Source organism: Dermochelys coriacea, chromosome 4 (assembly GCF_009764565.3).
Source record: "Dermochelys coriacea isolate rDerCor1 chromosome 4, rDerCor1.pri.v4, whole genome shotgun sequence".
Lineage (NCBI taxonomy): Eukaryota > Metazoa > Chordata > Testudines > Dermochelyidae > Dermochelys > Dermochelys coriacea.
This window is the reverse complement of record NC_050071.1, coordinates 109,475,122-109,578,022: the sequence shown is the minus strand read 5'-3', so window position 1 is coordinate 109,578,022 and position 102,901 is coordinate 109,475,122. Positions and strand designations below refer to the sequence as shown.

Here is a 102,901-nt window from a genome sequence, read left to right as displayed (position 1 = left end):
TCCCCCCCCACCCCACCCCCCACCGTTCCTCAGATGTTCTTGTTAATTGCTGGAAATAGCCTACCTTGCTTGTCACCATGAAAGGTTTTCCTCCCTCCCCCCCTGCTGCTGGTGATGGCTCATCTTAAGTGATCACTCTCCTTACAGTGTGTATGATAAAACCCATTGTTTCATGTTCTCTGTGTGTGTATATAAATCTCCCCACTGTATTTTCCACCAAATGCATCCGATGAAGTGAGCTGTAGCTCACGAAAGCTTATGCTCAAATAAATTTGTTAGTCTCTAAGGTGCCACAAGTACTCCTTTTCTTATAGCAACAGAAAAACTTTTGCTGTCAGTGTAGGCTGCATATACTCTAGATGGTTATGCTGGCATAGCTACAGTGACCTTGCTACACTCATTTAGTCTCCATAGTGAAGACATATTCCTAACTTAGGATATGCTGCACCAGATGTAAGTGCAACAGTGCAATTCACTTTTTACAGCAGTGCAGCACACCTTTACTAGAGGGTATACATTGATGCAGCTACATTCAGCGTAGCCACACAGATACAAGAAACCCCAGTGTAGACATGGACTAAGACTTGAAGCCTGCTGCACTATTGTACAGGGAGCCAGTGACTGTTTCTTGTGTATTATGCAGAAGAATAAAAATTGCCTTTTTATTTTTTAACCTGTGAAGTCTGCCACCTCCAAATATTTACAATGCTGAACCTGTACGGGAAGACTTTGGCAAACCAGTAAAGTGCCTGAAACCACTTTGGCTTATTGCTAAAAACAGCCAAGTCAGCAGGTTTAGCTTAACCAAGACAGGAGGGGAGATGGTTTTCTGGGTGCCACAGAGAGGGCAGCTTGACCCCGCATCCTTCCTGATAAGAATTGTGTTGAAGTTGCTGATACATGCATCTTAGAAGAGCAGAATGTGCCCCAGGAATGTCTACTTGGGCCTCAAGACTGCAAACTCTGGAAAAACCCACACCTGGTTAACCGATAATCAGAAGGATCCTCTTGCTTGCCCATTGGAACTGCTTGCTTAACAAGCTTTCTTTGAGGGGCATGTCATTCTATTACTAATGTATAAATAAGGGGGAAAAGTTTGAGGTAGGGGGACTCTTCGGGACTAGACTCTCTCTCTCTCTGGACGCATCTTGTGTTTCCCAGCAGCCGACTGTTGTGCCACTCAAGGGCCACACTCAGCTTTGGTAATTATTGCGGGTTGGGGGTGTTTTACTAACCTCTTGCAGATGTGTGTATAAGTGCTTGAGACTAAGTAAAGTTTAGCTTTAAGTGAAAGCGCTTTTGTGTTGTCCTGTTTGTGCCAGCCATCTATCGGTCGGACGGCCGTGTCTCCCCTGATTTATTTCCTGACACCACCTCGCACAGAGTAAAAGTTACCAAGAGCTTTGGGTTGAAAGAACCCCCGGGTAACAATCCCTTTGATCTTGTTTGCCAAGGGTTTGGTATCCTTGCCTGCATGGGTGACGTGTATAATAGGTCAAGGAAGGCAAAGCCTTCCCCAGCGCAGCCACTCACGAGAGACACCTGGGCCATGGTGGCCCCGCTTCTTCCACGAGGCCCCTCCAGCCACTGTCTGCTGCTGCTGCTGCCTGCCTATCTGCACTCCACCTCCCGCCCCCCAGGTCCCTGCTGCTCGCCACATCGTTTCTCCTCAGGGGTGGGGAAGTGAGGAGGGACGCCGCAAGCAAGCGGTGGGCACGGGGGTTTGACAGGGAAGTGTGGTGGCTTGGCCGGGCACTGGGGCCACCGGCTCAGCTGAGGGGAGGGCACCAGCTATGCCCGTCACTCGAGCAGGGGGGAGTAGCTTGGCTTGGCGCTCAGGCAGCTCAACTCAGCCCAGCACTGGGGCTGGCCTGGTCTGTTGGTTGTGGGGGGACTGAGGGAGGGGAGTAGCTGCCTGGCCTACTGCTGGGAGTGGCCTGGCACAGCGCTCGGCCCAGTGCTGGCAGGGGTTGGCCTGGGGTGGCTGGGATGAGCGAGCCGAGGCTCCTCTGATTGCAAGGCTCCTCAGGGCTCCTACTGTCATGGGGGGGGGGTGTTGCGGGGCTCCAGCATGCAGGGGCAGGACCTTGGGCAGAAGTGGCGGGGCCAGCGGGCTAGCCTCCCCAAAGTGGAGGTCCACTTGTTGCCCATGCGTGCCTGGTTACAGGATGATCAAAAAGAAGCCTGGCACTGTGGTTCATAGACTCATAGCATTAGAAGGGACTGCAAGGGTCATCTAGTCTAACCCTGTCAGGGTTCCCTCCCAACTCTGAACTCTGGGGCACAGATGTGGGGACCTGCATGAAAGACCCCCTAAGCTTATTTCTACCAGATTAGATTAAAAACTTCCTCAAGGCACAAATCCTTTCCTTGTCCTTGGATGGTATTGCTGCCACCACCCAGTGATTTAGAAAAAAATTCAGGAAAAGGGCCACTTGGAGTCCCTATTTCCCCAAAATATTCCCCCAAAGCCCTTCACCCCCTTTCCTGGGGAGGCTTGAGAATAATATCCTAACCAATTAGTTACAATGTGAGCACAGACCAAACCCCTTGGTTTTTAGGACACTGAAAATCAATCAGGTTCTTAAAAGAAGAATTTTATTTAAAAAAAGGTAAAAGCATCACACCTGCAAAAATCAGGATGGAAGGTACTTTTTACAGGGTAATAAAAAGATTTAAAACACAGAGGATTCCCCTCTAGGCTCAGCTTCAAAGTTACAAAAAACAAACAAACAAACAAAATACCCAGGAATAAAACTCACTCTTAGCATAGGGAAAATTCACAAGCTAAAACAAAAGATAATCTAATGCATTTCCTTGCCATTATTTACACTTTTTGTAATTTTAGATTCTCATTTCAGGTATGTTTTCAGGAGATGTTTTTCCAGCCTGGTCTCTCTCTCTCTCTGTCCAGAGAGGGAACAAACAAAGAGAGCACAAACAAAACCTCCCCTCCCCAGATTTGAAAGTATCTTCTTTTCTCATTGACCTTTTTGATCAGGTGCCAGCTAGGTTATTTGAGCTTCTTACCCCTTACAGGTAAAGATTCAGTACAGCTACCCAGGAGGGATTTTATGCTACCCTTAGCTGTATGTTTATGACAAACCCCCAAGAGTTCTCTGTTTTATTCCCAGCTCTTTTTAAATTTTGAAATCAAGATTGGGTGTTTTCCTAAAACAGGGGTGGGCAAACTTTTTTGCTAGAGGGCCACATCAGGGTTGCGAAACTCTATGGAGGGCTGGGTAGGGAAGGCTGTGCCTCCCCAAACAGCCTGGCCCCTGCCCCCTATCTGCCCCCTCCTACTTCCCGCCCCCTGACTGTCCCCCTCAGAACCCCTGACCCATCCAACTCCCCCTCTCCCTGTCCCCTGACTGCCCCCTTGCCCCCTATCCACACCCCCTATCCAACCCCACCTCTTTCCCATCCCCTGACTGTCTCAACCCCATCCACACCCTGGCCCCCTGACAGGCCCTCAGGACTCCCACATCCTATCCAACTGTCCCCTGCTCCCTGTCCCCTGACTGCCCCCACAGAACCTCCACCCCATCCAACCACTTCCTGTCCCCTGACTGCCCCCTGGGACCCTCTGCCCCTTATCCAACACCCCACCTCCCTCCCCCTTACCATGCAGCTGAGAGCAGCAGGAGCTTGCAGCCCCACCATCCATCCGGAGCCAGACACACTGCCCACACAGCAGCATGACTGCAGGGGAGGAGCCAGGGGCTAGCCTCCCCAGCTGGGAGCTCAGGGGCTAGGCAGAATGGTCCCATGGGCTGTAGTTTGCCCACCTCTGTCCTAAAAGATATGCTCTAGGTCAAACTGGAATTACTTGGGGGAAGTCCTATGGGCTGTGCTATACAGGTGGTCAGACCAGATGATCACAGTGGTCCCTTCTGGCCTTAGAATCTATAAACCTGTACTGCAGCTTTGCTCTGTGACTTTGCAGAAGTCCTATAACCTTTTGGTGCCTCATGGTACAGCCTGGATAACAATCACTCCTACTTCAAAGGAACATGATGAGATTTAGGCCTGATCAACACTTAAAAGTTAGCTACGTCGCTCAGAGCTGTGAAAAATTTCATGCCCTGACGGAGCAGAGAGGTGGATTAACTACAGCGAGGGAAAAACCCCTTCTGTCGACCCAGGAAGCATCTACACTACTGCATTATGGTGGCGTTAGCTGCAGCTGGGCTGATGTAGTGTAGACATAGCTGTAAATAATTCTTGCAGACTGATTTTTCCAATGCTTAGATGAAAAGTCACAGGAACAAAGTATTCTTGTCAATATAATTATTTTAAAAGTTCAGCTGATAATGTGCCATAGCCTATATTATTCTTATACTCAGATTTAATTATTATTCATAATTTATTATGGTGGTACCCGGGGACCAACAAAAAAATGGATCTCCATTATGCTAGGCCTGGAGCAAATGCATGGTAAAGATGCCCAATCAGCCATTTAGCAAAGAAACAAAAAGTTAGTTACAAAAAGACCACACTGTATATTCAGTTTTCAGGATGCAATCAACTGTTTGGAATAAGACCTTAAATTAGTTCAGTTTGAAGCAGTTAGGACAAAAGTAAATTATTTCTATTCCTTGTCTGATATGGGAAAGTTTGGGGCAAGAGAGTGATACACAGCAGAGAGCGATAATAAATTATCCTTAGGTCTGTGCTCTCTCTCTGCACGCTGCACAGCCCTCAGGAGCATGTTAATGTTCTAGTCAGATGAAAAAGATATAGGTTGCACCAGCTCCCAAACTCTATCTACAGACTGAATATCAATGTCATTTATTTCACCTGACATGCGTACACAAATATGTTAAACTAGAGGAAAATTAGCTTTTCATTTTGCTCTGGGAAGCTGAATTCCAGCTTTGGAAAGAAATCACAGAGCAATTCTTCATTTGTTAGAAAGCAGTTAACAAAATAAAGTGCTTCTGAGAACAGATCCATTGATCAAAGCTGTTTTGATTCTGAGGCTGAGGGTTTTTTGAGTTTGGTTTGGTTTGTGTTTTGCTTGCTTCCCCTGCCCCCTTTTCTTTAGGGCTAATGAAAGATCCCAGAATGATAATTCTGCAGAGCCTTAACATCCTCTTATTATCCACCAAATATGGACTGAACAATCCTCCAAATACTTCCCAAAAACTACCAGGAGTTGCGTTTTCAAAGTCTGTTCCGTCTTTTTGCTGATATAACCAATGAAGTTCCTAATTCCAGTGATGGACTTTGTGATGTCGCTACTTTAGTCCTGATCCTTAGTTATTTACTGCAATGGGAGCAGACTCAGACCCTTGTTTTTTTTGGAGCTGCACTATCACTCCCAATCTTATATTATATAGCCCACAAACCTGTATGATGGTAAAAACTTTGCATCTTTAGCAACCTAGGCAAGATTTGAACTGGTGACCTAAAGGGAAAGGTGCAGTAACCCCACCACCAGTCCCCTTCTAGTTGGTGTTTTTAAATTTAATCAATTCTGATCTCAGAAGCAGGTGAGATGCAAGAATAAATAATCATTGTACAAACCACCTTCAAATAACTGCCAGAGATTTCTTCAATTAACTTAATCCTCCTCTCTCTCTCTCACACACAGAAACACTTTGTATGAAAGTAAATACTGTAATTAGTTGCCTAAATCCTCTAATCCCACCTGTCGTGCTTTGAATCCTGGCAGATGGTTCAAGACATACAGTATGGGCACATATCTCCATCATCTCATGTCCTTCCAATTGATGCTGATTCTGGATAGCAGAATTCTGAAACAGGCCTTCTGAACTTCAGGAACCAGGCTGAATCCAATTTCTTGGCCGCTGCTACAGTACAGTTCACCGCAAGGACAGGTTTCCATAGAGGCACAGAATATACTGGAAAGCTGCCAACTGGTTTTGCAAATACTGATAAGGTTCTTTCCCATCCCCAACTTCTACACAGAAATTGAGCGTGCCTTTGAGGAAAATACAGTTTGTTTCCTAGATTTAAATTCTGTCCAAAGAGGGCTTCTCTGGTGACAGACATAGAACGAAATGCCATCACTTGCAAAAGTTATTCGTTACATGCAATTAGGCACACAGTCCATGGGTCAGCTGGAACATGAAATGTCATGCAGAAAATTAAAATGGTTCTTGCCCTGGACATGCTGCAAGTATGTTGGCTGGATGTCTCTATTCAGCCATGAAGTGGTTAACATATAAGTGTTCATAATGAGGCTTCATATTAACTTCCAATTAAGGTGAATGGGGAATGTTCATACCTCTCAATGCTATTATTTCAGTCATGCTGGCTGACAGACTCGACCAGACAGCAATGCATCCTTGTCATAGGTGCCAGCTGTCCCTGTTTAGGTGGAACAGTCCCTTTTTTGTCATTCTGGCCCATTAAAATAATCCATCAAATCCAGTATATTTCAGTAGGGGCTAATGGCGCAACCCTGTCTTCCCTTCAAATGTCCCTATTAATTTCTTCTATATGTTGTCATCTGTGTTACATTGTGAAGCGTCTTTGCAACTTTATTGATTTTTTTTCTTTTCTTTTCAAGCCTTACAGACTGCCTTGCGGTACTCACTGAAAAAATAAACATCCCTGGATTCTGGGAGATAAGAACTTGCTGCAGGTCAGAGTTCAGGAGAATACTATCGTGGCCTAACAGCCAACCCTTTACTTTGCTTTTGTAAATTCCTGTAACAAATTGCTCTGCCCTCTTCTGAATAGACTCAGAACAGTTCTGTATCATAGACCCTATACTACTAACCACACAAATTAATTAGTAATATACTAACTAATAGTATATCATAGGGCCCTACGTTTTGGAGCAGGAATAGCCAAGTTCTGCATCCTTTTTTTTTTCCTTCTGTCCTCTGTGATGTCAGAAATGACTGTGAATATTTAGGTGACCACAGATTTGTTAAATATTTTCAGTGGAATCAAAAAGCCTTTAACATTAAAAATATTCTCATCTTCTGCCAAAGACACTAAAATGATCAGTGAAAGGCTGTATTATGACAATAAACCACATCATATGAAAAACATACATGAGTTGGAGGTCACTAATCCTACATAGACAAAGCTTTTAAAAGGACAGTAGCAGGCTAAAAATCATGGCCTAGATTCTCCATTCTGTCCAAGGGTACATCCACATAACTAATGAAGGTGTGATTGTAGCTCAGGTAAACATACTGGTGCTAGCTTTAATCTAACAAGCACAGGTAACCATAGTAGTGAAGTAGCCACCTCATACCCGTGGGAACACTGGGTATGTACACTGGTTGCTAGCTTGAGCTGAAGTCTGTGTAGCAACCAGCACAACGGGTATTCTCCTGTGGTTATCTCACAGGGCTCACCTCGGCCCCTTCTTTAATATACAAAACACCATTCTAGTGGAGAAGATGCAGAAGAAAACAGACATTGCAGAGTTTCCAGCTGACTTCTTCTCATCCTGTGTGTTTCTCCACAGAAGGGAGCAATTGATTCCCTATTCAAAAACTGAGTGATGCCCAGGTTCAATTAGTTCAAAATCATCATGAAAGGCCCTATGTTGCTTCTTGTACCAAGGTGGCTCAATTCTGGCATGATTCTTCCACTGCTCACCATCATACATGTTAAAGGATTTGTTTTCTCTCTTTTTGTTATTTTAAACTTAAGAAACAAGCAACTTCTTTCTAATAGCCACAAGATAATAGACTTACAGCTGCAAGAGGAGTCAAAAGTTTACATTTCACACAACCTGTTGCGCCACAGTATTGCAAGGGTATTGCATCAGTGTCTCATGCTAAGTAATCTTGGTGCTATGATATCTAGGCAACACAGGCAGTGGTAGACTCTCTCTGACCTGAAGGGTGGTTTCTGCTTGTTAATGTAAACGCATATGGGTTTGACTCAAAATGAAGACTAATTGGAATCTCTCTCGTTGTTGAAATCTCTTACGTGATACTGAATTTATTGTCAGGGTTACACTAGAGAAATTGAACTTGGGCAGGTATGTGTTTAGTCCTTTTTGTTAAACAAATCAAACCTCTTTATACCATGACTGTACATCCTTTGCTTCATATTAAAAATATATTTTCCATTTAACTCTGAACTCTTCTGCTGCTTTCAGTACCTGTTGCAAATATATATAGATTTGCTCTTCTCTCCCATGTTGTATTCTAATACTTGGTTATTTCTGAAAAGAACTAAATAGAGTAAAAGCTGTTTTACCCGGCATGTTGGGGAAATGAGGGGAGCTGGTAAATGAAAAATGCTGTTTAACTAAGAGGGAGGGAGTTTGGGTGTGGTGGGGGGGAGGGGGAGCCCTCTGGGAGAGAGTTTGGGTGCCAGAGGGAACTCAGGGCAGCAGTTTGGGGTGCGAGGTGCAGGATCTGGGGGCTGCTCACCTCGAGCAGCTCCCCACAAATGGTGACCTGTCCCGGCTGCTCCTAAGCAGAAGCGTGGCAGGCACCTTTGTGCACTGCCTCCACGCGCAGGCGCTGCTCCCACAACTCCCATTGGCTGCAGTTCCCAGCCAGTGAGAGCAGCTGGGACATCACTTGCCCCTGGATCCAGCACCCCACACCCATCCTGCGCCCCCTCCCACACCCAAATTCTCTCCCAGATCCCACACTCCACACCCCCTCCCGTACCTCCCCCCAACCCCCTGCCAGCCTTGTGCCAACTGGACTATAAACCAGAATTTCAATTAAGATCAGAAATGTCAGTTTATAGATAGAACTTTCTGGTTGGTGAAGTGCCGGATAAAACAGCTTTTCCTGTATAACTCTTTTTATGCATGCATATGCACACATGAAACCATGACCAAGCACTGCATGAAAAATTAAGTTTATAAGCTTGATTTTCGATCTGCTGCACACTCAACTCCAAATAAAATCAATGGGAACGGCTGAGACTTCTCTGAAAATCAGGCTCCACTGAGTTGATACAGTGCAACCAGTGTACATAACTGGTGTGCACAGCATGCAAATTGAGTGCAGATCAGTACTGAGTGCCTCATTGGATAGGGCCTGATTGTGCAATCCTCTCTTACTGAAGCAGTCAATGAGTCTACCTGCAGGCATGAGAGTTACACAACTGGGCTTTTACCCAAAACCAAGAGTCAGTTTCCAGTGCATAAAATGTAACCATCTGAATGTAAATTAATATAAGAAATTCTAATTACACAACACTTCACTTACTGAGAAAATGATTTTTCTCTCTTTGAAAAAATACAGAAGATCTCTATGTAAACCAGGAGTATTCCATAATATTCCCATTCATTTACACACATATACATTCCATTTTTCATTCAATGAAGAGCCCTCATAACATAAAGCAACTTCTACATGCAGTTTAGTATAGTTTGATGGGAAACAAAAGAAACTGAATGGAACTACATTGCATACTGTACGTTGTACACTGTACTTATTATATTCCTGGGATCCCAAAGCACTTTCCAAGACAGAAACTGGTAGTATAGGGCCCTATCATGTTCCCACTAAAGTCAACAGGAGTTTTGCTATTGATTTCTATGGTAGCAGGACTAGGCCCATCATTCTTTTGTATAGGCCAGGTAGCAGCTATTTGGCACTTACCAAATGGTATTTAGTCCATGCACAGCTTGGGCTGTTCCTGTCTGTTTTATCAAGAAAGGAAACATTGCCAGAACACTGGGGATTTTCCATACTCTGTAAAATACCCTGAAGTCATTAACTTCTACCTGGACAGCGACCAGAGACAAACAGAAAGGACCTTGGCTTTAATATCTCATCCAAAGGATATTAGAATGCGCTGGCCTCATTATTCACAGCAGAGAAGGCCTTTGTCATGGTCAGATGCCTTTAATGCGTTTTGTATACCACATAAATTCAAACTTGATGGCTCATTTATTTGTGGGATTGCAGCTTTATTCAGCCTAAATGAAGCCTTGGTATTTACTAATAACTTATGATGTACCTTGTTTGTTTAAGAAAGCTACAAGTCAGGGATATCCAGTCCACTGTGTCCTCTGTTTTCTGTATTAATGTTGGGCTCTGATATTTCAAGGACTGTTATCAAGGGGACAAGAAGAGAACAACAACATTTAGCATGTGGATTTTTTATTTTTTTTTTATTCCAAGCCAGGAAAGCTCAGTTCTGAGATCTCACAAAGATTCTCTGCATTCAACAACTCCTGTTTCCAAGTCACAAAGAACTTCACAAACCTTAAGGAAGCATCATAACATCCCCATAACACACCATTCTACAGAAGGGAGAAACTGGAAGTACAGGTAGTTTGTGTGACTTGCTCAAGGTCACAAGGAGATTGACTAAGCTATGACCAGAACCCAGATCTTCAGTCTTGTGTTTAACCACAAGACCATCCTTCATCCCATTTCATGCTAATATTCTTTACTGAAACCACAAAAGGCAGCTATTAAACTACAGCAACATACCAAACAATGGTAGGTTTCAGAGTAGCAGCTGTGTTAGTCTGTATTCACAAAAAGAAAAGGAGTACTTGTGGCACCTTAGAGACTAACAAATTTATTTGAGCATAAGCTTTCATGAGCTATCCGATGAAGTGAGCTGTAGCTCACAAAAGCTTATGGTCAAATAAATTTGTTAGTCTCTAAGGTGCCACAAGTACTCCTTTTCTTTATACCAAACAATGAACATTCAAAACAGACATGTTTTGTTTATCTGAAAAAAAAATATACTCCTAGAAAAAGTGTAGTAACTTGTCTAAAGTATAGAATAGCTATCTAACAGAAAATTGTGGGACATATAACAGACTAGAAAGCCCCTGTCAAATGGCCCCCAAAGTACTTCAAAAATTGCTTAAGATAGAGCAACCCTTCAATCCAAAAATTATCTGCTGAGTCAAAACAAAGTTAAGAAGCATACTGCCTCAGTTGCTATCCAGCTGGAAGCATGAATAACCAGCCACAACCAAACCAGACTTCGATGGGGTTTCCATCTGTCTGGTCATGCTCAACTGGACTCTGACCGAACAGGTCAGCTTTAGGCATGGGGTGTGTCGGGGTGTCCGGTGTCAGGCCAGCTGTATGCTCTGGTGATCAAGCCCTTCCTCTGTCTCCTCCGTTGGAAGTTGACGGGGTTGATGCTCCGTGAGCCAGAGTTGTGGCTGGTCCTGTTGGCGTACGCTGATGACATGCTCATCGTGGTCCAGAACCCACTTCCCGGAACCCAATAGGACAGGACTGGAAGGGGTTAAGATGCTCAGGTGGGCCTATTAACTCCACAAGCTGCACCTGGAGGAAAAGCCAGGGAGCAGAGAATTGATTGCAAGGAGGTTCAGCTGTGCAAGAGTAGGCAGTGCCTATAAAGTCAGGAAGCTGGCAACAGACAGGAGCTGCTGCCGGGAAGGGGCTGTCACTCCCTGGGAAGTGGGAGAAGTGTTTGGAAGCTGCAGAGGCATACAGGCTGCAGTCAGTCCCTAGGAAGAGAGAAGGTTTGGAGCTGGTACAGCCAGAGAAAAAGGGGGAACCAGGAGTTGTAGGAAGCAGTCAAGGGAAGGAGCTGGCAGAGTAAAGCCCGGAACTGCTGGATGTTCCATCACAACATCCACTGGCAATGAGTTCCAAATGATGACAGGGCATTGTGTGAAGAAGTATTTCCTTATGTTGTTTTAAATGTGCTGCCTATTAATTTCATTGGGTGACCCCTGGTTCTTGCATTACATGACAGGGATATTTGTGTTGTGTATATTTAAAGTGGGCTGTGTCATTCTACGTGAAGTATGGGTCAGTCTGTGTCATGGGGTGCTCCACTCACTACTTGTCTGGTGCCTCCTCCAGATCACTCGGAGGATTTAGCTCTCCAGGTTGACTCCCCGTTCAGCGGTTTGCATGCAGTTGCTCCGACTTTCTCTCTGATCTGCAGCTGCTTCTCTTGTCCCAGGAACCACAGCGTCCTCTTTGTGATTCATCCCTCTGGCCCAGTCACTCGGCATTCCTCCCTTCTGGGGTATATCAAAGTCTTTCCTTCACCAGTCCCAGACAATCTTCCCATTCACTGCCTCAGGTGCCACTCCTTCAACAGCTGGCAGGGGAACCTGGGCCTGCCCTCTACTCCAGGTTCCCATTCATGGACTCTCAACCCAGCAGTTCTCTGGGCTTTCCTCTCTCTGCCCTCATTTCTCCTTCCCTGGACTGCTTCCTACAACTCCTGCTTCCCCTCCTCTTTCTGGGTGTACCAGCTCCAACCCTCACCCCTTTCCCAAGGAGTGACTGCCCTTTCCCAGCAACTGCTCCTGTCTGTTGCCACCTTCCTGCTTTAAAGGCCCTGCCTGTTCATGCACAGCTGTACCTAAGCCTGAATAAGATTGTTAACCCTGCACGTTGTTTAGTTTATTGGAATGGGCTCTGGCCAACATGAGTATTAACATGTGGGCTAAATGAATGTGTTCATTGCTTGTGAGTGTGTATATAGGTCCTACTACTTTTCTGTTCCTGTTAATACAAATAGTGGACACAGCTTAAAAAGTAGAAAATCATGATTCTGGCACTGAACATTGGAATCACAGTCAGTGCTCCCAATCTATTAATTTGGTTTCTTCTGTGAAACATGGTAGGGATTCTGAAGTGAACAGAAAGACTAGGAAGGATCCTCAGTCTTTTTGTACTAGGTGACAATTTCTTCCTGGCATAACCAACAAACTTTTTTCCCATTTAAACCATAAGAGACTATAGGTGTTGGCAGCAATTCAACTTTACACATCAAACATGTCCTTTCAATAGCACAGTGAGAGAATTGTACCTTCCTAAGGTGCAGTTTTATATCCTCAAGATCAAACATTTCATAACCAGTGGAATTAATTCAGACTTGCTTCTGTTGACAAAAATTTGGTAATCCTCTAATAAAAACATTCAATCTGTATCTGGCTTTTTCAAAGCACTTTATAACCTTATAATCCTCAGTTTTAATAAAATCTGCAGGCTTTGGGAATAAGTCTTGCAAGTGACAAATAGATGACAACTCATGGGAGGGAATTCTGGAACTTGAAGATGGAATGTCAATTTGTCCTTCCCTCATTTTGTTACAATTTCAAAGATGACAGATTTTTCATTATTTTTTCCATAATTGTTTTATTTTTGATACATTCTAATGTGAGGGCTTCCCTTCTGAAAAACCACTATTGTATATTCTTGTATTTCTACTCCTCTATTCCCCCGATCCCTGACATTCTCATTGCTGGCATCCAAATACCAAGCTTTGTGCCGCAGGTGGTGCAAGGCCTTCCCCACATACCTTTAAGAACAGTCGTTTTATCTTATTTAACGAGAATGCAAAGCCTTGCTTCATAGAACACCCCAGTAGGAGCCCAATTTTGTATAAATGTGTACCACCCTCCGAGAAATGTTGCTCCTAGAAACGTTACTATATTTAATGGGATACTAATCAAGTCTCCATGTACTGAGAGTTTAAGGCTTTTCTGTAAGCAGGTGGCATTCCCACTCCTGCTGTTAAAAGTATAGACTGATCAAATCCAAACTTAACCCCTTCTTAGGGTTGCCCTTATTGTTAACACAAACAAAACAAACCTCAGAGGAAGTTTTTTCCTCAACTTGACTGTTCTTAATGGTCTATCTTTCCCAGCAGGACCCCTCTTTTTCTGTCCCTAATTCCCACTTCCTCAGAGATACTCAAACTCTTCTTACTCCAAAGTTGGAGGTAGTGGGACTCACCTGGTCTGACATCACAGTGAGTCAGTAAAAGAACTCTGCATCTCTATGCAGTGTCCTAAAACTTGACATTTTGTTATGCACATTCATAAATCCAAAATGAATCTTTTTTCAGAAAAAAAATCAGAATATATGCAATGCAGAAAACTTCTTAAGATTGGAGTTTTCCTATTCCATTTTTGGTCATATAGTATAATTTTATTATTTCCTTAGGTGGAAACGTTATCCATGATATGATTTCACAGGAAAATACATGCCTCTAGGAGATTTCTGTTGTTCACAGGGGCTTAAGAGTTGGCATACAACATTTAAAAAGTTAAAATCCTTTCAGGATTCGCTTAGAAATGAAAATATTTTTATTTACTGATTTCTATGAATTTTCCTATCCAAGTCTTGACTCCTTTGATGGTACAAGAAAAAGGCCTTAACTATTTACACTTCAATGTCAAAAACTAGTTAAATTGGGGTAAGAAAATTCTTGTCTTTATAACCCCTGTTCATCTGATCTTTAAAAAAACATTCTCCATAAGGGAATTTGAATAAGTGTATATGCTTATGAAAAAGTTGCGTGTAACCAGAAGATGATGTCATGGTCAAGTAAGAGGCTTGGAACCTCTGGAATTTCAGATCATAACTAGGATCTAGGATATTGTATTTTAACTGAGAAAACAACAATAATGATCATGAACACATTGTTAAACGTCATTAGTCTCCCAGGGTTTAAATTATGCTTACAAAATCAACACATTAGACTGAATACTGTTAAGAGGTGGGGACCCATTTTGTAATGAAAACTATTTTTCTTCTGCTGAGAAATAGGTCTGTTTCTTTACATCTTTCTCCAGAATATACCCAGTAAGTAACATACCATTATTTAAGCTCTCCAAAGCTTCTACAGACAAATGTAGGGCCAGCCGCATCTTTACTCTTACTGAATCTGAGTCTGTGTCTGTCTGTGTGATCCCACTGAAGTCAATGAGGCTATTTACTGCTCAGTGCAAGTAAAGGGATCAGAATCTGCCCTTGGGAAATAGGCTTACTTTACTTGGCATTAATAATTCTGGCCTTTGTTTCAGTAACTGTCCAAAAGAATTAAAAAAAAAGTGGGCCAGATTATCAGCTGTAGCAGAAGAGTTCTCAGCATATCTGTGGGACTGTGTAACAGTCTTAAAGGCTTTTTACATTCCCCTGTTCTGTGCAGAGGATCTGGCTCTCCAGTTCATATTAGAATAGCTTTTTATCGAGCTCTAGATGTCTGTGGTATCAGGGGTCATTACAGCACCTGTGGATCACCAGGGTGCATGAATGCCCCAGCCACACCCACTAGAAGAGTGGTGGTGTAGGCACAGCTATGCGGGCTCTATCTACTTGAGGCTCCCTTAACATGGAGAGAATCTTTCAGTGGCTGGGTAAGCTGGTTTTGACTAGTACAAAGCTATCGTAACACAGCTCAGGATCTAGCCCATCATGCTGATCAATAGTCTCATTGTTCCCTTATACTACCCCATCAACCTGTCTACATCCATCTGTTATCTCTTGCCTTATACTTGACTTGTAAGCTCTTTGGAGGCAGGGACAATCTTTTTGTTCTGTTTGTACAGCACCTAGCACAATGGAGTCCTCGTCCATCACCAGGGCTCCTAGGTGCTAGGTAATACCAGTGATAAAGCTATACAAGTAATAGAGATGTACCTGTGCCCTGAGAGTTCCTACATGATTGATACTGATCAAGGGAGCATCCTCCATTGGTTCCAAACCCAGCTGAATTACCCTGCAGCAATGATACTTATGCCACACCCTTTGTGAGCAGAGGGAATCCTGCTGAACTGAATCTACTGAACAGAAGTTTGCAATAGAGTCTTGCAACCCAATGGCATACTACAAGTGCTGAGTTAGGATCAGGTCAGGTCTGAAAACAACCTGACCCCCTCGGGCTCAGGTTATTTCTGATCACCTCCTCCTGTCTGTGGGGTCAGCCTGGGGATGGCTGCATGCCTTGCTCTCACTGGCCATGTCCAACTTGCTGCAGCGTGTGCGCTGAGGAGTGAGCGTGCTGATGAGTTGCAGTGCCTCTTACTCCACAGCAAGGCAGTGCTGGCTGGCAGGAGTGGGAGACACAACCACTGCGGTGCCAACTGACAGGCAGGAGGTGGCACATGGAGAATGGGAAGCCCCCCCCAACTGAGCCCCAAGCATAAGGCAATGGTGGTGGCTGTGCCGATGCAGGTTCATGAGGAAGTGTCGGGTTCAGGATGTTTCTGTGTAACAGGATCCACTCACCACTGCAGCCCCTGCTGCTGGCAGTCACAGGGATTAGCTCTGCTAGCCGAAGTGTTCTCTCCTGGTGGTGCCTCACCCATTGTCGTCACCACCTGCAGCCCTGCCTCAGTCCAAGTACTGCAGCGTCCGCCTCTGGCTGTGTCACTGTTTGTGTTTTCCCCTTTCTGGTGTCAGGGATATCTCAGTACTAGAGTCCAGCCTCTTCCTCAGTGGTGGGGGGGGGGCAGGAGGCGGCCCACCCCCTACTCCGTGTCAAGCCCAGGGACCCTGTAGCGAGCAACCTCCCGCTGCCTCTCCTTAACTTCTCACCAGTGCTGCTCCAAATTCCCTGGGCCACTTCTCCGCAGCACCAGCACCTTCTTCGCCCTCTTCCCAGGGCCTCCAGTTTGCAAGTCCCAGCAGTCACTCAGAAGCTCTCTCTAGTTCCCACAGACCCTGCTAGCAGCTTTCCTGTCTGAGGTGCTACCCTACTGCAGCCTTGTAGGAGTCCAGTCCTCTCCCTTGGGCTTCTGGCAGCAACTGACTGCCTCTGGTCCTGCAGCTCTTTTTATATGGGCCTGCTGGGCCCTGATAGGCTGCTCCCCACTCAGCCACCCTAAGGCTGCTTTTAACCCCTTCTCTGCCACTGTGGGCAGGTGCTCCATCACAGTCTAGTCTGTGGACAATTCAATGCTCTTAGGCTGGGCTTTAAAAGTAGGGCTGAGCAGGCCTCTAGTCTACAGCTTTGGGATTTGAAAATCCAAAGTGAATTAACTAAATTCAATCTTCACCCGTGAGAGAACAATGCACAGGAGAGAAAAGGATTAACTGAACTTCAGTTCTGTCCTAAACAGTCAGCTCTTCTCTGAAGGCAGCTGGTAGGACATCGGCATTAAGTATAAAAAACCAACAAAAACAAAACAAAAAACACCCTCTCTTACAAGAATAGGGAAGATCCAAAAGGCCACCTGTGCTCCACACTTCCTTTCCAAGACCTATCACAAGCACAGAACAGACTGCCACAGGTGGGTAGAACAATTCAATTTGTGTCTTTCCTTGAGACAATGTGCTCGGGGAGTCTTGCACTGAATGAAAGAGCAGTGACAGTTCTTAACCTTTATAAATAAGCTTTAAAAAAAAGATGGTCAGGTTAGAATGTTTTGTTAAAAACAAATGTTTCTATCTATATAAAACACAAACTAAAACAGAATTCCAGAATCTTCACTATGAGTACTGTTTACTATGGACATTTTATTCAGTCCCCAAATGAAATTGGCTACTCTTTCATATTATAATGTTCCATCGGTTATCATTGGGATTACCATGAATACCACTAGACCAGAGGTTCCCAAGCTTTTCTTATTGCATGCCCCCTTCCAGTTCTACCAGCTGCTCATGTGTTTCTACCCATCTCATCACTGAGACTTTGTATGTTCTTAACACTACCTGTCTTTAGCCATCTCTCCACATTTCACTGTTATGTACAGATATAATGTGACGTAGAAAACCGAATTTTTTTTTCCTAAGTTCTGAGCTCAGACTGGACAGTTGCTGGGCAACTGAACCCACACTGTACAGTGATTGGAAGTGAGAGCTCCGTATGTTAGCATCTCTGTGTTCTCATTGGTACATCTTGAAGTAAACTAACTACAGTATTTTAAAGCTTCGTCTGCGTAGCCTATTATGAAAATGCTATAAATAAATAAATAAAATCCAATCCACCATTACACAATTTCTCCCATATATCCCTCAGAGATGTCTCATGTATCCCCAAGGGTACAAGTACTACAATTTGGGAATCCCTGCACTAGACTATAGAGTGATCATAAATCTCAATCCAAAGGCAGTAAAATGTAACAACCCACTTTGCGTTACCAAATATTTAAAAAACAAAACGATAAATCTTAGCTGATTTGTGGCGGGAGTAGGGAAGAAGGAAAACTGAAAGAGAAAAAGAAAATCGAAGGATATTTCTGTATACAAAAGTTTGTATGATCTTAAACTTTGTAGAAAGGGTTCAGAGAAGAGCCACGCAAATGAGTAAAGGATTAGAAAACATCTAGTAATGGTGGACTCAAGGAGCTTAATCTGTTTAGTTTGTCACATTTTAACCTTCTCTTTGATCATCAGTCTATAAGTATCTACCTGGGGAACAGAAATTTGTAATAGAGGGATTTTTAATCTAGCAAACAAAGCTATAACATGCGCCAATGGCTGGAAGCTGAAGCTAGACACATTACTTTTAGAAATAAGGCAATCTTTTTTATAGGGTAATTAACCATTTGAACAGTTTACCAAGGGTTATGGTGAATTCTCCCTCACTGGACATTTTAAAATCAGAATTGGATGCTTTTCTAAGAGAGATACTCTTGATTAACCACACCTATTAGACTTGAAGAAATGAATACGGGGAAGTTTCTATGGCCTGAGTTACACAGCAGATCAGACAAAATCACAATGGTCCCTTCTGTTTTTTTTTTAAATGTATGGAGATGAAGCTTAAATCAAGATAACATATACACCATCTGTCAATTTGCATAATGCCTTCTAGACCAAGGGAGAGAAATGATCAAGGCTTAAATGATCATAAGCATTTTTAAGATAAGCTCTTTGGGGTCGGGATTGGGATTATTATGTTATGTCAAATCTGATTGGGACGTTTGGGCACTACTGATGTACCATTTATATGAGTATAACAACCAACCATCCAACTGGGGAGAGAAAAAAGGGAAGATGAGGCAAACAGCAATAAAATCTTGCTTTTGCAGTGCATGCTTGTACTGCATGCCTCAGGGAGCTGGTTTCCGTATTAATTTTTGTGCATGGACTCAGAGAGCCTCTAATGAGCTCACTATGTATTGAAGAAATGTAGCAAACTTCAAAAAAAGCAGAATGACTAGGCACGTGATGAGAGTAAGATAACAGAGTGAATTAGTTAGAGAGGCGCTCAGGAGCATCACAATCTGTTCACAGCCACCAATCAATCAACGTGCTTGTGTAGTGACTATGTGTCTAGTTAGACCTATACACACGTGCAGGGGCGACTCCTAGCAGAAGATAGCTATGTCAGAGACCTGGCTGTTAAGTAGTATGGTGAGCGCTCCCCCTGAATTCCTTAGGAATACAACTGGGTTCTGACAACACCAGTAACCAGACTTGAAACCAAGACCACAACCGAGAAGAGAGAGAGAATGATCCCACAGCTCAGCTGGATCCCTCAGTGTCTGGTGACCACAACTACCAAGTGACCAGGTCTTGAGACAGTACATATTGAAACACACACTCACCTCATTTAAGCAGGGTAAAGCGATGCACAAATGAACTTAATGCCAGCTAAGAACAAAGAAGGGTAATGCAATTCCCTGAGAGAAACTGAAACTAAGATCCCATCTACTCTGTATGCTATTACAGAGGGGAGAGAAATAACTCTAGATCAAACATGAAGTGAATACCGGGTTGGTTAGGTGAAATAGATATTAAATTCCAAATATCTTCTTTGTCTAACTGTGCCTGTTTGAATGGTAAATGCCTGTAACAGAGGTCAAAAGTCCTATTCTCTTAGCTGGGTGACATAACTCATGGGAAAAGGCATTTGGGGTTTTGCAATGCACTCAGTGTTTGTTGCTGAATTAATTCTGACTGATTTATCTTTTAAATATTTGTTGCCTGGTTACGCCTCATATTACTGAACTACTGGCCCAAATTTCCAGTGGCTCTTGGGTTTGGACCCATTGACAATAGTGCTGAGGTCCTTCCACTACAGCTGTCCACTACTAGATGAACTTCAAGGCTGATATATTTTTTTGCTTTCCCTCACCATAAGAAAAAAAAATCAGTATCTACATCCTCCAGTTTAATTCCATGCATGCATGATTTACAAGAGGCCATAAATATATTATCCAATAGTGAATTGACCCAAACACTATGTAATTATATGTAATAATTGTCCTAGTAATTGGGTTAATTCCCTATATTGTACACACACACAAAATTAAATATGATATGGTTCTAATTTTTAGATGGATTGTTTCCAGACTAGCTTATTGAAGGCCTCTCTCTCCCTCCTCCCACTCACAAAGTGATTTTATCCCAAGCTCTTAAAGTACAGGAATTTCAAGAATTTTTTTTTAAACTGGCTGGCTGGCCTGCCAGCCAAGTCAGATGCTGATCAGTAACACCAGCTTGGAAGGCATGTGATCCTCTCCCCCGTTTTGGCAGAAATTAGTTTCCTTTCAAAGCAGTATTTTTATTTAACTTCAGCTCTCACTGTGCAGCATTCCCCGGGAAGCTAGAAATGTGCACAGCTTCCTTCCAGTTGTATGTATTTATTTAAAAGTTTTAAAAGAAGGCTATTCCAGGCTCTCAGTGCCCCTTAATATTTCTTGTATAAGCACAAATTGTAACAAAGACAAAATTAGCAGCAAACTCCACTATACATCAGCAACAGCCAACTAACCTCCTTGTTGCAAAAAGTTTGCAGAATACCCCACTGTGACCTTTTGAGGATGCCTCAGACCAGATCTGTCACTGCCTTCTTGTAACTTTGGGTGCCTTATTACTATGCTGCTATGGCTCAGAGCTCTAACACCAGGAGCTAGCCCACAAGCATGAAGGTCTCACCCTGGCTTCCACCTGCTAGTTACCCTGTGCAGGGTGACTCCAACAGCCCTTCTGGTCTCAAGTCTCCCTAAATCCGTCTTCCCCAAGTTCTTAATTACCAGACAGAGCAAGGGAAACTCCCTCCTTCCTTAGTTTTCCAAGACTGGGGTTTTTCGTTTCAGTTTCAATGTCTTTCCATTAAGTGTAATGATCCACTACTGGAGGTGTCCTTCCTGGCCTGCCCGATTGCTTCCTGCACTGCTGAGAGCTGATGCTGTAGTTGCACCCCTGGTTACAATGACAATGTTCTACATGCATCCATTCATACCCATAGCTGAATACAGATCGCCTAACAATCATCAGGTTTAGAACATTCCATGCTTTCATAAAAGACCTTACTTGACATATTTACACATAACACTGTATACAACTAGTTGATTCAATGCTACTATCCAACAATAACTTTGAATCTAACCAGATTCCCAAAGTGGGAACATAAGTAACAAAAGGCAGATACATGCCCTCAGACCAAAGGACCAGATTAAGCTTCAAAAGATCTTCAATTTGCTTTCCTCACACAACTACTATTGTCTCTACTGTAGCTTGATCAAAGCTCAACCACTTGCTCTCATAACTGCTCCATTCTCAGCCAGAAACAGAGTAAAGCAGTCAGCTGCTGTATCTGGGGGCAGAGAAGATAGAAGTAGACCTGATGCTATCTGCTAATGCTAGCTCAGTAGCACTGTGGCCACATCTAGAGACATATTATAAAAAGCAAAATAAATAAATCATCCAATGCCATTTACACACTGCATCACAACCAGTGGAGTTTACTCTCAGGGCACCACTCAGCATTTCTTACTCAGGCTAAATCCTACACTGACTTCAAAGGTCTCTTCACTGAATCAGGCTTTGCCCAAGTAAGAGTTAGGTCCTGGTTTTTGTTTGTTTGTTTTTTTAAATGGCAAGGATCATGGCAGAGCAGTGCAAGGTTAGGTCCTTCTGGTATTCCCTCCCATGCTTGTTGACTAACCTAACTAAAGGTCATTAACAAGTTATATTACCTCAGCCCCTCTATTTAATGAAGAATATATCAGTCAACAGGTGAGCCAGCTCATCTGAGTAATTTATGACAATTTAATTATTGTGTTCTTCAGTGTCTCTCTTTAAAAATATATCTGATGGTAGCCTGGGGTAGGTATTTCTACTATATTCTCTGAAGTGAAGAACACTGGAAATACATCATTTAGAGTGCAGTGAAACTAAGTCTCTTTGATTTCCCCCCTTTTTCCCTGCTGGCCTCCTGCATGCTTCCTATTTGTAAGGTACATCAAGAAAACTTCTTCCTCTTACTATTAGCTCTTTGAGTTTCCTTTTATGGCCAGACCCTTAGCTGGTAGAAGTCCATGTAGAAACACTGAAGTCAAAGGAGCCATCCTGATTTACAGCAGCTGAGGATCTGACCCTAATTTCTTAACATTCACCTTAAAATGGTTTATAACTTACCCACCTCAAGTAAAGTGTCAAAACACGAAGTCTTGGACTATGACTCCCTCTGCAAGGACATCAAACTTAATTATCACCGTGGTTACTTAGCAGCTCAACCAACTCATGTGCATTCCTGAGTACGCATGCCAAAAAACAGCCTCGGCCTGCTGTGTGTTCTAGAGCAAGCTTCCCCCAAAAGCAAATTATTTCTGAGGTGGAGAAATACTTTCTTCAACCCTATCTTGATGAGTGCGATGAGATGTCCACCGCACACAGGACTGGATGGCTAGGTAGGTCTATTAATGCCACAGGCTGCACCTGGAGGAAGGGTCAGGGAAACGGAATTAACTGCAAGCAGGTTTAATGGTGCAGGAACAGGCAGGGCCTATAAAATCGGAAAGCTGGCAACAGACAGGGGCAATGGCTGCTGCTGGGAAAGGGCAGTCACTCTGGGCTGATCTACACTACACCGTTAGTAAGGCAGCTTAAAAGTCGACCCAGTTATGTCAGTGTCTACATTACAGCCTTCCTCCCGGTGATGTAAGTGCCCTTCTACACCAACATAATAACTCCACCTCCACAAGAGGCGCAAGAAAGACTTATGTCTGTGTAGACACTGTTTCTTACATGGCTGTTGGCTGACTTATCAATTTCATGAAAGTCGGGCAACTAGAGTCCAGCTGCCCCCCATACCCAAAGTGGAAACCCAGGTTGCCGGACCCCACTCCCAGCTGGGAGCCAGGAAGAGAATGGGGGATAACGTGCTGGGAGCCCTGGAGCCTCTGGGCACTGCCAATGAAGCTGAGACACAGATGTTTACTCCCCACACTGCCTCTTTGAGATCAGTGGAAGCACTTCTGGTGAGAATGTGCACCACCAGAAAGAGTGTAGTATGGACATGCACTACTGCAGTAATTAGTGTGGTGGCTGTAAGTTGACCTAATACAGGTCGACTTATGTTTCTAGTGTAGACAAACCCTCCCTGGGGAGGAGGAGGAGGAGGAGGAGGATTTGGAGCTGGTACACCCAGCTAGAGGAGGGGAACCAGGAGATGTAGGAAGCAGTCCAGGGAAGGAGCAATGAGGGCTGGGAGAGGAAAGCCCAGAACTGCTGGGTGTAGGGTCCCTGAAGTTAAGGGTGGGCCCGGGTTCCCCTACCACCAGCCTCCAAGGGCATGACCTACACCAGAGGGGCAGTGAACGGGAAGACTGCCTGTGTCTGCCTGGTGGAGTGAAAGAATTTGGAGGACTGTATCCCGGAAGAGGAGAAATGCTGAGTGACCTAGCCAGAGGGCTGAGTCATGAAGAGGACCCTGGTCTCTGGGACAAGAGAGGAGCTGCAGACCTGAGAAAGACAGTGTGATGGCATGTGACCCCCCACAGAATGGGGATTAGCTCTTGAGGTCGACACCCAAGAGTGACCAAGAGGAGGTGCCAGACAAGCAGTGAGTGGCGCACCCCATCACAATGGGATGCTCAGTAACTTTATATATCTAAGTATCAGAGGGGTAGCCATATTTGCTGCTTTTACAGATCCAGACTAAGAGTCCTGTGGCACCTTATAGACTAAGACATATTGGAGCATAAGTTTTTTGCATGTACATGCATCCGATGAAGTGGGTATTCACCCACAAAAGCTTATGCTCCACTACCTCTATTAGTCTATAAGGTGCCACACAACTCTTTGCCGCTTTTATATACATCTAAGAAGTTGAAAGTGCCCATTTTACAACTTTACAACTGACCTTCCTCAACCTTTTGGCTTTTTTGTCTTAAACAACTCTACTTTTCACTGGAGCACTTCATCTCTTCAAAACATCTTAGAAACTATCTTCAGTTAGTTTCACTCCATCACTGTGCTGTAACTATATATAAATTCCATGTTACAGATAGGAAACTGTTGGATTAAGTGACTTGGACAAGGCTACTGAAGGAGGAAGTGTCAGAACTAGGATCACAACTCAGGTATTCCTATCTCAGTCCTGAGCTTAGACTGTGCCTACCTAAGGTTATGAACCAATCATAACTTCTACCTAAGGCCACTGTGTAGCTCCCATCCCTGTATTACCCACATACCTCACAACCTTTAATGTATTTATCCTCTCATTACTCCTGTGAAGCAGACAAGTTTTATTTTCCCCCAGTTCACAGATGGGAAACGAAGGCACAGGGAAATGAAATGACTTGCCCACAGTCGTGCAGGGAGACTGTGGCAGAGCAAAGAATTGAACCCAGACCTCCTAGCCCTAACTGATGGACCATCCCTCCTTTCTGATCTCCTTTCCCAAACAAAAATCAGCTTTCCAGTAAGCAGGTCTGACTGTAAGCTGCATCTAGAGTATGTTCCATGAGAATTAACTAACAGTGCTAACAATTCCAGAAGCTGCCAGTGCCACATACACCCCAATTACCACCACTACTGGTACAGCTGAACTGGTAGGAGATTTTTCCTCAACAATTTTTTAGTGTAGAGAAGGCTGAAGAGTTTTCCTGGTGTATCGGGAGCCACTCTATCTCTGCAGCAATTCCAGTTAGTTAGGCTCAGAGACTGGGATTCCTAATCCAAAACAACTCTCCTGTATGGCACTGCAAAACGCTACCAGTAACGCAACAGTCCTGCCAACAGCGGCACATTTCTTAATTCAAAAGCCAACTAAATGTGTGTGCATTATAGATTGATCTAGGCTCTTCAGTCAGCTTCTGGGCAACAATCTCACTCCGTGCCTACGTCTGACACCCCATTGCTGCAGAAATACTTACCCAAAACACACACCGTGGAAAGACTTAACCACTTCCACAATAACCCACTGCAACAGAATAAACAGCCTGGCAACAATGGGTTTTCAGGGAAGGGATCCTCTGATAATTTTTATAGAGACGCAAAGTTGTTCTTAAAAGTTCTTCACAAAGCTTTAGAGCAGGGGTTCTCAACTTCTTTCTTTCTGAGCCCCCCCTCCCCCCCGCTATAACAATTCCATGGCCCAACTGTGCCACAACAACTGTTTTTATGCATACGCAGTAGATTAAAAGCCAGGGCCAGCATCAGGGGGTAGCAAGCAGGGCAATTGCTCAGGGCCGCACACGACAGGAGGTCCCCATGAAGCTAAGTTGCTCAGGCTTCAGCTTTCAGCCCCAGGCGGTGGGGCTCGGGCTTCAGCTTTCTGCCCTGGGCCACAGCAAGTCTAACACCGGCCCTGCTCTCTGGTTTGTTTTGGCAGACCCCGCCCCCCCCCCCTCCCGCAACCTGCTCTCGTCCTCCCACCCCCAGCCCGCCGGACCCCTGGTTGAGAACCGCTGCTTTAGAGCTCTTCTTGTGCCTTTCAGATTCTGTAATCCCAGCAGCTCCGTATGTGTCCATGTAAATCTCGTCCTGATATTAAAGCAGCCGCTATCATTATTTCTAATGAAATAAAATGCAGCACCTAGCAAAATCTGTGACAAACGATAGATTTAAGTGGAAGAACTGTCTAAACAAAGATGACTGTACCCTGATAAAATTCCCCTCCCCCCCGCCACTCATATGCTTTAAATACACACATGAAATCACGAAAGGGAAGATGAATTTAAAAGCTTGGTAACCATTTTTTTGGGGGGAGGTGAGGGGGAGTCAGGGAGGTCTCAGAGCCAGTTTGCTGTATGGACTCAGGAAAAGGAGACAAACTGTTTATCCTTTCTAAAAAGTTACTAGTTAAACTTTTTCCTCCTCTCTTCCCAGAGTTCTATTGGCCACTCCCATGAGCTAGTGTTATCCAACTTTTATATAAACAGGCAGCTCTCATAAGCCTCAACTGCAGAGAGGTCTGAAATTTGGGCTGATCACTGCTCCATGTTCACAAAAGCAGAGACTGCAACTCACTGTGAAGAGCTTTTGGAAAATTTTTTGAAAAGGTAGGCAACATCAGGATTGTTTTTCATAATCAGTTGGCTGCAAACGTGTAGCCCACAATAAAGTCTCCTGGCAGATTTTCCTAGTGGGGTTTGATTTAGGGAAAAAATTCTTAATACTAATTCAAAAATTGAATAAAATGTTTTAGATTTGATTTCTGCAAGAAGGAAGATATTGCAGACCTGCTCTGCACTCCAGATTGCTGATATTTTTACAGTCATAGTTGGTAGTTTATGTATGTTTAAAAACTGCATATGAAGAGAGCATTCTAGGTTAGTCAGATGATTAATCATTGTAGAGAGATTTAGAAATAAGCAGTATGTGTCGTGACCACACAGTTCAGCTGTTTTGCTTGGTAATATCAAAAGCTAATGATGTGCCTGTCCCTTTCGCCATAATGGGTTACTCTTCCTTCCACATAGAATAAAAAATCATGGCACTTTTTCCCTTGCCTCTTTGTAGCCTTTTGTATTTTGCAGGTTGGGAATTGCAAACATGTTTCTGTTCCTTTACCTGGCCATCAGCCTGGGCCTCTCTGCATCTGGTGTTGTGAGGGGAGATGGTGAGGCTGATTCCAATGGAGACAGCCCACTTCAAGACATACAGAAAAAAGTGAATGACCTGTGGCAGAATTTACTCTACCCACAGTTCATCAATGAGGAGACTGACCAGGCAGGTTATGCCACTTGTGAAGTGAAGCCCAGCTCCAACCTAGATGCTGACAAGCCACAGGTGACAGGCCAAGTCTTGTTCAGACAGTCCTACTCAAATGGAAAACTAGAGGCTCTCTTTGACTTGAATGGGTTTCCATCAGGCAGCAATCAGTCTGGCAGAGCTATTCACATCCATAAGCTCGGAGACCTCAGCAACAGCTGTGACTCTACTGGGGGGCACTATAACCCTTTCAACGTGAACCATCCTCGCCATCCAGGGGATTTTGGCAACTTCTACTCTAAAGAAGGCAAAATTAGAAAATACAAGCCAAATCTGCTCGCCACTCTGTTTGGTCCCTACTCCATCATGGGGAGATCCATTGTGATCCACGAGCAGGAAGATGACATGGGCAAGGGTAACAATAAAGCCAGTTTGGAGAATGGGAACGCTGGCAGACGTCTAGCTTGCTGCGTCATTGGGATATGCAACAAGAACTTATGGGAGAAAAAGCTTCCTGACATAACAGAGAGGAGGAAGAAGAGGATCACAAATGAGCACAAAACCACCAGGCCTAACTGAAGACCAACATACCATCCATTGCCTAGGCAGCACAGAATAGATATAGTCCATATAGTTGATCACAGAGACATGCAACAGGTTCCCTGTTTCCATTGAGTCTCTGTCCTACTGCTCTCTAAGAAATGCATATTACTCTTTAGAGGTTTTTCCCTTCTGTAAGTAGATTAATAAAAAACAGCATCAACTCAACTTTGCAATGTAATTTTTTTTTAAAACTTTAAACTCCCATTTATTCAGCTCAAAAGTTTAGTGCAACATGGTAAGACTAGCAAAATATTTAGTTTATGAAATCTGGAAAGAGCTTGTCCATTCTAATCGATCTCTTGAGCGATCACAAGCTGAGGTACAAAGAAAAAGAAATTAGTGAAAAACTGTTTTTGGCTAAGATGCTCTGCAGTGTTTTTCTACATATCTGAAAAGTATAAAGATTTCTATAACTTCAACAGCTTTGTGTGATAGCCTGGTAGAGCTAGATAATAGCCTTCTCCTCAGATTCAGGAAGAGTATCGACATTATTTCTATTTTTAACTTCTGATCCATTATACTATTCTACTTATATTTGCTGGTTTTATTCTCCAACATGTGTAATCTTAACTGGTTTGAGTTATCCATTCGCCTGTATCCAAGTCACATTGTTTACATTTGAAAGTAGACTTACAAGAACTGTTTGGCTTTTTTTTTTTTTTTTTTAAATAGTAAGAAGCCTGGAAATGTTTGGAGAGCTTATTACTAGGTAACACAGCTGGTAAAATTGTGTAATGCTGTTAACACAATGTAGATACATTAATTTAAAAATATATATACAATATTTTGAAGGCAAGAGTACATAGTGTGATATTCCATACCCACACAAATATAGCAAATTAGTCTGTTCAGATTGCAAGGAATAAGTGACAGTAGAAGAGACTTTCAATTTAGATTTTTTTTATACAAACTGAAGAAAGTTATTGAATAAAATCTTTATATTCCTTGTTTTATAAAAAGACCACAATTTAATACATGAACCACTGATAAAACACTAAGGCATAATTAATGTCTCTCCCATATTAATAAGGGAGAAGATAAAAAACAAAACAAATCTGGAAATTTGTCTTTATTCCAGGAGCCAAAAATATATATATTTATATATAGTTGTCATGTTACATGGTGACTGTAGATTGCAACAAAGGAAAGGCTTGCAAATAAATAAAAGCTATATCTTTCTTTAAATAAAATAGCAACTGGTAAAACAAATCCCTATCTTTTAAAAATTAATCTCAGTTAAGATTCTAAAATACATTCCTGAGCTCATATGGATTAAAGAAATTCTAATTTCTTTATTACACAAGGTGCCCTATGCATAAAAATAGTCTCATTTAGAAAGGAAGCAGTGCTTTAAAAGACTATTCTTAATCTGTCATTTTCACAAATTTACGTTTTAAAGATTCAGTGAAAACCTTTTCTGTAATAGGTTTAATTTAAAGGGTCTGGTGTCTTTTTTTCCCCTCATTTCTCCCAGTTAAGACATGTATTTGCTGCTGGGCTCCAGCACAAGTTCACTGTCTTTCAAAAGGGTATAGAATAAGGGAAGTCATCTTGTCTGATTATGAAACAGCATTCTTAAAAATCAGTTTTTAAAATGTTGGATTTGAAGCTGCCACTCTGTCTCCCGCCCTCCCCCATTAGTGAGGGAGGGTGGTTTATGGTTGGGTGTGCCTGTCAGATCATGGTTTAAAGTCCTACAGAGACAGCATGTAGGTGTCAACAGAGAAGGCCTGATTCTTCTCCTGGCTGGTGTAAATCAGAAGTAATTCCAGTAAAGACAACAGTTATACTAGTGTGACAGCAGCACCAGTAAAAGGAAAATAATGCCCCTCCTCCCCCAACATTCAGAGTCAATTGTAATTTTATTGCAGCAAACAAATCTTACTTTAAGAGTGGTTTGGTGCTGTATTGAAGCTTCATGTCTCAGCCTGTAAAGGCTCAAGTCCCAAGGATGAAGGCTGAAAGCACAGCTGGGAGGATGCACAGTCCCCAGTGTGGAAAAGGGCACAAAATGCATTGCACCGGACTCCCTGTAGACAGGGAAATGATGTGGTACTGAAGTGAGGTCTACAAGAGCCTCCTAGCCAGAGTCTGTGCCAGCAAGTGGTTGCAAGGGTACAGAAGAGGAATTTAGGTGGGGAGGAATGGGGAGAGATTAATCCATAGAAGGATCTAATTTACTGGAGGTTTTTCAAAGAGCAGCCTGCCAGCCATATCAGAACAGAAACAGTTTTATGTGTTAAAGATATCTGTCAGCCTGAGTCTGCTCTGACTTGCACCAGGTTTACACTATTACCATAATAATTTCAGTGGGATTACTCCTATTTTAATGACCGATCCAAAGCCTACAGTAGTCAAGGAAAAGACTCCCATTGACTTCAATGATCTTTGCCTCAGACCTCTACGCCAATGTACGGGAGAGGAGAAATAAGCATGCACATACCTTCAACATTTCAGAGTTAAGCTGTATAAACGAACACTGACATTTAGGGATTAAAAAAAAAAAAAGAAAAAATCAAAGCCAGCCTCAATTCTGGCTGCATTTTTATTCAAAACTTCTCTAGCATTTAGCTTCAGAACACCTCAGGCTGTGATGAAAGATGGAAAGGAATACACACCTTGGAACAAACATTACATGGAGGGTTATATTTTAAATATTACAAAACCCTGTAAAAATCTCTTCAATTATTTCAGTCAGGTCTATTTTTCTTCATGCTTGCCAGTGGTGTCATATAAATAACTGAGTCAATAATGTAATCAGTTATTTTACCATTAATAGCAACAGCCCCTCTTGGTCTTTGGGTTTTGAGGAACATAAATATAACTGGGGCCAGGGAAGAAAGCTTAAACTTTTCAGTGCAGCATGCCCCCAAGGCATCTGAATTTGGAACAAACTGGTTCAAAGGGGGCTGTTGATACCAGTGTGATGCAATGCCACAGTCCCTTTAAGTAGAAAGGAAGCATTTTAGAGCAGTGATACAAGTATTCCTTTATTGCCTGCACACAGCAAGAAAAGAGCAGACAGACAGCAGAGAAAGGGTTACATGCATGCCCCTCTTAGGGGAATGCACAAAAACAAGAGGCAGGTCACATTTTTCAGCCTTCCATCATTCATTATATTCAGATGTAACCATTACATATATTCTTTCTTCTGCCAAGCACGAACTGTTCATGGAATCAAAACACCTTTGATTATGGCAGCACCTGCTAGTTCAGTATCCATATAGAGACGAGTTTGTCAGTGCTGCTAATACAAACCCTGTTTTTTAGTAGCTGACAAGTGGGCTGTAAAAATCTGCAGCTGGCAGATATTTGTCAAACAAAGGCTCAATCTGGGAGGGATTCTCCTTTTTATTAGTAGTAGTTTATTAAATTTGGTTTAATTCTCTCTGATTGGTTTCAAGTTCTAGGAGTGAGAAATGAACATTTACAGACAATTAGATCCCAAGCCAGCAGAAAAATTGCCTCCACGGCTGCTGGCCCATAGAAGCTCCACAGCTGCAGAGACTGTTCCCTATTCTAAAAGGAGGAGAGGAAGTGCCTCCCCAGATCTAACAGCTGTGAACTCCAACATTAAGTATTCCCTTGCTGCTGCCTTCCCGGGAGCAGCGTGGCACAACTCCATCACTCGAGAGATCGGGACTTTCTCTGCACGGCCCCCACTCTAACACCAGATTTTTCTTGCTGACTATGTATCATCTTGGGAAGAATTTTAAAGGGGCAACTGGGGCCCAAAGAATAACCCCACCACTATCCAAAAGACTGGTGAGCTGGGAGAAGAAAGGAAGAGTTTCCACATTCACATTTTTGTTTTATACCTAATAAAAGTGGAGCTAGGCTTAGATCCACTCAGTCTCCCAGCAGGGGCCACACAGGTGACTCCAGGCCAAGGTGGAGAAACACAGTCCCATGAATTGGCACTAGCAGCACACAATAGGAAGCTGGCCTACACACACACACACACACACACACACACACACACTCCTCCCCTAGGCAGCTCTGCTATGTCCCCTAGGATGATTTTTTACTTCCCTCTACTAGAGCAGTTTTAAGAGCTTCAGTTGGAATGGGGCCTTAATACTTTGAGACATAAGTCCCCCCTGTTTTCTTGGGGCAAGTGGAGGAAGGAAAACTTCAGAGGAATGTAGAGGAGATATGGAGGTTTAAGAGATGGAAACTTCATGCGCAGGGGCTACTTTTCAAAACCATTTTGCTTTTCAGTAGGGATCAAAAGCTGCTATTCTAAATATGCATTCTCAGAAAATACACACAGAGAACACGCAAGTTTAGAAAAATAAACAAAAGCCTGTTACCTTTAGATCCTTTTTAGTTTATCATTTCAAATTTTTCATCTGCTGAAAATAGCCATTTGAAACCCTTAAAATACATACCAGTAGGCATTGTGCATTGGACAAGAACATATATGCTATGAAGACCCAGCTAGGACTTGACATGATAAAGGATAATGGTGAATCTCCTGGCCCCATTTTTCTCAGTTATGTCAGTCTCTCTAGAAACTTCAATCACTGTAAACACCAGAGCTATCGTTAACCCTGCCCCTCATCATTTTCAAGTTCTATCCATTTTATATATTTACATTATTTTGGTTAAGCACAGTCAATGTTAATAGAAAAACATCTTTTTAATGGACAAATGCTGACAGACCAATGTAAATAACCCAATTCTATGGCAGATTAATTCAGTGACTATCCGTATTCACAGCAGCACAGCTTCCACTGTAAGAGGATGACAGGGAGAAGCTTGAGATCTTGGATTTCATACCACAAGCGATGCTGTTATTCAAATATTCAGAGCATTCAGCAGGATCAGATGATTTGTCACACTCAGGTTCAGGGGGATTACTGGAGATGTTGCTTAAGTCAGATGTTGAAACAGTTAGTTCTCCACATCCTTCTGTGTCTTCAGCGTCCAGTGTGTTGCCATTTCCACCCTCTCTCTTATTTACATTTTCATAGTCATTCTCTGAGGTTTCCTCATGGTCTTTCAGGACCCAATTTTCAGCTGCATGCTCATTCCTGGAGTTTGATGTCTCCGCAGGGTCAAATGGGTCAGGGCTGGACAAGGGGGACTCTTCCTTGGATGAGCTGCTAAGTTCTGATTGGTCCATTGTACTCTGGCCCTCCAGTAGACTTTTTCTTCTGCTCCCTTCCAGTTCTGCAGCTGCCTGTTCTTCTGTCAATTTAATTATTTCACTTCCAAGACTGTTTATTTCTTCCTCCTCAGAAGGAAACTGAGCTAATGAGGGATGAAAAGGCTTAATTTGGTTACTGTTATTTATGTTTGCTTGGGAATTGTTGTAGACCTTAGCAGCTTCCTCTGGAACTGTCAACTCTGTTGAAACACCATAAATTTCATCTGGTTTTCCCTTCTGTTTTGCTAAGAGAAAAATGGGACAGTGTCACACTGGTGTACGTTATATGAATTTATATGCATGGGGCATTGACCAAGAAAGCCATGCAGAAGATGATCTAGCTAGTGAAATACCAGTGGTCTACCATCATGGTAAAAGATTGATCAGAGCACAACTTAACTATAGTATGTTGAATTGTACCCTGGCTCTTTACCCCATTCTGGACTCACTTCAAAGAACAGAACCAATCAGAACATTGGGAAGTTCTTATTGGATAGGGTCTAGTTATTTCAGAGATAGCCTCTCTTACATAACTCTGACAGCTGTGCTAAAGAAGGACATTATAGTTGATGGAGCCTAGGACAAAACTTTCAGGGAAGATCTTTTTCCATGTAAGTCCCGGGATTGTGGAATTTCTGGCCACAAGAGATCAGTAGTAGCCCAAGACAATGCCACATTTAGGCGTTAAATTAAGATTCATTTCTTTCCACAAACTTTCCTCCAATAATGAAGTTATATAATTAACCCTTCAACATTCCATCTGAATAACATGCTTTGATAGCAGCATAAGACAAGGCAGGGACAGAAAAAAACAGCTTTTTTCCTTCTCTCTCGCCATATACTAAGCATTTTAAGTGCATCATTACAACAAAATCCAAGCACCGGATATAACTATACAAAAACAATTCAGAAAGAAGGGATTATGCAATTAAAGACAGCATCATAGTGCATCTGCACAAGGGGCCAAACTAGGTTGTACCACATAGGCCTCTGTTACTTGAGCTAGCAGAGTAACTGATAGCAGTAGTAGATTGCCATCCTCACTATGGACTATTAGAAGGAGATGTGTTTTGCAAGTGTTTGCCCACAGCAGAGGAGTGGTAATCTGTTCTCAGAAACAGCTCAACTGTTTTGGCTTAAATTTAAAAAACAAAAACAAAAAAACGAAACAAAAAAACCCCAAAAAACAATTCAGGCTGAGACAGACACCCAGCATGGAAAATTTCAACCCAAATGGCTGGAGTTCAGCAAAATTACATGCAAGTGAATGCAGGGTCTTATAATGGGAAATATTGTGCAACCTTAATAGTAGGTAGTGCTACCAGCCCGGCACACAATGACAAATAAGGCAAAGTCAATATAACGATATCAACTAAACACTTTCAGTGAGTGAAGATTTAATTAGAACCCAATGATTATTTAAAATGAAAATTAATATTTGTAAGTTATTCAATGAAGGAGTGGTTAAATAGGTTTTCTATTTTTAGCACAGAAAAAATTAGCTGATCAAGACTAAAAGTGATCAATCCATTGCATGCATCCGATGAAGTGAGCTGTAGCTCACGAAAGCTTATGCTCAAATAAATTTGTTAGTCTCTAAGGTGCCACAAGTACTCCTTTTCTTTTTACGGATACAGACTAACACGGCTGCTACTCTGAAACGTGTCAATCATCTGATAACATGGATAATAAAGTCAAAATGAAGTCATGATCTATTTAATTTGAGGAATTAATATCAAAGCATTTACAATGCTTCATGGTTGACTGAATAAGATCTGGGCATGGCAAAAATTTTATAGCCATTAAATAGCTTATCCAAATGTTGATAGGCAAGTCTCAAAATCTATTCTCTGTCCCCCAAGAAAAATTAAAGAAAAGTAGTGTTTTCATTAAAATATTAGCCTGCTGCTTAGTATCAAATAGAGCTGAGCTGGACTTTTAAGGGAAGATCTTAGCGCTTGTGATTGGGAAAGGATTTTAACAAAATGCATGCATGACTATAAAAGAAGAATCAATTGCTCAACAGCAGGGGTTTATTTCAATTTGCCCGGCACAATCAGGAAGCCTTTCATCTGTAGATCAGGTTTAATGCAGGAGAGTGCTAAGCTAGTTGCATAGTCTCCTTTCCTGTCATGCACTGTAAAGGGGGGGGAAGAGAGAACAGGAGGGAGTCAGCTTTACACAGGTACAATGTGTTGCTTTCCTATGGCATACAGCTATGTTGCAAAATTCCTTTGAGCTGCTAAAACCTGACCTCTAGCATGGTGCAAGTCACTATACAGTCATTTATCAATCTCTCCAGGCCTGTTCAAACTGGGATGATCCCCCACTTTGGTTGTGATTGATTTAGTTAATCTTTGTGATCACTGAATCTTTACCTTCTGCTATACTGGCATGAAACCTTGGCTTTTACTTTTACTGTATTTGATAAGACGTGTAGCGTCGACCCATCTCTATCCTAGATGCTCACCTTCATGCCTCTGTGCTTGATTCTGTTGTGGCTTGTCAGCAAATGTTAGCAATGGCGATCTTGACCTCTGTAGAACAGGCAGGGTTGGGTCACTGAATGTTATGGTATCTTTTCCACCTGAAATGAAGAAAGCATTGGAAAGATTCAGTAACGGATTGTAATGAGTGATCACCAAAGAGTTTGGTTTTGTTTAAAAACATCTTGCAATTTAACTAGTTTTTTCTGCCATTACAAAAAAAAAAGTGATATGTAAAGTAGCTTAAAATGATTTTTTCTGCAGAACAAAGTACCAATGTACCGCAGCTGAAGTGCACTAGCCAAATACAAAAAGCACACACTCATTTCTACCAACACTACTGGTTAAAGGGCAGTTCTCGAATTTGCTGAAAGATGACCAGCTGCTGCTGTATTCTGCTGTAATCAGATCATATTAGAAGTGATGCAGAAAGTATTATTTTTAGATTAAAGCGTTACACTAATGCTGAGATCATTTACATCTAGACTCTAGGAGCACACCACGCCAACAAACATTTCACTCTGTCCTTTTACCCTCTACAGCCTGCTTTCATTGCTGTACCCTCAATATTACAAATGCAATTTTGTACCCCATTTTTAATATAAATTGCATCCCCCAAAGGCTTATAGTATTAGTATGAATTATGAGATAGGCAGTAAACACAAACATTGGAAGAAAAAGGAGGGCTTGGGGATTTTAATCCATAGACTCAAATCCATTTTTAAGGGGTCTGATTCCATGTTAGACTGGAAGGGGATAATTTCCCACTTCCACTGTGGATATAATTTTGCAAGTTTCTGGGAGGCCTATAGAACACTGCCAGCTAATAGATAAGGTCTGGACAGATGTTCTGCTCAGACTACTGCTATTGCTCTGCTTATCTTCATTAAACAAATAAGATGACACGTTTGTATTACCATTGCTCTGTTCCTCCAAATTTGTTTGGGTATACTCTGCATGTTATCTTACATCAGTGTCAAAAGCTATGATTTTAAAGAGGGATTAGTGATTTTGGGGTCGGGTGTCCAGTCTGTAAACACCTTAAGGAGCCTGCTGTTTAGGAAGTTCTGAGCACCCTCCCTTTAACTCAGGTCCCTTACTTCCGACGTCAAGTTGGGCTCCCAAAATCTCTAGTCACTTTTGAAAAACTTGGCTGTAACCGTGCTTCCACATGTCTGTTCAGTGTCTAACACAACAGAGAGCTAACCTTGCTGGGATCTAACTGTTACAGTAATACAAATAAAATAATAATGCTGGAGAAGTTTTGACTGGATCAAGATCAGAATTCCAACTTAAACATAATTTGCATTTGAACTCTGCATCCTCTATAGCAAATAATAAAATTATGGAGTTAGACAGCCAAGTGAGAGAAACTATGATATAAGGAAAAAGGGACAAGTTTTTAGATGAAAATTGAAGGTGGGAAGCTGATGAGGCAGAACAAACCTGGGAAGGGTTGTCCAAATGGCACAAGCTGAAGTGGGAAAGGCTTTTCTCTATGACAGTGGTAAGACTGCATGGAGAGATGGGCAGGGCTAGATGAACAGAGGTGGTTGGAAGGGGACTAGTGACATGAAAGGTTTATGACACAGGATGGAGCAAGTCTGTGGAAATATTTAAAAAAAAAAACAGAACTGGCTCTTCCCAGACAGAATGGGAGCCAGCGGAGTTGTTTATTCCGAACACCCTGCACAGCATGTCAGATTCAGAAAAGTAAAGCCTGAGCTGGGACACTTGTGGCTTCCAGTACAAACACCAAACTAGTTTGACTTCCAACCAGCTGTTACCCAGTAAACACATTCACTTTTATAACTTTCGTCATCCCCTTTGAAGCTAGCTAGTTCCACAAAATAGTCAGATCATCATCATCAAGCCATCTAAGCAAATACTGTCTCACCTGCCTAAAGAGTCTTATTCATATATAAGGCTACCTTTTAGTCAGGGGTATTTTTAGTAAGAGTCATGGACAGGTCATGGGCCGTAAACAAAAATTCACAGGCCTGTGATCAGTCCATGACTTTTACTAAAAATACCAGCCCTAAGTAAAACTTGGGTGGGGTTGCTGGGGAAGGGGTGCTTAGGGAGTGCCACGGATGCTGGGGGAGATGACCTGGTTCCCCCACTTGTACTCAGGAAGGTGGGGCTGGTGGAGGCTTCCTACCCAGCTCCATGACCCTGAAGCTCCTAGGCAGCGGAAACAGGGCAGGAGCTCCTCTGCTGCTCCCGCCACAAGCACCAGCTGCTGCAGCTCCCATTGGCCGGAAACCACAGCCAATGGGAGCTGCAGGGGCATGGCCTGCAGGCACCAGCAGTGTGCAGCATGCAGACCCCGCACCCCTCTACCGCCTAGGAGCTGCAGGGGGGGGTCCACGCAACAGGTAATCCCCCCCGTGCCTTCCAAACCCCTGCCCCTAGCCCTGAGCTCCCTCCCTCACATCCTAACTGCTGCTGCTGGCCCAGGGCTCCCCAGCCACTGCAGGAGTCACGGAAGTCAAGGAATCCATGACAGACTTGCAAGCCTTATTCATACATCAGAACAGTGATTCATACCTCAGAACAGTCCTTGTAAGTGGGAGGTTTGACTACTGCTGCACCATATTCTGTGAAGCATGGTACGAATGGGGCTATCAAATGTAATTTTGATTGAGTGCTTGGAGCTAGCTCACTTCTGTACATTATTCTTCTCCACATATAGCTGCTGGAAGGCACATTCTCAATTTAGGGAGCTTTCAGGGGGGATTTCTGGTTAAAAATGTACAGGGCTGAAAATAAGCAGGTAAACAAGAAAGCTATACATGGAAAGGTAAGTTTGTTTTCTCCTTTCTTTAGAGGAATACACGGAGTCTTGTAAATTCCATCAAGTTTTCACCTCCCTTTAAATATCCGCTCAGAGAAGGGCAAACATAACTGCCTCAGAGCTAAATACATCACTCCCTCTGGAGATAGGCCAGTTGAGGAGCTGCATGTTTTAAACGGGTGGTTGCTGAGTAACAAAGGCCATCTGCAGCATTTCCTGTGATCATACAAAGAAAAGCAAGAGAACTGTTCTTGGACTCAACCTAATCCTTTTGCGCTGGGAATTGGTTTTTGAGAGCACAATAGCTTATAAACCAATTGCTGATGTAAAGTGTCCAATTACACCAAAGTCTAAGAAGTGGGGTGACACTCACTGTACATACACATTTCTAATGCATCCATCACTGTGGTATCTAGGCAACCAATAAAAGATTGAAATGCTACCAGGATACTGAAACCCCACTGTTGCTCCACCCTCAGCAGAAACAAATTTATGTGAATAAGATCAGAGCAAATCCATGCCCAAGACCTCTCCCAACACAAGCATGCTCTCTCATGACAGGTTGAGTTTCACTGAACAATGAAACCATCAGCCAATAAAGGAGAATCCTAAATATGAAAGAAATTTTGCAGGATAGAGACCCGCTCTATGGAACTCACCCCTGACAAAAGATGACAACTGTGGACCTTTCACCACTTTCAAACACAAAATTCATTTATTTGATTTCGCTTAGCCAGTTTTTTCCCCCTACATGCAAGCCAACAAACAAAAACCAACTAACTAAAGAACCTATAAACTATCAAACCATTTCTCCTACAGGCTGGCAAAGAGAGTGAATGTTAAGGCTATTTCTATTTGTAAATAGGTGGCATGGTGCTGGGCTAAGTAAATAGATAGTCTATTGATGGCGATATTTAGGTAGCAATACTTATTCTGCTTTTAGGAACCTGAAATTTATTAAACTAGACTGATGTGTCTGTTTCACAAGTATGATGGAAAGTCAGCTCTCACTGGCAAGCCTTTCCAATGACAAAAAGTTCAATTCACTGTAAATCAAGTGATGTTTTCTTCTGAAAATCTTTCTTCTAGCATCAATCAGAGCAGGTGCTCTCACCCTTCACTCAAACCAACATTCTTATGATAGTTCTCACAGTATTGATATGAGATGGTATTTTACAGAGCAGAAGCCAGTTAGTAACCATCCGAAAAAGTGTTTGTGACCCCACTGGGTGTCTCAAGACTCATACTGAGTCTCTCTGAGCTGCATCACACTTGAAAACAAAAGCGCATTCTTAATTTACTGCTTCTCTGGTTAAACAAAGAAATAAACCTCACTGTTTGATGCAAGTCGCAATCTACTGCAAAATTCAGTCACAACTATCGAGTATCAGCCTTTATCATAATTTTTTCCAAATTTAGAAGAATAGTCTTGTGCAGCAGTCTCTACTTCCCTTGGGGACATCTAACTCGCTCACTTGAACATCTTAATCTGATAAATATAAAAATGTTCAGATAACATTTCCATTTATTTACATGCTGTGACAATATTTAACGTACTGCTAAAATTAGTTACTAAAAATATACACGTCAAGTAGAACCTACTCCCAAATCCCACTGAGACACTGTAGCTCAGGCCTTCAGGCAGCAAAAGAAGGGAAAAAAAGAGACAGTTATTGTATTAATATTAATTGGATGTCTTACCTAAATAGACTAACAATGGAGCAAGCTCTCACCATTCCATTTTTCTATTTTTTATTTATTTTTTATACATTTCTGCAAAGACCAAACATTGCATATATTAACTATGAATTTCACTGAACAACATTTTTTAAACAAAATAGAATGCCAACCTGTTAAATACCTAGGAACATTAAATTTCAATTAGAATGTAAACCTATATTAGTCTGACTCAAGATAATTATTTTATCTGCATCTTGCATCAAGAGGATTTGAGTTAAAACTAACATCAGGAATGGAACTAGAGAGGTTTGTCACAAAGACTTTTCAGATACATTGCTGAATATTAGCTTTTTTTGGTGAGGTTAGACCTTGATATAGGTGATATAGGTTAGAACACCTGGAACCTTGTCTACACTAGTGTAGGTACCTCTAATGGTAGCAGCAGCAGGAAACCTTAACCTAGTGGTGTGAACATCAAGGAGAAAGATGTTTAAAGGAGAAACAATTAGGTGTAATGAGAGAAAAATAACCAAAAATGAATGTAACCCGAACAATGCACATTTAACTAAAATTAATAAAACATGTTGAAAAAAACCCTGGCTCTAATATCTTAAGTTATATGATTTTATACTAACATTTAAATCAGATAGTTAATATTTTTCAGCTACAATCCATAGTGATAGTTCAATTGTTTCTTGCATTCTCCAAAGGGTATTTTTTCTGCTATCTACTGTATTCTGATTTAAAATGTGTATAAAGCCAGCATTTTCACAAGTGACTAGTGATTTTGGGTTTCCAACTTGACACACCTTAAGCTGGATTTTCTCAAAAACTGGTAAACATCCATCTTTTCAAAACCACTAGCCACTAAAACTTAGCTGTATTTTTAACAAGTTTCTCACAAAGTATACATTCAAATCCTCATATGGAAACAGACACCCAAACACTTAATAATGCAAGGGATCTCACAAAACTGGGAGATGGACCAATAAAATGGCAGATAAAATTCAACACTGATAAATGCAAAGTAATGCACATTGGAAAACATAATCCCAACTATACATACAAAATGATGGGGTCTAAATTGGCTGATATCACTCAAAAAAAAAAAAAGGATCTTGGAGTCATCGTGCACAGTTCTCTGAAAACACCTGCTCAATGTTCAGTGACAGTCAAAAAAAGCAAAGGGTCTCCATATGTTTGGAACCATTAGAAAAGGGATACATAAAACAGAAAATATTGATGCATCTATATAAATCCATGGTACACCCACACCTTGAATACTGCATATAGTACTAGTTCCAGCTCTAAAGAGATATATTAGAACTGAAAAAATTACAGAGAAAGGCAATAAATATGACTAGGAGGATGGAACACCTTTCCATATGAAAGATTAAAAAGACTGGGATTGTTCAGCTTAGAAAAGAGACTACAATGGGGTATGACAGATGTCTATAAAATCACAAATGGCATAGAGAAAGTAAATAAGGAAGTTATTTACCCCTTCACATAACACAAGAAGCAAGAGTAACTCAATAAAATCAATAGGTAGCAGGTTTAAAACCAACAAAAGGAAGTACTTCTTCATACAACACAGTCAACGTGCAGAACTCATTGACAGGGGATAGGTTCAAAAAAAGAACTGGGTAAGTTCATGGAGGTTAGGTCCATCAATGGCTATTAGCCAAGATTGTCAGAGATGCAATCCCATGCTCTGGTATCCCTTGCCCTCTGACTGCCAGAAGCTGGGACTGGACAACCGGGGATGGATCACTCAATAATTGCTGGTTTCTGTTCATTCTCTCTGAAGGATCTGGCATTGACCGCTGAAGGAAGACAGGATACTGGGCTAAATAGATCATTGGTCTGACCCAGAATGGCCCTTTTTATGTTATGTTTTTCTAAATTTCTACTAACCTGGAAGACTCCACAAACCAGAAATTTCCAAAGTTCTCAACTTCTTCTCCAATTCTGCCACCCGATTACCTAGAATTCTGAAAAAAGAACATGATATATCAGCTGAGAAAGAGAAGACTCATTGTCACAGGGATTTAGTCCACCCACAGATGTTTGCATTGTTGTGGATACATTCTCCACAGTCACAGCACATACATATTAACTTGTTTATCTTTTGTTTCAGTAACAGTGACGGGCAAACCCCCAAAAGTTCAGATTAAATAATATTTGGATGCTTACCTGAGCCTCTCCCAAAACAGAAGTCCCAAATAAATTTCCAGTATATCTTAGATTTACTATGAAAGAAATACTGTGAGAATAGCCCCTATGGTATTTCTATTCCCTTCCTTGGCTGAAACCAGGAGGTAGAGCGGTAGGCAAACAACATCTGAGCCTCAAAGTAAGATCTGAATTTTGCAAGGTATCAGTCTTAGCTTTGGGCCAGTTACTTTATCCAATCTAGCTTGCCCATCAAGCTTTAATATTCCTTCATAGCACAGCTAATGCTGTTTGATTCCACTGAACCGGGTCTCACTTCAGTATTGAGCAGTCTCAAGTTCTTTATAGACTTTATCAACTGCTCTCAGTTTTGACTGCATTTCCTGGGTCACCAAGGCTTTTGTTTCTGATCCCTATGTAAATATCATCCTCAGCTCTCCAGCAAGATTTACCTTTTAGCCATAATTTTTTTTCCCAAAAAATCAGATGATATGTATCTAACAAGAAAGGTTCCATTTTGTTGTAAGTTTTGAATGTGTTTCATTTCTAGAACAAGTCTCTAAAAAACAAAAAGCCTTAACTAAATCCCAAAAAATATTCAATGGAAGGGAAATACCTAAGGTAAATCTACAATTGGAGGTAGGGGGAGGAATTCCCAGCTCGAGGAGACGCTCTTACACTAGCTCTAATTGAGCTAGCAAGCTAAATATAGAGCGCAACTATGGCAGTACAAGCTGCAGGCGGGGCTACCCGCCCTGAATACATGCCAGTCAGATACCCTAGGCAAGTTGTCGGAGCAGCTAGCCCCTCCCTCTGCTCGTGCCACACACTACTTTTAACACACTAGTTAATTAAAAGTTAACACATGTATGTTTCCTCAAGCTGGAAATCACATCCCAGCTCCAAGTGTAGATACACCCCAGAAGACACAGCAATGCTAAAAGTGACCTAGCAGTGATAATGGACAGCAAATTATACAAGACTTTACATGAAGATATATCAACAGGAAAAGACAATGAAGTCTGAATATTCAGACAGCACATTACAAACCAGTGAAGCAACAGTCTCTGCACACAGCTCTGGTGGGGATGGAATACTGTGCTCAGTCCACCTCACCAGATTTTTATGCCTCTCTCATTTGAGCACACCCGGCACCTGGTTACCAGAAAGAAACTAGAAAAAATATGAAACACAGCAACACAAATTAAGGGGCAAGAGAGACTGATGAAAGAAAGATTAAAAGGGACTAAATATCTATAGCCTAGCAAAGCACCTACCATGAGGTGTGTACAAGGTACAGGATAAAAGTCTACCAGTATTTCAGTAGTGTAAATACTAAGGTGGGAGAGGAGGGTTATACAAGAGAAAAGGGATGAAATGAAGGGGAAAAAAAAGAAAATTTATGATAAATATCAAGGACAGGAATGAAGTGAATGGGGACAGGGAATAGCCTATGGGTAGTAATACAAGCCCATCAGCTGGGATACTTAGTCCCAAAGGAAAAGGAGTACTGGTGGCACCTTAGAGACTAACAAATTTATTAGAGCATAAGCTTTCGTGAGCTACAGCTCACTTCATCGGATGCATTTGGTGGAAAAAACAGAGGAGAGATTTATATACACACACACAGAGAACATGAAACAATGGGTTTATTGTTTCATGTTCTCTGTGTGTGTGTATATAAATCTCTCCTCTGTTTTTTCCACCAAATGCATCCGATGAAGTGAGCTGTAGCTCACGAAAGCTTATGCTCTAATAAATTTGTTAGTCTCTAAGGTGCCACCAGTACTCCTTTTCTTTTTGCGAATACAGACTAACACGGCTGCTACTCTGAAACCTTAGTCCCAAAGGGTGTCTATATTAGAATAAAACACCCACAGCTGACCTGGGTCAGCTGACTTGGGCTCATTGGGCTCTGGCTGTAATGCTATAGAATCTAAAGTGTAAACATCCGGGCTTGGGCTGTCTATACTGCAATTTTATAGGCCTGCAGCCTGAGTCAGCTGACAGGGGCCAGCCACATGTATTTTATTGCAGTGTAGTGCACACGTGTATTTTATTGCAGTGTAATGCAAGAGTGACAAAACATTAGGTCATGTGCCAGTGGGAGCAATCATGCTCTGGCATAGGCACACACTCAGTGACCAAACAGCTGTTTTCTCATCTCTAACTTCAATGAAATCTGAGCCAATCTGCATTTTTATTTTATACATTTCCTTTTTAGTTAACTTTGAGACTCACTCTCAATGTCCTTGGCTTTACTTCTCCTGGGTGCCCAGTGATGATATCTGCAAGGCAGACAGTAGCTTCCAACAAGCTCTCAGTTTCCACATAAGGAGACTGGTATATCAGGATTCAAGGACCCAAGTGGGGAGGATTGCTCAGGAGGGAGGGAAGAGCCTTCATATACAGTATGTGCAAGTTCAGCACAGGAACAAGTGCTGCAGAGGTGGTATGCAAAGTGGGGTGTACTGCTAAAGGCAAGGAGTCACAGTTTGATCTCTGTGCCATTGTTAGCAGCAGAAGAGACTCCTTGGCATGATTGTCTCCCCTCCTCTCCTGGCAGTTTGGGGAGGGAGGTGCTCCTCGTAGCAGGGATGGGGGCTGCTAGAGATACCACCAACATATCAAAAGAGCCACCGTGACCCAGCTTTGCGCCACTGCCCGTTAGTGCAGAAGTAGCAAGGCCAACTTCCTTTAACCCCTCTTGAACTTTGTCATGCTGCACTCTCCCAAGCTATTGGGACATGGTGTCTACCCCCAACCCCATTGCTAGATCCCGTAATCAGGGGCTGGGGAATTCTCTCTCCTCCATGACACGTTCCCAAGCTCTCAAAGGACTTATGTGGCTGCTCCCAGGAGACAAAGGATATTGCTATTTTACTTTGTCCTCAACCATGGTCATTTTTCCATATCCCTTTTCAAACACAAGTTAAGTTCGCTGAATAATATATCGAGCTAGTGAACACTTATCAGAATACTTTACTTGAATAATCACTGAGTCAATTTTGACTACTACTTGATTGATTTTTGTTTTTTAAATAAAATGCACTGTCTCTGCAGTGCTGTAGAAAATGCAATCTTACACTTGTATCAACCCAATGTCCTTGCCCCCAGAATGAGGAGTATTTTTGAAGAGTCTGTGGAGACTACCCTTTGTGTGCAGAGCTGCAATCTCTTGCCTAGATTTAGACATACCAGGCCAGGTGCTCCGATGATTTAAACTACCATGGCCTCACTGACAAAAGTGTGCTTGGCAGCAGAGAAGCACAATCTCTACTCCCTGCTAGTAATGTGCCTGGCACCTCACGAGAGCTAACCCAACCCTCTTTGTTTAGAATAGGTTTTCCTGCACTTCCACTGCCCTTGTTCACACAGCTGTGGCTATGTCAGCTCGCTCCTCAGCCCCTTCCTGTGTTTAGCAGCTCACATGCTGGCTTGCCCACGCTCCTCAGTGATGCATAGACATAACCTCAGTGGAGCTACACCAATTTACAGTAGTTGAGGATCTGTCCTACCCTTATAAGCTCTCTCTGCTGTCTATAAATAAGTCCACTGTCACATCCCTAGTACTGTGTATCACCTAGAATCCTTTATTTATCCTCAGACTGACATTTTCTCTCTTAGTCCCTCTTATATTGGAGTTAAACCAGCAAAGGTCCAGGCTTTTAAGTGTTTTTAAACCCAGCACAAGCTAACGACATGATCTACAGCAGTTCCTAATCTCACTTGACCTCTATCCAGAATGGCCACCTAATTCATGAGTAAACAAGTTACCATGAACAAGATATATACTAACTCTTTCAAGCCAAGATTATTTTAGACAATCTCTAGACAGGGCCTTAGTTTCTCTAATTTACATAATTCCGTTTTGTGGTACATTTCAAAAATCACAGAGTCAGCTTCATAAATTTTTAAGTTGATATAATTGTAAGAAGAAATGTAGGTGAACTGCCTACAACCCAAGGGTGAGAAGTACGTATCACGTACAGGAACCAACCTTTATTTTTCTTAACTACTGGACCAAAGAAAATTAGAGGCTGGATTTAGCTCAATCATGCCTTAGCCTACTTCCATGATTCTATTTAGCATGTGATTCTGCTTACATACATTTCTTTAAAGAAACAAGAAGAATAAAAATGCTTGAACATAAGAATGGGCCTACAAGGTCAGATCAATGGTCCATCCAGCCCAGTATCCTGTCTTCAGAGAGAATGACCAGAACAGGGCAATTATCGAGTGATCCATTCTGTTGTCCAGTCCCAGCATCTGGCAGTCAGAAGCTTAAGGACACCCAAAGCATGGGGGTTGCATCCCTGACCATTATGATGGACCTATCCTCCATGAACTTTTCTTATTCTTTTTTGAGCCCAGTTATAGTTTTGGCCTTCACAGCATCCCATGGCAACGAGTTTCACAGGTTGATTGTGCATTGTGTGAAGTACTCGCTTTCATTTTAAACTGGCTGCCTTTTAATTTCATTGGAGAACCCTATTCCTTATGTTAAGTGAAGATATATGTAACACTTCCTTATTCACTTTCTCCACACTATTCATGATTTCTAACATATCCCCCCACAACTGTCTCTTTTCTAAGATGAACAGTACCAACCTGTTTAATCTCACTTAATTTTTGTTGCTCTTCTCCGTATCTTTTGATTTCCTAATATATCTTTTTTGAGATGGGCTACCAAAACTGCTGTATACAAGATGTGGGTGTACCATGGATTTATATAGTGGTATTATGATATTTACCATCTTATTATCTATCCCTTTCCTAATGGTTGCTAATATTGTTAGGTTTTTTGACTGCCAATGCACACTGAGCAGCTGTTTTCACAGAACCATCTACGATGATTCCAAGATCTCTTTCTTGAGTGGTAACATCTAATTTAGACCCCATCATTTTGTATGTATACTTGGAATTGTTTTCCAATGTGCGCTACTTGCATTTATCAACATTGAATTTCATATGCTATTTTGTTGCCCAGTTTCATGAGACTCCTTTGTAACTGTTCACTGTCTCCCTTGGACTTAACTATCAAGTAATTTTGTACATTCTGCAAATTTTGCCATCTCACTGTTTACTCCTTTTTCCAGATCATTTATGAACATGTTTAACAGCACAGGTTCCATACAGATCTCTAGGGACCTGCTATTTACTTCTCTCTACTCTGAAAACTGACCATTTATTCCTAACCTTAGTTTCCTTCCTTTATATCCCATAGAGGACCTTCCCTCTTATCCCATGGGGGCTTACTTTGCTTAAGAGCCTTTGGTGAGGGACCTCTCAAAGGCTTTCTGAAAGTCCAAGTATATCCATTGGATCACCCTTGTCCACATGCTTGTTGACTCTCTCAAATAATTCTAATAGATTGGTGAGGCATGATTTCCCTTTACATAAAGCCATGCTGACTCTTCCCCAACAAATTGTGTTCATCTATGTGTCTGATAATTCTGTTCTTTACTATAGTTTCAACCAGTTTGCCTGGTACTGAAGTTAGGCTTACTGGCCTGTAATTGCCACGATTGCCTCTAGAGACACTTTAAAAATTGGTGTCACATTAGTTATCCTCCAGTCATCTATCACAGAAGAGGATTTAAGTGATAGGTTACATACCATAGTAAATAGCTCTCTAATTTTATATTTGAATTCCATTAGAACTCTTGGGTACATATCATCTGGCCCTGGTGACTTATTACTCTTAATTTATCAATTTGCTCCAAAACATGCTGTACTGACACCTCAGTCTAGGACAGTTCCTCAGGTTTGTCACTTAAAGAATGGCTCAGGTGTAGGAATCTTCCTCACATCCTGTACAATGAAGACTGATGCAAAGAATTCATTTAGCTTCTTCGCAATGGCCTTGTCTTCCTTGAGTGCTCCTTTGATTGTCCAGTGGACCTACTGATAGTTTAGCAGGCTTCCTATTTGATATACTTACATTTTGCTGTTTTCTTATTCTTTTGCTAGCTACTCTTCATATTCTTTCTTGGCCTGCCTCATAATATTTTTACACTTGACTTGTCAGATTTTATGCTCCTTTCCATTTTCCTCAGTTGGATTTGACTTCCAATTTTAAAAGGATGTCTTTTTGTCTTTAACCACTTCTTTTATTCTGTTTAGCCATTGTGGCATTTTTGGGGTCTCAATTCTTTTTAATTTGGGGTATACATTTGATTTGACCCTCTATTATGGTGTTTTTAAAACATTTCCCGACAGCTTGCAGGCATTTCACTCTTGTGATTATTCCTTTTAGTTTTTATTTAACTAGCTTCCTCATTTTTTGTGTAGTTCTCCTTTTAGAAGTTAAATGTTTTTGTGGTGGGCTTGATTTTCCCCCCTAAAAAGGATGTTAAATTTAATTACATTATGGTTGCTATTACTGAGCGGTTCAGCTACATCCATCTCTTGGACCAGATCTTGTGCTCCCTTTGTCAGTTCCAGGATCAGCTACTCCAAGAAGCAGTCACTAAAAGTGTCTGTCTGCATCCTGTCCTGAGGTGACATGTACCCAGTCATTAGGAGGATAGTTGAAATCCCCCATTATTATTATTTTTTCTATTTCTATATACTTTCTAATCTCCCTGAGCATTTCACAATCACTATCACCATCCTTGGTCAGCTGGTCAGTAGTATATCCCTACTGCTATATTCTTATTATTCAAACCTGGAGTTTCAATCCCCAGAGATTCTATGGTAGAGTTTGATTCAATTAAGATTTTTGTTATTTTTGACTCTGTTTTGCCACTAGTACAACCTACTCTGACATTCCTATATATTTTGTATGCTGGTATTATAGTGTCCCACTGATTATCGTTCCACCAAGTTTCTCTGATGCCTCTTAGCTCAATAACCTCAATTAATAGCAGGTACTCAAATTCACCCATCTTAGTTTTTAGACTTCTAGCATTTGTACACAAGCACTTATAACATTTGTCAATATTTAGTTATCTGCCTTCATGTGATGTAACTGAATGGGACTCTCATTTGACTGTTTCTCTTCAGTTCCTCTCTGTAATTTATCAACTTCTATCCTCTCCTCCTTACTAAGCTACAGAGAATCCCTGTTAATAGACCTTCTGCTAAGGGATGTCTATCTGAACTGTGTGTTCCTCCGCACCTACAGGCTTTCCCCAGCCCTTAGTTTAAAAACTCCTCTACCACCTTTTTAATTTTACTTGCCAGCAATCTGGTTCTGTTTGGTTTAGGTGGAGCCCAGCCTTCCTGAATAGGCTCCTCCTTTCCCAAAACATTCCCCAATTCCTAATAAACCTAAATCCCTTCTCTCTACAACATTGTCTCATCCACACATTGAGATCCTGCAGTTCTGCTTTACTGGTCTTGTGCATTTCAAAGAATGCTACCATGGAGGTCTTTGACTTTAACCTCTTACCTAGCATCTTAAATTTTGCCTCCAGAACCTCTCTCCTACCTTTCCCTATGTCACTGGTACTTTATCTAATTGAAAGCTAGTAACCTCCCATGTTGCTGCTGCTGTTAAACAAAAGTACACCATCATTGGTAAACTGAAAAATAATTGTGTCCTAGCCATCAAATGGTGAAGATGGGTTTGGACTTTGGGAATGGGTTAATTCGTTGATGGGAGACAAATGAGTTTACACCCATTCAGGATAGTCTTTCCTACTCTATTTTTTATTTATAATATGTGCATAGGAGTTGATCTTGTTGCCTTTGACAAAAAAATGGATCAACAGCAGTGTCAAGGTTCCTTCCCCACTCTGAACTCTAGGGTACATAGGTGCATGAAAGACCCCCTAAGCTTATTCTTACCATCTTAGGTTAAACGCCGCCGCCACCAAAGAGTTACACAAAGAACAGGGGAAGTTTCCACTTGGAAATGTCTCCCCCCAGAAATATCCCCCCCAAGCACTATACCCCCTTTCCCTGGGAAGGCTTGATAAAAATCCTCACCAATTTGCATAGGTGAACACAGACTCAAGCCCTTGGATCCTAAGAACAATGAAAAAACAATCAGGTTCTTAAAAGAGAATTTTAATTAAAGAAAAATTAAAAGAATCACCTCTGTAAAATCAGGATGGTAAATACCTTATGGGTAATCAGATTCAAAACAGAGAATCCCTCTAGGCAAAACCTTAAGTTACAAAAAGACACAAAACCAGGAATATACATTCTATTCAGCATAACTTATTTTATCAGCCATTTAAACAGAACAAAATCTAATGCATCTCTAACTAGATTGCTTACTAACTCTTTACAGGAGTTCTGACCTGCATTCCTGCTCTGGTTCCGGCAAAAGCATCACACAGAGAGAACCCTTTGTTTCCCCCTACTCCAGCTTTGAAAGTATCTTGTCTCCTCCTTGGTCATTTTGGTCAGATGCCAGCGAGGTTATCTTAGCTTCTTAACCCTTCACAGGTGAAAGGGTTTTGCCTCTGGCCAGGAGGGATTTAAAGGTGTTTACCCTTCCCTTTATATTTATGACACGCAGAAACAGCAGCAAAGCTCACAGCCCTGTTCAGAGTGCAGTAAAAGACAACTCTGTGTTCCAAATGATGCTTCTGTCCGCTGCTTCCAACTGTTGTATGTATATCCCACTGCAAACACTTTAAATCCCTATTGTACCAATGTGTTTGGCCAGTCACTTAAAAAAACTGACTCCACCTGGCTGGAGTGTGGGGAAGTGGGTCTGTTATCACATCCCCACCCCGTATTAATAATCACTAATCCATCTCCGCTTGTCCATCCTAACAAAGATAGAGCCATTTTAATCCATAATATTTTAAAAGAACTCCTTCTAGTGAGACAGGTTAGCAACTGATGTCTACAATTCTTATTCATGAGCACTCAGTATAGTTGCAAAGACTGATTAGTGAAGGCAATATTAAATAGTCTATTTTCATTTATTTCCCATTTGGTGGTAATAATAAGATCCACCATTTCTGTAGGTTCAAATTGTTCTCCCTGCGTTGTGCTCCCTCTGCTGGTCTGCTGCAAGTTAACAAAACACATTCTGGGAACCATTCTCAAGGGACGTTGTCTATATAGATGGAGCACAAAGTAGTAAATAAATTCAGGGGTTAACAAGCACCATATGTTAAAGAGTCATCACTGTTTGGTTAAGAAGAAAGGAGGAACCTGATAGGAAAATAAATTGCATCTCTGAACTTCTAAGAGGGTTCTGCAAGTAACAGGCAATTAAAAACTCCTAATGTGATTGCATCCGATGAAGTGAGCTGTAGCTCACGAAAGCTTATGCTCAAATAAATTTGTTAGTCTCTAAGGTGCCAAAAAGGTACTCCTTTTCTTTTTACAGATTCTTCTGTGCAGCAAGGTCTCTGCATAAGGGAGACCAGGGGAAGAAGAAAGGAACAGAAGGATGAAGAAAGGAGATCCTTCTACCTTTTTGAGCCAGGTCAACTTTCTTCCCATTACATTCCCTTCTCTCTCCAGCTTCCCCTCCCAGCCTGCTCTCTAACTCACCCTCCTTGCATCGCCAACCTTGAGAAGGGAGGAATTTTGCATGAGACCCGTCAATTTCACCTCTGCAGCGCCTGTCTCAAATTAAAAAAAACAAAAAAAACAAAAAACAAACAAAAAAACCTCCCCTTCCCTGTGCATCCTTTCCCATCCTATCAAAACTCCCATGGTGAGTCCACATCTCATCAACGTTTAGTTTGCCTCCCTATTTTCAGATATCATCTGCCTTTACCACTATTAGTTCACACCCTCAACACTTTATATGGGTTTTTTAAGTTTTGTTTAGATGTTTGAAGCAACAAAGCTTCCTTCACTTCCCTTGGGAGTCTAGTCTATAGCTTAATACGTCTCACTGTCCGTCAGGATGTTTTTCTGTAAGCTTTCCTCTTCCAGTTTCATCCTGTTGCTTCATGCAGTATCCAAAATAAATTCCTATCCCTCCTTGCTATTTGTGGCTTCCAAATATCCATAGGTTGCCCTGACTAACTGTGCTTACCACAGCTATGCTAGATATTTAAATCTTGTTTGCTTATAAAAGTTTCTTTGCCTGGCCAGCTGTCCTTGCTGCTCTGCTATGAACTCACTCCAGTTTATCAGTTGGTCTTTCATAGAGGCACCCAGAACTGAATGCAATATTCTAAGTGGGAATATGAGAAAAGGTGGGGGAGTAGCACTGTATGTAAGGGAGCAGTATGACTGCTCAGAGCTCCGAGCTCCGGTACGAAACTGTGGAAAAACCTGAGTGTCTCTGGATTAAGTTTAGAAGTGTGTGCAACAAGAGTGATGTCATGGTGGGAGTCTGCTATAGACCACCGGACCAGGGGGATGAGGTGGATGAGGCTTTCTTCCGGCAACTCACGGAAGCTACTAGATCGCATGCCCTGATTCTCATGGGTGACTTTAATTTTCCTGATATCTGCTGGGAGAGCAATACAGCGGTGCATAGACAATCCAGGAAGTTTTTGGAAAGCGTAGGGGACAATTTCCTGGTGCAAGTGCTAGGGGAGCCAACTAGGGGGAGCGCTTTTCTTGACCTGCTGCTCACAAACCGGGTAGAATTAGTGGGGGAAGCAAAAGTGGATGGGAATCTGGGAGGCAGTGACCATGAGTTGGTTGAGTTCAGGATCCTGACGCAGGGAAGAAAGGTAAGCAGCAGGATACGGACCCTGGACTTCAGGAAAGCAGACTTTGACTCCCTCAGGGAACAGATGGCCAGGATCCCCTGGGGGACTAACATGAAAGGGAAGGGAGTCCAGGAGAGCTGGCTGTATTTCAAGGAATCCCTGTTGAGGTTACAGGGACAAACCATCCCGATGAGTCGAAAGAATAGTAAATATGGCAGGCGACCAGCTTGGCTTAATGGTGAAATCCTAGCGGATCTTAAACATAAAAAAGAAGCTTACAAGAAGTGGAAGCTTGGACATATGACCAGGGAAGAGTATAAAAATATTGCTCGGGCATGTAGGAAAGATATCAGGAGGGCCAAATCGCACCTGGAGCTGCAGCTAGCAAGAGATGTCAAGAGTAACAAGAAGGGTTTCTTCAGGTATGTTGGCAACAAGAAGAAAGCCAAGGAAAGTGTGGGCCCCTTACTGAATGAGGGAGGCAAGCTAGTGACAGAGGATGTGGAAAAAGCTAATGTACTCAATGCTTTTTTGCCTCTGTTTTCACTAACAAGGTCAGCTCCCAGACTGCTGTGCTGGGCAACACAAAATGGGGAAGAGATGGCCAGCCCTCTGTAGAGATAGAGGTGGTTAGGGACTATTTAGAAAAGCTGGACGTGCACAAGTCCATGGGGCCGGACGAATTGCATCCGAGAGTGCTGAAGGAATTGGCGGCTGTGATTGCAGAGCCCTTGGCCATTATCTTTGAAAACTCGTGGCGAACGGGGGAAGTCCCGGATGACTGGAAAAAGGCTAATGTAGTGCCCATCTTTAAAAAGGGAAGAAGGAGGATCCTGGGAACTACAGGCCGGTCAGCCTCACCTCAGTCCCTGGAAAAATCATGGAGCAGGTCCTCAAAGAATCAATCCTGAAGCACTTAGAGGAGAGGAAAGTGATCAGGAACAGTCAGCATGGATTCACCAAGGGAAGGTCATGCCTGACTAATCTAATCGCCTTTTATGATGAGATTACTGGTTCTGTGGATGAAGGGAAAGCAGTGGATGTATTGTTTCTTGACTTTAGCAAAGCTTTTGACACGGTCTCCCACAGCATTCTTGTCAGCAAGTTAAGGAAGTATGGGCTGGATGAATGCACTATAAGGTGGGTAGAAAGCTGGCTAGATTGTCGGGCTCAACGGGTAGTGATCAATGGCTCCATGTCTAGTTGGCAGCCGGTGTCAAGTGGAGTGCCCCAGGGGTCGGTCCTGGGGCCCGTTTTGTTCAATATCTTCATAAATGATCTGGAGGATGGTGTGGATTGCACTCTCAGCAAATTTGCGGATGATACTAAACTGGGAGGAGTGGTAGATACGCTGGAGGGGAGGGATAGGATACAGAAGGACCTAGACAAATTGGAGGATTGGGCCAAAAGAAATCTAATGAGGTTCAATAAGGATAAATGCAGGGTCCTGCACTTAGGATGGAAGAATCCAATGCACCGCTACAGACTAGGGACCGAATGGCTCGGCAGCAGTTCTGCGGAAAAGGACCTAGGGGTGACAGTGGACGAGAAGCTGGATATGAGTCAGCAGTGTGCCCTTGTTGCCAAGAAGGCCAATGGCATTTTGGGTTGTATAAGTAGGGGCATAGCGAGCAGATCGAGGGACGTGATCGTTCCCCTCTATTCGACACTGGTGAGGCCTCATCTGGAGTACTGTGTCCAGTTTTGGGCCCCACACTACAGGAAGGATGTGGATAAATTGGAAAGAGTACAACGAAGGGCAACGAAAATGATTAGGGGTCTAGAGCACATGACTTATGAGGAGAGGCTGAGGGAGCTGGGATTGTTTAGTCTGCAGAAGAGAAGAATGAGGGGGGATTTGATAGCTGCTTTCAACTACCTGAAAGGGGGTTTCAAAGAGGATGGCTCTAGACTGTTCTCAATGGTAGCAGATGACAGAACGAGGAGTAATGGTCTCAAGTTGCAATGGGGGAGGTTTAGATTGGATATTAGGAAAAACTTTTTCACTAAGAGGGTGGTGAAACACTGGAATGCGTTACCTAGGGAGGTGGTAGAATCTCCTTCCTTAGAGGTTTTTAAGGTCAGGCTTGACAAAGCCCTAGCTGGGATGATTTAACTGGGACTTGGTCCTGCTTTGAGCAGGGGGTTGGACTAGATGACCTTCTGGGGTCCCTTCCAACCCTGATATTCTATGATTCTATGATTCTAAGTACAGGTGTGGTCACAACAGAGCTGGAGAGTGAGAGGGATATGCCAGTGTGCATATATGTAGCCCAAAGTTGCAATGGCCTTTTTTGTGTCACACTGCAGTGCAAAAATTACATGCAATCCACCATCCAATGCCATCACTAAATATCTTGCAACGTTACTGCTTTTCAGGTTTGTGCCCTCATTCAGTATCTGTGCATCCAGATTGTTTTCCACCGAAAGTATTCTTATGTTTCCATACGTTACTTTTCAGGCTACACTTCTAATTTCTATTGATCCCTTTTCTGGCCCTCATTAATATCTGTAACTCTTTCCACTTACCAAACTTTGGGAAGGTTATTTAAATTAGGATCTGGGGAAAACAGACAAGTACTGAGGGACAATCAGGTCTAACTAAGAGTTAAACAAAGGCAACTATCTGGTAGTGAAAAACTACACCTGGTGCTGCAATGTCCATGCTGCTATTTTTAGTGCATTAGTTTGAGCAGACCTAGCACGAGTGTCTACCCAGACTGGGAGGCATGCTCTGAGCTCTAGGGAGACACACTCTTAATGCCTAGATAGCAATTTGCAAAGTTTACAGACAAGAACAGGTCAACTATAATGCAGGACAATGAGAAAGAACCATGACATAATAGGTCTAGACTGAAACATGGTGGAATGATGGAAGTCATTGAGACAGCTAGGTTGGTAGGTGTCTGGATTTCTCCTCAGATTCCCTGGTACTGATGTGATGTTAGCCTCTCTTCAGCTCAACAGACCCTTACTTCATCCAAAGCTTTTAAGTATGCCTACAGACTTTCCTCCATTTTTGTTGCCACTTCCAAGAATTATGCTATGGATTCTGTTTAAGTATTAGAGTTATCAATTTTCAAAATGAATCTATCCTAGTGCAATCCAATTTCCTTTAGTATTTCGTCTTCCTTTCATGAAAGATATCTGCATGTTTGTAGCATCTGGTCCTGATGTGCCTTTGAGAAGCCTGAATTACCTCTGATTACCACTAGTGAGTCAGTGCTGCTAAAAGGCTAAACCCAATCAAGAAATGCTTCCTTTCTAGTTCCCACTTTCTCGTGTTGCCTAAGGACACAGTCCAATGTCTTAAACTGTGTCAAAAGACAGTTATATATTCTCATGCTGGCTGCTATAGAAAATCCTGAAGTATGTGAGATAGCAAGATTAGATTAGACGAGGTAGTTAAGATTACTGTCCAACATAAATAATTTATTAAATCACAAAATGGAATAGGAATCATACAGTAGTGTTACAATCCAACAGTTTATGCTTCAAAAAAACCAATGTTCAAGTTGCTATATTAGGAATTGTCATGGCTGTGGCTAAGCAACTGCTATTCCAAACCTATGACAATGACATTTCACAGAAGAGGAGTACAAGATACCTGACCTTCCTTCCCTTTCCCGTTTTTAAGTTCCCATTTTCTATACAAGAGCTCAAACATCAAATGCTAGTTTAAAAAGTGTTTTGAACACCTGTGTTGGTTTCCCCCAAATTCCAAGTCATAATACTTACTTGTTGGTTTGCCTTTGGTGTTGTATGACCATGTTTTTCTCATGGATAGTCTCCAGCAAGGCAGTAGCCAAAGATTTAAGATCTGAAATGGACTGCGGCGTGGCTGGTAGGCTACAACCATGATCCTCCGATAACAACTCTTGGACTAAAATGTTAAAACAAAAATGAATCTTACCTTTATGTGGACAGAAGTGTGACACAAGTAGTTAGTCAGACTTACAAAGCAAATCCACCTTTGTTTCATTACTTAGCTGAATGTAGATTTATTCCAACCAACCAGCAAAACAAACCCAGACATATAATACTCAGTCATAAAAAATGGTGGCTGTTTGAGCTGATCATTGTTCTGCAGCAATTGCCAGCAGAAACATAGGTACACCCATTTTCTGCTTAGCTAATATTTCTCTTGGAAAGAACAGATTTCTTTTCAGTTGGAAAGAGCCTCATTTTTCTAACCTATGATCTCCTGCACTGGCAGGAATATTTTTCTTCAGTCCAACTGAAAAACCATGCCTACAAAGAAGGTTTCGTGTTTAGAACTATTGATTCCCTAAGGTTGGTCTAGATTGATGTGACGGTGCTGTCACACATCAGCCTAGAAGAACCTTCTTCTGCAGTAAGGAAGCCTGTGAACTCATTAACCTTGCTCAACAAGTCTACTAGCATCATCACATTTGGTCATTTGCTGTGCCTAGAAACTATACAAATGTATGGAGAAAGAGGACATAAACGGAGCAGTCAGTGCTGGTGAACTTCTTGAGTTTCAACCTGTCATGACAAGTACTGCTGGTTTGGTATGTGCCTGTGTGCATGGAGGAAGGGTGAGGATCACGGTGCAGCAGACAAGATTTGCCAGGGGGAAAAAAAAAAGTTACTTTTTCTTATCCTATTCTCATCTTTTCTGATCCTTAGCCTCTGTTCTGGGTTTGTGTGGGGGAAAACATGTGGGATGAAGCAATTGCTCAGAACTCCTCCTGAAAGGGAGAAGCAAGCCACAGAAGCTCCCAAGTGCAGGAGTGGAACTTGGACTTAATATGCTCCCACCTTTCTTAACCTGCCTTCTCTGTATTACTGCTAAAACAGAGCATCAAGGTTGGCATTGTTAGCAGAGAAAAGAGGTGACAAGAAGAGACTCATCTGGGTCAGAGTTATATTGGGCTTGAAGGCAAGGCAAAGAAGTTTAAGCTTGATGTAATGAACAGGAGGAAGAAAAGGAGGGGAATTTATGGGGTCAGACTGACAGGAAAAGGAAGATAGGTTTAGCAGCTTTATTCTAGATTGGCTGGCAGGTTGAAAGATGATTAGGAAGAAAAACTTCATAGTTCATACTGAAGTAAGAATGTACCACCACGTTCCATCTATGCAGTACCTTGCTTTGCAGAAAGGACTCCAGTCAGTGCACTGCTGCCAGATCTACTGTGAATCTTTGAATTTTTCCGTCTCTCTAGAGCATTCTAAGGAAACAAAAACATTTATTTTTCAGACACATTAGCCTAAGTAAGCATTTTCATTAGAGTAAGGGATCTGAGGGTGGAGATATTAATCCTGGAGTTTCTCTTCTAGGGCATAAGTCTATACCTACACTGCTGGTTGGATGAGTGGGGCTCCTTCTGAAGTATTGGATATACTAGCCAAAAGAGCCTTTGGGACCCTAAAGAATTTATGCACCTCATCACGATCCCCCTTTACTCTTCTTTCTATCCCCCCCCCCACACCACCACTTGGGTTTTTAAAACTTTCCTATTTCTGGAAAAAAGAAATACATTTGTAAATACAGAAACACTCCATGGGGAATGGCAGCCTGGGATAAAATTCTGACCTTCCAGAAAATTTCTCTTGGACATGCTTAAAGAGGGAGAAGAAAAGAGCACTAAAACTCTCTTTAAGGTCTTTTCAGCAGAAAATGCTGGCTTTTAGGAAGAGTTCAAAGCAAAATCATGATTCTCACTAAAGCTGAGCCCTAGTTATTCCCAAAGAACTGTCCTTCAGAAATCAGACACACACACACACACACACACACACACACCTGCTTTGTGACCTCAGTTTCTCAAACCTGTGCCTGGGATGGGGATGGCAGTCCTTTGGAGGAATTTTGCTCTTCACTAGAATGGCAGGGAATGCTGTGACTACTTAACAGTGATTAAGGAATTAAGGAGCATCACCTATAGGCTTAAAAAGTCTCATGCAGAAAAATGGAGGATGTGTTTTTTGATTGAAGTTGGAGCAGAGGGTTAGAGGAAGAATACTCAGATATCTAGATTTAGTCCAGAAGATATATTCTGCAAAAGAACACATGCAGCCTATCCCAAAAGTGGAGGTATAAGGAAGATATATCAATCATTAAAATTTGCCAATCAACAGTACTGGTGTTGGAAAACAGGGAGATAAGAGAACAGCTGCATGATAATAAATGTCCTGACACTTTGTAGAAACACAAGAGCATTAATTTTCACCAATCCTCCATTTAGCAACAAGCTGGAACAATGTCACATCCTAACCCCAACTAGGAGCAATTTTTCCTAGATCTTGAGAGAACACATTCACTTCCTAGATATTTCTAGCAGGTATTTCTTTATGCTATAAAATAGCTGAGAAGTTTATAGGGAAGACTGGGGATGTAAACAAAATACATAAAGGTACTAAAATTATCTAGTCTTAAACTACAGTTAAGAGAAAGTGGTAATTGCAACTGGAATTTTAACTCCTAAGGTGTTACAGACCCAAACAATTTTACACTTTTTAAAATGTGTATAAACAAATGAAAAAAGTCAACTCTATAAATAGAGGAGCGCAGCATAACAATATGCTGGGAGAACTCTACCTTGTACTTAGCAATATTAGACTTAAGAAGGTTGACCTCCTCTTGAAGTTGCTTTAATCTCTCTTGAAGGTATCTGGAAAATACATAATATATATCATTAGACTCCTATATATTGTGCATGTTTGTTTTGTATTAAACACTGGCAATGTATTAGTCATTGCACAGCACAAGGCACAAACAGAGCACTGGAAGGACATTTCACAAGAGGGGGCTTCTACAGTTATGTCTTCACTGGAGAATTCACCTAGCACTGGTGGAGCATCCCCAATGCAAAGCCCTACCCATGCCAGACATATGCATTCACATATGATGCTGTATTAGCCCATATGCTGGTTCTTTGTGGTACATTATACTGGTCTGCTCTACAAATTCATTCACAGGATGCTCACACTCTCTCACTTGGCATGAAGTGGCAGTGCCATGAGAACAATACTTTTACGTTTTGAACTTCCAAGTGGAGACATCTGTTGAAATGCTGTGCAAGTGAAGCAGACATGGAGCAGGCAAATATGGGGTTAAAATGCTGAGACAGTGTAGGTGACTTCCAATGCAGAAGGGAAGATCAAACAAAGTACAGCCCAGGTGCAATCGTGGAACAGCATCAGAAGACTAATAGCAGCCAGGCTGGATTACCCTGCATTCTCACTGCAAAGCAGACAGGTTGCCAGCCCAGGCTAAAGCAACACCAAAGTTCAAGACTATACCTTCAACTGTGTCTACTAGCCTGAGTTTAAAGCACCTTCAAACACAGATTAGAGATCGGGGCAACATCTGGGCTAAAGCCTGAGTTAATTCTTCAGTGAACACATACTTGACTTCAGAAGTCATTTCCCCACCTTTGGCCCCTTAAGTCTGGATGTGTATACTGTAAAACCTCAGAGCTACGGACACCAGAGTTATGAACTGACAAGCCAACTACACCCCTCATTTGAACCGAAAGTATGCAATCAGGCAGCAGCAGAGAAAAAGGGAAAAAAAGCAAATACAATGCAATATTGTGTTAAACGTAACCTACTAAAAAATAAAGGGAAAGCAGCATTTTTGTTCTGCATAGTAAAGTGTCAAAACTGTATTAAGTCAATGTTCAGTTGTAAACTTTTGAAAGAACAACCATAACATTTTGTTCAGAGTTATGAACATTTCAGAACAACAGTGTCTAACTCTGAAATTCTAGGTAATTAAATGTTATGGACATACTGCAAAGCCTCTTCAGGGCCCTCTCTTCTAGCGTCCTAGCAGAGAGCCCAAATCATATTGTAACTGCACTTCCCCTTTCCAAAGCAGTGACAGAGAATTAATGGACTTGCCTACAAGGGCAAATTTTCCCATAAAAAGACAAGCCCTTTCTGTGGTCAAAGCTGGATGCAGAACCATGTATCCATGTGCTCAGGCCCCTCATTTACAAGCTCAAGACTCTGTTTGGTCTCAGTATTCAGTGCAGGATGTCTGAAGGGTACAAATATGGCTACTTCTGAAGTTGTCTTTGATTCTGTGTCATAAACTGATTGAAAGAATATGAATCAGCCCCTCCTTCCTCATCCCCACACACTGCAAAGCATCACTCCCACCATTTCAGCTGAGCAAAATCCAAATAAGCTGCCTGCCATTATGAATTCTGGCTGCTCGTTCATGATTTAGATGGAATGAAAACAAATGTGAAACTGAACAAGTACAAAGCACGACACTTAAGAGTCCAAATCCGTCAGTTTACATACTTTGAAATATTTTCTTTAAAGCTGTGGTGTGGCTGAGCTCCTGATGCAAGCACCAATTTCAGCAATTTGCTGCCTGTCACACAGAGGCTAATTGTGCTAATGGGCAAAGGGTTCATTGCAAGCAACTCCTTTCTCCAACCTGACAAACTCACTGCACCTAATACACCACTTGCATGGTATTTATTCATGAAGTGTAGTATGTGATATAGCGATTCCATATATCACATGGCGGAGAAAGACACTCAGCATCCATTCACTGAGCCAACAGCCTGTGGAGCGGGGGTATTTCATGAAAGATTGGATCCTGGTTCCTAGGAAACCAGCCAGCTTTGCAACAGAACTCTGAGGGGAGGGGAGAACCTACTCTATTAGATAGAAAAGGTAACTATTAATAAGCAGACTTCCTAGCTCAAGTTTTATGATTTTGTTTTGTATTGAGACCATTTGCTTCCATCACTCGTTTCTAGTGAAATCTCTATTCTTTCTTAAATAAACCTTTTGTTTTACTATAAGTGCTCACAAGTGCTGTGCGTTACACAGGAGCAGCAATTTAAGTACACTAATCGAGTACATTACTCGCTGGAGAATGGATGATCTCAGATTTCTGAGAGTAGCCTGTGTTGGGGCTGGATATCACAGGGGAATGCTTCAAAGGGTCTGGGGTGCCCCTCTTGTTAATCTGCAAGGCAAAGCCACAACTGGCACAACTCAAGGAGAGTGCTTGAGTGGCTGACAGGCTGGGGGTGTTAAGGCACTAACACCCAGCTAACCTCAGACAAAGCTACCTCTCGCTCGAGGCAAGGGGTAACTAGGTGACTCAGTCCTTGAACCATGTGAACCATCACACTGTACATACTGGAGAAGCATTGTAGACTTCCTATACACTCACCTGTTTTCCATACACAGGGCATCTACATCAATGATGCGATTTTCATGTCCTCCCAGAATGTGATTAAGCTCTTGGTTGAGTCGGTCTGCTTTATCTTGATAAGAAGAGCGTTCTTCCTTTACATCCTGTAGCTCATCCAATGCGGCTTGAAGATCATGTTCCAGAGTCTCAATCTGAGAAGAAAGCAAAGCTATTGTTATTCTGCAGAATTTACTGAAGAGTTTATCATATCCAGACACAAAACAGTAGCAAGTACTTCACTTCTGAAGAGGGTCAGATTTATAAGGCTAGTTAGTAGATTTATGATAATCCATAAAAGTAAAACAAAAAAGTAGCCATAAACATACTAAAAGGCAGCATATGAAGACTGAACCAAACCCCCAGATTCAAACATCCTTAAAACTTTGGAGAAGTTAAGTTTCAATCTTTGTGGATCACTACATCTCTACTCAAGCTAACTGAATATATTGAGAAAGAAATTAGAATTTACCTTGACCAAGCAATATTTTAATTTATGATGCTCCCTATAATTGTTGTCAGTAATATCACTGAAGACACCACTGTAAGAAAAATTGAGATGCATAACCTTTCTGCAAAATTTCTTTAGCTTGACTCTAAAATTCATATAGCTACAGTTTTTTCTGCACTGCTATTTCCTCCCTTTTAAAATGAGAGCCAAAAAAAGGAAAATAAAGATTGCATTTGTTGTTCTCTTTTGATCATGCATACACAATTTTGTTTTAAAAGTATTGTTTACTCTATTTTTCTCTATTTCATTAAAACTAAAGTTAAAACAAAGTTCAGCAATTAAAACTGAACTACCTTGCAAAATATTTAGAAACTATTTGGAATACAAAAGCAAAGGAAGGTCAGAATTAGGTCAGCAACAAGTGGTTCCTAGCATCGTTATAACTTGGTATCAAGGGACCAAAGAGTTAGCATTTGAGTATAGAGTAGGTCTGGGCTAGTGTAGGGTGTGAGACAAAATCTAGATAAGGCTCTCTTGTGAGATCAGTTCTTAAGAAATTTCAGCACCATCTGAAGGGGGGGGGGGATGTCGGGGCTTGGTGGTTTTGGATTGGACATGGATCCAAGTTTGTAATGACAGGTTTAGCTCCTGGGATTAGAATTTAAAACCCAGCAGCCTTCACAATTCAAAGGGTTTCATATTCAAGGTTCAAGTTTTGACCCATTTCTAATTACAAGAAAATAACCAATCTACATAGGGTAGAAAAACTGTTCTAACACCTGTCCTTAAAATTCAGTTGTTTCAACTGAAGTGTGTTCAGGGCTTTGAAGTTCTGCCTTCAGTACACTAAGGAGGTGTAAACCAGATGAGTACTGGAATGAGAGATACCAACTGCCAGTGGACATCTAGGTGAAGACACCATGAACTCTTGGTGATTCAGTACACAGTGAGTACTAACTGCAGTGTTAAAGAGCACTTTCCTGATGAAAGACACAAGGGATTTTGGACAAAGCATCAATCAGAAGTCTTACCCAATTGTGGAAATTAAAGAACCCACTTTAACATGTTAATCTGTCCCCTGGCTAAATTTCAGTTTGGGCATCTCGTATCATGTCAACTCATGTGCCCTCTGACATTTCTGGTTAAATATGGGATTCTTCACTGACATTCCTAAACTGTTGCTATGTGCTACTCAACAACTGTCACATTCCACCTTTTGAGGTGGATGAATTTCTGAGGCGAAGCAACTTGATCTCCACTGGTACATACCTTGTAAATGCGTAAAATGCTCTGCATGCTCTTTACACATATATTCAATAAATACTACCAGAGTATAAACTTCCTTGCCACCAACACCACTATCTGCATTGCAAACCAGGTAACAGCAGAGGCATTGTAATTTACTTGTTCTTTTGCCAGCAGTGAAAATCTCTCACTGAACGCCCATTAGTTATTACTTGTTCTCGTGCTTTCTCCAGCTGCTGAACAAGGTCTTCACGCTCATGTGCTGCAAAGTGGCGTGTCCCAACTTCTTCATCTCCAAGTCTTTGTTTTGCTATTGTCATTCTAAGGAGCTGCAAGAAATGCCAAGACTTCATAAACCACAGTTTGAACACCTGAGAGAATATTAGGAGAGTATATTGTATCACTAGATATGGAATGTTATCAAAGAGCCTTTCCAGACTCTCACAAATCTGAACCAGACATATTTTACAAGAGATCACTTTTCTGCCTGTGAGCCCTATCCCATTCTCATTCAAATTGATGGGTGTTTGGCCAGTGACTTCAAAGAGCCAGATTAGGCCCTCTAGCAGTAATTTAAGAATTTTACATATGGGCATACGTTTAAAGTGAGTATGGACATATGATCCATCCTCATTCTCCAGAAAAGACAAGGTTTTGGATTTTAAAAATTATTTGCTACCAGAAATAATATCTTGCTTTTATATCAGGCTTTTCACCCCTATATCTGAAAGATGTTTGCAAAGGACAATAACTATTATCCTAATTTTACAGATTAGGAAACATGGCACAAAGAAGTAAAGTGACTTGCCCAGCACCACACCTAAACTAAATCCAGTGGCAACTTTTGTGCAGAATTAGCACAAAGATTAAATGAACGGGGCTATTTTTAGATGAACATGAAAACAAACGTTTCTGAAATATCTACTAACATATAATGTGGAAGATGTTAAAAATATTTAGTTAAAATGCAAAACTAAATCTTTAAGATTTTCAGCATCTTTCATGGCTAGCAAACATTTTTTAAACTAAGCCTGACCTGAATTAACATCCAACCGTTTTCAACACTACTGTTAAACAGAAGCTACTCTGAGGATTAGGTTTCAAGGATTAAAAGGGGTAAAATAAACAGCTTACAGAGTGCATAGGCTAAAGAACATGCATCATTTAGAATTGTTTATACTTTGCACAGTTCGGAAAAAGTGCTACATCCCAGTAGCCCAATTTGTGGGATTTCCATAGAGGCTTGAGAAATCTGCGGTGAGAATTCCCATGACTTCCCTCCCATTTTTCAGCAGCACAAAGGAATTAATGTGCACCATTATATTTCAGAGTTAGCAAATCAATCTTCTGAAACAGAAGACTGTATATTCCATTTATTTTAGGTATTTAGAGGATGCCAGTCACCATAGTACCTATGTGCTACTTAAAATCCTACTGATGCAAAGCAGGCCATCAAAAACAGGTTTTTCTTCTCCACTTCAGCCCATTTAGTCCACACAAGTGCTGCTACTATAGCTTCTCCTGATAAGCTCTAAAGGGTGATTTACAGCTCCTGAGTGAAGTAATGGTCCACAGGCTACTTTATTTTTGACAAACTGCATTTCCCCCTTCCCACAGAAAAACAGTGTGGATTATATTGTAAGGAGCACACTCTGAATTGTTCCTGGAAAATATACCAGTGGCTAATTTAAAAAAAAATTTTTTTTTAAACCAAGCAGGTTGAGGAATGGGGCCAGAGCTTTCGTATGATTATTCGTGAAAGGGGGAGAAACCAGATGAGTACTGGGATGAGAGATACCAGCTGCCAGTGGACATCTAGCAGATGTGAAAGGGGAGAAACACATAGTGCTAATAGCCAAACTGTATTACAGCATCTCACTTTGCGACTGGTTAGAAAAGTAAAATGAAATAAGGATCAGAAGGCTCAGAAAATGGAAGCAGGGAACCTTCTTCCCCCTCAATGCAAGTAACAGCTTAGGATCTCTCCAAAGCACACCCAGCACTAGAGAGGGAGAGCTTGGTTAATGCCATTCAACCATGCTCATCGCACACCCCAAGAAGAGGCTGGGGTATAATATGCAACAGCCTGTGGTGCTGAGACAATTTGTACAGTGGGGGTTCTCAGAGCCATTGAAGTAAACTGTAAACCCTGTATATGATGGAAACCACTTCAAACCAGGGGGTACTGTCACATCCCCAGCACCCCTAGTTCCAGCACTCTCGATTACAGCCTTGAGTAAATACTACTTGCAGGAATAAGGGTTGCAAGGCCCAAAGTTTGTTCCAGTCAAATCACAGTTCTTTATTTACTGATGAAGTGTGTGGGGGTGGTGGGAATCCTAAACACAAATCTTATTCCTAAACGACAGATCACTTCAGACATTCAGCAACTCAGACAGCAGATGCGGCTGAGTGGGCCTAGCCCTCCAGGTCTGCACCCTGAGCATCTGCTGATCTGGCACCACCTACTGTGAAGATTTTTCCCTTTGTAACTCTTGGAATGTCAGCATTTTCATGTTATGCTGGGGGAAAGCAAAGGAGCGGGGGGGGGGAGGGGGGGAGGGCAGAAGCGTTTATTCTATATTTTAGCCTTTTATTATAATATTTGTACTCTGTCCCTCTGGGCACTGTATTTTTATTGAACTATCATTCAGAATTCATTCAGGATAGAACCACTCAGCTTCATTTTGTTACCCTATTCCTCAGAATAGGTTAATACAAATAAAGGACCCCTCAGGACTCCAAAAATATTTCCAGCACAGTAGATTTTGAAGTGAAGTGCACTTCAAACAGAGGCAGTGGTTCCTGAGAGGCTCAGCATACACTAAACAAACAGGCTTTCACCAAACAAAGCAGGGTGCAGCATGCCATTATTTAGCAACACTCTCGCTACTGTGCTAGGCTCAGGCAAAAATGATAAAAATCAAAATTTATTTTAACCCAACAATTTGGGTTAAGATGAATAAAGATAGATACCTCAATCAGACCTCACAGTTATAGGTGCTGAACAGAGGAAGTGAAAAGCAAATTCTGCACATCAGGCAGTAGTTGCAGTTAACACAGGCATGTTAATCTGGCAGAGCCTTCTAGGCATCATGGCTAAGGCTCCGAGTCTTTCACAGAGGTCACAGATTCCGTGACTTTCTAGGACCTCCGTGACTTCTTCAGCTGCAGCAGCTGACCCCAGGGCCGCCCGAGCAGCCTCTAGCTTTCATCCAGATCACACCACACGATCAATTGTTTACAGCCACGCTCTATGATATAACCGCATTTGCTCCAACCCCTCAGACAGAGACAAACACCTACAAGATCTCTATCATGCATTCTTACAACTACAATACCCACCTGCTGAAGTGAAGAAACGGATTGACAGAGCCAGAAGAGTACCCAGAAGTCACCTACTACAGCATAGGCCCAACAAAGAAAATAACAGCACACCACTAGCCATCACCTTCAGTCCCCAACTAAAACCTCTCCAATGCATCATCAAGGATCTACAACCTATCCTGAAGGATGACCCATCATTCTCACAGATCTTGGGAGACAGGCCTTGCTTACAGACAGGCCCCCAACCTAAGCAAATACTCACCAGCAACCACACACCACACAACAGAACCACTAATCCAGGAACCTATCCTTGCAACAAAGCCCGTTGCCAACTCTGTCCACATATCTATTCAGGGGACACCATCATAGGGCCTAATCACATCAGCCACACTATCAGAGGCTCGTTCACCTGCGCATCTACCAATGTGATATATGCCATCATGTGCCAGCAATGCCCCTCTGCCATGTACATTGGTCAAACTGGACAGTCTCTACGTAAAAGAACGAATGGACACAAATCAGACGTCAAGAATTATAACATTCAAAAAACACTCGGCGAACATTTGAATCTCTCCGGTCACTCGATTACAGACCTAAGAGTGGCTATCCTTCAACAAAAAAGCTTCAAAAACAGACTCCAGCGAGAGACTGCTGAATTGGAAATAATCTGGAAACTGGATACAATTAACTTAGGCTTGAACAGAGACTGGGAGTGGATGGGTCATTACACAAAGTAAAACTATTTCCCCATATTATTTCTCTTCCCCACCCCACCATTCCTCAGACATTCTTGTTAACTGCTGGAAATGGCCCACCTTGATTATTACCACACAAGGTTTTCCTCCTCCCCCCCTCCTGCTGGTAATAGCTCATCTTAAGTACTCACTCTCCTTACAGTGTGTATGATAAAACCCATGGTTTCATGTTCTCTCTCTCTCTCTGTGTGTGTGTGTGTGTGTGTGTGTGTGTGTGTGTGTGTGTGTGTGTGTGTGTGTGTGTGTGTGTGTGTGTAAATCTCCCCACTGTATTTTTCACTGAATGCATCCGATGAAGTGAGCTGTAGCTCACAAAAGCTTACGCTCAAATAAATTTGTTAGTCTCTAAGGTGCCACAAGTACTCCTTTTCTTTTTGCAAATAAAAAAGTGTAATATTAAGCATATTATGTAAATATTTGCAGGGTCAGAGCCACAGAAATGCCACTGTCACCCCTAAATAAGTTTCAACTTTGAATCTGTTACCTCTGTGGTATTTTATTTACTAAATTTACTGCACCCTGGCTAAAGCTATTCCTTTCGCCCTTCCCCTCCCCCCCCCAGATTCATAGTTCCTGCTAGAAGCACAATGTGCACAGGTAGCAATTGCCATGGAAAATTAAGAGTACAGCGATACTGCTTTCACAGCATGTGCATATGTATTTTGGGAGCATTATTTTGGTTCCTCTTTTGGTTCATTAGGGATGGGACACACTAGTGACATATTAGATTTTGTTAACTTAAACTCTCTTTCAGGTTCCAAAGGTAGTTTGAAGTTGTGAACTGAATACAGGGATACTGTACTGCACTACCATTTTATCTGATCATACAGAATTTATCTCAAAATATTAACCAGAAGGTTAAATATATAACTAGATTACTCGTGGCCACACACATACAATATGAAGTTACAGTAATTATTTTCAACTCAAATTCTCCATGAAGAGCACCAACCTTAAGCCACAGCAGTGAAATGCTGTCTCCAGCCCATTACATTAATGATATGTTACATTGGCACTTCTGGGTATCCCAGTGCACTTTTGTGTACTTCGCATAACCATAAAACAACTTGAGACAAGGACCTTGAGTATCTACGTTTCTTATAGAGGACCAAGTACACTGTTAGTGTCAAACAACGATTTCTTAGTGTAATAATTACACTTATCACATAGCTAGTTTCTACAGCGATTTGATTCACACGTTTGATACATGCTACAGGTGTCCACCCCCGCCTAGCAGGCTTTAGCTGTCATGCTTCTGGTTCAGCTGGTTAGGCAAAGTTGCCAGATCGACTGGCTTACCACTATACTCCACAGCAGTAACTCAACAGCTTATGGCTCACAGTCACAGCCAGGGGTATATCAAGTCACCACCAAGTCTAAACAGTCAATGACTGATTGCAAGTTGAAGGACTCATCCCTGAAAAGGGCATCAAAACAATATCTATGCTGCTTTATGAACAGACCCTTCAATCCCCTAATTGTCCAGGATGCATCTCACCTTTTTTTTTTTAATCCAAACTTCCCACCATTGCCAGGAAAAGCTCTGGTGCAGATAAGCTGCTGCTGGCATTTTTCTCCAATACCACCACCTACCCCTGATGAAAACAACTCCAGATAACACTGCAGGAAGCCGCCAGCACTCTACACCAGAGTTCATAACACTGCTACTGCCAGATAGCCTGTGACCTAGGCTGGAAATGAGGACCAATTCTGCACAGGCTTGAATTGTGGTAAAGATCTCACACTGAGCAAGTAGTTTGTGTAAGGGAATTCTGGTAATTGGTAAGCTCACGTATAGGACTTCCAAGCCACAATAGGCTGTTTGGCCCAGGGATAGGACCTCTGACACAGTGGGTTTTCACATGACAGACTTAGTTTGACAATGACTTTGTCTCGTGTATGTGCAGTAATACTGTATCAATTATTTTGGACACAACATATTGTCCTATCACTGAACTATACCCTTAGCAGCTCGGCAAATCATTTCTCTGTCAGTGACTTGCTTGAGTGGGAATTAAAGTGGAGATAAGAGTCAACTCATCTCCTAGAAGCGTGTAGCCTTCCCCACCAATCAACTTTTATGTTTCCATTTAACGCACAAGTGTGATCTCTTCAGGCCCTCTAAGTTTAAGGGTTTATTCTCCAAGTATCACTGTCCCAACGCTGGGCAGAAAAGGGATTTAAAAATCAAGTACCTGGTAAACAGAGTAGTTTTCATGTGTCAGAGTTGATAAGAGATTGTGATCAACCATAAGAGTAAATACTCTCAGAACTCAGTTGCTTGAATGCTACAGTGTAACTGTAGCTGTATTTCTTTAGTTGCAGCAACAAACCTTTCACGAAATTTTGGAAATGTTTTACTGTTTGTGCCACTTGAGTTCTAGATGAATAAATGGGAAAATTAGTCCAGTTAAAAAAGTCAAATACAAGCAATTTGCTTTTGTCTAACTGATTATGTACTTAACATCTAGAATCCACAATTCCCATAACAAGTACAAAGGTCATCAGTTAAAATCCCATTGCTAACTCAATTAACCATTGGTTTCAGAGTAGCAGCCGTGTTAGTCTGTATTCGCAAAAAGAAAAGGAGTACTTGTGGCACCTTAGAGACTAACAAATTTATTAGAGCATAAGCTTTCGTGAAAATGCATCCGATGAAGTGAGCTGTAGCTCACGAAAGCTTATGCTCTAATAAATTTGTTAGTCTCTAAGGTGCCACAAGTACTCCTTTTCTTTTCAATTAACCATTGTATCTCACTACTGGTGAGCATTAATGCAATTTGAAGGGAAAAAAAAAATCAGGCCATCAACACACTTCTCCTTAAATATCACACAATGGCTCTGTTGAAGGGTTTTTGTTGTTTTTTTAATTCTACAAAACCTGTGTCATTGAGGGGCAAGCTTTATGAATCATGCATGTTCAAGCACAGGCAGAATTGTTCATCCAGCAGCAGCTTCACTGGCTGCAAAAGCAATTGCTTGCTCATCTCTTGCCAGAAATAAAGTTGACTTTGACCCAGGGCCCACCTTTGCTTTGGAAAAAATGGAGAGAGAAAAATGGCAGTATAAAAATGTAAGAAGAAATTATTGTCATTTGTTGTTTTTGTATATACTGTATTTTATCATTACTGCAATGCTGAGTTAACTCTTCTGCCAGCTCAGAAGAACCATCCCAGAACTTTTGCTACCAAATCATAGAATCATAGAATCATAGAATATCAGGGTTGGAAGGGACCCCAGAAGGTCATCTAGTCCAACCCCCTGCTCAAAGCAGGACCAAGTCCCAGTTAAATCATCCCAGCCAGGGCTTTGTCAAGCCTGACCTTAAAAACCTCTAAGGAAGGAGATTTTACCACCTCCCTAGGTAACGCATTCCAGTGTTTCACCACCCTCTTAGTGAAAAAGTTTTTCCTAATATCCAATCTAAACCTCCCCCATTGCAACTTGAGACCATTACTCCTCGTTCTGTCATCTGCTACCATTGAGAACAGTCTAGAGCCATCCTCTTTGAAACCCCCTTTCAGGTAGTTGAAAGCAGCTATCAAATCCCCCCTCATTCTTCTCTTCTGCAGACTAAACAATCCCAGCTCCCTCAGCCTCTCCTCATAAGTCATGTGCTCTAGACCCCTAATCATTTTCGTTGCCCTTCGTTGTACTCTTTCCAATTTATCCACATCCTTCCTGTAGTGTGGGGCCCAAAACTGGACACAGTACTCCAGATGAGGCCTCACCAGTGTCGAATAGAGGGGAACGATCACGTCCCTCGATCTGCTCGCTATGCCCCTACTTATACATCCCAAAATGCCATTGGCCTTCTTGGCAACAAGGGCACACTGCTGACTCATATCCAGCTTCTCGTCCACTGTCACCCCTAGGTCCTTTTCCGCAGAACTGCTGCCGAGCCATTCGGTCCCTAGTCTGTAGCGGTGCATTGGATTCTTCCATCCTAAGTGCAGGACCCTGCACTTATCCTTATTGAACCTCATTAGATTTCTTTTGGCCCAATCCTCCAATTTGTCTAGGTCCTTCTGTATCCTATCCCTCCCCTCCAGCGTATCTACCACTCCTCCCAGTTTAGTATCATCCGCAAATTTGCTGAGAGTGCAATCCACACCATCCTCCAGATCATTTATGAAGATATTGAACAAAACGGGCCCCAGGACCGACCCCTGGGGCACTCCACTTGACACCGGCTGCCAACTAGACATGGAGCCATTGATCACTACCCGTTGAGCCCGACAATCTAGCCAGCTTTCTACCCACCTTATAGTGCATTCATCCAGCCCATACTTCCTTAACTTGCTGACAAGAATGCTGTGGGAGACCGTGTCAAAAGCTTTGCTAAAGTCAAGAAACAATACATCCACTGCTTTCCCTTCATCCACAGAACCAGTAATCTCATCATAAAAGGCGATTAGATTAGTCAGGCATGACCTTCCCTTGGTGAATCCATGCTGACTGTTCCTGATCACTTTCCTCTCCTCTAAGTGCTTCAGGATGGAAAGATAGGAGAGTGTAAAATATGGCAACAAGCAGCGTTCTCAACTAGGGGTCTGAGGCCCCTTGGAGACTGCAAGCACATTTCAGGGGGGCCACCAAGCAGGGCCAGCATTAGACTTGCTGGGGCCCAGGGTAGAAAGCTGAAGCCCCTCCGCATGGGGTTAAAGCCAGCACCCCGAGCCCCGCCACCCAGGGTTGAAGCTGAAGCCTGAACACTATAGTTTTCCGGGGACCCCATGGCATGAGGCCCCAGGCAATTGCTCTGCTTGCTACCCCTTAATGCCAGACATGCCAGCTGGGCCATGGAGTTTTTATAGCATGTTGAGGGGGCCTCAGAAAGAAAAAAGGTTTAGAACCCCTGGCATATAGATTCCCAGCTTTCAGTCTCTTGGGGAGACCACAACTCCTGTCAGACAATTCAAAGACTGCAACCTGGCCCCAAAATAAACTACATGTATCACTTATTAGACAAGTGAAGACTAGCTGTGTTCCTAAGATGAAAATCTTGGATAAAATTAATGCCTGGTGAAACTCCCCTTGGTTTTTTGGTCATGTGTTTGTTACTACACCATTTCTGATGCACCCCTTGCTGCATAATTCAGTTTACTGAAGGACACAAGGGTCACCAAAATGAGTCCAGCCCATCATGTGAGAGTACAGGTATCACAAAGATGACTACTCAATGGCAAATTGACCTGCAGAGAGAAAGCAGGGCAAAGACAGCTCAAACTGCAGAAACTGGATTTACTGCTACCAAAGCCATAGCATTAAGAAAAATAATTTGACAGAATAGGTATAATTGTGGTATTTAATGGCATTGATATCTGTGATTAAAAGCACTACGAAACAATTAGTTTACTACAAAACATATATACAGTCCAGGGCTCGGTTCCCAGTGATAAAGCCTGTGGGGGACGGGGAAAACTGGAGCTGGGTTTCACAGACCATATTATACACATTCATTTTCAGTGACTAAAATGCAGTGTCCTTTTCTACAGACAGGACCATATTTAACACATGCATGCATGGGTGCATGAGGAAGGGAAAGGACAACCACGTCCTGCACACAGGCCAGACACAATGGCCTTGTGCTCTGAGCAGTAGAACTCTCCAGGGACTGTGCCATTACTGGAACTAATTTTCCTAATTACTAGGAAAGTGGACCTGGAAGGGGGGTGTAGTAATAGTCCCAGCAACACTGGTCAAGCAGAGGGAAAGGTATGCCTCACCTCTCTACTGTGGCCAAATGGCTGAGCTCCCCAGGGCTACAGGAGGCATTGTCTACCTGAGACTTAAGGCCTGGCATTGTAAGAGTCTGCAGTGCCCCCAACATCAGGATAGGGCTTAAAGGAGAGCAGCAGAGAAAAACATGGAGATTTGTGGGGAGAGGGGGTTGGTTTTTTACTATATATTATATTAGAAGTTCAGCTCTTGCCAATTTTTTTTTCCAGAACAGACTACAAGCAAATGGAGAATGAACAGCATTATTACATCATAAATACCCAAAAAGGGAAATCAGAGCAATTGAGCGGAAATATTTTTAGTCAGATTGCTAGGCATTTGAGTTATAAGTTTAAACAAAAATAACTGCTGGGAGGAAAATTGTCTTTGTTCGAGTCAGAGCCTCAATTACTTCACACTAAAGACTGTGAAAGCTCCTACTCCAGTTTGATAGTCCTCCAAGGAGACCCTGCAGCAAAAAGGGAAGCCAAGACTTCATGTTCCTCATATTTGTAACAATTAAGGTTTCTAAAAAGTAGATTAAAAAAAATATTTTAAAAAAGCACTTCACCCTCCTCTAGTCCTCAGGAAGAAAACGAAGCATTTACTCAACTTATGTTTCTGAGGAAGGATGGTCCAGTGTCGAGGGCACTAGTTTAGGATGTAGGAGACCCAGGTTCAGTTCCCTGCTCTGCTGTGGACTTCCTGTGTGACTTTGGGCTTCTGTGTACCAGACATCCCCATCTGTGAAATGGAGATGCTTTCTCTACATCCCTGGGTTTTATGAGGATAAGTGCACCTCTACCCCGATATAACATCATGGGGCACGGGTCACTTGAGGGAGGCTTCTCTGCTCCTTGAAGTCTTTAAACCACGATTTGAGGACTCCAATTGCTCAGACATAGGTGAGGTTTTTCGCAGGAGTGGGTGGGTGAGATTCTGTGGCCTGCGTTGTGCAGGAGGTCGGACTAGATGATCAGAATGGTCCCTTCTGACCTTAGTATCTATGAATCTATGAACATGGGTTCGCATACAACGCAGTAAAGCAGCGCGCCCCCCCCCCAGGTCTGGGAGGCAAGAGCTGTGGCGGGGCACTTTTGGGGGGCCCTGCAGGCCCAGATTAGCAGGGGGCTGGGAACAGCGCACTCAGCTTCCCTTGCCCCGGCCCTAGCCGTGTCACTCGGGGAGGGGATTACCCCCCACCCCCGCACTCACCGGTGGCAGCGGAGGAGCCCAGCACCAGCCCACTCCACTCCGCTGGCTCCCAGCGGCGGCGCTCCGCTTCCCGCCACCGGTGAATGCGGGGAACGTCCTTTCCCTAACTTCCCCGCACTCACCAGCAGCGGGAAGCAAAGCACCGCCGCTGGGAGTTGGCGGAGTGGAGCAGGCTGGGGCTACGTGGCTCCGCTTCCCACCGCTGCCAGTGACTGCCTGTCAGGGGGCGGGGATGATTAGGGATGGGGGGGGTCTTTGGAGGGGATGGTCAGGGGACAAGGAGCGGGGGGGGGCCAAAGTAAGTTCGATATAATGTGAAAAGAAAAGGAGTACTTGTGGCACCTTAGAGACTAACAAATTTATTAGAGCATAAGCTTTCGTGAGCTACAGCTCACTTCATCGGATGCATTTGGTGGAAAAAAGATATAACGTGGTTTCACATATAATGCGGTAAGATTTTTTGGCTCCCGCGGACCGCATTATACTGGGGTAGAGGTGTTTATCAAAAAGATTGTGACGTTCTTTGAGATCTACTGATAAAAAGCTCTATATAAGAAACAGGCATTATTCATAATTATTTTCCTCCTCTACAGATCACCTTGAATGTCACAATGTAGCCCTTGGTGGGGCAGTCAGATCATGAACCATTTCTGGCAAGAACTCTGGGTTTTGATTTTCTGTGTCTTCATGTTATGAACAGAAGGAGTGGAATAAAGTGGAGAGACTTCGTTAATCTTTTTTTCCTGAGGCATGGTCTTTGAATAGCCATGTGAGCCAACATATGTATTTTTAGTTGACATCTTACTGTTCCTTGACTGGACTCAGAATTTGCATTAGTACACACTGTTGGCATTTTCTGAACAGCACCTTTGACAAAGATGGGAAAGGGGTGCAGGGAAACATTAAAAAAGAGGCGGGGAGAGACAAAACACAGATAAAAGTCAAGTCTGACAATCGAAGGTACTTATATAGACACTGTCACCACAGTATCAGAGCAGCTCTATCTATAAACCAACACCAGTGTGAGGTATAGCAGTAATAGTAACCCCATTTTACAGAAGAGGAACTGAGGCACAGAGCAGCTAAGTGATTTGCCTGAAGTCACAAAGGAAATCTATGTTGAAGGAAGGAATTGAATCTGGGTTTCCCATGTCCTAGGCTTATGCCCTAACCACTGGACCATCCTTCCTCTGCAAAGGAGAGAGCTGGAGACAGGATGCTTTTACAAAATAAAAGTTAGTTTCCAATGATATATGGGGAGAAATCATGAAAGAAAAAAGAACACAAAAGGAAGCAAAGAAAATGGAGAAAAGGGATGGAGAACAAGAGTGAAAGGAAACGAAGCAAAAACATTTACATAGATTTATTGGAATAAGCACCTTTATACCAATATAACTGCATCCAAATGAGAGATAAAATAAAACCATTTTATCAGTTTCTCAACAGATACAGTTATAATTGTATAAAAAGTGTGTTTAAACCAGCTCTTAGGCCCCAGTCCTGCAAGCTACTCGAGTGGTGCTCCACTGATCACAGAGATACGCCAGTACGGGATTAAGGCCTTTGTGTAATTTTTATTCTGCTCCCCATAAACCTTGCTAGTTTTTAGTCCTTTTCTAGTCTCCCCACCACCAGTTTCAAGTCCTACCTTTCACTAGTTTGATTTGTGTGCACACTTTTGTATACAGCTCCAGCTGCGAGTGGTACACACATTTAGCTTGATCTTATATATTTCAATTAACAGACAACAGGAGTCTGATTAATACTGAACAGCAGTTTTTGAGCAGTGTTCCATATACATTGCTAAACTTGGTAATAAAATAAATTGGTTATGTAAAGATAATTAGCAGAATGATAACTTAAAATTCAAAACAAAATATGTACTTGGGTCTATGTTTTTTTTGAGAGAAAAATAAACCACCACCTTTTTTAATCATATACTGAAATTCTACATTATTGCATTAGATACTATGACAAAGTTCCTCCTCTGCCTTATGTCAATATAGTAAAGAAAAAAGTTTGCAGTACCTTGTTGTCTCCTTGTACTTCTCCCAATCTTTGCTGCAGTTCTTTAATTTCTTCTCCCAGATGCTTATTTCGATCCCGAGAATCACTCAATAGTTGGGCAAGATTAGCCTAGGGAAGTTACAAAGTTATATTAGACAAAAGTGTGCTTTTGTGAGTAATGAGAGTAGGTGGTGGTTGAGAAAGAACCAGGGCTTTATGCACTACCTTTCAACTGTGTTTAGTTTTGTCAATGTTGTTATCTAGCCCTAACGTTTCACTAGAAATGGCATCAGGATTCTAGCACCTAAATTACTGCAAAATAATTAAAGTATGTGTATTACAAAGCTCCAAAACAGTATATAACAATAAAAAAAACAGGTGGAAATACCCACACTATCTCAGATACCTCTGAAAATAAAAAAACTTGATAGACAAAATCTGATATGAGATAGCTAAACTAACTTTTAAACATGGGTATAATTAGGCAAAAGGAATAACTGAGAAAGAGAGCTAATGAAGTGGGAGGGGTGTTCTCTCTGCTCAAATTCTACATGCTATTACGCAAATGAACTTCAGAAAATTTCTCCACCTCTCCCCCAAAAAGTCCCTACCCCCATTCATAGCTACTCTGGAAATGTCTTGTATGTCAAAGTGGTGCAACATTTAGAAGATGTTGAGCATGACCTAACATTATTTGTTATTGCACATTCACTGAAAAATATCAGATTAACTGAAAAATAATATTCTTCCACTAACATCCTAAAGATGTACACTCCTGAAAAAAACAAATGGTGTGCGTCTCAGAAGTTATTACTACTGACATCCTAAATATTTTGTAGAGTTAGCTACTCTTCCCCCCCCCCCCCCCCCATTCTTGTCTGCCTCCCTTTTCTGCCCCGGCCCCTCTCTCCAGGGACCGGCCCCTGCTGTGCCCCAACTGCCTCTTGCTATGGGGACTGGCCCCTCCCCTCCCCCTTGCTGCAGGGACAGACCCCCTATTGTGCCCCGATTGGCCCAGCCCTGACCCCTTCCTACAGGGACCAACCTCTACCATGTCTCAATAGTCCCAGCCCCTCGTTCCAGGGACCAATCCATCCCACGCCCTGCTGTGCCCTGACTGGGCAGGCGGGCAGGCTCCACATCAGTTCCTCCCAGCCTGGCTCTGCAGGCAGGTCCCAGGAGAGCGAAACACAGATGGGGGGGGGAGGAGTGAGTGGCAGGTGGGGCCGCAGGGGAGGGGGCAGGGCAAGGATGTTTGGTATTCAGCAATTAAAGCTGGCAATCCTATTTATTTCTCAGAAGACAACTTGAGTATGACCCAACCAAGCACCATTTGAATCTGTGTGGAAAGAGCTTAGAAAGTAATATCTAGAATTTGAGGCTATCCACTGATTGGTATTTGCTCCAACCTCCATGCACCCCTCTCCCTCACTCTCACTGCTTTCCAGGATGTTCCTTTTTCCTTCCTCCTCAGCATTCCTCATCCTTCCTTTCTCTTTCCCTTAATCCTCCCCTCAGCTGCTTAATACTTTTTTTTTTAATTAAAAAATGCAAAAGCTCAACGCGCACCCCCCCCCCCACGGAACTAACACAATGTTCGACAACTATCACTGCAACTACTCTGCTTGTATGTTCCATTCCTTTCCCACACCCTTTGTCTTCTCTATTTCAACAGATCTACTCACCTAAATAAAGTTACTTCAGTGTTTACAGGATTAGGCTATTAGACTATAAGCAATTTGGAAAGGCACAGGTGCTTTTGAAAACTTTATCCTATGCGACTTTGGAACCTAAATCCAATTTTCACTTACGTGAAATTTTAGTCGTAGTCTCATGCTATCTGGCCCTAGTCTGGCAAACCCGATCTATATAGGCATGATGGTTTGCCTACATAGATCTGATTGCAAGATCAGGGCCTACGTATATGCAGTATCCAGTGCAATGGACCTGATCTGATTAGTGTCCAAAAATCCCAATGTAATAGAAATAGAACAAGAAAAACTCATTTGTGATTTTTATTACAATAGTCAAGTTTGCTAGATCAGGTGGCCTACATCACCGCCAACTTCAAACTTTCAAGGAGAAACAAGAAGCCAAATACATTGATCCTCTGTACTAGACAGACCATTGGTGAGATCCACTATGGCAATTCATGTGGTTTCTACTTCTGAGGTTAGAGGCTCAGAAGATCACAGTAAAGTTCCTTGCGTTTTTGGAAAAGATCAAAGCATTTTTAACTAGGGCTGTCAATTAAAAAAAATTAATTGTGATTAATTGCACTGTTAAGCAATAATAGAATACCATTTATTTAAATACTTTTGGATGTTTTCTACAGTTTCAAATGTATTGATTTCAATTACAACACAAAATACAAAGTGTACAGTGCTCATTTTATATTTATTTTTGATTACAAATATTTGCACTGTAAAAAAAAAAGAAATAGTATTTTTCAATTCAGCTAATACAAGTACTGTAGGACAATCTCTATCACGAAAACTGAATTTACAAAATGTAGAATTATGTACAAAAAACCTGCATTCAAAAATAAAACAATGTAAAACTTTAGAGCCTACAAGTCTACTCACTCCTATTTCTTGTTCAGCCAATTGCTCAGACAAACAAGCTTGTTTACATTAATGGGAAATAATGTTGCCCGCTTCTTATTTACAATGTCACCTGAAAATGAGAACAGGCATTCGCATGGCACTGTTGTAGCTGGCATCGCAAGATATTTACGTGCCAGACTGTGCTAAAGATTCATATGTCCCTTCATGTTTCAACCACCATTCCAGAGGACACGTCCATGCTAATGACAGGTTCTGCTCGATAACGATCCAAAGCAGTACAAACCAACACATGTTCATTTTCATCATCTGAGTCAGATGCCACCAGCAGAAGGTTGATTTTCTTTGTTGTTGGTTTGGGTTCTGAAGTTTCCACATTAGAGTGTTGCTTTTTTAAGACTTCTGAGAGCATGCTCCACACCTCGTCCCTCTCAGATTTTGGAAGGCACTTCAGATTCTTAAACCTTGGGTCGAGTGCTGTAACTACCTTTAAAAATGTCACATTGGTACCTTCTTTGAGTTTTGTCAGATTGGCAATGAAAGTGTTCTTGAAACGAACAACATGTGCTGGGTCATCATCCGAGATTGCTAAAACATGAAATATATGGCAGAATGCAAGTTAAACAGAGCAGGAGACATGCAATTCTCCCCCAAGGAGTTCAGTCACAAATTTAATTAACACATTATTTTGTTAACAGGTATCATCAACATGGAAGCATGTCCTCTGGAATGGTGGCAGAAGCATGAAGGGACATACGAATGTTTAGTATATCTGGCAAATAAATACTCTGCAATGCTGGCTACAAAAGTGTCATGTGAACACCTGTTCTCTCTTTCAGATGAGATTTTAAATATGAAGAGGTCAGCATTATCTCTCATAAATGTAAACTTGTTTGTCTTAGCAATTGGCTGAACAAGAAGTAAGACTGAGTGGACTTGTAGACTATTTACTTTGTTTCATTTTTGAGTGCAGTTATGTAACAAAAAACCCTACATTTGTAAACTGCACTTTCACGATAAAGAGATTATACTACAGTACTTGTATGAAGTGAATTCAAAAATACTATTTCTTTTATAATTTTTACAGTGCAAATATTTGTAATAAAAATATAAAGTGAAGAGTGTACACTTTGTAATCTGTGTTGTAATTGAAATGAATATATTTGAAAATGTAGAAAAACATCCAAAAATATTTAATACATTTCAATTGGTATTCTATTGTTTAAGTGTGATGAAAACTGCGATTAATCCCAATTAATTTTTTTGAGTTAATCACGTAAATTAACTGTGATTAATCTACAGCCCTATTTTTAACTGCTGATATGGTTGAAAACTGGGAATGGCTCAGATCTGTCTGTTTCAGAGGTTACATATTTCCTAAACATAACTATCCAAATTTAGGGCAAGAATTACTAGTTTCTGATTTTAGTTTTTAGACAGCAACCTTTCAGTCAACACAACTTTCTCAAGGCCTGCTTCAGTAGAATGATTTTTTTCTGCATGCTAACAAATGAGTATGACAGTCATCAATATACTGAATGGATCAAGCAGCTTCAAGATGCATTCTGTCAGTGGTTCAGAGATTACTGCCTAAGGGGCATTAAAAATATTTCAGGTCATTTTCAGGACTTTTTCATCTAAACCAAAGTACCTGAGGCTGAAGTTTTTCTAGAATCAACTGACTTACAATGCTCTGATGCAAATGTTGCAAAAAATGACTGAATTTCAATAAAGAAGAGATAAGTGAGAGATTGAGTTACTTAAGAGGAATACTATTTGTATAAGTCTCTTAGAAATATTTCCATTTGTGAAATTCATTTCTGTTATGAACGTGAACACATCTGCACGCTCCAATACCATACATAATTTGAACTCCTTAGAACTGAATGTCATTAATCAGTGTTGACAACTATGACACTGGAGTTGTACTAGCTCTGAGCCAAACCCAGCTCCATTGACTAACGGGTGTATGATCACACCCATTTATTTCCTACTAAAACATTTTTCTGGGATTGCAATCTCTGCTGCATTTTACTGCTTAGTCAGATGAATGATTTAAGACAATGTAACAAATCTTTATATTCACAACTGAGATTTTGGGAGAAATTTTAAACAAAGGATTTAGAATAAATAAAACAAAATAAAACAGCCCTCTTTAACATGCTAAGAGCATCTCAATAAGCTAAGCACAGACTTGCCCCTTACTGCAAAGCTTCTATTTTACTTCTGTTAAACAGAAACAAATAAGCCACACCACCAATGAGTAATTGCTGGAGAATTCATTCCCTCAGCTTAGAGGTTCTGCACTACACACATTTTGAATTGTCCCAGATTCCGAAGATTTTGGCAAGACATCATCAAGGCTCTCAGTTAAACATGGAAGGGGAAAGAATTTTGGAACCTCAGATGCTCTATAACAGTGTTTCGTCAACCTGATGCTGCCTTCCTAAACTGCATCAAGATCTCAGAGACTGGGGCCAGTCCACAGCCCAGTTGTTGAGAAACACTGCTCATTTCTAGTTAAGTACTCAAAACTTTTTGGGGGCAGAAGGAGGAGCATGAGGGTGAATAAGGGCTTTATTTTAAGTTAACTTAACCAACTGAAGTCACTGCTAAAAAAAAACACCTGCTAATGAGATACTGGCCAGTGAATGGCTGCCAGGGAACAATGATTTTCATTCATTTAAATTTATTACTGACATGAACAGTATTTGAACCAGTAATCAAGAGATAAGAAAAAAATCCTTATTCAAATACATTCTGGAACCATCCACTGTCCTTGTATAAGACTCCTTTAACAGTTTCTCAAGTCTAGCCTCATGAATAAGCGTTATGCTCCTTCACACTACTGTATAAAAATGGATAGGAACACCACTTTAACATGCCTCAATTCTCTGGCACATAACTCTTACATGACACTCAAAAAATCCTCCTCAGTATCCTTCAGATACTGCCAGAAAAGAGTATTTTGTTTTTTTTTTTTAAAGAGGTGGTGGGGGAACGGAAGGTAAACATATGGAAAAAATATTCCTTTAAATATTTAGATACAAATGTGTAAAAATAGTTCATCTTTATTTATCTTAATGTCTTACAATATTCCCATTTCTCACACCCATACCTTCAACAAGGGAGAACAGGATAAAAGTCTGTTGAAACATTAGGTACACTTTAGGGCTGTGACTGATAGCAAGTTTAACTGCAATTTGTCCTCCAGTGCTTTCATATGATGTTGATGGGTGAGTTAATAGAAATTTGCTTTTGCTTAGCAAGGGCCCCTGTTCACTGCAAGCTACAAAATTTGATGACCTCTGTTAGCACTACAATCTTATTAGAAACTAAACTTAAAACCTCCCACCATCAGTCTTCCCCCAAAATAGTTTTGAAGCTATGGTGACCTGGATGTAGCAAACAAAAGTCACACGTTCCCTTGGACAGAAAAAAAACCTCCGCAGTGATGACCTAATAAAATAAAGAAATACAGACCCCCTGGAGGAGGATTCAGGCTCTCTGAGATCAGTCACAGGGATCTCACAGAAGGAGCACAGAATATACATCACCCAGGGCCTGACAATGCTTTGTTCAGACTTGCTCACTTTTACTTATCTCTAATAACTTTCAAGACTGGAATTCAGAAATGGGGGATGTGTTTTTGTAAATACAGGGCTGATTACAAAAATAGGAAGCACGGATTTTTCCCCGATGCAAAGCTCTTTATAGAAATAAATATACCATCAAGGAGCTATATTTAGGTTTATCAATTTAGAAACTACAGATACAGAACCATTGTGGGTTTTGTGTGCGTCAAACAAGAAATCCTTTGCATGTCAGCTCTGGTCCTCTGTAGCAGAGCACTTATTAACAGTTACCCAGATCTGTTCCAGTTGAGAAGGGCTCTACAAGAGTACAGCTAGGTAACAATTGTAACCTCCTTTAAGATGTCACTTGTTCCCAGTGCTCACTCCCACTTCTTCACCAATAACAGAGGACCTTAAAATTGCAAGTAGCTTTTATAACCAAGTTTCTAGAAGCACTGCTCAGTGGGAGTGTTCATTAAGGGCGTTTTTGTCCCCACATCCCAAACACATGCTTCTAGTGCGTCAAATATTTGTCAGAGCTAACCAAACAGGAATATTTTCTGCTTAAATAAAGGCCTCCATATTGCCCAACAAGAAAATCCTCTCATGTGATTGTTTTATGGGAGTCATTTCAGTTGCTTTCAGAATCTGAGATGAACAACTTTGCCTCAAGCAGAAGGTAAAACAGAATCTTTGTAGCCTTTTGAGACTGTTATGATTAATGAACACTGGGGTGTTTTTCAAGGATATTAAAGTTTATCCATGGGCAAGGGCTCTCTATTCCAGAAAAGTAAGACACTGAGAAAGGAGAGGAGCACAGGGAGCATGAGGGGTTGGGCCTGAAAAGATTCCAACATTTTGAAAATGGGTCCCATAATGACTGTTAGATTCAACTTTTAAGTGCACCTTTTCTTTTTAAACTACACTATGAGGAAAACAAAAACACTGTCACCCTATAGAACAAGACTTGCAACATTGCTAAAAATCCTAGTTTTCGACCTACATGTTAACAACACACTGAATGCCCTGTTTCTATAAGACTAAAGATATGCAGAAACCAGGGTCCCTCCACTCTGCAGGTAGGATTCTTCTGAGCAGATGCAGTTTGAAATATACAAGAATACTGTTCTCTGAAGCATTACAAGGACAAAATCTTGTAGTTTTCCATCTGCCTCTTCACAGTCAGGGAGTCACTCACCCACAAACCACAACAAAGCTGGTAGGTCTCATTTTATTACTAGTACTTGGCACATGAGTAGTGCTTTTCATCTTCAGACCCCCTTAACAAAAGGGAAATCACATTAATCAATCTTCACAACATCCATGTGGTAGATAAAGGATAATTGCTTACCTCCAAATGCTTCTTTTCTGAAGATGAGGAGTACTTGTGACACCTTAGAGACTAAAATTTATTTGAGCATAAGCTTTCGTGAGCTACATCAGCTTGTCGATGAAGTGAGCTGTAGCTCATGAAAGCTTATGCTCAAATTTTTTTTAGTCTCTAAGGTGCCACAAGTACTCCTTTTCTTTTTGTGGATACAGACTAACACGACTGCTACTCTGAAACTTTTCTGAAGATGGTATCTTTCAGGATTTTTACTCATGGCTCTTAGCACTTTAGTGAAATGCTAGCAGTACTTCCTGCACAAATCTGATGACAAGGGGCTGTAGTCACACTGCTAAGCTTTTTGACTAATTCTTGATAGGCAGAAACAGCCACCAAGCGTAACTGAATGGAGTTAGCCTTTAAACTGGATTCTGACAAGTGAAGGGGACATGCAAGCAGTTTCGAATCATTGAATCACAGATTAGGGTTGGAAGAGACCTCAGGAGGTCATCTAATCCAATCCCCTGCTCAATGCAGGACCAACCCCAACTAAATCATCCCAGTCAGGGCTTTGTCAAGACGGGCCTTAAAAATCTCTAAGAATGGAGATTCTACCACCTCCCTAGGGAGCCCATTCCAGTGCTTCACCACCCTCCTAGTAAAAGAGTTTTTTTCTGATATCCAACCTAGACCTCCCCCACTGCAACCTGAGACCATTACTCCTTGTTCTGCCATCTGTCACCACTGAGAACAGTTCCATCCCTCTTTGGAACCCCCCTTCAGGTAATTGAAGGCTGCTATCAAATGCCCCCTTACTCTTCTCTTCTGCAGACAAAATAAGCCCAGTTTCCTCAGCCTCTCCTTGTAAGTTATGCACCCCCACCCCCCTAAACATTTTCATTGCCCTCCGCTGAACTCTTTCCAATTTGTCCACATCATTTCTGTAGTGGGAACAGATGTGGCCTCACCAGTGGCAAATAGAGGGGAATAATCACTTCCCTCGATCTGCTGGCAATGCTCCCACTAAAGAAGCCCAGTATGCTGTTTGCCTTCTTGGCAACAAGGGCACACTGTTGACTCATATCCAGCTTCTCATCCACTGTAATCCCCAGGTCCTTTTCTGCAAAACTGCCGCTTAGCCAGTCGGTCCCCTGCCTGTAGCAGTGCATGGGATCCTTCCATCCTAAAGTCTCTGCACTTGTCCTTGTTGAACCTCATCAGATTTCTTTTGGCCCAATCCTCCAATCTGTCTAGGTCACTCTGGCCCCATCTCTCCCCCCAGCTTATTGAGGGTGCAATCCATTCCATTATCCAGATCATTAATGAACATGTTGAACAAAACCAGCCCCAGGACCGACCACTGGGGAAATCCGTTTGATACCGGCTGCCAACTAGACATTGATCACTACCTGTTGAGCCCAATGATCTACCCGGCTTTCTATCCACCTTATAGTCCACTCATCCAATCCATACTACTTTAACTTGCTGGGAAGAATACTGTGGGAGACTGTATCAAAAACTTTGCTCAAGTCAAGGTACATCACGCCCTCCGCTTTCCCCATATCCACAGAGCTAGATTAGTCTTTAATATGAAGATATACCTATCTCACAGAACTGGAGCTTTCGTGAGCTACATCAGCTTTCGTGAGCTACATCAGAAGGGACCTTGAAAGGCCGTTGAGTCCAGTCCCCTGCCTTCACAGCAGGACCAAGTACCGTCCCTTATTTTTAATGGCCTCTCAAGGATTGAATTCACAAGCCTGGGTTTAGCAGGCCAATGCTCAAACCCCTGAGTTATCTCTCCCCCTACTTGTCTCAACACAGAAGGCAATCAGGTTGGTCAAGCATGACTTGCCCTTGGTGAATCCATGTTGACTGTTTCCTGATCACCTTCCTCTCCTCCAAGTGTTTCAATAGTCAGTCAGGTTTCAGAGTAGCAGCCGTGTTAGTCTGTATTCGCAAAAAGAAAAGGAGTACTTGTGGCACCTTAGAGACTAACATTTATTAGAGCATAAGCTTTCGTGAGCTACAGCTCACTTCATCGGATGCATTTGGTGGAAAAAACAAAGGGGAGATTGATATACACACACAGAGAACATGAAACAATGGGTTTATCATACACACTGTAAGGAGAGTGATCACTTAAGATAAGCCATCACCAGCAGCTGGGGGGGGGGGAGGAGGAAAACCTTTCATGGTGACAAGCAAGGTAGGCTATTTCCAGCAGTTAACAAGAATATCTGACGAACAGTGGGGGGTGGGGTGGGGTGGGGAGGAGAAATACCATGGGGAAATAGTTTTACTTTGTGTAATGACTCATCCATTCCCAGTCTCTATTCAAGCCTAAGTTAATTGTATCCAGTTTGCAAATTAATTCCAATTCAGCAGTCTCTCGTTGGAGTCTGTTTTTGAAGCTTTTTTGTTGAAGTATAGCCACTCTTAGGTCTGTGATCGAGTGACCAGAGAGATTGAAGTGTTCTCCAACTGGTTTTTGAATGTTATAATTCTTGACGTCTGATTTGTGTCCATTCATTCTTTTACGTAGAGACTGTCCAGTTTGACCAATGTACATGGCAGAGGGGCACTGCTGGCACATGATGGCATATATCACATTGGTAGATGCGCAGGTGAACGAGCCTCTGATAGCGTGGCTGATGTGATTAGGCCCTATGATGGTGTCCCCTGAATAGATATGTGGACAGAGATGGCAACGGGCTTTGTTGAAAGGATAGGTTCCTGGGTTGGTGGTTCTGTTGTGTGGTGTGTGGTTGCTGGTGAGTATTTGCTTCAGATTGGGGGGCTGTCTGTAAGCAAGGCCTGGCCTGTCTCCCAAGATCTGTGAGAGTGATGGGTCGTCCTTCAGGATAGGTTGTAGATCCTTGATGATGCGTTGGAGAGGTTTTAGTTGGGGGCTGAAGGTGATGGCTAGTGGCGTTCTGTTGTTTTCTTTGTTGGGCCTGTCCTGTAGTAGGTGACTTCTGGGTACTCTTCTGGCTCTGTCCATCTGTTTCTTCACTTCAGCAGGTGGGTATTGTAGTTGTAGGAATGCATGATAGAGTTCTTGTAGGTGTTTGTCTCTGTCTGTTGGAGCAAATGCGGTTATATCGTAGAGCTTGGCTGTAGACAATGGATCGTGTGGTATGATCTGGATGAAAGCTAGAGGCATGTAGGTAGGAATAGCGGTCAGTAGGTTTCCGATATAGGGTGGTGTTTATGTGACCATCGCTTATTATCACCGTAGTGTCCAGGAAGTGGATCTCTTGTGCGGACTGGTCCAGGCTGAGGTTGATGGTGGGATGGAAATTGTTGAAATTATGGTGGAATTCTTCAAGGGCTTCTTTTCCATGGGTCCAGATGATGAAGATGTCATCAATGTAGCGCAAGTAGAGTAGGAGCATTAGGAGACGAGAGCTGAGGAAGCATTGTTCTAAGTCAGCCATAAAAATGTTGGCATACTGTGGGGCCATGTGGGTACCCATTGCAGTGCCGCTGACTTGAAGGTATACATTGTCCCCAAATGTGAAATAGTTATGGGTGAGGACAAAGTCACAAAGTTCAGCCACCAGGTTAGCCGTGACATTATCGGGGATACTGTTCCTGACGGCTTGTAGTCCATCTTTGTGTGGAATGTTGGTGTAGAGGGCTTCTACAACCATAGTGGCTAGGATGGTGTTTTTAGGAAGATCACCAATGGACTGTAGTGCTAAGCTTCATTTGCGTAACACTTTCCTCCTCCAGTGGGAAGCAGCCTGGTAATGGGAAGGCAAGAGTGGGATTCTGACCCAGTCCTCTGGTCAACCAGATTTGAGACAGAGGAGCCAGTTCCTCTCTCTTCCCTCTAATCTAAAGTTAAAGGGGTAGGTAAACATGGAGGGATGGCCCTTCCACACCGCTGACATGCATATGTGGAATGGCAGCTCCACAGGTGTCACTAGCACAATAGAGCCAGTAAACTCAAAATAAAAGTTGACATGTGGTTTTAATTTCACTCCAGTGCACATAGGCAGTATTTACAGTACATGTAAATCTTCAGCCCTTAAAATGTACTTCCTTCTAAGCGCTGTTTTCTAACCTTTCTACCCTACTTTATTTTCAGCATTCTTCTGACTTTTCTGTAGACCATTTTGAAGGAAAGTATTGGGCAGTGTTGCCGAAACTGATGAGTTCATCACAAGTCTCACCATATTTGGTGTTTTTTCCTAAAACGGCAGCTCCTGGAGTCAAGTGGTTCTATGAACATCTGAGTTACCATTTTAAAATTTAAATTTTTAAAAAGGAGTTTTAAACTCTCTAGGTTTCAGGAAAAAAAAAATAGAAAATGTGACCTGAGTGAAGCCCAGAGACTCAAAACAAAAAGGAACCCATAATTTGTTATTTTTAAAAGTCAAGATTTCTAAGCCAATCTCATGATTTTTTGAGGCCTGAGTTAATTTTTGAACATTTGGGGATATGGATTGGAATTTCACCTCCCTGGAGTTTAAAGGGGATATGAATTTAGGTTTTTAAAATGCTAAATTAGATACTGAGAAGCAAAAGCTGTTAATATGAATGTTAGGCACCAGAAGAGACTGATGACTGACTAAAATTCTCAAATTCTCAATAATGTGGGCTACACCTTAGAGAGACTGTTTCATGGACACCTTTCTTTTGGGCTCACCCAGACCACCACCTTCCCTCCATCTGTGCTCACATACTATCTCAGTGGCAAAAAACCCCCAAAAACTAGCACCTGCGTTCAAAGGCAACAGGAAAAAATATTCATATATTTTTGCCTGGCATTAGAGCAACAGATGTTTTGCCCTTTTTGAAAAGTTACAATGGTTATTTCTGTTCTTCATTTCATTACACCCTCTCATTTCTTATATTTCTCAGTAGAAACCAAGATTTATCCTCGTGCAACTGCCAGCTCTCTGCAGACCAACAAGTACTCTGTTGAGCACAGTATCTGAACCTCTGGCCTAAAATAACTAATTAATATAGTTCCATACTGAAACCCCCCCCAAAACCAGGAGACCATGCAATTGGAAAGAGCATCTAAACACAGTGTAAGTAACTGGTATACATTCAACAGATTTCTAAGCCCCCTTTGACACCATGATGCCCCTATTGTTCACTTGTTTTAGGACCCAAATACAAGAAACAAATGAAGAGGGCAATCTCAACTCTTATTACCCTTGTTGATTTCAGTTTAGGTAAAATGATAGGCATAACCATTTGCTCTGTTTATTAATGATAGCTCAGATATTTCAGGAGTTAACAGGTTTAAAAGAAAGCACGATTCACTGAAGACTTCATGGTCTTCCAATGTGAACTGGAATGTCCACTTGAATATCAGATTTTTTTTTTTATCGACATCAATATAGTTTTAAAAGTTTGAAATCTCACAAAATAGTTTATGTATGATGCCAACAGAAAAAGCCTACCTGTTTCCTTTTTTCAGGAGGAAGACAGGGATCCCCATCCTACAAATAAAGAGATACATTTTATTGGCAGCTTATTTCTGAAATCAGTAACCATATAAGCTTTGGGTCTCTAAGACTTTAAAACACCAGAATGTATCTGAACCAATAGTTTTCAAAAATTAGGTTTTAAAAAGTTGCAGTTTGATTAAAGACACTTCATGTTAACTTCAGAAGATTCTTGGAACTGGAGAGTTAAGATTTATTTACATTGCTAAAAACAGCATATCATACATTTGTGTTGCACTGTTCTCCATAACAGTGCATGACGTTACCGTGGCATAACACTGCAGTCAGTTTTTAAATGGTAGCCTGACTTTTAGATTAACCTTCTTGGGTTTGGAACGATCTTTGTTTGTGCCTTATACACAGTCTTGGCAGAATTTAATTTTTATTTTTTTCCATTAATTAATTTCCTGCAACTGTAAAAATAAAAATAGTTAATTGAAGAAAATTAAGGGGCGCAGGTTAGGGCAGCACTAACAGGGCTGCAGGGGGGTTCCTGTGCTGACGGCAGAGCTGCAGGATGCGCTCTGTGCTGTCGAGAGACCCAAGACACTGGGTGCAAGGTGCGGAGGAGGCTGCAGTCCTGGCTTGGGAGAGCACAGATCCCCGGCCAGGGCTGCCAAGAGGTCAGCTCGCCACTCGATGTGGGGGAGAAGGGAGAGCACCCCACGCTGAATGGATCTGTCCCTGGGCAAGAGCCATTCAGCGGTGAGGTTGCCTCTCCCATAGCCAGAGGCTTGTCCTTCTCCCTACAGCTCTGGCCAGAGGTCTCTGCTCCACTGTCCAGGACCAGTTTGTTCCTCGCACCTTGCATCTGCAGAGGTCCAGTGTTACCGGCCCATTGTCACAGCTCCACCCACTCCTTTGACAGCAGGGCTGCAGAGGGCTCTGTGCTGCCACAGGGCCTGCGACACCAATCTCTGCAGGCACAAGGTGCAGAGGGGAGGTTGAACTTACAGCGACTGTTACCGTCATCCGTTTCAGAGTGGCAGCTGAAACAGACATTTACAAACGTCTGTCGATTTAAATTGAATCCTGCCAAGCCCACTTTTATAGCGCCAACTACATCAGCGCTTAACAAATAAATAATGGTGGAACCGGGATCATACCATCAGGAAGTAGTATAGCAAACAATTAATTTTTACAGCACATACTGCACTCATAAAAGGAAAACACTTTTTAAATTCAGGTTCATTCTTGCCCAAATCAGTACAATGTTCATATGGTAACATACAATCAGCTCCTGGTATTTCTTTTTCAGTGACTGGTGTCGTTCCCGCAGCTGATTGGCCATAAGTTTGTACTGGTCTCTTTCCTGTTGACATGTGTCCAGTTCCTTGGAAAGTATCAGCAACGCTTCCTTTTTACTTTCTAGCTTTCTTTTACATACCAGATACTGCAAAAGAGAAAAGGGAAAGTAATTGGACAAAGCATTAATTCACAAAAGTGTGCTGAACTGAGAAGACTAAGTTTGCATTAAGAAAATACTTTAAAAGCAATTTATCTGTAAGGGTTTAGAGGTTTACGTTTGTGTCTTTCTAAGTTAAAACTGAAGACTTTAATATACTAGAATCACTGGGAAAGTATTTGCTGGACAAGAGAATCCTAAAATCAACTCTTAGGGCCAAATTATTCCAACAGTTTGAAGTCACAGAGTTTCCTGGCCATTTTCCCCCTACACACCATCCATAGAAGCAGCCAGAGAATTCCACAGCTTAACCTTGATTGTGGCTTTTTGAGCATCTAGTAAAATGTTCGTAAACAATTCCCAATCATAATTACCTAAATTACCATTAATTTTTAGTTCTGTAATCAGTTCCTCTATCTGTCAAGTTTAGGTCTAATATAGAATTCCCTGGCATCGGTTGCAACACTTTTTGAGTTAGGAAATTGTCATCCATAATATTTAGAAATTCCAAGCATGTTTTAGTACCGGCACTATGAGCCCTCAAGCATGTATCACCTAAACTGAAGTCCTCCATAATTGCACAGCTTTTTTTCCCCCCTATACATAATAGATACATGCATAAGGAGCTGGTCATTCTGCTCCCTAATGTGATTTGGACATCTTTAGCAGACACCAAGTAATACCTCATCTTATGCTTTATCTGTTTGCATCTGTAAGCATGCAGGATCATTTTCTTTTGAGTTATCAGGGACTTAGAAACAGGTAATGCCATTTTTGGCAGAGTGCCACCCCCCTCCCCTATCCCCCACTTAATCCTTCCTAAATAGATTTTAGCAATTGATTTTAATATTTCTATCATGGGACTCATCAAACCAGGTTTCTGTAATACTAGCTAGATCAAATTTATGTTCATAAATGAGCAATTCCAATTCCTCATTTGTTACTACCCAAGTTCCTAGCACTGGTGTACAGGTCATTCAAGTTATCTACTAGTCTACCCCACGCCGCCACTTTCCCTTGAGCCCCTGATTTTGAGAGAGAAAGTGGTAGAAAGTATGTATATATTATATATGCATATATCATGCTTTTATGCCATATCTGAATTTTAATTCTCAAAAAAAGTGTTTATACAACTTGCTTCAGTTTTTACAACGTGCAGTCAGACTCTCTCACCGAACACGAGAGAGTGTCTGTGAAGAAGTGCTATATTTCTACTGCACATACAGTACAACTTAATGTTATTCACATATATGAGATGTGGTACTAAATAGTTTTTGAATTTGCCTTGTAAGAGACCAAACATCATAGCATTCATGAAAATAATTTATAGTTTCATTATATACTCTGACAAGAATATTTTGTCATTATGGGCTCTTATACAAAGCAACAGCATCAGCACTTCCATACTGTTCAAGTCAGTGTAGTTCTTCAGGACAAAAATCATTACTCATATATACTACTTGCCTGGAATTGACTTACTTAACTTCAATTTAAAATGAGTAAGGAAAAGGTTGGGGGAATGTTTGATACATTAGTACAACTAATGTCTTCCAAAAATGGCAAATGCTTAGTTGCAAAACCAAAAGGGAAATGAAAAGCAATTCCAAGAAGGATTTGAGCTCCTAGAGAGGACACTTCCACCTTGGATTAATTTTATTCCTGGCAGCAAAGCAATTGAAACTCTGCCATAAATGTTCTGGATTATGATGCCTTGGCATAAGCCTCACGAAGGCAACTATAGCTCTGTACTTGTGTCCTTACCGACACCTTGAAAGTGGCAAATACATGATAAAAACCAAGAAAGCCATCCAGAATCTAAAATTCAGTGCTGTCAGAGGTACTCTAATGACAGCATAAACAATTCTAAACTTCAATGAACAATTTTGCTCATCCATTTCTAGTTTCTTTCCCACCCCACTTTAAGACCAACCAAAAGTAAGGGATTTCTGTACAAGATTATGAATTGCTACTTGGAAGTAAACTCACAAGTCAATAGTTACGACTTCAGGTGAATAAAGCTGTAGGAACAGAAAACCATCCTAATATACCATATGTATGAAAACATTTCTAACATAACCCTAATAAAGGAAAAAGGTAAATAGAAGGGATTAAAACAATACTAACTATGAGACCTGAGAATTAACTTTGACTTTGATAACTTTGATATCTATGAAAGTCTGCCTCCAACAGTTTTGCTGATAAATCACTTGAATTTCAAACCTTTTCTTTTATGAAGGATTCTTCTTTGAAGAGGTCCTTTTCCTTTATTCAGATGTTCTCATATACGTAAGCCCCACAAATTCCTTCCCCAAATAATTACTCAATACCAGAAATGGCAACTGGACAGGTTAATTAATACATATAAAAGTGAAAGTAAACAAAATTCCTTGTAAAAAAGAGTCCCCATACTCATTTATTGACCAGGAACAAGGGGACTGGCACATGCAGTCAGCTTGATGTGGATCAGAGAACTGATTTGGCAATGTGTATAATGAGAGGGGAGCAGCAATTGAGCACTTCCTATCAGAAGATGTTCACAATGAGCAACTACCTCCAAGCACCACTATTACTGGCTAGGCAGAGCCAGTCTTAAGTTTCAGGCCTTCAGTCTATAAAATGGAATTACGAAGAAAGATCTGTTAGTTACAACAGCTACAGTAAATGCATCCGATGAAGTGAGCTGTAGCTCACGAAAGCTTATGCTCTAATAAATTTGTTAGTCTCTAAGGTGCCACAAGTACTCCTTTTCTTTTTGCGAATACAGACTAACACGGCTGCTACTCTGAAAACAGCTACATGGTAGCCTGTAACTATACTGCAGTACAAATACAGGCTTTCAAACAGTAAATATAGATCAAATGCTAAACAAAAATAGATCCTGCCATCCATCTCAGGCCTCCGTTAGGAGTACATTCAGAGAATGAAAGAACATTTCACCTTTTATGGGGAGTAGGTAATTTTCCCTTATCAATTAGGCTGACAGTGACAGAACCATGAACAGATGTTGACAACTGTGTTCAGGGTCCAAATGAAAAGGGATCACAATGTCCTCCGCACATTGAGTCAATTGGAGAAGATGGGGATCAATATGAACATCAAAAGGTGGATAAGGAATTGGTTAAAGGGGAGACTGCAACGGGTCCTACTGAAAGGAGAACTGTCAGGTTGGAGGGAGGTTACCAGTGGAGTTCCTCAGGGATCGGTTTTGGACCAATCTTTTTATTACTGACCTTGGCACAAAAAGTGGGAGTGTGCTAATAAAGTTTGCAGATGATACAAAGCTGGGAGCTATTGCCAATTCGGAGAAGGATCGGGACATTATACAGGAGGATCTGGATGATCTTGTAAACTGGAGTAATAGTAATAGGATGAAATTTAATAGTGAGAAGTGTAAGGTTATGCATTTAGGGATTTATAACAAGAATTTTAGTTATAAGTTGGGGACGCATCAATTAGAAGTAACAGAAGAGGAGAAGGACCTTGGAGTATTGGTTGATCATAGGATGACTATGAGCTGCCAATGTGATATGGCTGTGAAAAAAGCTAATGCGGTTTTGGGATGCATCAGGAGAGGCATTTCCAGTAGGGATAAGGAGGTTTTAGTACCATTATACAAGGCACTGGTGAGACCTCACCTAGAATACTGTGTGCAGTTCTGGTCTCCCATGTTTAAAAAGGATGAATTCAAACTGGAGCAGGTACAGAGAAGGGCTACTAGGATGATCCGAGGAATGGAAAACTTGGCTTATGAACGGAGACTTAAGGAGCTTGGCTTGTTTAGCCTAACTAAAAGAAGGTTGAGGGGAGATATGATTGCTCTCTATAAATATATCAGAGGGATAAATACAGGAGAGGGAGAGGAATTATTTCAGCTCAGCACCAATGTGGACACAAGAACAAATAGGTATAAACTGGCCACCAGGAAGTTTAGACTTGAAATTAGACCAAGGTTTTTAACCATCAGAGGAGTGAAGTTTTGGAATAGCCTTCCAAGGGAAGCAGTGGGGGCAAAAGATCTATCTGGTTTTAAGATTCAACTTGATAAATTTATGGAGGAGATGGTATGATGGGATAATGGAATTTTGGTAAGTAATTGATCTTTAAATATTCAGGGTAAATAGGACTAATCCCCTGAGATGGGATATTAGATGGATGGGATCTGAGTTACCCAGGAAAGAATTTTCTGTAATATCTGGCTGGTGAATCTTGCCCATATGCTCAGGGTTTAGCTGATTGCCATATTTGGGGTCGGGAAGGAATTTTCCTCCAGGGCAGATTGGAGATGCCTTGGAGGTTTTTCGCCTTCCTCTGTACCATGGGGCATGGGTGACTTGAGGGAGGCTTCTCTGCTCCTTGAAGTCTTTAAACCATAATTTAAGGACTTCAATAGCTCAGACATAGGTGAGATTTTTCATAGGAGTGGGTGGGTGAGATTCTGTGGCCTGTGCTGTGCAGGAGGTCGGACTAGATGATCAGAATGGTCCCTTCTGACCTTAGTATGTATGAATCTATGAATTGTGCTCTGACTTAGTGAATTATATACCGATGAAGAACCATACATAAGAAGGTGGCCTGATATTTCTATGTAGGCATTTTTACATTCTAAATGGATTTAAAAAAATAAATATGGAGTTTGCTTCTGTGGACTTATGTCAAAAGAAAAAGAAAATCTACAGTTTAATAGCGTATTCTCCTAAGCTTTATGATTCTCCAAAACTATGATTCTCCAGAACTATGTTCCCAATTCTAATCTATTTGTTTTTCACGTAATAATAAATTATATCAAGACACAATTCAAAGTAGGCAAGCCAGACACTATGCAGTGCATATGCTTTTTAGCAATTAAAAAAGGAATAATGGCCATAAAGTAAATGAGACCAACTGAATAACAAGAGGAAGGTATTTAAGGAAATAACGGGGCCCTGTTGAAAACTGCATATTTGAACAAATGAGACCAGCAGAACCAGTAGGGTGCCAATTAAAACAGAAAACAACAGAGACTTGGATATTCTGGTTTGAACAAAGCAAGAAATGGGTGATTTTTAAGCGTAGGTCTTTAGAAAAAATATCCAGTAGCTGCTTCTGTTTACATGAATGCCAGAGGTTTCATTTTCTCAAGTGGAAGAAAAAAGGTTATATACAGTAGGCCAGTGAGATATAACAAAATGAATTCTGTAATGTATTCTAGGTAAAGTGAAATATTTTATACCACACCAAAAAATAAAAAAAAATAAAAATCTCTTCTGTATGGTTATAGTAAATTGTTATTTTAAAATCCAAGAAAGCTTCCTTTTCAACGTCAGCTTAAAAACAACAGAACAAGAAGTTACCCATGAACCTGCTTGCGTCCCTTCAATCTAAAAAGCTTTTCTTATTTGCCTAGTGACTCTTACCTACCAATTAACTGTTGTCTGCAATAAAGCAAATGATAATTGCTATCAGACAGATCATAATAATTAAAAGGAATATATATGACAAACTATTTATTGCCTGAAATGCTTTACTACCTGGTAACATCTTTAGTGAAACCGAGTAAGAGACTGATATTACAGGAGAGTGAAATTGTGCCAAGGTGACCCTCTCTACCCCAAACACTTACTATTTGTCCACAGCTATTTTTAGTGACAAATCTGGTTAGATCTCATCAGCTACTGTACAGACACGGTCTAATAATCCGATGAAGCTGGGACACTGTCAAGGTCTTAGAATTTACAATAATGCATGACAAGTTCATATCACAAAACAGTTTAGAAATTTGTCTATACTGCATTTGTATAAATGACTGGCTTATAGTTTGCTATTTCCCTTCTTGCCATTATTTCCACATCAAATCACCAACTGGCTGAGAGCAAGAGTAATGAAAACGTCTCTAACCTCTGCTTATGAATCACTGTGGACTGCATTCTATATATTCTCAACATTCTGGAATCAGTGCAACTCCTAAATTTTGGTAGGAACTCAGTGGTTCTATACAAAGATCTTGAAACTTACCTTCTTCCATTGCTATTTCCGTTCTTGAGATTTGAATCTATACAATCAAATCTTTTGGACAAGAAGTCCGGATCACTTATGTTTCATGCCCTAAAATATTAAAGCATTTATCTTACAACGCCCTCGCCCCTATGAGATATTGCAGAAATGGGGAACTGAGGGACTGAAAGATTAATGCCAAAATTTCCAAAAAATCCATTGACTTTGGGTGTCTTAATGATGGAGTAACCTTCAAGTTGCCATGGGGCTGACTTTTCACAGGTCAGCACTGGCTTCTCCCACTGACTTCAGTTGCAATGTTGAGTACTCAGCACACCTGAAAATTAGGCTTTAGGTGTCTAGTTAGGCCTGAGGAAATGAGGAACACAATTAGTGGCCACCTGTTACAATTCTGGTTTAAATGACTTTACCAGCATCACATCCGAAGTCTGTGACAAAGCCAAAGCTAGAAAACAGTTCTTCTGGGTTTCAGTCAATTGCTTTACCCATTAGACAATCCTTTTTCTTCCTGCAGTCCCTGCTTGCTTCACTATACAATTCCCAGCTGATAAAGTACACGAGGCAGAGGTCCTATAGACAACAGGCTCACTGTGGATCAGAGTTTAGTCACAGTTACTTGAATCGCTGAACGCTATTTGTCCTGGTCTACACTGACTAAACTAGAGGTCAGCATCATGCAATTTGATTTCATTTTTCAAAGTCATGTTCAAAGAGCATATTTTGTAATGTAGACAAGCCCTTAAGGGATTTACAGTCTGTGTCAGATCTTATTACCCGTGTTCAGCCTTCAACATTTCTTGTGATACCCATTGGATACCTTTTTCCCGTTCTTGACCACAGTGGGCAGAGATACAGAATTCACCTCTTTCACCACTCTTGCTTCCCCAGTATCCAACTGTCTGTACTGCCCAAGAAATGTGGCAGCCAGTCCGGTAACTACCCTGACAGTAAGGAAGTTTTTCCTAATGTCCAACCTAAACCACCCTTGGTGCAATCTAAGCCCATTGCTTCTTGTCCTATCCTCAGAGGTTAAGGAAAATAATTTTTCTCCCTTCTGCTCGTAACATTTTATATACTTGAAAACTGTTATGTCCCCTCTCAGTCTTCTCCTCTCCAGACTAAAGAAACACAATTTCTTCAATCTTCCCTTATAGACCATGTTTTCTAGACCATTAATCATTTTTGTTGCTCTTCCCTGGACTTTCTCCAATTTGTCCACATCTTTCCTGAAATGTGGCACTTAGAAATGGACACAATACTCTAGTGAGGTCTAATCAGCACAGAGTAGAGCAGAACAATTACTTCTCGTATTTTGCTTACAACACTACTGCTAATACATCCGAGAATGATGTTTGCTTTTTTTGTGCTACATAGTTCATTCATATTTAGCTTGTGATCCACAATGACCCCCAAGACTCCTTTCTGCAGTACTCCTTCCTAGGCAGTCATTTTCCATTTTGTATGTATGCAACTGATTGTTCCTTCCCAAGTGGAGTACCTGGAATTTGTCCTCACTGAATTTCATCCTATTTACTTCAGAGCGTTTCTCCAGATCATTCTGAATTTTAATCCTGTCTTGCAAAGAACTTGAAACCCCGCCCAGCTTGGTACCATCCACAAACTTTATAAGTCTATTCTCTATGCCATTATTTAAATAATTGATGAAGATATTGAACAGAACTGGACCCAGAACTGATCCTTGTTATGCCCTTGCAGCTTGACTGTGAGCCACTGATAACTACTCTCTGGGAACAGTTTTTGAACCAGTTACGCACCCTCCTTATAGTAGTTCCATCTAGATTGTATTTCTTTAGTTTATTTATGAGTGGTCATGCAAGACAGTATCAAAAGCCTTACTAAAGTCAAGATATACTACACACTGTATATTGCTTCCCCACCATCCACCAGGCTTGTCACCCTGTCAAAGAAAGCTGACTGTTACTTATCACTTTATTATCCTCTAGGTGTTCGCAAACCGATTGCTTAATTATTTGCTCCATTATCTTTCCGAGCTGACTCATTCATAATTCCCGGGGTTGTCCTTATTCCCCTTTTTATTGGCACTATATTTGCCCTTTTCCAGTCCTCTGGAATCTCTTCCATTACTTTTCAAAGATAATTGCTAATGGCTCAGATATCTCTTCAGTCAGCTCCTTGAGTATTCTAGGATGTATTTAATCAGAACTTGGTGACTTGAAGAAATCTAACTTGTCTAAGTAATTTTTAATTTGTTCTTTCCCTATTTTAGCCTCTGATCCTACCTCGTTTTCAGTGGCATTCACTATGTTAGCCTTCCTATTGCTACTAACCCACCAACCTTTTTGATGAAAACTGAAACAAACAAAAAACAATTTAACGTTTCTGCTGTTTTCACATTTTCTGTTATTGTTCCCTCCCTCCCTCTCCCCCCCCCCCCATTGAGTAGTGGCCCTACCCTGTGCTTCGTCTTCCTCTTGCTTCTAATGTATTTGTAGAATGTTTCCTTGTTACCCTTTATGTCTCTAGCTATTTTATTCTCATTTTGTCCCTTGGCTTTTCTAATTTTGTCCCTATATACTGGTTATTTGTTTATATTCATCCTTTGCAATTTGACCTAATATAAGCTAAGTTTACATCAATTTATGACAGTACACACATGGTTTTCCACTGATTTAACTAAACTGATTTTTAAAACTCATTTTAGTTAAACCAGAGCAACTTTTGTGAACACAAGGCGACTTGCCTAAGTTCATAGGAAATCTGTGATAGAACTGCTAACTGAATCTTGATCTTCCAAGTCTGAAGGCAGTGCCACTGCCAGCAGCAATGCAGAAATAAGGATGGCATGGTATGGCAGTGCCGCCCTTACTTTTCTGCTGCTGCCTGCAGAGCTGGGTCCTTGCCAGCAGCTGCCACTTTCCAGGTGCCCAGCTCTGAAGGCAATGCAGAAATAAGGGTGGAAGTACCATGACCTCTCTACAATCACTTTGTGACTGCCTCCCCCCGCATGACTCCCTTTTGGGTTGGAACCCTGAGTTTGAGAAACGCTGGCTTCTCCTATGAAATCTGTATAGTATAGGCTAAAAATACACAAAAGACCAGATTTCATGGTCCATGATGCATTTTTCACAGCAGTGAATTTGGTAGGGCCCTAACCATAGCCTAAGCTTGGTATGATCAATGAGGCTCTTCAGGGGCACAAGGGCTCATCCACATGGGTTTAATTTCAGGATCTGAGCCCAGACTTGGAGTTTGTAGGCTAAAATATTTTGGAAGTCTGATGAACAAAATAAAGTCATGAGTGTTTTTAAAAAGTCCAGGGACATTTCCCTCCACCATAATTTAAAAAAAACCCTTTCTTTCCCCATCCCCCATGTTCCCTCAAGACTGATGAGAAAAATTCGGTCCTGACATTTCATATTGTCTAAAAACCAGAAGAATAGAGAAAAATGCATATTTCAGTCTTCCAGCTTATTGTGCATTTGATAGAGCATTGTGTGTGTTGACAGTTAGACCCCAATCCTGGAAGTAGCTGAATTATCAGAGATCCCTATGCACATACAAAGTCCCACTGATGTCACTGGAAGTTGTCAGTTTCATGGCTCTGTGTTGGAGTATCGTATGCAAGATTAGGGCCCTAAGCCACAATCTTGCAATGTGTTACCAACTGTTACGCATGCATAGCCCCAGTAAAATCGGTGGGTTCACCCACATGAATCATATTGTAAATCTGGGAACTTTCAAACAGCAGCAGGAGAGAGAAGAGTTTTTTGTTTTTGTAAACAGGAAAATGTGTTTGTAAAACGGCAAAGGTTGTGGGCATGGTACAGTGTCAGTGTACTACCGGATACTAATTTTAACTCACTTGCTGGAAACTAAATAAATTTCAAGTTGATGTCTCTTTACGTGGTTGCTTGCTACTTTGGGTTTGTGCATGTGTTACCAATTGTTAACAGTCTGTTACTTTTTTTTTTTTTTTAAGTGTAGACAGTTCAGAGGTTTGTATAAGGCATGTAAAACAGAAATATTATTTCCAATTTAATACTGAATTGTTACTTCTACCTATTGAGGTTACTGGCCCAAATCTTTGTCTACCATAAAGATTGTTTTGCACAGCTTAAGTGCCCCATTCTTCTAAAATAGATGTCTAAAGCCTTGCATTTGCAATAAGAATAGAACAAAAGCTGAAGTCTATTTTGTCTCAAACATGAACAAAGCTGTGTATACATACTATTGACTACCACAGCATGCTTATGTTCAAGTGCAGTCCGCTCTCAACCTTTGATTTCTGTTGACACTATCTAAAAGCTTAAAACAATTTAAGGCCTAGGGCCCCAATGCTGCAATTTGGTGAACCCCCTGTGACTCTTGCACTGGCAATTGCAGGATCAGTACCTAAGTAAGAACTGCATTCTGGTAGGCATCAGGAAGTTGGTTCATGCAAGCAAAAACAAATTTAAAGTTTAGGCCCAAAGCAGCTTGTGATCATGTCATTTACAACTGTGCTATCTGGTGCCAATATTTAATTTCTACAGCCTCAGATGTGATACGCACCAGAGAGCAGTGCACCATGAAGTTTCACGTTGTATAAAATTTCTGAAGGATGCCTAACAGTTATACACGAAGAGCGAGGGGGCAAGGAACATCCACAAGCCAGCCAAAGGACTTAAACATTATGGAGCTTTCCTTCCCCTGCCCGTAGAGCGCCCACCTTGAGAAGTCATCACAGACCAAGTCGTCACAAAAACTTTTAAAGGACGTATCATTGAAAGGCACACCTTCCTCATTCTCCAGGAGGGGCTCCAAGCCCGACAGCTCACACGAGGTCACTGCAGTGTTTTGGGTCCGCACCGGACTGCGTGTCTAGCTTTGAGAAGGAAGCTGCAAACCGAGGGCCAAGGATCAGCGGTCCAGGGGCCGGCTGGCTGCCTGTCACACCCCTTCATTAGGGCCAGGGGCAGCCAAGCTCCGCTCCGCCCGCTGCTCCTGCGGCGCGGCCCCCGCCTGCTGCACTCCAGGCTGTTCACTAGCAACCGGCTGGGCGCGGGAACAGCCCAGCAGAAGGGGCAGCCGGAACCGTTCGGCTCACCGGGGGCGGGAGCCGGCATCGCCGGCCCACGTCCAGGCCTGCCCCGAGCTCCCGGCTCCGGCCCCTGTAGCGCTCCCGGGCGGGCTCCCCGGCCTGCCCCAGCACTGGTCAGGACCCGCCCCCGCTCCCCCCAGCCGCGGAGCACAGCGCTGAGGCCAGGCGCCGGCAGTCGCTCCCTCTGGGGCCCCGGGCCACGCCGCCCCGCTAGAGCCGAGGCCGCCTCACCTCGCCCACCAGCCCCTGCCAGTCGCTCTCCGTGCGATTGAAGCTCATGGCTGCGCGGCAAGGGGAGCGCCCCGGAACCGCCTCCCGGGCCGGGCAGCGCCAGCGCGACGTGGGCTTAGCGGAACCCCCCCCCCCCTGCCGGGGCGGGTCCGAGGCTGCCCCGCCCCCTGCATCCCCGTAGGAGCCCGCCCCGCCCCGCCCCGCCTGACTAGCCCCGCCCCTCCGGCCCGGACTGCCCCGCCCGCTACCAGCGGCCTGGCCCCGCCCCGCCCCGCCCCGCCTCCCCAGGCCGGTGCTGCCCCCGGCGAGGGTTGGAGCCCAGTGCAACGAGCGACGTGTCCCGGGAGCTGGCCCCTGCTCTCTGCCCCCGGCCCAGAAACCCCTCCCTCGCCAGCCAGGCCGGCCCCAGGGGGCGCGGACTCCCACGGCAGCGCCCCCAGCAGGGGCGAGTGTTACCCGCCACAGCCCTGAGGCTGGCGCCGCCGCCCGCGCCCGCGCCCGCCAGAAGAGCCTTGGGCTGTTCCAGTTTAGCTGAAACCCGGAGCAGAGCGACATAAGCTAAACTGCAGCAAACAACTTCTTCTCAGCAGTAGCTCTCCACCTCTCCAAGATCTTTAAGGTATTTAGCCTTGCAGTGCCCTCCAAGGAAGTATTAGTCCCGTTTTACAGACAGGGAGCTGAGGCACACATAGGCTAAGTGTCTTGCCCAAGGTTATGCAGGAATTTTGTGGCAGAGCAGGGAATTGAACCTGTGTCTCCCACAAAAACAACAAGGAGTCTGGTGGCACCTTAAAGACTTAACAGATTTATTTGGGCATAAGCTTTCGTGTGTAAAACACCCACTTCTTCAGATGCATGCCAGGCATCTGAAGAAGTGGTGTTTTACCCAAATAAATCTGTTAGTCTTTAAGGTGCCACCAGACTCCTTGTTGTTTTTGTGGATACAGACTAATATGGCTACCCCTTGATACTCGTGTGTCCCGCAGTTTAAGCAAAAGCCATAACCACCAGCCCATACTTCTCATATAAGGTGGGGGAAAGACACTTTCTTATATTGGCTTAAGTGTGTCCACATGGAAGTAATAACAATATACTATTTTAAATTCACACCTTAGCTTAAACTGATGTATAACCTTTGTCTCACCCCTGAGACTGGACGGGCCAATTCAACTGCCATTGTAAATTAGAGCAACAGACTCCTAGCAGCTATGACTAGTCACAGTGCAGAGTGGTCCAGCCACTGCCTCTCGATCTCCTACACCAGGTCTACGAGGCAGCGCCATTAGGTAATTTTGGCAGCTTTATGTCACTCACAGAACCCATAGTGCAGTGAGTGTTCCCCTCCCATGTATGCTGG

At 42.1% G+C, this 102,901-nt stretch overlaps 2 protein-coding genes and 1 long non-coding RNA gene across 9 annotated transcripts; 1 reads left to right on the top strand and 2 right to left on the bottom strand.

Annotated features, from left to right (window-relative positions):
• Positions 1 to 25,743: 25,743 nt before the first annotated feature.
• SOD3 (superoxide dismutase 3) lies at positions 25,744 to 27,308 on the top strand. 2 transcript variants are annotated; one of them, XM_038398968.2, is made up of 2 exons: positions 25,744 to 25,888; positions 26,366 to 27,308. In XM_038398968.2, exons 1-2 carry the CDS (start codon positions 25,827 to 25,829, stop codon positions 27,117 to 27,119), a joined length of 816 nt encoding a protein of 271 aa, XP_038254896.1. In that variant the 5' UTR covers positions 25,744 to 25,826; the 3' UTR covers positions 27,120 to 27,308. The 2 variants fall into 2 exon arrangements, with proteins under 2 accessions (XP_038254896.1, XP_038254897.1); XM_038398969.2 differs by having other exon boundaries at positions 25,773 to 25,888; positions 26,349 to 27,308.
• A 2,798-nt stretch (positions 27,309 to 30,106) lies between these two features.
• On the bottom strand, positions 30,107 to 101,740 carry CCDC149 (coiled-coil domain containing 149). Of its 6 annotated transcripts, none has more exons than XM_038398960.2 (13): positions 101,545 to 101,709; positions 90,087 to 90,248; positions 88,811 to 88,849; positions 75,943 to 76,050; positions 63,056 to 63,225; positions 61,673 to 61,742; positions 61,183 to 61,355; positions 58,579 to 58,651; positions 57,127 to 57,211; positions 55,758 to 55,902; positions 41,176 to 41,252; positions 34,766 to 34,882; positions 30,107 to 32,540 (listed from the first exon to the last, which is right to left on the bottom strand). In XM_038398960.2, exons 1-13 carry the CDS (start codon positions 101,590 to 101,592, stop codon positions 31,843 to 31,845), a joined length of 1,965 nt encoding a protein of 654 aa, XP_038254888.1. In that variant the 5' UTR covers positions 101,593 to 101,709; the 3' UTR covers positions 30,107 to 31,842. The 6 variants fall into 6 exon arrangements, with proteins under 6 accessions (XP_038254888.1, XP_038254890.1, XP_038254889.1 ...); XM_038398962.2 differs by having other exon boundaries at positions 30,107 to 32,399; XM_038398961.2 differs by lacking the exon at positions 61,673 to 61,742 and having other exon boundaries at positions 63,109 to 63,225; positions 101,545 to 101,740.
• LOC122460098 lies at positions 79,594 to 82,952 on the bottom strand. Its single transcript, XR_006281178.1, has 3 exons — positions 82,942 to 82,952; positions 81,112 to 81,114; positions 79,594 to 79,789 (listed from the first exon to the last, which is right to left on the bottom strand). It is a non-coding gene; the product is annotated as an uncharacterized LOC122460098 (long non-coding RNA).
• Positions 101,741 to 102,901: the final 1,161 nt, after the last annotated feature.

What these genes read in the sequence shown, in the direction of transcription:
- SOD3 (XM_038398968.2), top strand. Translation starts at nt 25,827, where the DNA reads ATGTTCACAAAAGCAGAGACTGCAACTCACTGTGAAGAGCTTTTGGAA. An exon ending in TTGGAAAATTTTTTGAAAAG is followed by an intron (nt 25,889 to 26,365) that starts GTAGGCAACATC and finishes TGTATTTTGCAG; the next exon opens with GTTGGGAATTGCAAACATGT.
- CCDC149 (XM_038398960.2), bottom strand. Translation starts at nt 101,592, where the DNA reads ATGAGCTTCAATCGCACGGAGAGCGACTGGCAGGGGCTGGTGGGCGAG. An exon ending in GGCAGGGGCTGGTGGGCGAG is followed by an intron (nt 90,249 to 101,544) that starts GTGAGGCGGCCT and finishes TCTCTTTTGCAG; the next exon opens with TATCTGGTATGTAAAAGAAA. An exon ending in AGAAATACCAGGAGCTGATT is followed by an intron (nt 88,850 to 90,086) that starts GTATGTTACCAT and finishes CTTTATTTGTAG; the next exon opens with GATGGGGATCCCTGTCTTCC.